Below are 144,179 nucleotides of genomic sequence, written 5' to 3'. Positions count from 1 at the left end.
TTACTCACAGCAAAGGTTAGTCCATTTTCAGCAGGTCTTATCCATTAAAAATATTTACTCTGCGGCTAAACATAACTCGTGCTTTTGAACTTATATTGACAACCCGTAGAACATCAAATACACAGTAAAAGTCATAAAACACAGTACATGTTTAACTCTTATCTATGATATACTACTAGACAAAATAGTAAAATTGACTACACCACTATATAAATTCATTATATACGAAAGTTTCCCAAACTGTGGTATGCAGACACCTGATTGTTCGTAAGAGATTTGAAGGGGGCTAACAAGAAATTTATTTTCATTAGTCCTTCCATTTCATGCACTTTAAACTAGAATGTTAGTAATGTATATTACCTAGGTTTCAACCAATTTTTCCAAAAGAGCATAGAAAAAGATAGAAGAGACAAAATTGTCAATTAACACAGGGATATATGTAAAAGATAAATCAAAATCAGAAACATTTAAGCTATAAATTGTAAAGTAGCATCTGATTCAACATTGAATGACGTTCGGATTTATAAACTAGAATAGCTGAACGACTAATATTCCCCAAAATGAAAACTGTTCTTGACGAGGCAGTATTTTATGAGGACCTTCTTCAAAACAGCATGTTATTTTCTATTCTTTATAATGAAATTGGAAAGGGTTAGGAACACTTCTTATTACAGTTATAAATCAACTGACTGTCTCGGGATAAGGTCCTGACGTGGTTCTTCGTTTTTGAAAACAAAATAATGTTGTTCCTCATTAATTCTAATCCTAGTTAACACAACATTTAAATGATTTCACATGGCTCTCGTCTTAAGCTTACTTAAGAGACATTTTTAACATCTTGAAAATTTTCAACTCAAGTCTTGAAGATACGTTTGTCTTCGCCTTTTCCGTACAAGAGAAAACATAGAAAACAATTAGGAACTTAAATTTCTGATGTATCCGTTTGGAAATAGGAAACTACAATTCCTTTTTCATACTGAGTAATTTCTTCGATTTCAATGAACAACCCCTTTGTGCTGAAGGTATGACTGCATATTTTAGGTCATTAGCGTTTTAACTACGTCTCCATTTTCCAATTTCTCTTGGAAGAAAAAGATATGAAAGATTGAATGCTATATTTCCAAACTGGGAATATAGACTTTCTTCCGTCGAAGAAACAACTTATCGAGCTGTCTTGTATTTTGACGTTCAAAATTACGTTTTCCTTGTTAGTGCTACTAGAGTTTTGGTTCCGGCCCACGGTTGTCTATCGTAAAATTCTCAAAAGGATTGGAAGACATTATTTATCGTTATCTATCGGAAATTGGTACTGTTTGTTGCTATTTCCTGTGTGAAACAATATTTTCTCATTTTGTGTACCTGGACCAAACACAGGAAAATGTTAACATCCGCAATCTGCACTCAGGTATACAGAAATTCACTTCTTAAAGAGGAGTATCACCTTTAAATCCTAATATACCAACAACATACTTAACGTGCAGTCAGATTATATCTACGTCATCGTCTCGGTTTTGATATGCAGATATTAATCACGATCTCGGTCTGAAAATTGCAAATATAATCATGCATACAATATAAAATAGGCACTTTAAAGTACAAAAATAAAATAAAATGAACAGTAGGACTTCTGATTCAAACTAAACAACCTCCTAACGAGAATTAAAGTCGACGGCACATCAGTTACTGAGAGGCATTTTTAAACCAAACGATCTTCCCTCTCACCAATTTCAACCAAAAACTATATCTAGGTAGAAGTAAGCCTCTAATCCGAAACAAAACAGATACTATGTTCTCTAAAAAATCTGATAAAATACACTTCTGCATTATAAACCCATTTTAATTTGAAGTAACTGAGAATATTGGAAATATTCAGAGACAATTACGAAACTTAAAAAAAAAATACATGAGTTATAGGGGAACACACACAAGCACCGATCGTGTGCCATTTCCCTAAAGAGTGTTTCCGTTATAATTTGTAAATAAATATTAGTTTGCGAGTGTAATTATCATCCCTATCACACCTGGTATCTATGAAGATATCCCCGCGCTATTGTACCTTCGAAATGTCATGGACTGGAATAGACAGCTACGACATTGTTGCTTGACGTGACTACCTACCTCACGTTCACTGGTACTTTTCAGATAACCGTTTATATGGCATACCAGTTTGGAGGTATACTATCAATCTATAGGCAATGATTTGCGTATGTTCCAGGGAAAGAACATATCAGATATCGCAATATGTTAATGAATTATTTAAAACAAACCAAATACAGTGAAACCTGTCTATGTTGGCCACCATCGGTTCCATCGAAAAGTGGCCAACTTAGACAGGTGGCCAACTTACAGAAAATAAGTGTGATTTGTGTATTTTTAGAATAGGATTTCTAGTATTACTTGATTGTAAAATTTTAATATTCAATGACACTACAGCTACTTATAAATAATGTATATAGAGTAATCATAAAAATATACAATACTAGAAAATATTACTATAGTATGTTTAATATATGTGCATACCTTTCTCTTCCTGAAAACTAGTCTAGTACATTGGATTATTCGGATTGAAAACACATTAATACACAAACAACCATGAAATAGAAGTGTATGTACGCAGTTTATTGCAATTGATATTATCGCACACTGAGTTATTCAGATTGAAAACAAGAAAAGCTAAGTTATAAATTGAGAAATTCATATGCAATTTATATGACTTCTTTTCAGTTGTTACTGAATGGTGGTTCATTCTAAACATATTTGCTTTATTCTTTTTGGAAGATATGCACATCTAATATTGTAGTTAACTACCTTTTGTTAATGAGCTAGAAGTGTTTCCCTCGGAGCAAAAGATATTTTGAGAAAATATTGAGGAAATTCATACCTCAAAACCTCCGCTACCTTTTGACATGCAGTCAGGTGCCAATAAATGACAATTAAGCTTTAACCTTGACAATTTTCGGGAATCACTAAAGCTTTCAACTGATGAAAGGAGCCGATATAGCTAATGGTTTTACCAAAACAGACAGGGTAAACAAATACATACAACCATTTCCTGAATTCCTGTACGTGCTTTTTCTTATTCACATCTTCCTTCACCACCCTTTTATGAGAGTAGTGTTCTGGCCATTGACCTCCAAGAACAAATCGTGCGAATCTATGCTTCTTTGTGTCCAGTCACAAATACAGAACATCTGCCTCTCATATGGGAATTCGAAAGAGTTAAGAAAAATAACAAAACTGTATTTTTCGTGGCCAAGATACGCAGTTAAATTTATCATTATCATCATAGGGTAAACATTGCTTCAGTGTGGCCAACTTCCAAGATAGACAGGTGGCCAACTTATAGAGTAGTAAGTAACAAATGTCTTATGGGAAAATGCAGGTTCAAGACGAACTAGGCCAAGATAAGCAGGGGGCCAACTTAGAGAGGTGGCCAAGTTGACAGGTTTCACTGTAATGTGAAATAATTTTATAAAGTAGACCCTATATTTACTTGCATGGATTTTTTTAAATCTTGGCAAAGTTTAATCTCATACTCTAAATTTCATCAATGACCCAAAGAAACTATACACTGTAATTTGTCGTATCCATTACTTCCCACATAATTTGAACTGCAATATTATTTTAATGAAAACTTGCAGCTTTGATAGATTACAACCTCAAACAGTAAGATTATTTCTGTATGTGCAATATAAAGTAAAAGCATATATAAAGTTCCATTGAAGTTAAATAAGATTTACAAGACTTACTGCAGAATACGCATACAAAAGGACTCAAAATCTCAATCTCAACAGACACTTTCAATTGAAAAACTTATTTTCTTCTTTTAATCCACAACATTCTTCTACTTGGGTGAGGAAGCATTTTCTTAGGATGAAAGATATTTTAATTATAAATTTGTAGCGACATGCTTATCACGAAGTATATGGAAAATAATCTATTCTGCAATACATTACGTTCATATAAAAGTTAAAATATGTATATGTTTTAATCTTTTTCGCATGTTATATAGTGCACAAATTATATAACGGGTGTTTCAAAAGTACGGAGCCGTAGCCTGAGTTATAAGTAGATGCGAAAAAAATGCAGCGAGGAAAATTGTCGTTGCAAATAGATGGTTTCTAATTGAATTATTCCAATCGCACCAATGGTTCGGACTCCACGCTGGTAACGTGTCCTAGATCAAATAAAAAAAACGTTGCTAATTCAGCAGGCTGTTCTCTCGGGTCCTTACCATTCTAATACAACATTGTTAGCAAGTGGATTTGAGGTCTTCTAGGGTTTTCTCATAATAATGCAAGTTCCTCGCTTTAGTTTTGAATGTCTTTGTGTTCTGTTTGACCAGATTGCTGAACTGGAAATATTCCTTTTTCATTTTAACGTAGGACCTCATACTAGTGAAGAGCTCAAGTGGCTGATGCAATTGGAAAAAGTCGACTATTTAAGATTGAAAACCTCCTATTTCCAACTTTTCCCTTTTTCTAATAGTTCGTGCTTCTGTTAAAAACGGAGATGATTTATAACAGCGTACTTTTGATACACACGCTATTAACATGCATTTTTATAACTTTTAGGCTAGTTAAACATGTAGCCCTAGTAGATTATGTGGTATACGAAGCTAAACACATAAATGTGCTCCGTTACATTGTTCAACTTCTGCGACATTCAAAATGTTTTGTAGTTCGTAAGGCGTCTTGCTACCAACTAGATACTGGTTTAATTTCCAGAAGGTTGTATATATTTTGTTATCCTGCTCTTGTTTAAGTGCGACTAGGGTTCCTTCCCGGTATTCAAATGAATACCTGGCAAGGAGAAAGGAATGAAGTGTGATGCTGACCATATCACCTTGCTTCGATAGTGGGTATATGAGAATGCAGTTTCTTACATCCTCTACGACGTGAGATGGAAAACTCTGTTCTAAATGAGGAGTCCAACTTTATAGTTTTATAAAAGGAACTTTTTTCAATATGTCTGAACTACGACTACTGAATGAAAGATGGGAATTAAGAATATTACAGAGGAATTATCACGAGATTTTTCTTGTCTGCGGAAGTGTACGCTTAAGAATAAAGAGCTAACATTAATTGATGCTTTTCTTTACATATATAATAGCATACTGAAATTGTCACGAAGTTCTTATAAATGATGTTTAAATGTTCTGGTTTACGTTCTAGTCAATTCAATTTTTCACATTGTCTCTTAATATTCTACGAGCAACTAGTATAAAATTTAGGTATATCGAGTATTGATAACTAGGAATACCATTCCTAGTTAACAAGCAAGTATTTCGTAAACTTCACAGAATAACATAATGGAATGCGTTCTAAGCACTCGTGTATTATTTCTGACACCAGTCTGGTAAATAATCTATCGAACTAATAACACTGGGTACAAATTTTGACCAACTTCATGTTTATCTGATTTCATTTCCTTTTTTAAATATCGTTGGGTCGTACTAATAACGTGCATAACATCAGTTTTTCCGAAATGTCAAAAATCGCCTTAAAGTTCGTCTTTAACCCTTAGAAACCGGGTAATTTGTCGAATTTTTCGTTAAAGCATAATAACTAAGAAACCGTTTGCCCTAACGCAACCGGTTATGCCTTGCGTTTTAAGCAAAGGAACAGGTTTTTAAACTGTGTAAGTTTATTTGCAACATTACATGCGAAAGAAAATTTATTCAACAATTTTTTAGAAAATTCTTAATTTTTCCTCAAAATTAAGTATTTTTTTATTTCTGGAGTTGGTAACACTGTTTGTACAGTTAGTCAAATTACATAAGATATTTTTTGATCAAAAATTTATTCTGTAAGTTTTAAATTGGTTTTCACGAGACGACACAAAATGTTGGGGAGAAAATTAGAAATTTGGTTATGAAATGAACTGGAACTTGACAAAGGAAAATGATAAAAGTCATTCTTCATTTCCGTGTAATAGTTCCTAACTTATATTTTCAACTAAAATATATTACATTTCTAACACTACGCAGAAGAAGTGAATATTAAATGGCTAGTCTATATAAGCAGCAGTTTTGGCCCGGTTTTGATTTTTGTAGAGAAATTTAGAGCTAATTGCTATCTTACAATATGCTTCACTGAAGAAATTATGCAGAATTAACTTAGTCACAATGAAGTATGAAGACAGCGTACAAAAAAACTTAGCAACAATATATCCACTTTCACTACAAGCACTGCAAAAAATTTTAAAAATGAGCACGCTTGCTTTTTCGTTTGTGCGAAGCTGATTTGTAATCAGAAATCAATGTCCAAATGTAATCTCCCATCATCGCGGTGTCCCAGCGTCCTTGGTATCTTCTTTCCTTTTATTCCATGTCTTGAGGAAAGCGTTCACCATGTTCTTCACTCACACTTGCTAAATGTGGACGGAAAAAATGAAGATGGGAAAACAAAAAATGCAATTTCAACAACATTCTACAACCAAAATTGCGATATAGATCAATCAAAGAATCTATTAACTCCCTATAATTTTCATTCCTATTTTTACCAAGAAAACCTTGCACTATCGCCCTAAAAGCTTCCCAAGCACTTCTTTCCTCTCGAGTCATTTTATTCTGAAGTTTTTCAGACTGAAGCATCACACGTATCTGTGGGCCAGTAAATACGCCGCTGTGATTTTCGCGTCAGTTAACTGTGGAAACATTTGTCTTATGTAAGAAAGAGCTGTAGAATGTGGATCTAATGCTCTAACAACTGTTTTATAAGTCCTAATTTTATGTGGAGTGGTGGCAGTAAGATTTTTTCTCTTTCAACTAAAGGTTCATGTATGACATTGTGAGTGCCAGAAAGAAAAAGTTTTCTTTCTGGTCACACCTTGAGTGTATAATGACGGTCAGTAGCTCTGCTATCCCAAAGGCAAAGAAAAGACAAATATTTAATATAGCCACTCTGCAAACCTAGAAGAAAACCGATCTTAAAATCTACACAAATATCCCGTTTCATTTTTTGGTAATCAATCTTTTCCAACAATAATTTCACGTTTTCGCAGTTTTCCTTCATGTGGACTGAGTGCGCAACTGGTACAGAAGGATTCACATTTTCATTGTGCAGACGAACTGCCTTCAAATTCTAGATGAATTGTCTATGAAAAGACGCCACTCCTCTGGTTGATGTGGGAAACCGATAGCTTCAAATAGACCACTAACATCATGACAATAACACAAACTTCCTCCCATTTTGAAGAATTGTGAAAAAGTCTTATGACTTTTCCTATACTTTGATATTTTACATGTTGGAAGGAGAAAATTCTACTCATTTAAACGTGAAGCAAGAAGTTCTGCCTTTCATTTGGGAATATCTAAATCTCTTATCAAGTTCTTGCTGATTAAGCAAATGTGGTTTCTTTTTCCTGGTTTCATGCGAAAAACCAATATCAAGATCGGAAGATTCCTCTGGCTCTCCTTCCGATGACAATGTCTCTGGTGGTTTGGGTACAGGAAGTTCGTCACTGTATGGAACTGGAGCAATGGATGAAGGTAAACTGTGGTATTCTACTTTTCTCTTATTTTTTCTGTTTTTATAGTGTGTCACATCAACTGAACAGAAGTAGCAGTCATTATGGTGATTAGTAGGCTCTCTCCAAATTCGAGGAATAGCAAATGGCATACATTTTCTGGTTCTCCGTAACCAACCTTCTAATGTAGAGCGAGTACTACCGCAACACACATGCGGACCCCAATGTTTGCCTTGATCACCTACGGGCACTCGAAAGTAAGCTTCATATACAACACAGAACATTGTTCCAAGCACAATGTTATGTTTAAGCTGTTTGGGGTTTATGTAATATCCACAAACAACAAAATGAGTCTGCTGACATTTTACAACGCCTACTTGTAGACATTTTATCTTCCACACAGCACCTAGTGAAATTAAATCAAATGCCACTAATATAGTTATCACTACAGTTACTCATTACTGTATGCAACTGGCTATCCAAGTGGATTCATATAGATATTTACTTACTTTATTTAAGTAAAAGTTAATATTTTTTGTAAAAGTAAGGGGAAAAAATAAGAAAGTATATTTTTCTATACAGTTATTTTCATTCAAAATAAATGCTGTATGCAAAATTTGTAATCATAGAACGCATATGTTCCGAAACGAAACTTGCTAATTAATCCAAAAGTGTTTGTTCCGTGTTTGGGGATAGGGTTTGATTCCTTTGGAAATACCATTTTAGGTATTCTTGAATGAAAACTGATTTTTCTCTGCAGGGGAAAATATTCTTGAAAAAGTGTACAGCGACTTACCCTCGGAACTTCTAGGATTCTAAATCTGTACAACTCGTCACGGCATTTTGTAACACCAGCCTTTTGACTTACGATTTTAAAAAGAAAGAAAGGAAAGGAAGCAATTTAAATAGGAGATATTTTAAGGGTTACCTTAAATAATGATAATGTACACAACGCAGCTAGTATAAAGTTTATCTTTCGTTCAAAAAATACATTCTTATATCACCTCTCCTCCGCTCTATGATAAAATCGGGCTGTATTATAATTTAAGAAATACGGTGAAATACTAAGCGTCTTCCTATCTTTCCTTTGTTTTATTTCTTCTTTGTCCTTTGTGTGAGTGCTGCGCACCGCCAAACAAGTCCTGCAGATGCCCGAACACTGAAGCAACCGGGGAGTTAACGCCTCTGAATGATGTAATTTGAACATCACTTAGAGCGTATTTATTTATTTTTCTTCAGTCACTCCTATTACTACTTTAATACTAGTTGTTTAGTAACTTTATTTGACATCTCGGATAAAAATAATCCTCTCTTATTTGACGTTTATTTCGGCTGTTTAATTTCTAGCCTTGAACAATTTCACAATTTAAATGAATTAATATCTCACTAATGAATTACTGTCACTTCAACGGACGTTCGAAGTCGAGAAAACGTGGTGTGAGTTCACTTCCGACTATTTAGTTTTATTTCTCACGAGTTTTACTTTCCAGTAGTTTACAAATTTGTTACTGATTATCAATAGCGTACACAAAATTCTATCAGGGGATTCAAGCGTCTTAATCACAGCCTTTTCAAGATTTTGTATTTATATCTTAATGCGGTGGATGCGTATTTTCTCTTATCTTATTAAAGGAGTTTAAAACCCGAGAGCCCTCATTTATTACCTCAGTGATCATTATAATGAGTTTACACAAAAATATTTAAGTTGTACATACAATTTCTATCCTTGCACAAAGTGTAACCCAGCCATGTGCAGCAGCCGGCCCTCGGGCCGGTTGAGGCCCATTGAACCCTTTCAACCGGCCGCTTGAACCGTTATTGGAATTTTTTTCTTATATATTTTAACATCTCAACTTGTATCGAATTTTCTTTTCTCTGGATAACTGATCTCCTCTTTAAAGATATCCTTCGATTTGGAACATTCAACTCAAAATCGAACACTGAGAGACTAATTCAAAACATGAAGGATCAAGTTTCCCAGTAAAATAGTAGGTAGATAGATTTTTCTGCGTTTCTCGAGGAAGTAAATATTTTGGTAACCGTTATAGTATATTTTCTGTTCCTGTGTTGTTACTCTAAGATGAACAAATTTCTCCACTGAATATAGCTATTTAATTCTTGTGAAAACGTTATAGTCTCGTACGGTCCTCGACAAATAAATCCTTTCCGATGGCCAACTGTCTGTTCCAGCTTGCACATGCCTCGTGTAACGAGTAAAAAACGATTTTGAATCTTGGAGAAAATTTTGTTTGTGGTGGTAAAACAAAAACGACAAGTGGGTATAGCTTCATGATGTGGTTCCAAAGAAACATTCAGTGTCGGTTCTGACTTCTCTCCTCCCATTTATGTGCTCAATTCTGGAGATAAAGAGGGGATAGAATGATTGTAAATGTTTTTACAGTTAAAACCTAGGATATATAATTCGGTTAACGTTGGGATTTACTTGATTGAAGTTGTATACACGACAAGTTATAGTACGTGATATTTTGGTATACTAAGAGCGTCAATACTACAAATATTGAATGTATACAAGATGAGTTTTGAGTTGAGTTGATTTTGAGCTTAACATCCCTTTCAGCAGCGAGGCTATAGAAGACGGGACCTGCTGATTAATGCGGAATCCGAACCACATGAGCTCCCGCCGGGAACTGAACGAGGTCACCCACGCCAAAGGCGCGTACGCTAACCGCTTAGCCACGAAGGAGCTACGAGACGTGTTTCGGGTATTAAGTTCCTTTGTTGGAAACGTTAGCTTCACGCAAGTCGAGAATTATATAAGAATGATCGAATAGATTACCTATTCATTTCAACTTCGCAAACACATCTAATCAATACACAGATTAGCAGAAAGAACTAAACTAATGGAATTATATAGAAATTTCTACGACCTTATATTGTTTGTAAAATCATATGGTGCGATACAGAATTAGAAAATGTTTTTTCAATGAATACTTTCTTGGAGGAATAAAATGTATGCTACTGACTTTTTTATTTTCAATGTTAGAACCTTGCTTAATCATGAATTAGGCAGATAAAGTCAAAATATTATGGGATTCTTATTGAGTTTATATATGAAAAGAAAAAAATGAAATTCTGCAGTTTATCGATTACGCCAGTTAGGCTAAAGGAGAACCGAATTGTTTAGAATGGAATATATTTAGGATATCTCAATTCGTAAAAGAAATTTCAAGCAAAATCTTATTTTGAAAGAAAATTCGGAAATCGTGAATATCAAGCTGGACAGAAGTTTTAATATGGGAATTCCATCTTATTTTAGGCATAAATTTAGTATTTAAAGATGAATTATGTCTAAGTCTAACAGAATTTCATATGCAATAATATAAAATAACAATTTCTCTCCACAGTTGGAGGAATGATAGATTTGATATTAGAAGAATCAAGATAATTTAAGAAATTGGACAAGGTTAAGCAAAAATAAGCATAGAAGTGTAGCCAGTTTTAGAATTAGAAGAATCTATTAATAAGAAGATTGAGCTATCTAGTTTTCCTTATGCTGATATGAATTAGTGAGTCCGTGTGCTGATACTGAACGAAACACAATCATTTGCTGAGAATCATGGAAACATTACCTTCAATTTTCTTTCAATGACAGCATACAGTTCAATCGCTTGTGCGTTTCTTTCTTTCTATACTATTGGCACAATATGAAAAGTTTTTCCAAGAAATCTTTAAAAATTACAGTACATTTAAGATACAAGTAATTTTATATATTTTTCATTTATATTAATAAAAAATATATACATTTTTACTCTTATGACTACAGTAGAGTTTGTTATTGACATGTTTCACTTTTTCCAGATGTTCTGCATTCTATACATTCTTCTATCCCTAATTTATTATGTCATATCAGATTGAATATCTATTTAAAAAGTGGCTAAATTGGGAATTGCTATCCACAATTAAAAAGAGCAGCTTACAATGCTGATAGTCTATGTCGACGTAAGAGTTTAACTATATTCTCAGTGTTACTTAAACAAGATTTATAGACTAGATTGCTTCAAAACAACGAGAATTTATTGCGCGGTTACAATAATTACTCATTGTGCATTTCAATATTCAAAGAACTTCCTTATTTGTTTATATACACATCGTTCTACACGGTCAATCGTTTATTGGCTTTTAATAATTTCTTGTTTTTCCGACATATACTTTTCTCTTATATTCATTTTTAAACACATTCCAACAAAACAAAAATCAATTAAATTCCGAACTGAATAATATTAAATAATCCTTCCATCAAGTGAAAATATATTTCGGAGTAGGTCTTGCTCTAATATATGCACTACTACAAGTACAAACTTAAACCTATAAACTTGCTCGTATAATAACCACATATGAGAGACAACTTTTCACATGTAAAGATATCACGAACTGTAACATTTACTGATATGTTAACGGACATTTTACAAAATAAAATATCTTAGAGAATTTTCTTCCTTTCTTCCTCTGTAGAAGCAATATAAGAGATACCAAGTATAATATTCTGCGTAAGAAATATATAACTTTATTTATTTTTCATTAAAACCCAAATTTGTTCTAGTCTTAGTGACCATTACATCGCTAATTGTTATATACGTACTTTTGATACAACAAAATTTTCTTGAAGGAGTTTTTCAAAGCAAATTAAAATTGCCAGTGTATTAAAAAAAAAACTCAATACAATAAAAACGTGCAGCATCATCAATTTATGGATAATGTCGTAACGTAGAGTAAGATGAAAAGAAATTAAAGCACAAGAAATGTTTTAAGCTATCAAAAAATTCATATTAATGTCAAATATTTCAATATTGGGGGACACAAAGATAACAATCCTGTATGGGATCTTGAAAGAAGCCAAAGATATGTAATAAATTTAAAAAGGTAAGTGATTTCTTTCGAAGTTATAACTTGCCTAATGATAGGCAAATTCTTGGAAATATTCCGGGAACTTATGTACAAACACAAAGAAAATTGCATTCTATTACTATATCATTTCAAAATAAAATTAGTTTTTTTATCGGAGTATGTTTTTTACTGTTGCCTCCAAAAGACTCTTTAAAATGTATATTCTGAACGGCTTTATGTTATTTTATTATATTTAAAGAGTACGCAAATCCTACATGTATATTTACTTGCAATGTGTTTTATGCAAGTAAATATGTTGGAAAAAATTCGGTATAGAAAGTCCACATACTTTTACATCGCAAAACAGTTTATATGTTAGTGAATTTTCTAAACTTGATCATACTACTGATATTATGAACATATTAATTATTTAAATATTGTAAAGAAATTAGGTTAGGTAACTGTTAGAAAACATACGTAGTCTGTCGAAAAATTCGTAAGTTTCCAGTGTATAGAATGGCATATATACAGAATGTTGATTTGAGGTACACTGTGCTTTGTTACTGTGTTCTTACTGTGTACTACTAAATCTTTAAATTAAGAAGATAGGCAATTTCGAAAAATATTTACGGTGTTACTAAAATTCTCCAACAACGCTTGCTACATGCATACACACGTAAAAAGAAGCAATCAAATCCTAATTAACACAGGTCCGGAAACACTGGTACTAATGAAACATCTTGAGAAGCAACCTTAGTTTGGTATGTACACATTGCATTTTAAATGTATATGTATTTACAACTACAGAGACTCCTTTACTCAATTCCTCAGAGAGCTAAATTCGAGTCAGAAACAACAAACATACCAACGTCTATTACTAACAGGGATTCAGGTTTTACAAACTGCTTCGTTTACATCATTTATAAATTAGTATTTTGCTACTTTCTAGTGGCAAATGGAAATAGAGATTAAAAAACAATATATTTAATTAGTTATATACAGTCAACGAATTTCATTTTTTTAACCTCCAAAGTATTTAAAACTAAAAGTAAATCATAATAAATAAAAATAAAGTAGTTAGTCATAATTTTCTGATAATATGGAAAGTAAAGTAAAGTAATGGAAATAAATTCCTTCCCGGGAATTTATATGGCAAGGGAAAAAACCTGGGAATATTCCCATTTTTTTCTTTTCCTTCCCACCGGAAATATTTCCACTGCCCATCACTAAACCTGCCAAATGTGACTGAAAATAACTTTCAAGTCTCTGAACTTCGAAACTCTACGGGATCTATCATAATTCATTCAATAGATTACTTAGAAACTAGTATGTGCTCTATATGAGTACTCACGACCGAGATTCTTGGGGTAGCGATTTCTTCAAGAATTCCTAATGGGGATGGGTATATGCGTGAACCTGGCAGAACCCATTTTCAGAAATTGAAAATAAACCATTTAGATCGTTTTTTCACGAATGTTCACATAAAATTTTCGTTTGTTCCCGTTTTATAAACAAACACGATCTAAATGGTTTGTTTACTTATGTATACGAAAAACAAAATGGGCGGTGCCAAGTTCACGCAGCAGAACCCATTTTCAGAAATCGAAAATAAACCATTGAGATCGTTTGTTGACGATTGTTCACACAAAATTTTCGTTTGTTCACGATTTATAAACAATTTATACAAAAAAATTGCGCGCTGACAACTTCACGCAGCAGAACCCATTTTCAGAAATCGAAAAAAAACCATGCAGATCGTTTGTTCATCGTTTGTTCACGAATGTTCACATAAAATTTTCGTTTGTTCACGTTTATAAACAATTTGATCTTTCTCTCAGCGTGAGAATCATTTTAACATAAAGAAACATGGTCAATATTCTTCCTTTTAAAATATAGTCCCTCTTCGTGGCAAGAGTTTACATTTAACATAAATTAATCTCTTTGGCTCTGAATCGAAACTAAATGTAGCAAATTGTACATTTACTACTCTATATCGGGATAAACAGTACGACGTGATTCCTCACATCGAATCAGGACATAAAGCCTAAGTGGACTTGTGAGGATAAATCGTGAGAAAGCTAAACTCCAATACGCATAATTTCGAATTCAGAAAACTGTGGAGTCGTTGTCCACGCAAACTTGAAATCCTTATGCCATCAATGTGCAAAGAGTGTAAGGTATTCCCTACAAAGTATAGTTCGTAGACATGCCCTTAAGAGAATTTTCAAATATCCTCCGATCAATGGTATGTCCAAACTAAGCAGTATATAGCCTTCACAGCAGTGAGTACGGAGTGCCTCGGAAGTCGGAAGGTGAAGATACTCATGCAGCATGTTCATTTTACTCCAGTGTTGGGAAGTAACGTAACGCAAGTAACGCGTTACTTGTAACGCGTTACTTTTTAAGTAACGTTTCCTAGTAACGCGTTACATTTTTTCCAAAGTAACTGTAACGGTAACGCGTTACAAATTTTTAAGTAACGTACCTAGTTTACGTTACTTTTTTCGCGTTACATTTCGGATGAGTAACTACAGTATATGTGTGTATATATATATATTTTTTTTCGGAAACAAATGTTTCTTTCCTGTAAGTGAATTTCTCAGAATGAAACAATCGAGCATGAACTACGTATGTCAGTGACCGACAGTCACAGACACACACAGAAACAGATAAGTTTGTAGTGCCACTTGCTGTTTTTTGAAGATGAGGACAGCCTTAGGGAAATCACGTGTACTGATTGCAAGCACCTGGAAGATTTTGTCGTAGATTTTGAGAGCTCCAAATCAATACATTCAGTGAGTGAACTAGGAGTGAAATGATACCGGCAGTCTATTTTACTTTGATTGGTGCTGTTTTTATAAAGATGAAGAACGAAAATAGTTTACCCTTCGAACATTTGAAAAATACTTTTTTCTTAAGAGCTGAGGATGATGGTGGACAGAATTTAAAAGTAAAGTGTTTGAAGTGCCCCGGCGGAAAATATTTATCAACAACTAGGGTGTCATAATTAACGATTTACAGTAAGGGGTTAATATAAATAAACTGTTCTGATGAGCAGGCCTACTTTATTACTAGAAAATAGTTTGCCGATGGTATGTAGTATTGGAGTTTTTTCAGATCAGTTTGCTTATCCTACTGATCCTGTTGATTATAGAGTAGTGTAATGTTTCTCTATATTCTTTATTTTTAATTTTACATAACAACATTGTTATTATATAATTAGTTTAGCAGAAATATTAATAAGCAATCATTTTTTCTAACGCATAGGGATGAGCATGAGTCAAGCTAAAACTCGACTCGACTCGAATTCAAGTCGAGTTTCGAGTCAAGTCAAGGGTAATATCCTCAAGTCGAGTTCCGAGCCGATTCAGTCTTTCAGTCGAGTTTCGAGTCCAGTCGAGTTTGATAAATGGCTCGTTCGTTTCAAGTCGTCTTGAAATCATGGCCTGTTTACTGGAAAACGAAAGCCATGAGAAATGTAAACTAAACAGTAATATGGAATAGTTTTAATGTTCCTCACGAGAGTGGATACTGCTCGCATCTCATCTCGTCTCGATAGCGATACCACAAGATATTTTTATAACAAGCTCAGCTCGGCTCGGCTCAACTGAGAAGATGGCTCGAGCCGGCTCACTTGGGGTGAACGATCGGCTTGAGCTGGCTTGGTAGGGATGAGCAATTTGCTCAGTTCGGCTCAACTAAGCCAAGAACTGTAGCCGAGTCGGTTGGGTGAGCTGTTGGCTCGGCTCAATTCTCGGTTCGGGTCGATAGTAAATAAGCTGTGAGCCGAGCTGCTCGAGTCGTTGACAATTCTAAACCCGGGCCGATCAGTTTTGAAGAAATTTGGCCAGTGACCTATAACTTTCAACATTGTTTGGCTCGAGCCTGAATACTCAACCTAGACCCTCAACCCAAATTCAGAAGCTCGTGAACAATGTCCTTGACTCCTAGATTTCAAGACTACCGAGGATAGCAATCAACTAGTTTTTTTAGTATTTAACTACAAACCGCCTATCTTTCATTTATATATACAGTGTTGTTATAATTAATAATATTAATAATAATAATAATAATAATAATAAAAATTGTAGTAGTAGTAGTGTCATTGATAATAATTATACTGTCTATGTAATATATTTGAAGAATGTACTCGAAACTACACACCGGATTTGGCTCGAGTCGACTCGAAACTCGATCCCAATTCGAGTTTAGTTGGAAGAAATTTTTCGAGTCGAGCTGAAAGGTGTCTGTTTCTAGTCGAATCGAGTGTCAAAGAAAACTCGCTCGAACTCACTCGTGTCCATCCCTACGAGTAACGCAGTATGGCATTTTATCAATATTACATTATATGAAAATGTTCATATATCAAGTAGAAATTTGCCCTTGCATTTACATAAAGCGATTCAGAACATGCAATAATAATAATAATAATAATAATAATAATAATAATAATATTAAATATAATAATAATAATAATAATAATAATAATAATAATAATAATAATAATAATAATAATAATAATAATAATAATAATAATAATAATAATAATAATAATATCGGTACTAATAGTAGTACGGAAAATTGAAGTCATATTTTTTTCACATTTTTAAAGTTTCGGACCTAAAAGTAACGCGTTAGTAACGCGTTACTTTCGAAGTAAAGTAACAGTTACTTTTTTGGGGCAAGTAACGCGTTACTAACGCGTTACATTTTAAGAGAAAGTAAAGTAACTTGTAACGCGTTACATTTTTACAAGTAACTTACCCAACACTGCTTTACTCGGGATATCACGTGCTGTAATGTTCTGTTTCACTGATACACGTAAAAATGTATGAAATTCACCGTGAAAAATATATCGCAACAAGCGTCATTCCGAACACGAGGAACCGTTCAGCTGGCATTTCATAACACTTAAGACTTCCTGCCGAAGCATTCCCTCAGACATGATTTAATAATATTGGATTGTAATATTAATGAATAAAAATAGTTAACATGAGACAGAATGAATCATGCTTTAAGAATAGCATTATAAAATTCTCCAATCCTGACAGTTTTGTTGAACTAAGAAATCTTGTTGAAGAATTAGTAACTAATATGGGCCAACCAAAGCACAAGAGAAAAGACATTCCAAAGCAAATAGCATTAATTGTTCTATGACCTTAGTTAATAATCGGTGTTAGAATCATCGAAATGGTAAATGCTCGAAATGGATTCGAGATAGGAAAACTAAAAGTTTAAAATCGGGTTGTGATATCAAAAGGACAAAGCACGGAAATGTTGAAATCCAAATGTCGAGAAAATGATGAAAATCAAATTTAGTTCTTCAGGGTCAATTAGGAGGAACTATTGCAACGCGTGTTGCAGCGAAACTTAACTAATAATAAATAGCATGTTAGTGTACGTGTGGACAATGGATCATCATATAATTTAATCACAAATGAATTAATTGAACGGTGTGGTGTGGCGCACTATTTTAATCATACCAAACGTGTTAACACTTGGTCACCTGTTGGTTTTTCATATGTTCGTTGTAGGGAGTTTGGAGTTACGTTATTTCCTTCTCGATGGTTTGAAGTGTTTGATTCCTAGTGGTACTAGAGATACCATGTGACTGTCTTTAAGGAACTCCATATTTGAAGAGTATTTCATCAATGGCTGACTTCTTCAAGAAAAGTTTGATTTTGGATAATAATTGCAAATTAACATTATTATATTTCTGTAAAAGTAGTCTTAAATTAAAACGTCGATTGTCAGGCCATTAAGGAATTAAACATGTTGTGGGCAGAAAAACCGTCTTTTTGGTTTCGCATTTTCGAGAAACCGATACCGGTTTTTAAAAATTTACAAAGAAACCGATTTCGTTTTTTTTCAAAACCGGTTCCGTCTTCACCGAAACGGGTTATTGATTTTCTCCGGATCCGGTTCCGGTTTTTTCAAAATTTGTTCTATTTCTGACCGGAATAGTGTTTTGGTGTTCTCCGGAAACCGAATCCGTTTCCACAGAAGTAGTTTTATGTGTTTTCAATAAGTTTTGACCGAAACCAGTTTAGGTGATAACCGAACAGGATTTGAAGAAAATCGAAACAGGTTTTGGAGAAAATCGACCTTGGTTTCGGTGAAAACCCAACCGTTTTTTGAAAAAAAACGGAATGACGGTTTTTGGGTTTCGTTTTTTCTAGAAACCGGTTTCCGGTTTTCATAAAACCGTTTTTTGCTCATTCCTAATCTGAACTCGGAGGTTGTTTTAGGCACCAAAATAAAACACAAGACTAGTAAAAGTGGAGATAGGAAGTATTTTGCTTTGTCTTTTTGGAATATGTCCTTATTGGAAAACATTTTAAATCAGGAGGACTGTTACGCATTTTCGATGGTATCTATGGAGAATCAGTACCTTCTAATCAACTCTTCAGTTAATGCTTTGGATGCTGAAGTGGAATGCGAAATTTAATTGTCAAGAATGGAGCGACAATTATTAGAATTTCGAACACCGAATCAAGGTGAAAATTTTCGGAAAATTTTTGATGTGATTGGTTCTTTAGGAATACCTGGGTTAATTGGTATTGAAGATGGTGCTTTATGCAATTCCAAAGGGAAGTAATTCCATACTTACCCACATTTTGGAAGCGCATAACGCACCTTTTGAGAAGGAAATGGAAACAAATTATTCAACTGCTTGTATTGGTGAAAAATATGATGTTATTTTCAAGATGCACTTCTGATTTTGAAACAGAAGAGGAAGCAAATTTGATTAAATTTCAGTTGCTGAAAAACATGTTGTGGAGAAATCGTCAATTAAAAAGAAATTTCCAAATAAGAAGATGGTGAGCAATCATGGCGAGGTAATGTGACCTAGGACGCGTTAGAATAATGGATTTGTCGTTAACTCATGACTTAAATGGACAGGATACAGAGGAGAAAATTAATAACATGGAATATTGCAGCCGTTCAAGAGGATAATCCTGATAGTCTTCAACTCGATATGGAAATAGGAGGATCGAATAAACTTAATCTTTCCAAGGAATATAAAATTTTCCTATACGTGTAGTTGACTTCAGATTTAAAGAATGATACTAAGAAGGACTTCGGAAGATATTAAGCAGTATTCAGATAAAAACATTTTGGACTTGATATGTGGCGTACGATCTAACTTTTCACATGTTACTACAGAAAAATTGGTTATAATAATAATTTTGAAGTTAAAATTTACCTTTAAAAACTTTTTAAAAGGGCCCATTGCCTATAATAAAAATAATGAGAACTTTTTATGAATGTAAAAATATTCTTGTATCTCAGGAGATATTTGTTGTGGTGGATCAGTAGTAGTTTCTAGTAAAGAATAAAAGTGATACTCATAATATTGTTGGTAACTTCCGCTAAGCAATAATTTGATCATTGACGACGTATATCATTTTCCTAATTCGGAAGAATTTGTAACTAGTTTAGCTGTAAATGGAGTATTTACTTCCTTCAACTGGAGAAAAGCGTATAATCAAATTTCTCTAGATAAAGATTCAACACAGATAACTACCATTGTTAATCCTCGTGGTACCTTTTAATATAAGCATTTTTCAGTCTTAATTAAAACTGGAAATTGCCTTTTAGCAATGGCTAGAGAGAAAATACTTGGGAACATGAAGGTATTAGCAATATGAGTATTTTTGATGATATTTTAGTAGCTTTAGTAATTTCGGAAAAACATTAAAATGTTTTTAATTAGTTCTTGAAAAATTAAGATATTTGGAATTACCTTTTCGAATGATGTTTCTTTTTGAAAGGAACATAAATACTTAGCACTTGAAGTTGACGCAAAAACAATAGAACTAGATCAATCCATGATCACCGCTGTTAGAAATATCCCTCAGCTCAAAAATAAAAATGATGTTCTTAACCGCTTAACGGTTTTACCCGAATTATTACGTTCAAGGGTAATATGTAAATCTGGATTATCCCGAGTTATTACGTTGAAACTATATTTTTCCGTTCGAATCTGTATTTAAGCGAAATGTTTCGTTGTGAGAAGAAAAGGTGCAGGCAGCAAATCTTAACAAGAAAATTAACCCTCGTTTGTTTTGGTTTATTGACTTTTAAAATAGATCGTGTTAGTACGCATTTATGATAGATTCAAAATATGAAATAAAAAATATGACCTTTTCGGGACGTTTCTCTAAAATTAATTCGACCGTTAAGCGGTTAAAATCTTTTTGTTATTAATGTTCGGTTCGCCGGGAGGTTGCAGGAAATTATGGCTGCGAAAAGCGAATTGAAATCAAAGAGGACACATTTTTTAAAAAATTTTAGAACCCAGTAACCTTAGAATAAAATGAAGAAGTTACTTATTGATAACAGATTGTAAAGACTCCAGCTCTTTCCAAAAAAACCTTGTTCATCTAGTTGAATCTTTAAAGAAACTTAGGGTCTCTGTCGCGCAAATTAACAATTATAATCTGCTCTTATCCGTTGCTTTTAATACTTACAGAAGCACATAGACACAATATTATTTATGAGATACACAATATATCTATTTCATCATTCTCGTAAATGATTTTGTTTTCTTTACTGATAGCACATCTATATCTCGGATGTTGAATAATTCAAGAATTATTAAAATACGGTCCTTCAGTTTAAACTCCATGCCAATTTTCATTTACTATACAGCTTATTAGACTCATGAAAATGCGGTAGCTGAGGTTTTCCAATAGAATGTACTATCTGTGTGAATATGTGAAAACGGATGAAACTGTAGGGTTAGCCATTAGGCGAAAAATGGAAAATAACGAATACTCGGAATGTTACTATTAGTCTTATAATAGATCCTATTCAAAATGTACAGAGTTAACATATTTTCGAAGATTGATATGGAAAGAAACGTTATGGAGAAAATATTCCAAATTGTATTATGAATAACGATATTTTTGTGAGGGAAGTAAAGCAATTAACTTTCCTTATAAAGTAGTAATTTCCGAAAAGTTGCAAGAGATTTAATTGAATTCTTCCATCATTATTAATTAACGGAAAGCTACGCGGGAACTTACCGTACGCTTAAAAAGATAATTTGTCAGTCTATATGGGATACAATTGTCGGGGATGTGAAGGACTATGTAAAATCTTGTAAAAATGTCAGTTAACAAAGGAAAATATAGTAGAAGGTACGGCAATTGATATCAACGTACGGAACGAAAGTTTGTTAGAATATCAAGATTGATATAATTGGTGCGTTCTTGTCACGTATGGATGTAAATTTATAATCATTGGTGTATATAACACTTCTCTTAATTTTTCTTGAAAAACTAAGACAACTAAAGGGAGAAACTGGTCGTCCTGGTGTGATCAGTATAAATGAAATTCCAAAATCCACTTCCATAGCAATGCATAGTTTTATATCGACTTTCTTTATTTACGTCTTTCCTGTTTAGATTTGGTATTGAGCATATATGGATAATCTCGTATCATGTAGAATCTATTTGCAAATGTTGTGCTAATCCTCAAATATACATTGAGAGCTTATTGTGCAGAAATATAAATCTTTCGTCTGGACTAAATCCTGCTTTAGAGTTGTCTTAATCTTAGTGAACACTCTGGGTTAAAGTCTGTTTCGTTCGAATTACGTTGTGGATGTGTTATGAACTTCGGAATGTAAAACCAATGGAACATTTGTGACTCAAATCTTTGAGACTTTCAAAATTCGGATTTATTGACTCGAGCTCATCTTAATGTGAAAAGGTCTTCTTGAACTAAGAGGAAAGTTTCGTCCAAGATAAAGGATCTGTGGTGGTTGATGTTAACGACCACATATTAATAAAATCTCAATTTAACCTTCATTATCAGAGAGCATAACAACGGAAAAATTGGAAAGGATGTTATATTATCAGGAGGTTACTAACTCCAAATACGGTCCTCATTTCTGATCTTGAAACTGTTCAGGACTCCTAAAGGAGTTTGTGTCAGAGATTAAAAATATTGTTTCCAAGAAAAATGATCAATGATCGGAAGTAGCAAAAACTGCAGCTGATGTCATTCCCACTATCCATGCATTACATGTAACTTAATATTTATAAATATGGAATGGAAATTTGAGCTAAATATAGTTGTAGGTACAGGTTTCTCAGGAAAAACTTAAGGTATATAATTGATAATTTTTGTAAAAATTATGTGATTTTGATATCTTACATTCTTTATAAATATGATAAAATCTTGATCTCATGATGCAAATTAACGAATTAGTAATATTTCAAAGAAACTATCTTAAAGGTAATTTCGAATATTTAGTATTAAACAATAGAATAATATATTTGACTCTCATTATATAAAAAAATCTACTTTCATTTTAAAAAGCTTCTGAGTTTTAGTGATTTCTTTATTAAAAAAGCAAGTATGTTGAAGCAATTTGGACCACATCTTTTTCAGAAATTTTTGTTGTCAGCTTTCAGATAATCTGGAGTCTCGATCAAATAATATTCAAAAGTTCTTATTCGAATAAGTTTTTCAAGTGATAGAGAAGTGCTGAGAGTCTTGCATTGCCATAAGTCTGATTCAGAGGACTTGTAAATGGACTCTGGAAGCATTCTACTGTTTTAATAAAGAAGACGATACAAAGAAGACGAAAGAAGAATAAAAAAAATAAAATATACAAAGATTTAATTGTAAGAGTAAGGGAATGAAAGATGACAAGAATTAACTTTAGAAATTCTTTAAAAGCTTTTAGTGGTAGGTCTCGGTAATATTTGAATCTTTTTTCTTACCGAGTTTTAAACGAAAGTGTAAGTTATAGCATATTTTACTAAAGGCCATATGACTTCAACAGAGTGTGAGAGCTTTTCGCAAGTTAGATGACGTAATATAACTCCTTCGAGGACGCGGATTGCAATGGAGTTGAATTCGCTGCATGTCATATTCCTTTATAGCAAAAATAGTCTATCGTAACGTGGATTTTAAGCATTGTTTTGTGGAGTTTACTAGTATGGAATATCTGAAGGTTTGTTGCCTCTTAATTCGGACTGGTTATAATGGAATTTCGCTTCAGTTTTTGGTTCAACTTCCCAATCCCCGATTTGGTCCAGAGTTTGTGAGCACAACGGCATTTTCCTAATTGAGTAAGAGATTAAAACGTAATTTCTAGTAGAAACTATTTCCTTTGGGCGTATTCAAATTATTTGGATTGTGTTAGAAACTAATTATTTCTCTTCTTTTAATTCTAAAAATGTCGATCTCATTGTGACACATTAATTGGCTTATTAGTAAGTACTTACGTAACAACTTTCTTTAGTTATAAAATACAGATTAAATTTTGTTATTTCAACACTTTTTGTGACAATTTTCTTTTGTGATAATTGTCTTCTAGCCTGTAGATTTTGCTTCGTTAATTTTTCGTGTTGCGTCTAATTGATTTTCCCTTCCACATTTTTCTTAAAAATATTATTAGTCACGTGATTCTCTGTATATTCAATGCTAAAGTTTTGGATTAGTATCGAACTTGCTTATTACCGCTGTTGACTCTGATTAGCTCATATTCCAGTGAAGGATTCGAGGATTAAATGGTAATGGAATTGATTCGAAATTTTTCTAATTTAAATTATAAAATTTAAGTAATGTGATTGGAACTGTAAGTTTTAGAAAAAAATCAATTGTAAACAATGTTGTAGTTATCGGTAAAGTTCCTTTAATTGATTAAAAATTATTCGTGCAGTTTCGATCCTTTGGAAGTTTATTGACGTATTGTTGAGAAGAATTTGTTATTCTTGTTATTACTAATAACTCAATTTTGCAATAAACGGTAAAACAATGAAAACGGTGTTTGAAATTTAAGATAATAGTTGTAGCTTCTACTTCTAATTTGCAATTATTGTTAATATTTTCTTGTGATTTGATAACTAAATGTCTATTTTCTTGTCCTTGTAAGAACGTAGTCTGGAATATAAACTGGAGATTTGATTACCTCCTGCTGAAACCGCCGAACAACGTTGCTTCGTTGATTGAAAGGGAAGGATATGGGAAGTTTGATCCACGTGAAAACATTTGAAGTCAAGACACTTCTTGCAGAAGGGTAATTGATACCCCTGTATTGAGGGTAGTCACTGCCACTTGCTGCATTTATTATTATAATATCACATTTCCGACTCGGCATAAAACGCACAAATCAAGCAAGAATAGGCCAAAAATCAGGTTTCCCTGTCTTTCCTGGTTCACACTTAGCGGTTCTCCTTCACCAAGTTCGGGGCCAACATCTCATTATCAGGCAGAGCAAGCCAAACTCAAAATATTATCTGAATAGTAGTATCTCAGCGATCACATCGGAACATTCAAATCCAGGAAAACGAGTTGTTTTTCGGTTGAGGTAGTCATCAAGGTGCAGATATATTTAATCTGTGAATATCTTGGTGTTCAAATAGTTATCTTCATTTTGCATAGTAAAAACTGGAGAGAAACAATAGACACATACGCTCGTATAATGCAGTGAGACGCTGCTGTTTGAGAACATCATTCTCATTGTAGTGACGGTCCTTCGGTGCACAGTCATCCCTTCTCGTAGTCAGGACACTGATTCAATATGACAGAACGTTATATTAATAGAAAAGACAATCGTGTTACTTTCAGTTGCTTTTTTAAATAGTTCCACGAAATGAGTTGTAATGAATTTCACCCTCGGCTCATTCTGGCGCCTCACACCGTATGAACAGGAATAGCCCTCTACAATGGACAGCATTTCCCCTGCTATTAGATAAATTTTCGTCTTTCCAATGCAAGCTACGTTATTTCACACATAACTGAGCACACAGGTGGCTCTCATAGCCCATACTATATTGCACCCATGAACCATCCATTACGCTAATTGTAGTACAGTTTGTTTCTCTGCATCATATGATTAAGTGAATACTTCAATGAAAGACTTTGTAGTATAAGTTTCGCCAGCACCCAGAGGATTACAAAATATATATAATTAAACAGAGGGCCTAGTATTCTTTAATCTCTCAATCATCATGGAAAATATTTGATATTACTAAAATAGGAAGTTATAACACGCATTTCCTGCATTTTTACATTTATTTTAGTACTTTTGGTACAACGAGTAACCTAAGAAGACTGGTAGTACTATGTCTGATAACACATTATTTTGAACTACGTTTGGGATGAATTCAGTACTACCATATTACTGTGAAAATAAACCTTTGTGGTCTTTCATAATAACTTCTAGCAGATTTTCTAGTGAAAATTTAACCTTACTGATATCAAATTAAAGTTATACTTGGTTACAAAGCGATCTCTTAACTTCAATTTTCGTTCAATATTCGACGCTATTCAGGTCAAGCATCTGTCATCACACAGTGTTAATGCACCACTTTACTACAAATACCTACAGATGTCTCTTACATTACTAAATAGATAGTTTCTTAATTTAACTAATAATATTGCTGAGAGTTTTCTCTTACATTACAAGGTACATAACTACCTTACTTTATTTAATAATACATGTCTCTGGCATAGTTTTCTAAAATATCTCAAATTTCTCATTTAAGACAAAAATGTGTGTATTTGTTTTTAACTATGATACTAACCAGACCATCTTTTATATGATGTATGTTTTAACACATGTCCTTCCAAATGAAATTCTCGCTTGGAAGTTTTTCTACATATCTAAGAAGGAAAAGGCTTTCTTGTATGCAATATGATATGCTTTCTCAATGAGGACTTATCAATAAATTTCTTACCGCATTCTTGGCAAGAAAATCTTTTCTCTCTTGTATGTGTTAAAATATGTTTTCTTAAGTAACAGTCTGTCTTAAAACTTGTATTACATTCATGACAAAAAAAATGTTTCTCTATTGCATGTGTTGCGATATGTCTCCTCAAATTATCTTTCTGCCTAAACTTTTTTCCACACATATCACAAGTGTAAGATTTTGCTTGTGTGTGCACTAACATATGATTTTTCAAGTAGGACTTCTGATAGAAACGTCTACCACACAGCTGACAAAAGAAAATATCATTTCCATTATGTGTTAACATGTGGTTTCTCAAAGTACAACTAAGATAAAACATTTGACCACATATCTGACAAGAGAATGGCCTCTTTGCTAAATGAATCAACATGTGTGTTTTCAAATATGAATTTACCCTGAACATTTTACCACATTCCATACAAGAAAAAGGTTTTTCCCCTGTATGAATTCTAATGTGGTGTTTCAAAGACTTCTTAGTGGTGAAAGTCTTTCCGCAATCCTGACAACTAAAAGGTTTCTCTGCTGTATGTGTTAACATGTGTTCTTGCAATCTATACTTTTCAGAAAACGTTTTTTGGCACTCTGGGCAAGAAAAAGCTTTTATTCCCATATGTATTAACATGTGTGATTTCAAATTACTTCTATACCTGCACATTTTTCCACAGTGGTGACAAGAAAAAGGTTTTAATCCTAAATGAATTAACATATGTTCCTTTAAGCTAAACTTAGAATTGAATTTTTTCCCACACTGATTACAGAAAGACTTTCCTTCTCCCGTATGAATTGATATATGTTTATTCAACATAGATTTAACACTAAAACTCTCTCCACATTCTGAACAAGTGAATAATTTTTCCCTTGTATGTATTAACATATGTTGTTCGAAACTTTGTTTTATGTAATATACTTTGCCGCATTCCTGACAACAAAAAGGTTTATGTCTTGTATGTAGAAGCATATGAGCCCTCAAATTAGACTTATATGCGAAGACTTTTCCACAATCATGGCAAGTGAACTTATCCTTTCCTGTATGTAGTAACTTATGTGTATCGAAACTGCGCTTATGGTGGAATATTTTGCCACATTCTGCACAAAAGAAATTCTTTTCTTTTCCTTGAGCTGGAGTGAGTGAATACAAAGTTTTCTTCTTATTAAACATTTTGAAACAGTTGTCACAGGAATGAGTTTGGCATGTTGATTTGGAAGGAAATATTTTGCCGGATGTTTTGCTGTAATATTTCACTGGTGCTTTTTCAATAAGAGCGGAGAACTGGCAGCACGTAACATATTCCCTGAAATACGAAAAGGATTGCCATCATGAAAATGTGCCACATATTCTACAGACACATATTGATCCGTTTGTAGGGTTATGAGGTAGTTCACGAAAGGAAAGTGACTCAGAAAAATATATAGTAAAATTTGTATACCCATTGAAGATAACGATGTTTTTCAAACGTGTAGCTGCTAAGAACTCTAAATAATAAAATTTTGGCAAATTAAACTCTGGACTATTACGAAAATAATCCCAAAATATGAAGATAAATTCCTTTACATTGACACAGGCAACTTTCGAGAAATTTAATAAACACGCTAAATAGCTCTTTTTAACATAGTAATACTAGTGTCATATCCAGTACAAACGACTTGAGAAATTTTCTTACGAATAACACTATGTTAAGTTTTTACGACTTATTTAGAAATGATAATACACATTCATTATTCGAAACTATTTGAAACATATATTGTAGAGTATTCATTTGAAATATTTGAAACAAGAGACTTAAACAATTTTATATCAAGGGATATTGTTTATTTGTACATTCATTTATTGAAGTAAGGGTAACTGTAGACTACGAAATTAACTATAAAGTGACGAATATGCACTTAAGAATTTAGCAATCATGACCAAGAATGTACTACCTCCTCTCTTATATGTCTGAAAATTTTCATTACTCTTATATATATATATATATATATATATATATATATATATATATACTTCCCTGAAGGTGATTGAGACTAGAGTTGACAATATGCAGTGTTTGAAAATAAGTTTTTATGGGTAACACTTGCAGATGGCCTGTATATTGTGCAGAGTTCTCAAGGCTTCCAACAATTTGTTACATGCATTATCCGATACTGCTCGTATGAACTTCGTGTTATCTAGAGCGACCATTTTACTTTTTATTCATGAAGTATAACTTCCTCCTTTACGGCTACAAACAGGTACAACTTGCAGAAATTTCGTTATGGAATCATCTGCTAAATAAACTCTCCGGATTTCTAAACTAATTTTACATTTTGTGAAGGTTCCTCGTTAGTAATCTGGGAAAAAAATTGCGACGGTTTTTCGTTAGTAGTGTGGCAAAAATAAATAATATGAGAAATTAGGTCAAATAGTCCCTAGGTGACTGAACATTTAAATGTAAACATGAAACTCAGAGCAGGGAGTTTGGCTACAAGCTATTTGCACAGTACACTATCTTAGAGAAATTGGAAGATTATTAAATTCGTAATATAAAATTGGTAACATAAGTTAACATTTCCAACCGAACTAAGCAGAGATCAATCGGATTAAAAATGGTTCATACATTAATCACTCTGGCCTAAGGGAAGAAAAACTTAATAGATTCATCAGATAAATATCGTGGTTTTGAGTGTAAAATTTAGGGTAATTGTTTTCATTTGGGAATATACATCCCAAGAATGGGTGCAAGATAATAGAAAATTGAACGATATGGTTGAAATATGAGAAGAAGTGGGAAACTAAGCGCCAGCACGTACAAATGAAATGTATTCAAAGGAATATGAAATATACTATACCTATAAATGTTTGCAATGCAGTTAATGCAAAGATCGCAGTTGTGAATTATGGATTTCTTGATCCATTTGTAGGTAAGTGTCTTTTTAATAAAATGAGTAATATGGTACACAACAGGTTAGATGTGGAGAGTAATAATAGTTAAAGAGATGTTGGACCTTATTCTTCGAGAGTGATCATGTTAGCTACTTCACTTAAAATTTTGAGGCTTCTGCATCCTGAAATTATGAATAGGAGTTCGAACAAAGTGGCAGGTCAGTTTTAAGCAAACTACTATAGTTAGTTGTTTTCCTTAAAAATACAAATTCACGTTTTAGTAACTAAGGTATATCGCAATATCTGCTTGAATGGAAAAATCTGTTGAGATTTTAGGAGTGAAATATAGCAAATTTGGTCGTCTATCCACAATTATCCATCTCTGTGAACACGTTCACGTATTTTCCCTACTTATTTCTCAAACTCTGTTTGAAATAAAGAGCAGGTTGACTTACGTAAACGGTCTAAGAAGTAATTTGCCAAAGTAATTCTTTGCAAATAGAATTCTAAATCCGTACTGTCATGAAGAGTAATGCTTCTAGAGACAGGGTGGCCAGAAAGTCCCTTCACACGCAAACTGAATGTGTGTAACAATGTAAGATGTAACATATTTATGATTTGAACCGCGTATTCTGATCATTGATATGACAACAGTGCACCTCGTGTGAATTGCCAGGTGATTGCCGCATGACTTTTAGCGGAGGAAGGAGAATAAAGTGTGTACGTTGCCCAGCTTATTGTCTCACAGTTCCGTGTATGGTGAATAGCAATCACAGATAAAAGTTACTTGTTTCCGCAAATTCACCAATCCGTTATACTTCGCCCCTGGAAGTTCGTGTCGTACGATATCAGACAATGGGTGTGGAGTATCATCAAATCATACGTCAAGAAGAAGTCTTAAAAATATATGTTAATACTCTGAATGTAATTGTCCTTCAAGCCTTCTAACTTGTGACGCCGCAGCTGTAAAAGCGAATGAGTAGGTAGACATGTAGCCCTATCAAGTTGTACAGGGATAATGAGGTAGAGATACGAACGTTTTGCACATATGAATGAATTATAAACAATTATTAATGTAGGAAATAAATAAATGTGGCCGTAAAGGCACTTCTGGCTACCCAGTAGTTTAAACAACTAGAGTAATACATTTTCTTTTTAAAGAAAGATCAATTTATGTATGTAAGATTTTATTTGTGATTTCTCTAATAGTCATCAAATGCAACAAACAGTGAGCTAGAGCCAGTAAGCCTGGTAGGTCAATTCAAAAGCACTCCTGTTCTCAAAGAGGGTTAAGTAGAAATAATAAAAGAGTCAGTAGATTTCAGTTAGTTTCAGGGAACAGTGTTTAAGCGTACATTGATGATAGTCCAGGTACATTTATTATTTTCTCAATAGGTAGTCTGAAATCTTCATACTGTGTAGACAGTGGTGCTTAGTAAGCCTTATATCAACAATGGTGATTTCGAAATTATCAGAAAGAGATTCAACCGGTTAGCTTGAAATTTATGATATGTCCCAACTTGATCGGAATGAGTGAAGTAACCGTTATTGGCTTGAAACGGAATTTGCAGGAATCAGTTCGGTTCTAAACAACAGGACATTGGAAACTCCATTTTGAAGAGAATAGAAATTCATTTTGATTACATTTGAAAACCCCCTTTCTAGAAACCAGAGACATTAAATTCGTTAATGTTTGACCACGATGTTGTGAAGTAAAAATTATATTGTGCTAGACATCCGTTTCCCACTAAAGACTTTATCCTATAAAGATTTTGTAAGTAATGCATATCCTTCTAGGTTTACAAACAACAATATTAGCTAGCAGAATCTTATTCCTCAGCAAAAAAAATATATAATTCATTTGAAAATATTATCAAATCTATACAGGACAATTACTCGTATTAAACAGTTGAAATGAACTTGTTAGAATTCACACCTCCGGATATTACCAGGTGGTGATGCCGCAAGGAGATTTCCAGTCGTTTCATGGGTTTGCTTCTTGTATTCAGCTATCCTGGCTGTCCCAGAATGCTGTACTTCCCCACGCAATATCGTAAAATATTGGCTTTCTGATGTCATATACTACATTCGAAAAGAAATGCTGTAAAAAAACAGTGATTTAGCACTATTACAGCCGAAGTTGAAAAGAAAAGACACAAACGAATGTTAATGTACAGATCACTCAATTCAGAACTTATATCTCTATACTGTATTAATGAATATCATAAGGACATTAGAATGCTATCGTGTGTAGAAGGTCCGGAAAGGGGTACTGATCTGGTACTTTTTTCTTCTCTAGCTTCTAATTGAACTATATGAGCCCTCTCCACAGTTTTGATACATAACGCAGTACGTCATTTTCTGTTTTTGTGTGATTTTCTATAACTGTTGTCTACATGCCAAATGAATATTATCTCAGTTTAAATGTTCGGTTTCATTTAAGCGTAAACTGCATATTTGAAGTTTAAAAATAGTTGGAAGTATAATTCCGAAGAATTGTATAAAAAATAAATATACACCACGTAGATGACTATGATGACCATATGTATATCTGAGACAAAAGTAGTGGACCTCAGTGTAACAGTGATCTATCTCGCGAAGAAAAGGAACAACAATCTTATTTGCAAAATATATATTGTACTTCCTAATGGCGAACATTGAGGTTGTTAAGGAAGATATGGAAAGCTATGTTTATTATTTTTTAAAGCTGGAGAGATCTTAAATGATAACTCACTCTAAGTTAGCACCTATATTTTGAATCTAAGTTCAAAATTTCCCATATTGCAGAATTCGTGTTTATCAAACTAAATATTTTATACACAAAGGAAGTTGCAACACTTATCGTCTTTTGTCAAGCTGATATACTTTCTGTCTAAACGTTTAGGGCAAGAATGAACAATACTATACGCTTTATCTTCCTCAACATAATTACACATATCAATCAATTTCAAGAACTTCGAATTACGAAAATTTATGCTGCTGACATTTTCATAAGGATGTCCTTACAGAGAAACAGGTAGTTATTTTCGTACATGTAAGAGTTATTATAACAGGATGAAAAGTCAGCATTGTTCTTGCATAAAAGCGAAATGTTTGCTCTTCTTGGCAAAATGTAAGTGTATATACAAAATATAGCATGATAAACAGTATTAGTATAAGAATCGTAGAAATAAATAAATTATTAGAAAAATATATTTTATTACAGATTTGCCATTTCTAATCAATTTCGTCTATATTTGCACATGTTGTTTTACTACCAATTAAAGATGAACCAGCAGTATATTCTCTCCAGATTTACTTGATGTAACGTACAGAAGTACAGTCAATCCAATATGAAATATAGGAGAAGAATTTTAATGGCATATTGTTGGTATTCACGAGGTTCTTGAAGAAGAAATGTCTTATTGAACTAATCTGCCATATTATAATGGTGTCCACTAAGCTACTTGAGTCAGTGTTTTCTGAGAGTACCTTCAGCTGGCTTAAGTCATACCAAAGTGCACATAATTTCGGCAATCATCATAGACTTTGACCTTCTTATCTCACTTTACCTGATCTTGACTCATTGTTAAATCTTGCAGGGTGAGGTGTCTTACAGAGGTAATTTAGAATGATTTCTCATTTGAAAAGGGAATAACGTTGAGTCCATTTACTTTTATTAATGGCCGAAGCCGCCTATTGTTTCTTAAGCATCTTTTCTAAGAAGAGTAAAAGTTTCGACTCCTCTAATTTTGGTAGTTCAATCTCGTGAAGTGACTCAACCTTATCTATGATTTGGAAAAACTATTATTATTATTATTATTATTATTATTATTATTATTATTATTATTATTATTATTATTATTATTATTATTATTATTATTATTAATAGGAGAAGGCGTTGTACCTTTGAAATAAAGTACCTTTGAACACCTATGCTTTTCTCGAATTCAGAGCTAACTAGGTGCAGTGATTAAATTCGTTTGAAGGAGTAAATGAAAGAGGGCACTACAAACGCGATTAGCTGTTGTTTACTGAGTATAGTGTTGAGTAATATTCCTTTTAATTTTTTCACCCTTCAAAACGAAGATTTTTTGTAGTTACCGTTTGAGATTTGTGCTCTTCGGTTTTCGCAACTTGTGATATTTATTTATCCAAACTTGGGATGGAATCATTGGTGAGTACAGTAGTATTTTTAGTTTTAACTTCTGAGCAGTATTTAAGCTAATGAAGTACTTCTTTTCGCAATGGTGACCCTCTTGTCCTGTGAACATTAATGCATCGTGTACCTTTGAACGATAAATAATACTGTTTAAAGGGACACGATGTAAGTAGTTAAAACAATGGATAGATTTTATATAGGTTAGGTTATGTTATAAAGTTAACTATAATCTTAAGTTGTTTCTAAATATTCACTTGTTTTTACATGTGTGTCAGGTAAAATGCCGAGAAGTAAGACTGGGAGAAAAAGAGAGCCCATTCATCCGGAAGCTATCTGCGTCTCTGCGTCTCCAAAAAGTCGAATCTCTTTCATGGAGCGTGCAGGATTTACAAAGTAAAGTTAGGTACTCTACATAAACATGTGACAATGTACTTACAGTCCGGTTCTTCGACACGTTTTTCATACAGTGTTAGATACGATACAAAGAGGGTGTTTTCTGAGAGTGAAGATAGAGAACTTGCAGAGTACCTGAAAACATGTGCAAAGATCGTTTAAGCAAACGAATCTGCAAGACAATTAGCTTACAGTTTTGCCGTTGCTGAGAGGAAGAATGACAGAAGTCAGTGAGCTCTCAACGAAATTGCAGGTGAGGAGTGGATGCGCTTGTTTCTGAGAAGACACAAACAGGAACTTCCATTGAGGAAGCAGAAGCAACTAGTCTTGTACGATCCGCAAGTTTTAATCATGGAAACGTAAACTGCTTCTTCGAAACTTTAGGAGGGGTTCATCGTAGTTACGCACCAATCACAGCAGCGCTTATCAACAGTTCAGAAATCGAGAAGTATTGTAGCCCCTAAAGAAATGAAGGAAGTCTGGGCAGCAACCTCAGCTGAACGTGGAAACACAGTGACAATGATAGCGGGAGTAACAGTCATCGCTAATTACGAACCACCTATGCTGATTTTTCTCAGGGTAAACGTAAAACATTTTAGTGGTCCTAGTGGTTGGACAGATGAAAATTGCTTTCCTCAGCTTTTAGACCATTTTATCAGTCATACAAAGCCAGCAAAAGTTCAACGAATTCTGTTTGTTCTTGACAACCACGAACCTGATCTTAGTTTGCAAGCAATTGAAAGTTCATGAGAATTTGGAATATTAATGGTTACATTGCCCCAACATACTTCAAACAAAAAAATGAAATGAAATCTTTAAGTTTTACGTCCCACAGTTATGCCGGTTAGGCTAAAGGAGACGGTGATGATGAGAGATGAGTGAAATGGTGGACTGAAGAAAGTGGGATGAAACGGGAGAACCCCGAGAAAACCCACGAGCACGGTGTTTGTCCACTACAAACTTCACTTGGCGGGGGCTGGGATCGAACCCGGGACCCCAAGCACCAGAGGTGAACGCTCTACCACTGAGCCACCGTGCCCCCCCTACTTCAAACAAGTTACAACCATTGGACAAAACTGTGTTTGACCATACCAAGCGATAGATGCATGGCATCCAAACAATCCTGGAAAGGCATTTGACATTTATGGAATTGCTGAGTTTGCAGCAAAAAGTTATGTTAAAAGTTGTATATGCTCAACTTTATTTTTCACAAGTTTGTGTTAGAACTTCTCTTTCATTTGAATTAAATTAATAAAATTTCAACTCTGGGGAAGTTTTTATAGCTAAACCTTTTATTGCAATCTATAACTATTAATATTTGTGGCTTCTTTTTATATTGTTGCTGCAGAAACGCTGTAATTATCACTTTGTTCAAAGGTACGAGAGGGTCTGTTCAATGATACATGACCATAATGTACCTGTGAACAAAACGGATATGTTTTTATTATATCATATAGAAGCTACTGTAATTATGTAACACATTTTAAAAATCACCCTATCTGATAGCAAGGAAATGTCACTTCAAATATACGACAGAAATTGGTGGGAAAGTGCTGAATATTAGCAACAAAATTTCGAAAAATTCCGAAAGTGTTCATAGGTACAACGCCTTCCCCTATTATTATTATTATTATTATTATAATTATTATTATTATTATTATTATTATTATTATTATTATTATTATTATTATTATTATTATTATTATTGGGGGCGCGGTGGCTCAGTAGTAGAGCGTTCACCTCCGATGCTTGGGGTCAATGGTTCGATCCCAGGTCGCACCGTGTGGACTTTGGCCCGTGCCCGTGGGTTTTCTTGGGGTTCTTCCGTTTCCTTCCACTTTCTTCATTCTACCATTTCATTCATTTCTCATAATCACCATCCCCTTTAGACTAACCGGGATATCCGTTGGACGTAAAACTGAAAGATTTCATTTCATATTATTTTTATTATTATTATTATTATTATTATTATTATTATTATTATTACTATTATTATTATTATTATTATTATTATTATTATTATTATTATTATATTAAGTATTCAGCCATTTGGCAGATTCTAGAACTAATGATTTTTTCTTTTTTCAGGTTTGGCCTAGAAATGTTTTTTTCAACGTTTCTTGATCTTCAGTTTCCTCTTTTAACCTCGAATATGTCCTATTCTTCGAATCATCGATCAGTTGTGTTTTTCTTCTTCCTATTCCTCGTTTTCCTTCCGTCCTCCCTTCTATGACGGTATGATTGAAACAATTTCTTCACAAGATGTATGCAATCCAATTGGTCTTGTTACGAAGGATGCTCGCTAAGAGCCCTGTTCTCTCCTATTTTAAAAAGTCCTCTGTTCTTAATCCCTCTGTCCCTTTTATCTTCTCTATCTTCCTCCAATACCACATTTCGAAGCACTCTACATATTTCTTCTCTTATACCCCTCCAAATCTATAAGTTCCATTTTCTGAAGTAAAAGCAGAATACCATTTTCATTTTGGAAGGCTAGGAGGATACATAGTTTTTGTAAGGGTACCTTGTCTTTTGATCTCGAGAACAAGGTGGTCTACTATTTATGGAGTAAGACCTTGTGAATTATGTCATGAAATCTCATATAAAAGTCAAGTCATGTATGTTGAATAGTATTCGAAACACCTCTGTGTATATTATATACATCTTTTATTTTGAGAACCAGGAAAGACAATGTTAGTTATGGCTAGTAGTCTCTGCACATAGTTTGAGAAGGATTTATCAACCTGGCATCTTTATATTTCGAAGGGCATGTCCCTGGTTGTAGAAATTTGCGGCCCAGAACTTTCTATCAAATCAATGTGGGTATGGAAATAAATTAAAGAAATATCAAATTATAAATATGTTGTACTTAAGAAAAATAAGTACAGAGAAAAATAGTAATTTAGAAGTATATTTTTGGAAAGTACGAACTGATTTGAATATGACGATCTATGTTCTGTGAATCTTATCTCGCTTATTGGAATCATATTTTAACTGTTTGAACAGGAATGATAAAGTGAAATTTCAGTTTTCAACTTGCTGAAAATTTCTACACTAATCTCTTCTCGAAAGGCCCTCATTGTTCTTGTAGCAATTATGCAAATATGGACATATGGATACCAACTGATATTAAGAACGAAGTATTATGTTTTTTGGCAGACAATCAATTAACATTTTTTTAATGGAATATACATTTCAAATTATTTCAAACGATAATCGATCTTCATATATCGATAAATATTTTAAAAATGAACAGGGGTGTAGCCAAGCGGGGGGCCCATCGGGGCCAGGACCCCCCAAATGGTTTCCTGCCCCCCCCCAAATGACCAGCTTTTAAAACATCATAGTAAAATTATCTCGCTTCATTCATTTAAAAGTAACAAAGTTTATTGACAATTAATAATTTACGGTAAAATAGTATGGAGAAATATTGTTTTTCCATACCGATTGAAAAATAGTATAGTATTTCCTCCTTATACCGATCGAAAAATAGGATACTTTTTGTGACACCAGATTACACAATTTATATTTAACAGTTCACTACAAACGTTTGCGATTTATATTTGACAGTTTGAAGACAAACGTTTTAACAAGGTACTACAAATACAGCCATAAAACAAAGGTACTAACTTGATTTGTAAGTACAGTATATTTTTATATGCTTTAACAAGTGTTTTGAAAGACATAGAGGATGGAAAAGTTGGTGAGAAACAATGTTTTTATTCAATTTGGATTTCATTCGCTCTCTTTTATTTCTACTCAGTGTAATAAAATAACTATGTTTTTTTTAAGTCACGAATAACAAATAAATATTTTTGTCAGGAAACCGTAAACAAATTAAGTGAAATGTAAAAGAAAATCAATGTTGTGTAGATAGGTTCTGTATACAAGGTCTTAAATTTAAATATAAAGGTGACCAAGAAAAGTTTTGTTGCTTTTTCATCCACGACCTTCGAACATCGATATGTCACCTAACCTAGTAGATCAAAAATAGTCCCCATCAGCATCGACGATCTTCTGAAAACGATCTGGAAGGCCATGGAATCCATCGCGATAGAACTTGGTGGTCCGTGAAACGAAGAAGGTATCAGGTGCATTTTGGACTTTTACTAGGGATTTGAACTGGCATCCTCTAAGGTGATTGTCCAAAGAATGGAACAGGTGATAATCGAACGGTGCAACACCCTGGGAATATAGTGGTTGCAATATTGTTTCCCATCCAAGGCGGAGAATTGTGTCCTGAGTCATCCTAGCCACGTGGGACTAAGCGTTGTCCCGTAAACGAGGACTCATTTGCAATTTAGAACTGATGGCTCCAGAGTTTTGAGTTTTTGTTGAGCACAGCTCAACTGCTGACACTACACAGTTGCATTGATACTCTGACCAGCTGGTAGCAGTTCCCGATGCACGATGTACCAAACACACAGAAGGACTTTCTTCTGGAGCAGTGCTGGTTTCGGCTGTTTTGAAATCGGTTCATGAGATGCTAACCAATGATGACGGCGCCGTGGAGCTTCATATATGACCCCTTTTTATCACATGTCAACGCCCTGTCCAGAAATGGCTCCGAAACAGTAAATAAACACAGACGACTGCCGCGTTGCCTTCTGGCTCGGAGTCAAAACATGTGGGACCCATCGGCCCAACTTGTAGTGCTTCCCAAGTTGATGGATGTGATGCCGAATGGTTTCTCCACACACTGAATTGTAGTCCCAGTTTCTCTTTGTACATGTTGGTCTTCTCGCACGTGGTGTTTTTGGGTGTTTCGTCAAAGTTCTTAAACTTGTTAAACCATCGCTGTACTGTCCGTGTCGTCACGACCCCCTCACCAAAGGCTAGGGATGCGCACGAGACAAGATTTGTGGCTGTCTCGTCTAGAAAATGTGCTGTAAAAGTGATGTCTCGACTCGCAAAATGTATATTTCTCTATTGAAAGACTCGTGTCTCGACTCGAATTTTTTCAGGAAATTCCTGTCTCGACTCGTCTCGTGCGCATCCCTACCAAAGGCCTGGCATATCTTCTGTCCCGCTACAGCGGCGTTTGACCTCCATTTGAACTCGTTCAGCATATATGCTCTTATGACGCTCTGTGGATGTCCCATGTTCCCTCTGTCTTTTACGCAAGTTCACGGTGTATCTGAATTGCCACAACCAGGTAGTATGTTGGATATATCCACACCAACAACTGACGTTCGCCTTATCTCCACTCGCATTCAACTCACAGTGTGAGGTCCAATTGAACACAGACCTCCACGAAAAGGGACAGAACTTTCTTGGTTACCTTTATAGTTATGCACAAAAGTATAGCGTTTGGTCCCGGGCAGTAGTTCTTGATTAAGCATAATAAAAACTATCTTGAATATAATTTATGGATAATAATAATAATAATAATAATAATAATAATAATAATAATAATAATAATAATAATAATAATAATAAGAAGAAGAAGAAGAAGAAGAAGAAGAAGAAGAAGCTAAAATAGTGTTTTTAGTTTTCCAGAGGGAAACCAAAATTTTCCTTTCTTTCAGGCCTCAAAAACACTAGCAGCAACACATTTTTTGGCTTTGTACATTGTACTTGGCCCTCCCTCAAAAACGACGGGCCCCTCCTACACAAACCTGCTGGCTACACCCCTGAAAATGAAACTGCCGTATCCGATTTTAAATGTGTGTTTAAGATTATTTTTTACGTCCAAATAGTTTGTGTCTAACACAAGCGATGGTGCCACCGTTACCAATGCTAACATTTACATTTAATAAAATTAAAAGAATCAAAAAATGAATAATTCAAAAACTAAGCAAAAACGGATACAGTCTGGTTAATGACCGTTACAAAATCTAGGGAACAGTGCATGTCGATTTCACATACTGTTGTTAGTTTCATTTTAGAAGCCACCATTGTTAAATAAAGGATCAACTATATCTGCCATACCTTCTACCAGAGACTAACCAAACTTGGCACACCCATTTACGATTCAAATATCTAGGGAACGTTACATGTCAATTTCACATTTGATTGTTGTTAGCTACCATTGTTAAATAAACAATCAACTTTATCTGCCACACTCTCTACCAGAAACTGATCAAATTTGGCACACCCATTTACGATTAAAATATCTAGGGAATGGTACATATCGATTTCAAATATTATTGCTACTTTCATTATTGGAGACTATCACTGCAGAAAGAGATAATCAACTATATCTCCCATACTTCCAACGAGAAATTAACCGAACTTCGCACACCAATTAACGATTGAAATATCAAGGAAATTATACGTACCCCTTTTTTACATTGGTGCTAGTTTTATTCTTGGAGACTGACATTTTTCGAAGAGACAATCAACTGTATCTCTCATATTTTCAACAAGAAACTCACTACACTTTTCACATCTATTTACGACTGGGATATCTGAGCAATTATATCCTTTACGTTTTACATCATTACTGGTTCAATTGTTGGAGACTACCATTGTTGAAAGAGGCAATCAACTATATCTCCCATATTTTCACCCAGTAACTCACCAAACTTTGTACATCTATGTCCGAATCATATATCTGTTAAATGGTATGTGCCGACGTTTCAAGTTATTGTTTGTTTCAATGTTGGAGGCTATTGCTTTTGAAAAGTCATATTTTCCATGTTTTCTACCAGAAGCTACCAACATAGCACATTGCAGTACTTACAAGTACGAGGGACGATCAAATAAAAACATTAAAAGTGCAATAAATGTTAGAATGTAACAATGAAAAGGAAATCTTACCTCTTATTTTTCAACGTAGTCCCCTTGACGTTCAATGCAAGTATTCCACCGCTTTGGAAGTGCATGGATACCTCGGTGGAAGAATTCTTTTGATCGAGATTGTAGTCACTCGTGCACCGCATTTTCACCTCTTCATCACTATTGAAATGTTTGCCGCCCATCGTTTCTTTGTGTGGTCCAAAGAAATGAAAGTCACTGGGGGCAAGGTATGGTGAATAGGGTGGATAAATGAGACACTCAAATTTGATGTCATCGATAGTCTCAACGGTCAAACGAGCAGTATACGGTCGGGCGTTGTCATGCTGTAGGAGTACTTCTGAGGACAAAAGTCCTCACCGTTTAAACTTAATTGCAGGGCGAAGTTGATTTTACAGCATGTTTGAATACGAGGCACTGGTTACTGTCACTCTTTTTTCCATGTACTGTTCCTAAATTATTACATTAGAATCTCAGAAGAGAGTGAGCATGACCTTTCCTGCTGATGGTTGAGTGCGGAAATTTTTGATTTCGGCGAAGAGCTATGCCGCCATTCCTTTCTCGCTTTCTTGGTTTCTGGTTGATGATAGTGAACCCAGCTCTCATCGCCTGTAACAATCCTGTGCAGAAATGCATCACATTCGGCGTTGAAACGAAGAAATGTTCTTCATGGGTGTCGACGAGACAATCTTTCAATTCAGCAGTGAACTGACGTGGGACCCATCTTGCTGATACCTTATTGAAATGCAGAACATTATGCACAATGTGTTGAGCTGAACCAAAGCTAATCTTTATTATTGTTGCGATTTCTTTCAGGGTAATACGCCTGTTGTCCCTTACAAGCTGTTCCACTAGCGCAATGTTGTTGTCGGTCACTACGCGGTGAGCCTGTCCCGGTCGAGGAGTATCCTCCACAGATGTTACGCTACTTTTATACTTCCTACACCACTCGTATACTTGCTGCAGGGACAAACACGAATCACCATACTTTGCTGCCATCCTGCGATGTATTTCAATTGGTTTCACACCTTCACTACTCAAAAACCGGATCACCGTACGCTGTTCTAATGCGGTGCATGTGGCCAGTGGGGCGGTCATCTGGAAACTGCTCCTGTGCTGGCGCTTGTTTGACTAGACTCTTCTGCCACCTACTGAAGAAAGAGAATACGGTTAGAAACAATATTGTCAACTTTCAAAGCAATGGCACAACATTTGAAATTTATAATAACTTTTAAGGTTTTCGTTTGATCCTCCCTCGTAATATATCTAAGAAATCGATTTTCTAATTGGTGATAATTTCATTGTTTGCCACTAACATTGTGAAAAAAGCATTGGTTACATCTTCTAGACTGACACATAAATTTAGAGCAATTATAATATTAATTTCAGTATACGTTTGGGAACACAGTAAAGTAGATATTGAATGGAGTTCAATTCCGGAGTCAAGACCTCACAGTAGGAGATTTCATTCTATATGAAACAAGCCGTGTGGCATTTTTTCTATACGAAACACGCCGAAGGACTTTTCCTCCGGTGAATTGCTATATTGTTTGTCCTCATTGTTGACAAAAACGAAACGACCAAGTTGAGTGTAGACCATACAAGGTCAACGAAGAGAAAAAAGGTTTTCTGAAAAAAAAAAAATTCTATGAGTTGTTCATATTACATTTTACACTGCAGTTACGTCATTTCGAGAAAGAACACTTATTTGACAAAGAAAAAAACATGTTTCTCTGTAGTATCTAACAGTCAATGTGTGTGACTTGTTCTGTGGTGAATGGTATATGTCGATTTTCACATTGTTGTTAGTTTATTTCTTGGGGCCACTAAAAAAAATCACATACTGACCAAAAATGGAAACTGACCAAACGTTGCGATGCTAATCACAATCATTCTATTCGAAGGAAGACTTGTTCAAATTTTTAGTATTTCTGTTGTTAAGTTTTCTTGTTGGGGCCAACCATCGTTTGAAAATAATACTTATTTCCACATTTTCTACCTATGTCATGCATGGGTTTTCTCGGGTTCTCCCGTTTCCGACACTTTCTCATTCCGCCATTTCTTTCATCATGATTCACGTGCAATATCATCCTTCCGGATTGTCTTCTTTAGTGCTACGCTTGCATAACTGTGTAACGAAACTAAGATTTCGTAAGTACGAGTAACATATCTACGGAAATATATGTTTCGTGTTATCATGAGAAGTGTCACAATGGATGGTCGACGCAAAGGGCCTCTCAAAAATCAACGATATAGGTCATAAAAGCTGATTTAGAATATTTTAGGACGTAATTTTGAAATTAGGGCCTTTCAGGCCCTAGAAAATTATATTTTTACTCACTGCAATTTGGAACGTGAAAGAAACATAATAGTTCTCCATTAACTATACAGAATAAAAAAGGATGAAACCTAAGAATGCAAAGCCAAATTATACGCCCCTCTCCTCCGATGGAAGCAGTATAGATCGGAATCGGCCTAGGTCTTTGCATCGTAATTTGTTCGCCGATAATTAGCGTTTAATCACCATGCATACTGAAGTACTACGCATAATTTTCTGAAGGGCTCTAGTCGGTTAAACTGCTACCGTACATGGAGGTAAAACTAATTGGAATTCGATCAGATAATATGATTACCGATGATTATCGTTTGATCGATACGCGTACTGACGCAATACACATAATGTTTTAGGGGGCTAAAGAGCTACAGAGTGAAAATGTTACACCCTCTATACAAGCAAAATTGATCAGAATTAAGCCAGATCATTTGATCGTGTGTATTCGCTAATAATTGTATTTGATCGCCACGCGTACTGACATAATACATGTAATATTGTAGAGTGGCTAACAAATTAAACTTCTAGCCACTATGAATGCAAAATTGATTGGAATTGAGCCAGATCATTTCATCGTCGTCTGACCTTGCTTGATCGAAAACAAATATCAAACGATCTGACTCAATTCTGATCAGAGGGCATGGGTAGATAAGTATAGTGAAATGGCCCCAGATGAATATTTGGACAACAAGTGCGTGGTATATAGGTACCGCAAGATACATTAGTCCATCACGCTTCAAACCTCAACACTCATTGGTTCATGAGAAATGGCACAAAAACGAAAAATTAGGATTAAGTTACTTCTCAAGAATGGCTCGATCGATTTTGTTCAAACTTGGACCTATGTATAGGTGCATACAAGAGCTATGTCTCATAAAATAAACAGCTCCCCCCGACCATTTCCCTTCTTAAAAAATTGATTCAAAATTTGGAGCCCCTTTTGACCTATGATGGTCTGCGGGCACAATAAGGAAAAATTAATTTTAGATGTCGCTTTTACCGTACAATCACATACATTTTTTTTTTCAAAATTGTATACAGGTAAGTCATGGTCAAAGTTAGCCAAAACCAACCATACCACACCTAAAAGGGAGAAATGGCAAAGTGAACAGCTATTGATGTAGCTTTACCATATTTACTACGTGAATGAATAAGAAATCACACCTGAAGTGCCAAATTCACTTCGGCCCCATTTGATGGTCTGTGGCGACCCATCCCTAGTTTGGGATATAGTAAGACGGTTGATAACAATTTATATGGGAATGAACACCCTTGCCACTTTAAAACAAACACGAAACAATGAATCTTTGTGGTTGTGTGAATTTGCCGCGAAAACAGGAATACCGAAAGCCAGAAACGTCTGTTGCGATTTTTCTTGTGAGCAAGAGCCCCCATTTACATAAAAATTGTACTTTTATATTAGTAAATTAGTAGTCAATGGATTAAAATATAAACTATGTATAACTTATATTGAGGTTACTATGCCTGCATTTAAAGGCAAAAAGTCACAATTGTCCACTGCTGAAGAAAATGATACAGGTTTGTTACAAGCATTCGTTCGGCATTGAAGCTATACATGGAATGCTGAAAGAAAAGTATCGTCTGTTGGATTAAATATTTGACAATGAAATGATAGCTAGTATCGGCCCGTATTAGAGAATTGCTAGTTCTCTACACAATAAATTCTCCATACGTGTGACATCAGGTGAAAAAAACCACCCCGCAATCATGAAATCTGCGAAAACTTCACGAAAGGAAAATACCTTTGCAGCCTTTATTGAACACAAGAAATTGCGAAAAGGGAAATTCTGTTTACATCTACTGTCTTCACAGGATCTTGAGGATTTTCTTCGAATCACCGAAAAATATTTGAAGCAGTGACGGATCTAGCCCGGGGGCGGGGGCTAGGCCCTCCCACTTCCCCGAGTGACAAAAATAATTGAACCTAACATTTATATATTTTTGAACGTTTATGGTAAACTAATGATATACCTTCATAGTCAGGGTTATGGCTACCCCCAGTTTTTAAATTCTAGATCCGCCACTGTTTGAAAGGATTGTCTTGTGGATCCTTCCAATATAAACAGGCACTATATTATTTGGCTGAAATGTTGGATGAAAGAAGTAATATTAATATGCAGCATGTTAAAGACAACGACAAGATATTATAAAGGACAGTGCATTCAAGACATACAAATGCTTCACCTAAAAATAAAAAATACAGAAGGTTACAAAAGTGTCGTTAGGTATTGTTGCGACTGTGCAAATTCATTGCAAACAGCTTGCTCTTACTTCCATATTGCAGCCATTATTTATTACCTTAGTTACGGAAGATATTGGTCGAGGATCCCAAAACCAGCACAAATATTGAGCAAGATGTTCAATTATGACATTTCTGTGGTCATAATTGAAAACAGTTACAAGGACTGAAGTACGTGCTACAATATTCCTTTCATCCTTACTTCTTTCACACATTGAAAAACTTGCACTTCTTACATGTAACTTACTTTACGTTAGCATTATAGTTTCTTCTATTTCTTGGATGAAAATACCTTTTATTTAAATGTTTCAGGTTTTCACTACTCTACTTCTTATCTCCATCCCGCCTCTCAACACCTGTGGGGAGACACTACAACAAAGGTTGCATTACATTATTGTGTTGCTGATGGTTATTCTCTTTTCAGCTGAGGTTATTTCACTTTGATTGGACACTGAAGGTATAGATAATATTGAGTTTTTATATGAACACTCACACTGAAACGTCAGGCCTCCTCAAATGGGATATTTACGGGGGTCTAGTGGCAATTTTAAAATCATATTCATATTCATATTCAGGCTGATTGATTCATATGAAATAAAACACCAATATCAACAGTTTCAGTTTGTCTCAAAATGGGGATGGGGACACCTCACCATCAAATAAGGCCTCATTAAATTTGGTGCTTTTCAGATGTGATTTCTCATTCATTCACGTAGCAAACATGCTAAAGTTACATCAATAGCTGTTCATTTTGCAACTGTCCACTTTTAGGTGTGGTATGGTTGGTTTTAGCTAATTTTGACCATGGCGTAGATGAGATACAATTTTGGAAATATATATATATATATAGTTGTAGGGTTAAAGCGACATCTAAAATTATTTTTTTCATAATTGTGCTTGCAGATAATCACAATTTAAAATTGGTTAAAAATATTCAATCGGATTTTTTGATTCGGGGGGAGCTGTTAATTTCTCCAGACAAGGCACTTGTAAACACTTAAACATACATCCAAGTTTAAACAAAATCGATCGAGCCATTTTTGAGAAATAAATTAATCCCAATTTTTTGATTTTGTGCCATTTCTCATGAACCAATGAGAGTTGAGGTTTGAAACGTGAGGGATTAATGTCACTTGGGGGTACCTATATACCACCCACTTTTCGTCCAAGATTCATCTGGGTCCATTTCATTATACTAATTCACCCACGCCCTTTTCTTCCATGGGAGAAGTAACAGGCTCTAGGCTCTGTTAGGTAGGCTAATAAAATCATGTGTATTACGTCAATGTGTGTTGGGATCAAACGGTAATTATTCGTGATCAAACAATACAGCCCAATTTCCATTAGATTTGCTTCCAAGGGCGGAGGGCTAACAGATCATTGGTAAATGTTATTGTTCGGAAAATGGAAGAGTGATAAAAGCAACAACAAAACGCTATCCATTCAGAATTTTGTTCTGCCTCCTTTGCAATCACTGTCAATCATTTTCGCTTTGATTAAATAAAAGGAAAAAACTAAAACTCACATTTGATATTGGAATAAAATGTAAAGTACATTTACATACACAGGTACCCAGGTACTCAGTTGGTAGATTACTGATGCATTGTGCTGTTCTTTTTACTTCATTTTCATTAACTAGTTCGTCGTTTATTATCATTTCATATTCATTGCATATTCTAAAATTTGTCAAACATTATCCAATTCCAATTGATTGTTCTCTATTCACCAAGAAAGCAATAACATTTAGAGTCGTATACATTTTATCCTCTTTCAACTTTACTTTTATACCAGTTGTTTCAAGAAGAGAGCAACTTTATCATCCATTTTCAATTTTTACTCTGATCTGATTCATATATAGATCTTCTATCTTTCTCCATTAGAATCCCCATTATAATATTCCCATTAATATCCTTACTGTGCGGAGATAAAAGAAGATTATCATACTTTTCCCTATAATAGTCCATTTCCTTGAATCAAAATTTATTTTGTTTGATGAAACGTCTTTTTTATCTAAATGGTCGCACACATTTTTTCCCACTTGGCGAGTGGTCCTTGAGAACGTGCAGAGTTTGAGATTTCGTGTGTTCATAACTACAGATCACTGAAAATCAACAGTGATTAAAAGACGTGGCAGTCTGTATAATTAATATAAATGTATACACAGTATAAATGTCGTTTGAGAACAGTCAGGTAGTTCGTTGATAATTTCTAAATAAAAGTTAAATTTGCTAACAGGTCACAAGAGAAATTGATTAGGTAGTTAGCTATTGTGAAGTTATAACGATCTGTTTTAGGAGCTATGCTAAAGGTGATACTTAGACCTGCAGTTAAAACTGGGATCCGAGCAGTGACGTAAAGAAGGTTCATCGCCTCCCTGCAATGAGCACTTTAAAGCTCATTGCTATTTTTTTATCTCTTCTTATGAGTATATTTGCATACAATATACGGTAAATTAATATTCATTTCATTTCTGTGATTTTAGTTATTAATTATGCCATCAGTAGTTATTACCAGAGCTGGTAAAATAAGGTCAATCTTTATTAATATTTAGTAATCATTTTATACATATATATTTCTTGTTTGTTCATTTTCGTTGAATTGTATTGTTGACTTCTGCTCCATTTCAGGTACGCTTATCTGAAACCATTTTTTTTTAGCTACTACTGCTAAATCTGTCTTTCTCTGTTCTACTTCCTGAGACTTTACGTAATTAAGTTCCCCCAGTAAGTATGACTGAATTTTCAAAGCATACGCTTCTAACTGTTTTAACTCAGAAAATTCCTTTTCGTGTCAATAGACTTTATACTTCAGGTGTACCTTGGTTATTATTTTCTTCAACTGCTCTACTTCATGTGGTGGATCGGGCAATCTCTTATACAGTAGGGACATCTCCCTAACAAAAAGAGCTAGAGATTCACTTGACTTCTGCATCCTGCTCACTAATTGTGATTCTACACTGTAAGAAAAATGAGGTGTTGAAACAACACATAATGACTACCACTTTAGTGTGTTACTTGTGTGTTAATTCAGCACCAAGCACATCGCCTTCCAAGCATATCAGAAATAACTAGTTACTAACTGAGAGCATTTGCATTGGTATTTATCGTTTAATGCGAGCAAAGCTTTGCGAAATGTCTTTGACACCTATCCCTAGTAACGAATAATGTTCTATGTTTTCTGTAATCTGACACAATAATATTGTTGTAAACCTGTGAATCGTCTGACAGCAGTTACATAGGTAACAGTTCTGCCATGTCATCTTCATATATGCTAAGAGACAAGAATAACAGATAAAGAAAATAGATGGAAGCACAGCTATCTGTGTAAATGTTGTCAGATGATTCACAGGTTTACAACAATATTATTGTGACCGATTACAGAACACATAGAATGTCATTAGTTACTTGCCATAAATGCGAAATATGTTTCGCAAAGCTTCTCTCATACGAAACAATAAAAAAACATGCAAATACTTGCAGCCAGTAACGAGGTATTACTGATATGCTCTAAGGCGATGTGTTTGGTGTTGACATATACTTTCTCACCAGCTTGACGTACCATACGACACAAGCTGTATTTTGTACCAAGCCTAGCCTAGCTGGGAATCGTTAACGTGCTTTCGAGGACATTGTGTTACATACGCACAATAGAGACCAGCACCCATACGTTCTCACTGGGATTGACGGTACTTTTCAGTGCTGGAGGGTGAAGCCTATCATTATCGTTGTGCGACGTTTGATCATATATCCTATCATCTCATATTTTCGACATCAACCAAGACTGATCATTGTTGTCCTCTTCTCATATTGTACTGGCTTCGGCCACTCCGCAATCTTCGCGATCCGTGGGTGTGTCCCGTCTGAACTCGATGGAGTGCAAAGGGGCCAAACCCAGAACGGGTCCCAATTCTCAAAAACGATCAGGTGATACACTATAATCGCAAAATCGGAAAAAACAACCTCGTCCTCGATCAAGATCTCCTGGCAGTCAAGCATCCGAAAGTGACCTCTATGACCTAGCTATGGACATCGCTTCAAACCAACCTCCAGCAACCTCCAACTATCTTCTCACTAATGCAGACACCAAATACTCTCATCCTAAACATACCCTACTTCAACTTATGAAATACTATCCGCGAGCTAATGTATCAAAAATCATCTTCACTAGAAACGGAATCATCATCAAATCTCCAGACCAAAACTTCGCTACTACCATCAGGAACAAATCAGGCTTTCACATTTTTGGCGACAAAGCTAACATTCAAGCTCTCTCTCAAACCAAAAAAAAAGCAACTACCGCCAACTCGACGCCAACCCATGTTCTCTGTGATGATAAAAGGCGTTCCGCCCGCATATTCCGACGAAGAAATCCTGGACGAATTACGACTAGAATGTTATGAAGTACACAAATGCATTTGCATCAAGTGTCAATCAGGTCCCACCTATCTCGTTCGAGTTCTCACAGCATCCAAGAAAACAGTAGACGATGCCTAGATGCCTATACGCGTTCTCACATAAATCTTCTTCAAAATGGTGCCTATATCTATCGCAGACGCCATAGAGTAGAACCATCCCGTACTTCACCACCACATTCTGTCCTTTGCGAAAACTGTCAAACATATGCCTCCCATTTGACTAAAAACTGTCCAAACTCACCCCACTGTGGACACTGCAATGAGGACCATACCACAAGCAACTGTCCTAACCTCAAGAACCCACCTCTATTCAATACCGGCCATCAACAACACCCAACCCATAGCTATAAATGCCATCAAAAACCTGCTCCACCAACTGATAAAACTGAACTATCCGTTCCCACCCGCCCGACCGATTCCGCTACACCACCTGCTAACTCCTTACGAGAACCCATCACTGCAGAAGACTTACTCCGCTTCACCACTCTTATTCTTCAAAATATCCACCTCTTCTTACGCCCACACATTCTTATGCAGGTCGATCATATTGCCCAATTATTTGGCCTACAATTTTCTGCCACTTACACCGGTCTACATGCTCACCTTTCCATCACATCTACCAAAACAGATCCAGAATGGCCATCTCTATAATTCACAAACATCACCAAACACCTAAAACACTATATCATTCTTCATAGCAGTCACTTTTCTCTTCCTTAATATCCGATCTCTTCTCACTCACAAAGCAGTTTTTGAACAACTACTAAGGGAGGAACGAATACAGGCTTTTGCTCTGAACAAAACCTATCTCAAACCTACACATCATGACCGTTTTCCACAGTTTCAACTACACCGTCATGATTGCTCTAGACCATACCAACGAGCAAATGGGGGAACTGCAATTAGAGCACTGCATACGTATCACAATATCCCTGTACGCACTCATTCTTTTCCACAGAAACATAACCTTCCCGAGTATTTCATAGTCACGCTATATTTTCTCACCAAAATCATCACTCTATGCACTATCTACATTCGACTTGGCCACTCCATACCATATATTTTTTTCAATACATTGACAATACTTTTAGGCATTACATCATCATGGCAGACATAAATATTCATCGGCGCCGGCAGGCTGAGAAACAACAGTTTCACAACTACATTTCCAATATCCTTGCTGCCGATTTTCGTCATCTCCCATCGCCTTCTCGCCCCATCAGCAACACCTTCCCAGACATAGTTATCAGTTCTGCGTCTCTGAATATTCAAAATCTTAGGGTTCTCCCACCTTTCGGCAGCGATCATGCTCCGATACTACTCGATATCTTTCTCACCCACTCAGCTCAATCACAACCACCGCCCATTCACTACTTTGAGTACAATCATGCAAATTGGGCTAATTTCCAAGCGGATATCACCAATTCGATACAAAATCTTCAAGAGCCTACCTCAGAGCACGAACTCTACGACCTTGTTGACCATCTCACAGCATCTCTTGACACAGCCACCCACAAAAATATACCCCTACGTATACGCCATCCACACAAACCTCCGATCCCTCCGCAATATCACTCCATCCTTGCTGCTTCTCGCCGTTCTTTTCTCGACTTTAAAGATACTCATAATCCTATATCCTTAGCGCAGCATCGTCGTTGGACTCGCATGCTTCATAATTACCTCACTGTCTATAAAAGAAAACGTTGTATCTCCACCTGCAATTCCCTCTCAACTACATCACATCCTACCAAATTCTGGCAAAAATTCCATCAGTTAACTGGTCAACATCGACATACATCATACCCTATCATTTCACATAATCATCCTCTCCAAACGGATACTGATAAAGCAAATGCTTTTGCCTTCTTCTTCCAAGAAATATTTACCCCTACCGCACAACTACCACACCCAACTATCACCCGACGTGTTGAACGCCTTGCAAATCCGCACTCCCCTCTCCTACAAACCAATATTCACCATCAACTCACCGATTCACCTCTTAATGATCCCATTACTCCTGCAGATATCTCTTCCTCCATCAAAACGAAACGTACCACGGCGCCTGACTTTGACCATATCACTTATATACTCATAAAAGTCTCTCCTCCCGTCTTATATACACTTCTTGCAACCATATACAACTTCATTCTCCTCACCTGCTTTCATCCACCACAATGGAAAATCTCAAAAACTCTGCTTTTCACCAAACCCAGTAAATTTCCTACAGAACTCTCATCTTACCGTCCTATACAATTGACATCAGTACTCAGCAAAATCTTTGAACGCATTCTTGTCAGTTGCCTTCATACCCATCTTTCTGAGCGAAACCTCATTCCTCTTCATCAAGCTGGTTTTCTCCCAAACATCAGTATTTCCGATCAACTCTTACGCCTCACTACCGCTATCACAAATCATTACAATACCTCCAAACCTTCCTGCCTGTTACTGTTCAATCTTGAAAAGGCATTTGACAAAGTTTGTTATGCCGGCCTCATCGCAAAACTTCACTCTTTTCATCTTCCTTTCTCCTACATCAGATGTATCCATTCTTTCCTTTCAAATCGTATGACTTACATTACCGTCAACCAATCACTTTCACATCCAATCTTTCTTCACTGTGGTGTTCCTCAAGGCTCCGTTCTTTCACCCCTTCTTTATGTATTATACGTAGGAGAAATACCCCCTCTACCACAAAATGTCTCATTATATCAATATGCCGACGATACAGCTTTTTTCACCACATCCAACACTGTTCAACACATAAATCGAACACTCCAACAAGAAATAGATGCCTTCACCTCCTGGTGTGACAAGTGGCGCCTAAGCATAAATGTCCTCAAAACACTGGCTATCATTTTTCTTCCACCTCGCTGCAGATCACGAATTTATCGCAATCCTGCTTTTCTTCATATTCACGTCAATCGCACTTTCATACGCCCATCATCACAAGTAACATACTTCGGAATCATCTTTGACTCAAAACTCAGCTGGAAACCCCACTTACAGTAAATCCAATCGCAGGCTACAAATCGATTAAACTTTCTCCGGCGGCTAGTGGACACCACTTGGGGCTTACATACTGACACTGTTATTAAGACTTACAAGGTTTTCCTTCGACCTGATCTCACACATGGCCATATATGCTGGATCTCTGCCCCTGACGCACTGTATCATAGACTTGCAATATCCGAACGTCATGTTCTCAGTCTTGCTTATCGTAGAAGACTACCAGCACCAACTGCCGATCTCTATCGCCGTATCAACCTTCCCACTATCTAACAACACCGGGAAACACTCCGCATAAAATACATTACAAAAGTCATTATCGAAGGTAATTTGCTCTTCCTCGACACCTTTCACCCGGATATCATTCATGATACCCCTCCTCATAATGAAGCCAAACCTCTTCAACATCTTACTCTTTACCATAACACTTTAGACGATAATGACCCCCACAAGGCAGATTTTGCTATATATCGCCCACCTCATCTTAGTCCATGCATTTATCCATCACTGCACTAGTGTTTCATCAATATTGTTAGCAGCGGGCTTCATCTGTCATCATCAGCCCTGTGACGCCCCATTCATTCGTCTATACTAACCATATCCCTGTGTGCTTGTTGTGGCGTCTATCAGCATTTTCACCTCATCCCTCATTCCACAACCATAGCCCGGCCTCCTTGAGGCAATAGTGAATAATAAATGAAACCTACGTAAACTGATGCCTTCCTTATGCCAACGGATGTCTCCAAAGCCATCTTAAAGAAAAAATAAATAAATGATGACCAGAAAGGAATAAAAAAATTAATGCTCCTCAAACTCTCAATGCCCAACTATCAATAAAAGTAAAACCCTATACCTAGAATTTCCTCCTACCGAAGAAAGGGCGTAACCCTTTGATCGGTTTAGCTTAAAAAATTGGTGTTGAAGGACTTTAATCAAGTAACCTAGCCTCTCTTTTGTTAGTTACTGTGCCAGCGAGGATCAAGTATTGCAAAACGTACTTGTGAGCACAGCACACATACGCACTTAGAGGATCGACGGAAGTTCTCACTTTCGGAGGGCAGGCTTGCTTTTTGAACATCATTTACTCATCTTTCATTTCGCTTCTATCTTCATTTCGGTTTCGGTCTTAGGCCCAACTCTCATCATGGCTGACCTTCGCAACACATCCGGACAACTACATCTCGACCAACAAATTCCTATTAATATTGGACCAAACGGACGTCAGAAAACTCATCCCCGTATTGTTACTGGCACCTATCTCTGATCCTCCGAAACGAACACGCACTAGTAATGCCGACAACCAGCAAACAAATAACATGGATTAGGCTTCGACAACTAATGAATCAGATTCCTCAGGAACCTATACTCCAGACATCACCTATAAATTCTTACTAACCGATTTTGACACCAAATATGATTCGGTACGTGCAGTCTTTCAACAATTAGTTAAATATGTACCAAGACCGGAGATATGTGAAATAATCAAAACACGTAAAGGCATTATAATAAAATCAACCAGGTCTAATGTTGCGACGCATGTACGGAATAAGGACACTTTCGAGATCTTTGCACCAAAAGCAAAACTCTCAGCCTTAACTCCTACTACACGTAAGAGACCTCCGCCTCCTAAACGTTCATCAATGTTATCGGTGGTAATACGCGGAGTAGAGACAGACCTCACAGACGAAGAAATGTACGAAGAACTGCATCAAGAAGGGTTTCCTGTCAAACGATGCATCCGAATAAAGAATAATTTAGGAGCAACCTATCTTGTACGAGTGCTTACAGACCAACCACAACTTATAGATCAACTCCTGTCTAAAGAAGCGAATATCTATCACAGACGCTATAAGGTCGAACCATCACGTACACCGGCACCTCTTCCATTGCACTTTGAGCAATGCCAACAGTATAACTCACATCCCACGTCGAAATGCACTAATACCATTAAATGTGGCTATTGTTCCATGCAACATCCTACCAGGGAATGTCCTAACCAAAAGGCACCATCGCAATGTAGTGCATGTCCTGAAAAACATCCGGCATACAGCTATAAATACAAAGCCAAACCACAACCTGAACCTTCAAAGCCGGAACTGGTTGCTCCTATTCACTCTATTGGTCCTCCTATTCTACCTGCCAACTCATTACTTCATCCAGTTACTGTTGAAGACTTACTACGCTTTCTCACCATCACTTTACAAAATATCGATCCTTTCTACGCACTCACATACTTACTCAAATCATTCATGCAGCTAAAATACTGTTTAATATTCAGCTTCATGCTACCTATTCTGGCCTCACAGTACACTTTATATCCAAACCCTTGAAGTTTATGTCTAAGATGGCGAAATTCAGCTCTAACTTTTTCTGTGTATTTATTATGGCTTACAACTTACTCTTTATGAACATTACTGACCCATCAAGTGCTTTTCACGCAGTTACTACACGAAGAACGAATATCAGCTTTTGTATTGAACGAAACATATCTGGCTCCTTACCTGAATTGCTACATACCGAAATATACCATACTCCGTCACGATGCCCCTACAGGACCACGTCTTTATGGTGGCACAGCTATCGGAATTTGCAATCCCCTGCCATCTCGATCCGTGTAACAGCACCTCATAATATTACTCTTCCTGAATATAGCATAACTACAATATACTTTCGAGGTCGTACCGACACCTTTGCTATGATCTATTTTCGTCCCGGTAAACAACTCAATTATGACTTCTTTCGCTTTATTGACTCCCACTCTAAGTATTACATTATTATGGCAGACCTAACTTTTCATAGTCGTACCCAGAGAAACAAACAGCACTTTCTTGATTTTCTTGAAAATAATACTACTGGGGAATTTCATGCTCTACCTAAGCCAACACGACCAGCTAGTAACAGTACTCCTGATGTTGTTATTACCTCATCTTCTCTGACTCAGTTTATCACCATCTCGATACTAGATTCCATAGGAAGTGATCATATTCCTATTAAGTTAGAACTACGCTGCACAGCACAATCTTCATATCCATTGCAAACTAACAAAATCTACTGATATAATCAGGCTGATTGGGATCAATACCGCTCTACACTTAACGATGCTATCATTCCAGTCACTGTACCTAATTCCCAACCTAACCTCGATTTAGTAGTCACTACACTAACTGAAGCAGTTCAAAATGCGGCTGACCGCTCCATTCCTACTACTACCGCATATCTTCATAAACCCACATTACCACCACGATACCTTTCATTAATAACTCCCTCACGTAGAGGTTACCGAGATTGCCGAAAGAGTGGCAACTTAGAAGCACTTAGACTCCATCGTCAGTACCTACGCACTACACATAGCTACATAGTTGCGTACAAGAAACGACAATGGATCCGTACATGTAATACTCTGGCTGCCGAAATTCATCCAAGCAAATATTGGCGTAAGAGTCATCAACTTACTGGCACAACTTCATCCACGCCATATCAAGCTCTCACTATTGACTCACAGAAGGAAAATTCGTTCGCCCTCTTTTTTCAAGATATCTTTACTCCGTTGCCTAGGTGACACACGCCACAACGACTTCAAACAATCATCAACCGCCAAACTGGTCCGACCTCAGCTCACTTACAACCTTATGATAATCATCTTCTTGAACCAAATAATGCACTTTCGCAGCCTATAATACCAGACGATATCACTATAAGTCTACAAAAGAAACGGAATACTTCACCTGGCTTGGATTGCATCACCTATGTACTCATCAAACTTGCGCCTACTTCTTTTCTTCTATTCCTCAGCCAACTTTATACTCTCATATTTCGTACTGGTTTCTTTCCACTTGATTGGAAATACTCGAAGGTTATTTTATTTCCCAAGTCAAAGAAACTTCCATCGGATGTTCAGTCGTATAGACCAATTCATTTAACTAGCTGCCTCTGTAAAATCTTGGAACGGATTCTTGTTCACAGACTTCATTACCACATCCGACGTCACAATCTTCTGCCTATTCATCAAGCTGGTTTCCGGCCTCATTTTAGTACTATAGATCAGCTATTACGTCTTACCACGGCCGTTTATTACCAATATAACCGGGGTAAACCGGGGGTTTGGTGTTGAACTGACACACAAGTAACACGCTAAAGTGGTAGTCATTTTCTGTTATTTCAACACCTCATTTTTTGCTGTGTATCTCCTCTTTATAATTAAAGCTAAGATACAAAAAGCTGTCTGTGAACCCCGCAAAATTTTGCCAATGGTTTTTAAAACTGAAACCATTCCTTACTTTCTTTCTTTAATAGCTTCGGCACGACCCTTCCTAGTATAGTCTAACGTGACCTGCTTATGCACTGGAAAATCTTCTAAATTAGACGAAAACGAAGACGAAGCTTGCGATGGCAATCCAGAAAAGTAAAAGGGCAGCAGTTTTACTTCGTCAAAGTCTTGTCTACACGAATAACTGACTTCACTTCTCCGCGCGTTCTGAGTCATTCATTTTCTTAATAAAATCTAATAGAGACTCAGGGCTTAAATGTTTGGCCCCTTCAACACCTAGCGCTTGTCTTAAAGACTCTAGGTCTTATGCAGAGTCGTATTGACGTATGATTACCGTCATACTAAACGCCCGACTACTATAGAAAACATATATTAGTTGAACTCTTTAGTATGACACTAATAACGTGTCAGAACGTCTCTCCATAAGGCCCTTTATTTTTATAGAACTAGTCTCCAAGTTTCATAGAATTTTTCCCGTCCTTAAACGCATATACTGTTTGAAAAATGCCTAATATTCCGGACACTAATCCCAAAATTATGCTTCTTCTCCTTATCCTTCAACTTACAACTAAAACTACAAGAAACACTTACATATTATAAAAATAAAATATGTTCGCTAATCGTCTAGGTAATTAACGAAACATGAATAAAGTTCAGGGTAAAGTTCATAAATAGGTTCTTTCTAATTAGAATAAATTCAATTCTGTAAAACAAAAATTTTCCAATTGAATAAAAATTTCTGAAGTAAAAAATAAGTTCCTTTAATTTTTTGATTACTTGTGAAACTAGGATCACCTGCTTAACACCAGAGATCTCCACCTACGTAAATCCTTAATTTTATGTTTGGTTCTCTCCAGAAGGTTTCATTGAAAAAGGAACTAAAATTTCTCTAACACATGTTTTGAACATGCGTCCTCCTACAAGCCATCATAAATCTCAAAATCTCTAAAGGCAGACCCAAAATTCAGAGAACTATCTGACCTAAGTTCCCTAATTCAGGTCTTGCCCTCTACTGCACAAACCATCAGGAAATCAGCTAGCTATCAATCATTAAATCGAATGCAGGGAAATTTCCTTCACTCAGGAATACAGCACCTTCATTTAAAGACTCGGTGTAAGAAAACAATCTCGAAATACACAGTCTGTCATCCTCTTTCCTGAGGAATCAGCTACGTCAAATATACACTCAGTTAGTCTAACACAACTAGCTGTTAAAAAATAAACTTATTCAGGTTCTGTTGCCATAGCAACGTCCTTCCCCCTAAAATTCATTCGAAATTCAAATTACAGCACACGCACAAATCGGACTCTGCCTCAAATATCTAATAATCCCTGAAAAAATTTCAAATTTCCTATTCAGGAATCAAACTCCTATCCTTAGTGAAACAAGCCCAGGTCATAAATCAGAATTTAAGTATTCCGACATGTATTCCTCTAATATAAAGCTAAGGGTTTTGGTCCTAGGCCACAGCCATCAACTTCGGCTTCTCCTCGCTCCTGAGTAAAAAAGAAAGTCGCGAGAATTCGAGTCCGTCGTTCACTCTGGCTTCTTCTTAGCCGCCTTGAAAGAAAAAAGTCTGAATCCCTGTACTATTTCCCTTCTCTCTTATATACGATTTTACAAGTCCCACTTCGGAAGAGTGGAAAAGTTATCATTCTGCTTGGCAGTATTTCTAACTAAGCTAGCTAGTGCTCAAATAGAAACTAATTGGATTTTTATAGATAATCAGTTTAATACACCGTTGAACAATATACAAAATGAACAAACAAGAAATATATATGTATAAAATGATTACTAAATATTAACAAAGATTGACCTTATTTTACCAGCGCTGGTAATAACTACTAATGGCATAATTAATAAATAAAATCATAGAAATTAAATGAATATTAATTTACCCTATATTGTAGGCAAATATACTCATAAGAAGAGATAAAAATAGCAAAGAGTCTGAAAGTGCGATGAACCTTCAAGTTACGTTAGTGCTCGGATCCCCGTTTTAACTGCAGATCTAACTACAGGTTCTGCCTTTCTAAATTTGCAGCACTTCATATTAAATGTTGTGTTATAACTTTCTGTTTAACATGTAAATTAAAAAAAGGAATAATATGACACTGTGTGAGTTTAAGAAATTGAGCTTTATGATGGGTTGGCAATTTGAATTATGTTGCCGAATATGTCAACGTCCCTATGTCGATGTTTGCATAGCATAATATTTCAGCGTTTAGTATCTATTAGTTTAAAAGTTACAAGATTGTATAAGACAAATGGTGAAAGATATTAGGATCACGATCCCTACAGCAACTGGATATTTTAAACCGTTTTGGAGATATGGTAAACACTATTAAAGTTGGCAAAATTCTTTAAATTTAAGTAATTTCTAGAACTTGTAACTACATCTACCAAAAAATATTGCCGTAGTGTTATAGTATTATTACTTTATTACTATTGACATGTTTCTCCTAATTTATTTACAGAAGAGATATAGAAGAAACTTGCTTTTATACATGAAAGATAATATATATATATATATATATATATATATATATATATATATATATATATATATATATATATATATATGTATGTATATTTGCTTTGAGTTTTAGAGGCCATTTCGGGAAAATGCTCAGCAAATCTTATTTTAAGGGATCATTGTATGGAAAACTCCCGTTCATTAATGATCAGTATTGCTCAGATATTTTATCAGAAACAATTTTGTATATACAACTTCCTACATAATACTACTATCGTCACAATATATAAACATATAAAAAATTTAACTACTTACCTTTGATGTTTGCTATTATTTGCTTCTTCCAATATGCAGTTTGACGACTTTACGGATAGTTTTACAGATGTATCAATTTCTTGGATTTTCAGTCTTTCAAGACAGACTACTGCATCTCTAATCCTCACACCATTTTCAACTTCGAGCTTCGATTTAATGGAATAGACGTCGTTGAAAGACTGAGTGTAATTGGGACTTTCATCGTTGATTACATTCTTATCTGTAATTACTGGCAATGCAAGATTCTTGATTTTCGTGAATTTCATAGCTTTTCCTTCCACCGCATCATCTTTAATAAGACAAATATTAGTTTTAGTTTCGGAGACAACTTTAGATTTCACATCACTTTTCTCAGAGTCTGTTTCATAATTATCTTTCTTGTCTGCTATGACTGACGATGCAAAACTCTTGATTTCCGTGAATTTCATAGCTTTTGTTTCCACTGGATCAACTTTAATAGGATAAACATTAACTTTAGTTTCGGAAACAATTTTAGATTTCATATCACTTTCCTTAAAGTCTGTTTTACAATTATCTTTCTTATCTGCTATTACTGGCGATGCAAAACTCTTGATTTCCGAGAATTTCATAGCTTTTCTTTCCACCGGATCATCTTTAATAGGAGAAACCTTAGTTTTAGTTTCGGAAACAATTTTAGATTTTATATCACTTTCCTTAAAGTCTGTTTTACAATTATCTTTCTTATCTGCTATTACTGGCGATGCAAAACTCTTGATTTCCGAGAATTTCATAGCTTTTCTTTCCACCGGATCATTTTTAATAGGAGAAACCTTAGTTTTAGTTTCGGAAACAATTTTAGATTTCATATCACTTTCCTTAAAGTCTGTTTTACAGTTATCTTTCTTATCTGCTATTACTGGCGATGCAAAACTCTTGATTTCCGAGAGTTTCATAGCTTTTCTTTCCACCGGATCATCTTTAATAGGAGAAACCTTAGTTTTAGTTTCGGAAACAATTTTAGATTTCATATCACTTTCCTTAAAGTCTGTTTTACAATTATCTTTCTTATCTGCTATTACTGGCGATGCAAAACTCTTGATTTCCGAGAATTTCATAGCTTTTCTTTCCACCGGATCATCTTTAATAGGAGAAACCTTAGTTTTAGTTTCGGAAACAATTTTAGATTTCATATCACTTTCCTTAAAGTCTGTTTTACAATTATCTTTCTTATCTGCTATTACTGGCAATGCAAAACTCTTGATTCCCGTGAATTTCATAGCTTTTCTTTCCACCGGATCATCTTTAATAGGAGAAACGTTTGTTTTAGTTTCCGAAAAAAAATTAGAGTTCATGTCACTTTCCTCAAAGTCTATTTTATACTTATCTTCCATCTTAGTGCAGTGTGATATTTAATATGGATAGCCTTCTTTAGTACGGTGATTAAACCTATGTATACTTGAACTACTAATTTTAATTTTCATAGTCCGTATTTACTTCAGGGACGTCTTCTCAGTAAAACCTGTAAGATCCAATAGAAAATACATATTCACTCATCATCCAAATAGAAAATAGAGAACGCAATATAAATCTACTACTTACCGTGAAGAAACGATAATATGAAAGTAATTTACCTAAATTCTAGTTATAATATGAACTTCTGATAATGAGTTGACTTTTCTGGATCTTCTCATTTATATATTTAATAAAAATATCAAAAGAAAATAAAAAAAGTAAAGTACAAAAGCCAGCGGAGTTCAATTTTTCTATAAATAATAACTTACATATTTTTATTTAGTAAAAACTAATATTTTGAAGCTTGTTTTAAAGAGCCTTTTACGTCTCCTTCAGTACTACAACTGCAGAAAGAATCCCGAGTTGTTGAGTTAGAAATAATAATAATAATACAGCAGGGATACCATTTAAATTAGAAGAAGCACGGCTTGTATTACTTTAAAAATACTAAGAATTCCACAAAGTAACACACATTGAAACTTAGTAACTGAAAATTCTTTTCTTTACAGTTATGGACAGGAATTTCTCACAAAGTTTGGAAAATGGCAGAAAAGTCGATGCTTGAATTTGCTTTTATTAGTAGAAGGAATCTAGAACAAGTTATACCGAGCTTTACAACTCACACCTGTGAACCGTTTACATTTTCTGGTGTTTACAAAAATACCTGTTCAACTAATCAATGTGCAGGACGAAACGTTTCAACTCGGGTAAAGGAACATTTAATAGAGACGAAAGGAGGGTACTCAGCTTATCGAAGTTAAAATGCATCTACATAACAGAGTCAGTATCGTGAAAGAGGTTCAACTCTTAATAAAATTTACTTTGATATCGATGGAAGAGGATTTGAATTGTACTTTATTACGACCAAACTGCCCACATTCAACTTAGGCACAAGTAATGCGGACAAAAAATGGAAAAACTTCATCACTAACAACTGATTTTAAGTTATTAACTAAAGTAATACTAACTGCTCTTTAAATTTAAAATTAGGAATGCATATTGTTATTAACCCATAATCAGCATACATATTTTTTTTTTAAATATCAGATTTAAGAATATCACAAAATAGGTTTAGGTTTCAACAAATGTATATATAAGACCATGAGGAGCAACACTCCGATGCACTGTTGGGTGTTCAATAAATATGTTGATCCTTCATTCCATTACTTTAAAAGAGTAAACTAAAGAATCAAGAACATAGGCAATAGGGCGCTGTCGTTTGGTAAACAGTAGTTTGCTTTCACGTCAATATTTGATTTGAAATCAAATATAGAGCTTTCAAAAGATTAAAAGCAAAACTTCTTTCAACTGAAGTTAAAAATTTAATAATCTTCTCTGTAAGAGTGCTAATACTATTTTAAAACATATGTTACAGTACCAGTAAACATAGTCAGCAATAAGGAACAATTTCTAATAAATTGTTTCTTCAAAAATTCTAATGAAAGTAAGCCTCTAGTTTATCGCCACAGGTATTAAATAAGCTAGTCATTCATATCCAAATTTTATAACCAAAGAAGCAACAGAAAGCCTCACATTGTGGAATCAGTCATAAAACATCAATCCTTTAATGGTCGTTTTTAGAGTAAATTCGAGATGATGTTAACAAATTACAAGTATTTTTTTCTATGAACAGAAATTATATTGGTAAGGGTAGTACACGCATTACGCTGAAATCTCCTTAAAATGTACAAGAAGCGGGTTAAACCTATACGAGAAAGTTTGCAATAAGAGTGTTCATGTGAGTTTAACGATGGTTTACTTATTAGTGTCATACTATGGTCAATTTTACTAGCCTTATATTACTTTTGATGTGTATTATTCCATTCGTCTCTCTTGCGTTATTACTGTTCTATAGAATTCCAAACTTCAGACTTATGACCTGTAGCGTCATTATTGTGTGATAGTGAGTGACGAATGTAGTGTCGTACGTTCTTATTTCATATGCAGATTTCGAGTATGTAATAATCTGACATAGTTCCATTCAAAAAAAATACAACTGTATGTTGTGTTTGGAACACTATTAATTTGGCACTACTGTAGAGCATATCAAATAATGTGCCCCTGTATTCATAAAAAAATTGATTGTTTTTGACCAGTTACTTTAAAACTTAGAAGATTATTTAAAGATAAATTGATACCTCGTATATAAACAACATATATATATATATATATATATATATATATATATATATATATATATATATATATATATATATATGACCTGATACCTGGTAAAATTATCTGAGAAACAGCGTTTTTAAGACTACGTGCGGTATTAGCTCTATTTATAGACAAGTGTTGTCTTTGATATCACTATTGTGTTTCTCTTATACTTTCTGGGATTCTCAGAACTGCTATAGCCCACATGAACAAAATTATAATTTTAATATTTATACAATTGTTATTGCAACATGAGTGCGTACTCTGTACATAAGTAGATTATTTTAGTTGTTATCCTAATTTATAACAGCCTATTTTATTTCCTGCCATACTGCATTGTACAAATATAGCAAACTGCCTTGGAAGGTGAAGATCACTTAAGGGATGGTTGAGCAAGGGTTATTAAAATTATAAGGTGCAACGTTGTGGAAGAAGATAGCAATATCTTGTACAATTGCGCAAGAAAAATCATGTAAAAATATGCAAGGCAAACTCTTTTCCTTCAAAACGGACAAGCATTAAGGTATTACTGATGTCCATATATAAAATTAAGAATGAAATAAGCAAATTTTCCATGTAATGTATCGTACATTAATTGTTTGTTTGCTGAATCAAAGAGGACCTCGGTCATGCATAAGAGAAAATGTGATATAAAGGAAGCCGAAGTAGAAGTTCGTGATTCACTTAGTTAAAAACTGTGGAATGGTTAATTAAGCTCAAAACCAAAACTTGTCATGGATGTGGATGACGTAAAACTTCCGTTAAGCAGTATAAGATGGATATTTATAACGAGGATGAAGGCACAGTAGTTTCCTAATAAAAAATCGTCGGTAAATCCACGTACAGGTGTGTTTGCATGTTTCTACCTTTACAGGAATGTGATCTGAAATTCCCTAAAAGCATGTCTGGAAGAAACAATGTTTCGCACAACAAACGTAATTACTGCTATCTCTCTACTCATTTTTATACTAATGCTGTAGGAAAAACAAATAGCAAACACGTCCCTCGAGAATTCAACACAGAGCAAGACTGCTAACAAATCCAAAACACAATCTGTTAAATCCAATGCACTATTAAAGGTTTATCAGCAGCGTACAAGGGAGTGATTGCTGACTCACATTGAGTTTCTCGCGTATCTCACCAGTGACGTCAGCATTTACGATTCATCAGAAAGAAATGCCTGTAGAAGCTGAACGAAACGGCCTATCAAGATATAAAAAAATACGGGTCTCTTATTTTTGTTACTATTTCTATTGCACCAAACTTGTTTTAACTCGAACTGCTCCTTTAAATCGAACGAACCAACTACCGTACACTGAACCCAAGATCTTGTTTGTATTAATATTTTCTTGTACTTTATTGAAGCAAATACCAGCGAAGCTTCTAGCTACCATTCGACCCAATCGGTATTTGTGAGTGTTTGTTTGTCAGTCTGTTTGCTCTGCGATAACTCTCGTAAAAAATGTTCGATTTTAATGAAATTTTCCATTTGGGTTCCTTTAAGAGACCCACGGAACTCTGATGTTTGGGTTGCAATACATTAGAAACGGAGTGATGAAAGGGGTTCAGTACCTCGTATAAGTATCTTTCGAAGATTACAATGACCTTCAGAGCTTGGGGCGGGCTCACTCTTCTCTCTCACGATTAAAACATTCTATTATAACTTACAATCGAATAAATATTATTTGATTTTGATATAATTTACATTGTATATATTCTTTGAGGCTTTCCCACAGTCCTCAGCGCTTGTGAAGAAAACAATTCAGGAAAAAATAATGACTGTAGTCCCATTCAAGAGACGAATAATCAATTGCCCCAGATTTAACAAGTCCCAGATAATTGTTGTACACGAATAAATTTTAATGCAATTTCGCACATTTTAAAAGCGTTACAATAATCGCCATTACTTGGATTTAGAACGATGTACTTCCTTAAATATGACTTCCAATTTTGTTGAATCTTCATAAATAAATATTTCTTTAATACTCCTCATATTTGTAGTTCATTTCTCATGACAAGGTCCGAAAGCTGAAATTTGTTTTTGGGGATGAATTTCCTTCAGACAAAGTTGCCCAAAGGCATCTTTAATTTTTTTTGTATATCGCAAATAAATGTTTTTGTAATGACTGCAGGATAGGCTGACTTAGTTTTAAAACTTGGAGCGAGAAAGTTTAATGCCATAGCCCGTTTCTTTTACTTATTAACTCGAAGCCATTATGTGGCAACACCCATACTAGATGAACGTAGGTAAATTGTGTCGAGTTTACCCTTCTTTACCTTCTTTTGTTATCGAGACGAGACTTTGTACACTCTCGGTCTCGTCTCGGTCGATAAATAGCGGTCTCGATCTCGTCTCGAGTCATAAATTAGTCGTCTCGGTCTCGTCTCAGTTAACAGATGCTTGTCTCGATCTCGGTCTCGTCTCAGTCAACAGATGCTTGTCTCGATCTCGGTACAGTCTCGTCTCGAAAGTCTCGAAATAAATTGTCAGAAATTAAAATTCTGAAGGTATTATTATCGTACAGTCTGTCGTTTCCGCTTCTTATTTTTTCCTTCATTCTTGACTTACAAGGAACGTATGCAAACTATGACAGCCAGATATTTATAAAAATTGGTACCTGGACTAATTGTGGATCGCTAATCATCGTGGTGATAGTCACTCGGTGCGGAAATCCCTTGTTTACCCAATATGTATAATACATATACCGAGCAGGGCCGGGTGAGGCTGTGCCGAGTGATACCCCAAAAATGCCGCAAAAAGGCAGAAAATGGAAAGTGTGTGTAGGTAACCTGATACCTACGGGAGGGGGACACGAGACTAAGAACACATCAGTAGTGTTACACAAGCAGTGTTGCCACCCCAACAGAAACTTATAGTTTTAAATGGAACCGATACTATTTTATGCCATTAAAATAATTGGCATAACATGTGAAAGAAAATAAGCAAAAGATGGGCTACCAGTGTTGCCAAATAATGAAGATATGAGGCTCTAAACTTGAGAAATTATGGAGTCCGTACAGAGAAATGAACAAGTTTACAACACAAACAAGACTGCAGACTAGGGCGCGGGGGTAAATGAAGTATTAATTGGGATCGCGTAGTGGAATTTCTCGATATTATTACGTACATTCGTGCGGCCGTTACTTCACACGATAACTTTGGACGAATGCGATTTTTTTTAATTCTGCTTTTTGCTATAAATCAGTAGTGTGATTCCTCCGGAGGGAGTTTGTTAATGGAAGTGATTCGCCAACTGGAAGTGGTAGAAATGGGTCATTTCTGATTGTAACGTTGATCACTATAGAGGTAATAAATACTAAGAAGCAGTTTTCGGCAATCGATAAGGGGTATCAAGGATAACTTTCAACTTCATCCTTAACATCCTGGTAAAACCGGAAGAGATAGAAATTAACATAACTATGACTTCTGGCTTCAAATTAATCTACAGATTGAGATAGGAAGAAGCGGTTTTAGGAATGAATATAGTGTTGTGGGAATAAATATCGTCTTCTCTCTTAAACTTCTAATCAAGTCGGAAGTAGCAAAACTCAACTACTTTCCATTTTAGTGTTGATTAAAACAGATTAAAACGATACTAAATAGCGAGAAGAGGTTTTCTGAAATCAATTAAGTGTCCCCAGAATATGTTCTATCTCGTCCCTAATCTTTCTACTAAAACTTGAAGTGGTAGAAATCAATTGCTTCCGGTTATAACATTGAGCGTTATAGAATGGATAGCGAGAAGGCTTTTTTTTAGGTAATTCATTAAGTGCTCCAAGAGTATATTCCATCTCGGCAGTAATCCCTCTACTCAAATCGGAAGTGAAATAAATATACTAGAACTTCTGGTTCCAAAACCACTACAGAAAATATAACATGATCCTCTTTAAGATTTTATTATTATTAGGATCACGTAGTGAAACTTGTAATATCGTAATATTAGTACGCACATACATACATACGTCGGTTACTTCGAACGATAACATTTGAAAGGATGCGAATTTTCTAATTGTTTTCGCAATAATTAGTTAGTGTGATTTTCTTGAGAGAGTTCATTAATAGAGGTGATTCGACAAACAAAATCGTAGAAATGAGTTATTTCAGGTTTTAACGTTGATCAATATAAAACAAAAACGGTAATGGATAGCGAAAAGCTGTTCTCGGCAATCGATTATACGTTTCAAGGGAATCTCTCATCTTATTCTTAACATTCTAGAAGAAATGGAAATGGAAGAAATGAGCCATTTCCGGTTTTAGCGTTCATTATTATAGAGCAAAAACGATAATAGATAACGAGAAGATGTTTTCGGCAATCAATTAAACTTTTCAAGGATAACCTTCTTCACATTTAACAAGCTAGTAAATTCTGAAAGTAACAGAATTGAGCCATTTCCGGTTTCAACGTTGATCACTATACAGCAAACACGGTGTTAGATAGTAAGAAGCAGTTTCCAGGGATCTATATAGCGTTTCAAGGACAACCTTCATCTTCACCCTAACACTCTAGTAAAACCGGAAGTGGTAAGAATGAACCACTTCCGGTTTTAACGTTGATCACTATAGAGCGAAAACGATAATAGATAGTAAGAAGCAGTTTTAAGCAATCGATAAAGCATTCCAGGAGTAACTTTCATATTCGTGCTTAACACCTTAGTAAAAAGGAAGTGTAGAAACTACCTATAACTTTCGGTTTCAATTTAATTTACATAGAGCATAAACTATAAGATATAGGGAGAAGCAGTTTTATGGAATCAACTTAACGTTCTGGGAACAGGTAAGTTTTTATCTATCTTAAACTCCAAGCCGGAAGTAGCAAAACCCAACTACTTCCGGTTTTAGTGTTAATCGCAATAGATTAGAGAAGATAACAGATAAGGAGAAGCGGTATTCTATAATCATTTAGTGTCCCAAGAATATGTTCTATCTCGACTCTAACCTTTATACTAAAAGCAGAAGTGAGCTCCTTCGTGGCTAAGGGGTTAGCATACGCGTCTTTGGCGTGGGAGACCCGGGTTCGATTCCCGGCGGGAGCTCATGTGGTTCGGATTCCACGTTAATCAGTAGGTCCACGTCTCATATAGCCTCGCTGCTGAAAGGGACGCTAAACTAAAATCAACAACAACTAAAAGCAGAAGTAGCAGATATCAAACACTTCCGGTTACAAATTGAGTGTTATAGATTGGAGAGCTAGAAGGGATTTTATGTAATTCATTAAGTACCCCAAGAGTGTATTCCATCTCGATAGTAATCTCACTATTAATACCAGAAGTGAAAGAAATATGATACAAATTCCGGTATCCGTATTAATTCAGAACATATTACGTCATCCTCTTTACGGTTTTTACTAGAGTTTATTTTTAAATTAAATACTAGCCGGATGTTTACTAAATTTTGTGAGCTACTAGCCCATTCCCTAAGGAATAAGTACTGGTATATTCTGTGGTCAAACTCGGCCAAGAACAGGGTGAACACGGGTTGCATTTCATACCTTATTTCTCGATAACTACGTAATTAGCCAGCAGCATTTTCTTTATAACTATTGGCCGAATCGAAACAAAATTTGGTGGTGGGCAGCCCTCAACCTAATTAAGATCTCTACATTTTCTGGCCGAGCTTGGCCAAGTTTTGGGCTTGATTTGCGTGTGGTAATTATTTCTCGGTAATCTCTTGCCAGATTCAATCTAAAGGATTTGCCATTATAGAAAGCCGCTCGTCCCTATTTATCGATTTTGCTCTATAGTGTTCAACATACAACCGGAAATGGTTTATTTCTACCACTTTCGGTTGGTAACGAAAGGAGATGAAAGGTATTTTTGGAATGCTTAATCGATTGCCGAAAACCGTTTTTGTTTTATAGTGGTCAACGTTAAAACTTGGAAATGGTTGATTTCTACCACTTCCGTATTATGGATCACTTCAATTAACTAGCTCCTCCGAAATAATTACTTTACCCATAGTTTGAAAAAATATATATATAAATTTGCTTTCTTTCAAAGGCTATCGTGCGCAATAACTTAGTCGCAGCAGCTATCGTGGTCTATTATTATTATTATTATTATTATTATTATTATTATTATTATTATTATTATTATTATTATTATTATTATTATTATTATTATTATTATTATTATTAAGTATTCTACCTGTTGGCAGGTACTGGGACTAATGGGAGATGTGAGTGTGATTGTGTGTTTTCTTAGGTTTTGGTCTGGAAATTCTTCTTTCACATTTCTGAATGTGAAGTTCGCTTAAATTCGAAAAGTGAAATTTGGTATACAAACTCTGAACTAAAAAGAATGGAATACGTATTTCAGAGTTTTCGAAAATCTCCTTTTAAGCAGAAGGAGGGAGGAATTAATTTACTTTTTCTCGACATTCAAATCGGCGTTCGCTGTCTCATCATCATAGAATGTTCAAGGAGAATTACTGAATATATTTAGTAATACTCTAGAGCATGGTTTCATCATATCACTTTCACTGAAATGTGTATAATAAAGGGAGGTGCCAACGTCTTAAATATTTGCTAAAAATACAGTATCTTACAAATTTCTCATGTATGAAGATGAAATTTAATATAAAAACCATGTAGACACGCAACCCAGCGTTCTAAGAAATTCCACTTCCGTCTCATCTTATGAAAAATGATTGAGAATTTTAGAATATAGTTAGCACTTGGCTGAAGCCATTTTTTAACCATGTCAGTTTCATTAAAATTCGTATCCTAAGAGGGTGGAGGAGTTAATATATACGGCGAAAATTAAATATCTTGCAAGCCAAGGAGATGAAACTAGGTATATAAACTTTTAACTTAACGAAGTCACCATGTGGACATGCCCCAGCGTTTTCGAAAATTCTGCTTCCAAAAGAGGTTACAGGGCCATTTCTAAAACTTTTAACTTGCCGTTTTGTATTCACAAAATGTCCGACATGGCAAAGTGTTTGAAACGTCTGAAATGAATTTTTAAACATATTTAGCACGTGGGACATTTCTATATTATCAACTCACTTTGAAATAAAGAATAGTAAAAGCAGAAGAGAATTTAGATTTATTGCAAAGAATAAATACTGCATCGCATGAAACACAATTTTGAACATGGTCGAGCTAGGGGTTTTGTTTAACTTTTGTTCAAATAAGTTACGTAACGGGGAAAGGGTGATCAAATATAACTTTCAAATATTTCCCATAAACCTATTCTACCCGTACGAAGAACGAGCTTACATATAATAATAGTAAATAATAATAGCCATAGTCTCACAAATTTATATTTATTTCCAGCAAGACTCTTGTATAGCATTGTAGTGCAGTGGAATATCATATTTTACCAGTTTTGTCCTTAATAAACCACAGTTCTTACACAATAATTATTTCGTGTTTAAATGGTACTTAATTTAATGTTTGTTACAACATTCGTAATATTTATAATTTTGAATTTAGTTGTGTCAGAGACTCGCACCCCCAAGAAACCACTGCTCTAGGGACTACCTAGAAACTTTGAATTTACACCTACATAGGATTTGTGACGTGGGGTACCACTAAGAAAAATTTTTGAAAATTCACGAAAAGAGGATGAATTGGGGTGAGAGTTATTTTAATAAGATACCCTTATCTCCGAAACGTATAGGACTGGGAACTTGAAATTTGTTATTTGGATTTTAAATTTAAAATAATTTAACACGAGTTTCAGCATTTCTTTTATATCTTAGTAATAAAGGGAAAGGACAAGGTGAGAATAGGAATTATTACTCATAATAGCATGTCGATATCTCAGAATCTCTTAAAGTTACAAACATGAAATTTAGCTTTAAGACTTTTCATTTAAAACAAAATCTCTTAAAGACAGTAAACAGAACCACCCAGTATTTTTCAATTAAAATTGAAACTAGAAGTTGTATTAGATATCTACCACTTAGTGTTATTTACTAGTGATTAGAGTGGAGATGGAATATATTCTAGGGACGCTTAATCGAATACAAACCGTGTCCATCTATTGCCGTTTGACATATACAGTCTTGTTCAAGAAAACTTTGCCACTCACCTCTCTTTGAAAAGGCCTGTGGTCCTACCTACAGTTAGAATTAAATCAAATAAATGTGAATTTTGTTTGGTCGATTAAGAAGTTTATTTAGAGCCACAGCATTATAATTTCCTTTTGCGGTTGCAAGAATATCATCTTTCATAGCAGGGTGGGGTGAGTGGTCAAGATTTCTTGAACAAGACTGTACAACGATGAACGTTAAAACCGGAAATGGTTGATTTATAATTACGTTTGAGTACAAGGTAAAAGAAGAGATGGAACCTATTTTAAGAACGCTAACTCATTTCTTTTTCTTTTTTTTTTTTTTTAAAAAAAAAAAGACACTTCCCGCTGTCTCTTATAGGTCATGTTCTATATATATTCAATTTAAACTGGAAGTCATACTGGATTACCAGGGTGTCTATCGGTCACGAAAGGGATTTTAAAAAGTCACGGAATCAGAAAACGGTCATGAAAGTCAAGAAATTTTGCTTTTGGGCCACGATTCATTTTATCTCTACAAATATATATAAACTTTAGAAGTAGACTATGCTAAGTCACTTTTTGGTCGAAATTGAATTAAGAATAATTTTTTAATAGACTGTGCTCTTCCTATTGGTGTAATAATGTAACTCTATAAGCATACTACTACTTTGTAACTACTTAGTACAGTTGGAAAAACAGTACTATTGGTCTTAAATAAGGAACCGGTTTTTCGCTTCTCTTGTAAAATTACGAAACTTTAATTTGGTTTAGTTTACCTCTGAGGTAAAGATATAGTAAAATAAACATAATCAACCATTATCAATCCACTGCTGCATGAAAGTTTTCCAAGTCTTCTCCACAACTATCTATCCTCGGCAATTCTTTTCCAAGTTACTCCCCAGTAATTCTTGTGTTCGTCACCCCTTTCTGTATACGGACGTTTCCTAGGCTGTTTTTGTTTCGTAGTATCCAGTTTAGAATTGTTTTCGTCCATTGACCATAATTTCTTCTTGCAATATGTACAACACATTTCTCAGCACATGCAGAGCGGTAACTAGAGATTTCGGCGTCCAGGGCGAAGGAATAATTCTGCGACCGCTTACACTCACCTTGCCAAGCTTTTTTCGTATTGTTTTGTTTTACGTATAAGGAAAGCAGCTTTTGTTGTTACGCTATGCTGATTTTTTATTAATCTGCTTTCAAAGACCATTGCAACGACCAAAATCAATAATTAAGTATTCTTCTACAATTAAGAGCTGTTTTCAAGTCATATTTTGGACTTTTTGTTTAACTTGACAAAACTAACTTTGATTGTATACTAGTCGACTTGGAGAACAGTTATGAAAATTTACTATTTACGTTTCGTAATGCGACTGATAAGAAATGAAATTTCAATTTATGTTAAAATGTTCTATTAAAATGTTCGAAAAGAGTGATAACATTAATTTCCAATAATAATAATAATAATAATAATAATAATAAGAAATGAAATTTCAATTTATGTTAAAATGTTCTATTAAAATGTTCGAAAAGAGTGATAACATTAATTTCCAATAATAATAATAATAATAATAATAATAATAATAATAATAATAATAATAATAATAATAATAATAATAATAATAATAATAATAAACTTCTGTAATTTGATTCTGTATGTGACCACACAAATAGCATTTTAATATCGATTCTTTTACGGTAAAAATACTTTGTGCAATGCAACGCAAATAAAAAAGGAGCCTTCTTTGCGAATTTCTCAATATTGATTGATGCAGATGAAGAATATGTTTAATGTTTGTATTTAAAATACAAAATATAATTTGGTTATTACACACGTTTGAAATTATAGTAATTACTTAATTTCTTAATTAAATGAAAGTTCTAAATTTAAGGTTACTTATTATTAATTAACATATAAAAATACAAAAACCCATACATATAAAGAATGTGTATATGCCTTTGTATGTAGACAGATAAAAATATCACACAACTAGATACCTACTTATGCACAAACAATTATCCTGACGATGCAAAAGTTTATGGAAAAATGATCCCAATAAATTCCTTCAAAATGGAAATATTTCATATTTCAATGGAATTTAAAAATGGAATTGAAATGGATCATTGGCAGTGATCAGTGTTTCAAAAAACACGAAATTTGTTGGGTTAACTTCTGACCCCTTAAGCAGTGTTTCTTCCATACGTTTTTTTTTTTGGGGGGGGGGGGCACTGCCCGCCCGGAACTCCGAGAATGGCCCCCGGAGAAGAACAAAATAATACCTCTATAATATATTAGTAAATAGAATAGTGCTAGAAGTGCTCCTCCAGGAACTTTTTTCCCGAAAGAAACACTGTCCTTAAGCCAATATTCTACAACTGCTTCAAGTTGGAAAACGGTATTATTTCCTTTGTTTACCTTGAATTTTAATATTTCCGCGCAGATAGCAGTTCGGGTGTGTCTCTTCACTCTTTCCATTTTCATAACTTTGTTCTCACCGTCGTGATTAATTCGATTGGGTAGAAAAGAGTCATTAACTAACCGAACTCATCATCATCAAAACGGTGAACATGTATTTTAGACTTTGGCCGTTTCTGATTTTGAAAAAGCTCCTGCGTAGACCATAAGTCATTACTCGGTACCTTGTTTATCACATCGTCATTAAGAAATTATATATAATAACTTTTTTTAAGTAATAAGTAAAAACTTGTTGTGACTCTTATTGAAACGCTTGGATTGCGAGCCGAGCGAGCAATAATTTTTTTTAAGAAATCAACGTATTTCATTGAAAACCGACAACAATATTGATCTAATAGGGCGCCAATACTTTTGGGGGCGACGCGTCTTTTACTCATTTCCAACACTTTTTCTTTCTTCTTGCTCGTTTGACGCCCTGCCATCAGCGCCCAGGGCAGGCGCCTCTCCCTAGCTTCGGCTCTGATTCCATGTTAAAATTATTTCATTAGTACCAGTTATTAGTTGCCAAATAATTCATTTCTATATATTTGGGCTACAAATAGTTCAACTCCGCTACTTTTGGAGCACAGACACGTCACTTTACGATCTTCGGATCTGGCAACACTGACTTAAGGCTATAAATCAACACAAGGTGAGGACCTCCATTTGGTCTAGCGGTTAACAAGCCTGGCCTCGGTTCGCGTGCTCCCGAGTTCTATTCCCGGTAGGGATAAAGTTGAACCACCGAAGTGGTTCGGATTCTATTATAATAACCATCTCCATGTCTCCTTTAGCCGCCCTAGCATAACCGTGGGACGTTAAACTATAATAAGCCAAACCAAAAATCAACACAATACATGTTACTAACTTTACGTCCTTGAATAATTGCATATAGCTATAGGCCTATAGTATGATCGAGTTTGACGTGGGCTTTGGTCAAACTAAACCAAGTAACATGTAATTAGGGTGTGATTAGAACTTTAAATTAAGCACGGGTTTAATCTAAAGTGTACACCACGCCTAAGGCTTAAGGGTAATAACCAATGTTACTGAAAGGTTATCAGTTACATTTAATTTGAGTTACAATTTACATTTACATGTATTGCTGGAACGAAAACTTTGACATTAACATTATAAGTATGGTAACCCAAGGACTATGTAAAACGTCGTCCTTTGAAAACATTCTTGCCTCATAAAACAAATAAAACAATAAAACAAATTACGAGTAATTTTAAAATATTTTGCGGTTTAGCTACGTTATTTCCACTATATTTAGAATAATATTTAGCAACTTATTTAAGTGCGCAACACTGATTAAAATAATGCAACTGCGACTTGTAATTAAAACCACCAAAACTGTTGTAATGTTATAAAAGCAAAGGAAACCAACCACCATTATATAAATTTAACACAAATATGTCATTTAAGCAGTATAACAATCAGTACTCATTTATTTGGTATCTCTGAAACGGTTTGAAATAGCAATTGTTGTAAATGGCATTATGATCATTTAAGTCTTTTGGAAGCATCTACATGATGACACGAGATAATATCGTATTCCGAATGAATGAGTGAACAAAGTTACTAGAAATGAAAATTTAACTTTGTACTAAAGACTTTACTTTGAAACGTGCTGACATATTATGTCAGCACGTTTCAAAGTAAAGTCTTTAGTACAAAGTTAAATTTTCATTTCTAGTAACTTTGTTCACTCATTCATTCGGAATACGTTATACTTTAATCATAGTAGGTATTTGACGCTAATATACAATTGATACTCATTGCACCGTCCATGTCATTTAAATATTATTTGATCTCCAAAATGTTGATGTTAATGATACTGTATTGGCCTTTGTTACACTGAATAATGTATGTGGTATTGTGGTTTTATTTAATATCTAAATTAGAAATATGTAATACCTTACGTAGTGCAATTTGAGAAAATACAAATTTATGTTGCGTTAGCAACACTGCTTGTTTATCTAGTGGTATTGCAGAGAATGTAGAAAAAAATCCCCTTCAGTATTCCACACAACGTAGTACAAAATCTCAGCATTTTGAATATATATATACGGATCCAAGGGGAAAGCTATAGCCTCCCCTTGACGCCTCTCTATCCCACCCTAGGAAGATTCTAAAACGGAAATGACGTTCAACGAGACGTCTTACAACGCGGCGTTGCCACTTACTATAAGTAGGCGGCAGCTGATTTGAGAAAATAAAATAATATAATAATAATAATAATAATAATAATAATAATAATAATAATAATAATAATAATAATAATAATAATAATAGAAGAGCAAGTGTAATTACTTACCATACATAATTCACTCCTGGAGGCAAGGAACACCCGCATCTTTACTCCACACTAGTTCAGTGGGAGAAAGTTCGCAATGATAATGGGATGTCCGGCTTCCTTTGCAATCCGGTCTATTCTGTAGGAGACTTCTATGTTAAAAGCAACTTTAGTAGCGTAGCTAGAATTTTTTTTCGTGGGGGGGCCAATGAAGGGCCCAAGAAAATTTTGAGAGGGCCATCTCTAATTAATGAAAAAAAATATTTTCAAAACTGTATATGAATATTTTTATCTTTGTTGTTCATGATTTTACTCTTTTCAAAATAATGAAAATTTACCAGCTCAGACAACTACGATCTAAGTATTAAGACGTATTATACGTACAATTGATTTCTGATATAAGTAAGTAGTTGTTTATTCAAGGCGTTTAAATTATGTGTGGCTGGTTAATTTAAGTGGAAGCAGAAAAATACACTTCCACATGTAAAGAAAATAACTTTTATAGGCTCATGCCTCTCTCTACTTAGAAGAAAATGATCTTTCTATTCTTATAAGCAGCAGCACATTTATTAATAACTTCTTCAAGATCTAACGATTTAGCAATTTTCTTCTCAATGTAAAGTAATCCTAAGTTTTTCAACCTATCATCAGTCATCGAATTGCGTATGTTATTGAATTGCATGTATGTCTTTAATCTTTTCAAACATGTGAATGACCTTTCACACGTAGCACCAGAAAGTGGTATAGTCACAGAGTAGATACCTAGCTTGTAAGTTTCTAGGAATGCGATTTTGTAGACTCAAAAAAGATCAATGAAATTCATCAAGGAATCAACTTTGGTTTTCTCTCGTTTTCATACAACTTGTTTGGGAGGATTTTGAGTTCACATTTGAATATTTCCAGACCACTTCCATAATGTTGGGCCATATTCAACACTGCTGTAATTTAAAAAGTTTTCACATTTTGGATTACAGCAGCGATTGATCTAATGATTTTGCTACATGATCCAAAGTGGTTTTTCATCTCAGTGATTGCCTTATCAATAGTAGGCAAAAAAAAAAGTCTTAGTACATTATCTTGAGAAAATTCGTTTCCTGCCTCCAATGAAGGAAGAGATTCGTCCAAAATGAATTTGTGATATTTTGATGGCAAATATTTAGTTCGTTTCCGCGAGGAACCCCTATAGCCTATCTGTTTCCGGCTCTGGAATTTCGAATACCATTTTATTTGCACATTTCCAAGCATTCTTGATAAATTTGTTCGAATGCTGTTCGTTGAAAATCATATTTTCCAGATCTCATCTTCGTCAGCGTTTGAACTAGTGAGTCTACAAGAATTAAACCTTCCGACATGTCTGCATCTACTTGATAAGGCGAAGCTCAAAGTTATAGCAAGGCAGCAGTCTCAAATTTTAGCAGCCCGAAGACATTTCCTCCTGTACAGATCACTCTCTTGTTTCGATTTGACCGTAGTTCAATTATTTTTGGCCACTTTTACCTTTCAGCTCCAAAACTGAGTAATGAATTTGCCTTTACTTCATCAAAATAAATGAACACTCTTTGAAGCAAAGAGAGGAAATGAATTTTCTTTTCTTAATATGAAACAGTGTTAGAACAGGTATTTCAATCGGGACTCCTTACAGCAAAATAGGCATATGTAGCCTTTTTCTTCCTTTCTTTCGTTTGATTACATTCTCCAGTTTTTAAAATTTGACTTGAATTTAAATACAGAAACACTTCACATCCACACCAAATGGACAAAGCTCAGCGGTAGAACTTCCACTTCAGATTTGGAAGATGCTGTGATCGATCTCTCGTGGGTAAACATTTCGAGTTAGGATTTTTACCAAGATTCTTCCTCGGTGTCACTAGGAAATTTTTATGGCAAAATTGACTCATTTCCCTCATTTCTATCCTCTGAGACTCGGATGTTTCAGTCTTAAAATAAATTTAAATGTAGTTGAAGTAACTTAACGCTACTATCCTGTAGTCGGTACTAACTTTGAGATTAATTTTGAGATTAGAGTTAAGGAGGGATATTAATTAGTATATCCTGCTGAAAATTCATGACACCACTGATTTACTGTTCTGCATAATTCCTACAATGTAATTTTCTCAGGAATGCTTAATGCTTAATTTTCTCAGAAATGCTTATTTTGACGAATAACAGGTATAAATGTGCGACAAAATTGGGTATTCACTGACTGAACTCTCTGAACGAAATATCTGTAGACCAGTCCCACGAACTCCTGATATATCTCTGATTACTAAACATGAAAGATAGCGAAATGACACAACCTGGGCACGGGAGTAACTATCACTTTTACACAACATAACATTACTGCCGCGATCAAGTTGTATTATCTCGGCATCGTACCTGATGGTTACCAGGAGATTCTAACACTGGCTCTGTGGTAAACTTCAGAATTTCTCTATGTAGTAGCATTTTTGAGATTAAGCTACAATTGAAATCGCTTAAAAGGAAATACTTCTGAACGATTAATTTATAAAGAATCATTGATTTTTAGTACACTCCTCCAGGCTTTAGTTAATAGTATATGTCCCACAATCGCTGACTCCATTTTCCTGGAGGTCAGTAGTATCGCTTGTGAACATCGTAGCAGGTTTCTACAGAGTTGCCAACGGCCAAGTGAGTTAGTAAACTAGACGTAGGAGAAACAAGACCAGAATGTAATCGAGAGGGAGAACCAGTATCGGTGGCAAATAGTGGGTGTTGGCAGTATTCACTATCTTATTTTGCTTAAACAATCAGAATACGAACAACAGAGAGAATGATTATTTCAGAAATAATTAAAACTTTTGCTCTCCTCTTTTACTGTATATTAAACAAGACGGCTCGATATTAAGATTCAATAATAATAATAATAATAATAATAATAATAATAATAATAATAATAATAATAATAATAATAATAATAATAATAATAATAATAATAATAATACCAAATTATTTAATGGATGCTACCCTAATAGCACAAGATGTGCTAGGCATGTGCCATGAAGGTGTCCCAGCTACTTTTTAGGTACCCGACACTTGGCACATATGATATTAATGTAATCAGTATGTACTTCAGCTACCTACAGCCTTAGGTACCCCTTGTTACACCTGATTGATATGTGCAACTATGTACCACAAATATAGCATTTACATACCTGGCTCAATTTCGCACTTTAACAGTAATTTTTTTATGTCGTCACTTGGCACATATATCTGTCATGTTCTAGGTACGTCCTTTAGGTACGAACATTCTGTTTCAGATACCCTAACAGCACAAGATGTGCTACGCATGCGCATTTAGGTGTTCTAAATTCATCTCCCACATTTGATGCTTCTTTTTCTAAGCGATTGTGTACTAGAAGCAATAAACGCATCAACTTTATTAGATGGCAACTGTCGCCGATCATTTGAAAGTGAATATGGAAGAACCATGAAATAAAGTAGACATTCGTCATTTTGTTATATAATTACATGGCGAACAGATTTTATTTGATCCCAAACGGTTATCGTCGAGTATATGCGGTTAGAGGAGCACTCTGATTAGCCAGATTCAGAAGATATCAACAATTTATCCCTCTACAAACGACTCTTTTCATCGCCTCCGTGGTCAAGACAGTTGCGCCTGAGTTTTCGTCGAGGCAACACGTCCTGTGTTGCTCGCGTCTTGGTGCTGATTCTGCTAGTAGTGATAGTTTTTTTTTGTGCGAGTTTTTGCTGTGCTTTTTGGACTTGAGCAGAGTGAGCTTACCACTTGATTTGGGTGATTTCTCCCCGTTTTTGTTCAGTGAAGTGCAAGATTACGACTGATTACGATGGCCAATATTAGGCTTAACACTCTTCGCATTAGTTTTCAACCTGTCTCCAAAGTTCCCAATTCGATTTCGCTCCATGAGTGGATACGAACCACCTTTGAGCTTGCACAAGATGCAGTATTAAGTATTGAACTAGACTTTCCACGTAAACTTCTATATATTAAATTAATTACTCAACAGCTCTGTGAACAGATCATTACTAAATTTGACAATAAAGTACCGTATATAGATGCAGAAGGTACTTACGACCTTCCGCTTGACTCTGCTTCTCATACAATTAAATTGGTACGTATCCACGCGGTACCTATGGAAATTTCTGATAACCAAGTGAAACAAGTTCTTCAAGTTTATGGTGAAATTCTTAGTGTTAGTGACGAACTTTATACTGATGGACATTATTATAAAGTACGTACTGGCCGCAAAGTTGTGAAAATGATTTTAAAAAAGAATATCCCTTCCTATATTACTCTCAGTTCTCTTCGTTGTTGGGTGACGTATCCCGGACAGACACAAACTTGTGCGAGGTGTGACAGTGAAACGCATTTGGTGTCCCAGTGTGATCGCCGAACATTTAGCGCCCGTTTAGATCATCGGTCCAGTGATTCTTCTGGAATTTCTACTTTGGGTAGCCGCATTGCTCGACCTATCCTACAACTGAAGGATGCGCCTGCTATTCACAACTATAGTGTGTTTCCGGTTTTGCCGACAAAAAGCGGGCCCGCTATTACTACCATGCCGACAACTCCGTGTGACTCTACCCCGCCAGCCCCCTGCGAGGCAGCTTCTGTGTCCCGACCAAGTGATACATCCTCACAGGTCCCGTTTCATGAAGAGGGTATGGCCAGCCAAATTCTTCCTGAGGTTAACCCCGACGCAAATAAGGTAGGTGACTTATCTGATAAGATTGAGTGTCCCGGACCCCAGCCAATGACTTTCGATACTTCAGCACCTGCTCGGCCTGAACCTGTTGTTAGTGATTCCCTTGACATGGTGCCTCCTCTCTCCGATGTGCTCGACTCGACTGGTAGTGCTTCCCCCGTTACGCCTACATCCAGTGTTGATGACACTCCTGAACCCCCTATTAGTGAACAACTGAAAAAGAAGAAACGTTCCAGTCACGAGGTGAATACTGGGAAAGTTTTGAAAGTGACCGGGAAGACCTATGATTCGACCAGTAGATTAACCCGCACTAGATTACGACAGATGTCTCAATTAGATGCTACTACATGTAATGATGGGGAGGTTGTCCCCGAGACTTTGGACAGACCCGCTACGCAGTGAGAATATGCTAGCGGTCTGTTTGGGACTTTTGTTTTTGTTAATATTGCATCTTTTTGCTGCTTTCCTTGGGCCTGCCGGTTCTTTTGTGTGTGCCTTTTCCTCCACACCAAGCCTTTCCTTGCAGCTATTAATGTATTCTTTTAAAATAGGAACGGTCAATTTTAATGGTCTAACATCTCCTACCAAGCAAAGTGCTGTTTTGGATTTCATTAAATGTTATTCTCTTGATATACTGTTTGCTCAGGAAGTGACCTTGACTGACCTTCAAGGCCTTTATCAGCACACCTTTTTTTCTAACGAAACTGTTAACGGCACGGGTACTGCACTTATATATCGTAATGATATAGCATTTGAACAGTTATACCAACATCCCACCGGCCGGATTATTACTGGAAATGTGGCCAATATCCGGTTTTGCAACTCGTATGCCCCTGCAGGTACACACCGACGGCGTGAACGTCATAATTTCTTTAATTCCGAGGTAGCCTCCGCCTTACATGACAGTTCTCGTTTGATTATATGGGGTGGAGATCATAACAGTATAGTTTCCGCTCAAGATTCCACTTCTACTTCGAATTTCTGCCCTACTTTATTACAGGTGATTAACCAATTTAATTTATGTGATGTCTGGCGTCATTTTCATCCCCACAATCCTGGACATACTTTTTTCTACGCCACTGGATCTTCACGCCTCGATTCTTTTTATATCTCACGGTCATTACTTCCACATGTGCAATCTGTGGAAAGGATCCCTGTTTGTTTTTCGGATCACATGGGCCTAGTTATGACTATCCAGCTACCGCTTCAAAAGCTTCTGAACCATAATAGCTTATGGCACCTCAATACCGGCATCCTTTCTGAGCCAGAATTCCAGCAGTTGCTACGCCAACGCTGGAGAGAAATTAATCAGCAACTTTTGCGGCGGAACAATATTATCCAGTGGTGGGAGCAACGGGGGAAACCAGCTTTGAAACAAATCTGTAAAGAATACAGCAGAGAACGGTCACAGCGATTCCATGAACAATATAATTACTACTCTCAGCTTCTACGCGACTATCATACGGCATTCCTTAACGGTGAACCTGTACTTCCACAAATTAAACAGGTAAAGGCTTTCTTGTTAACATTACACCGCAAAAGACTCCACGGTATTACTATTCGCAGCAAAATCTCATCAATGTCACCCACTGAGCCTCCGAGTCTTGTACATATCAGTGCTGAACGTCGCAGAGGCAAACAACAGATTATTCATAATATACAGGATGATAAAGGTGTTTTATATGAAGGAACTAATATTATTCCATACTTTGTGCGCTATTTTGCTGATTTATATCGCAACCATGATGTTCCAGCTAGTAATGACGGTGTTTACGATACCTTGAACCCTCTCCCAGTTGAACTCCAAGCAGAGCTTGATGCTCCCTTTACTGAAGCAGAAGTTCAGCATGCCCTCCTCCAGGCAAAAAAGAATAAATCTAGTGGCATTGACTCCCTACCTTACGAATTCTACCAGACATTCCCAGATCTTTTCATTCCTTTTTTTACTGAACTTTTTAATGCCTTTCGTTCTAATTTACAAGTCGGCAAAACATTTACACACAGTATTATAGTGATCATTCCTAAGCAGCCCAAGAGCACTCGCATCAACCAATTTCGACCTATCAGTCTCGCATGTTGTGATTATAAACTTCTCGCAAAAGTTCTAGCAGCTCGGTTACGTAATACTTTAAGATACATTCTGTTACCGGAACAATTTGGTCACGATCAGCAGCATCCTACATATCTGGCTTTATCGAATATTAGGGACACAATCGCTTATTTTGAAAGTCGTCCGAAATTAACTGCAGCGCTTTTGAGTACTGATTTTTCTCAGGCCTTCGATAAACTAAGCCATCAGTACTTATTCACAGTTCTTGAGAAGCTCCATTTCGGGCCAGTATTTTTAAATATGGTTAAGACGTTATACTCCCAGCGTACTGCCCAACTTAAACTGAACGGTGCCTTAACGCGGGTCTTTTCAATTAACCGGGGGCTTATTCAGGGCTGTCCCTTGTCCCCCATGCTTTACAGCATTGCCGTTATGCCGATTCTGTATAAGATCCGGAATGAAATGACGGGATTGTGTGTTCCTCCGGCTACTATTAAAGTTCAGAGTTTCATAGATGATATTTGCTTTTTCTTTCGCTCCCAGCGCGATTTAGATACTATCCTTACTAATCTCCAGATATTTAGTCAACTGTCTGGTGCGGAATTACATCCCACGAAAACCAAATTACTTTTTTTGAATGATACGTCTTCTTGCCCTTTTGTCTCCCCCTTCCCTGTCGTTAACACTCATAAAATTCTCGGCATTACTTGGCATACCACTATAAAAGCATCTATTCAGGCAACCTATGGAGTGGCTGTTCCTAAGGTCATTAACTTGCTTTATAAACACAAAGCTCGCAATCTTACATTACATGAGCGAGCGACCTTCTTAAATATTTTTGCCTTCAGTCTATTGTACTATATAATGCAGATTTTTCAGCTTTCTGTCTCAGACGCTAACACACTTAACAAACATTTGTTTGCCTTTTTGTGGTATCAATCGACACTGCGAGTACATCGTCGAACTGTGTGTACGACCAAGCAAGAAGGAGGGTTAGGTATTAAAGACGTGGCTCTTCAAGGCCGTTGTCTACTACTACAACGCACGTGTCAGCTGTTAACTTCCTTTTCTGAGTCTTTCTCCGCGTGCCATATCATGCGTTGCCTTCGGCACGTGACTCTCAGTTCACCTGTTTCTATTCTGAACTGGTCCCAACCTTACCATTACCTGCGCACCGTCATTCTAGACATTTCGTATGCTCTTATCAGTCACACAGCTATTGAAGATATGACTGTGAAGAACTTGTATACTTATTATGCAAATTATCTCTATACCCCCCCTAAATGTGTTACTCGCCATCCCAATTGTTCTTGGGCGCAAATTTGGCATAATATTAATTCCTCTTTTTTACCCTCTGGAATGAGAGAGTTATGGTATAGGTTAGTGCATAATGTATTTCTTACTAACCATCGAGCATGGGAACTCGGTTTTCGACCAGATGCTCAATGTATCCGATGTGGACAGGCTGACACACTCATCCATCGCTTGCAAACATGTCCATCTATCCAGCATTTGTGGCGTAGCTATACACATATTATAGCACGAATACTTCGTGTTGATCAACGGATTATTAATAGTGAGCCTTTTTTCTTTTGCCTGATTTCAAATACTTCCCACGTCCTAAACACAATATCATAGTGTGGTTAACTATTCACACAGCGGCTATCCTACTTACCGAAAATGAGCTGATGACACAAGCAATGTACATTTTTAGACTACAGTGCTCTTTAAAAACAATGCCTTCAGATCTACGCTTGCGTCATTTTGCCCACTACCCGACTGCTGTTTACTAAATTTTTTTTCCGTGTGTGTGTTTGTGTGTATACTTCATGTGATTGATTTTCAATTGTATTGCAGTGGTATCCCTTTTGTAATTTGTGATTGCTATTTTATTCTTATTATATATACATATATGTACTGTAATTTCTTGCAATAAAACTGACTGTTAAAAAAAAAAAGTCGAAAGAACACGTGGCTAGTAGTCCAAAGGTTGGTGGTTCGCGCCCACCCTGGGCTACATATTTTTTTTACTTGTTTCAAGTGTTTGTTAGACTCACTTAATGTAAACACATTACGCATATAGCGATTTTACATATTTGGAGGAGTAAGTTTGTGGTTCAATGACGCTTACGGCATGGGGAACATACCTAGAATACACTAGGCAAGTTCCCCAGGTACATGTTAGGCATGTACCTAGGAGCGGACATAGACTGTGACTATCACTTGCCATCCATGTGATTTCTCTCTTAGAAGTACATAAGGCACATACTGGACACATTCCCATGTACCTGAGGGAATATGATAGACATATTCCTGCTATGTAATTGGCTGTTAGGGTATGCATTTGCTCCGTGTCGCCATAATCAACAGAAATTAATTACTTAGTGTACGAAGACTTCTTTTGTCCAAGACTTCTTTAGTCCAGCATAGCATTTTACTGCAGTGTATGATATTTGTAAAGCATCTCATGTTTTAGAATGACTTTTAATATTCAAGCGAATGCCGACTATTTTGCTTTTTTTCTGGTTCTTTGTCGGAAACAAAGGAGGTAACCAGATAAGGGACAGAGTTTAAAAAAAGAACATCAAGTAGTGAGGTCAATGCATGCACTTTACAGATTTCAATGAATGAGACCTTGCTATACTATAAACAAAAACGAGCCTGAAGCTATTTGACTTGAAACGCAGACTATTGCAACATACGGTATTCTGCAGTTGGTAACTCGGTTGTCGAGAGATGTTTCGGTAGTAGTTTCACTTGTGGCTACTATCAAGATCACCGTTTGTCGATCTATTGTAGTATCACTCAGTGTGAGGGGACTAGGGGGGCCAAGAATTTGAGCAAGGGGGCCTGGCTCCCCTTGGCCCTCCCTTACCTCCGCCACTGTTAACATTTATATTACTTAAAATTTCTTCCAGCTTAAATCACATTCAACCACTCTACAATTTCTTTATTTTTTAACCTCTCTACAATTTCTTTCTTTTTTTTTTTTTTTTACTACATGATTTCGTAGGGATTTTTTCGTCTTTTACTGAGTGTGTGAATTCATTATCAATAACAATCACGGAATTAGGTAGTACACTCGGGAGGTTGGAAATGTTGTTCATATTTTCCTGCATCTAATTGTCCGTGATAATCACCTCCTTTTGTGCCGCGAAAAACAAGGTCAGGTCCAGGAACTAACCCACTCTGTCATGGCATGAATCACTATTACTCTCGCCACTTTACAGAGGTGCCTTGACGCCTAAGATCAAGCCCTCTCTCCAGCTTCACTGCCTGGTTTCGAAAATATGAATAAACGTTTAATAACATGGCTTTTTCACCAGTAGAAAGAGGTTTCCCTTTCTTTGTTTCTTATGACAATGTGGGAATTTTCAGGCGTCTCAAAAAATAGCACTATAGGCCTAGCAGTTAAACGCAAAAATAACAAATAACACTAACAATAACACACAAATAATGCACGGAATAACTATAACAAGAAAATAATAAAATAAAACAAAACAGAAGAAACGCGCACGACAAAATTAACTGAACTATCACAGATCAAAATGAATCAAAACTGTCATCCCGCTTCCGCCGACGTGCCAACAACTGAGCTCATGTTGCCAAACTTACCTTATCGTAAGAAGTTTAACTGACAAAGAACGAGTTTGCATACCTCTATTGTTATTCTAACAGTCAACCTTACTTTCTTTATGTATCTATTGCAAAAGTAGACACATTTTAAAAAGTTTATTGATACACTGATATTTGAGTGAGAGTAAATCTGACAATGTAACTTGGGTCATGCTCAAGGTGACCAGACGTCCCGTTTTAGTCGGGACAGTCCCTTTTTTCCAACCGTTGTCCCGTTTTTTCTGATCCTCGAACAGGACGGCTAAATGTTCCGTTTTTAAGTAAAATGACCTAGTTGTCCCGTAATTATTATTCAAAACATAAATCGTCAATGCAAATTCTACTCTCTTCCGTACCGACACTCGTTGCCAAGGTTCAGCCGTGTCTAGTACTTCTGAATTTTTAAATGGAAATTGAGTGTTCGTGGTCCAAGTTAGAATTGAGCGGCAATTCTGAGTGTTCAACTAGTTAAAAGAATTGGTGGGTAGAACTTGCAATCGGGAACCATTATTTGTTGTGTGGTACACGTAAAGTTAGAAACGGTGTGTTATCACTCTTACTTGTGTATTTTGTAAATTGAGAACACTGCTGAGTCCCAAGTCACACATCCCCCCCTCCCGTAGCCGATTCGTATGCTTCCCGTTTTCGCAAGTGGTCATGCTTCCTCTTTTGAAACCGGTGACAGTTAAGGTTGCAAGTACTTATATTAATATGTTAGCTGAACGTACCAACTACGCTGGACACACGAACAATTATAAACTGGCGTGCAAGTCAACTCTAAAGTTTATTTTTTTTTACCACAATATTCAAAAACATTTTAAATGCTGTCACTAACCGAATCCACCAAAATCGTTTTTTATTTTAAACGGACTCGTTTTTCTACTACTACTGTTTTCTTACTACTATTTTTTTTTCTTTCTTTTTTTTTTTTTTTTTTTTTTTTACAAAACCAGACATGAGATTGTGTTTACTACGTATTTTGAAAGGAAACAAATAAATCAGCAAACCTAACTTTTTTTTTTAATTGATACAACAAGCATATGATACTGATTGATAGAATTGGATTTGAAGATAGAATTGGATTTATTTTCTATTCAGGGGTGTGTGTAAGACAATTGATTGTTACAAGGGTTTAGAATCTGAAAGGAATTATCAGAAACGCTAAAATTGCTAGATTGTCTGCTTATTTCTTTTTCTTTTTTTTAATGCCGAATTTCAGTTTTCTAAGTTGAGCGACTGGTGAGATACTCAATTGTTTGCAAAAATTCGGACTCTTCCCCACTTCTCCTTGGTACGTATATTATTATAATCAATATGATATTATAACATCTCAGTTGGGATTGGAGTCTAATATAAACCGAAAATCTTTTCATTCTGGTTTGCCGTTTGGCCATACATAAAATTGGATTACACACACTATTATGTTATTTAAGTAAAGATACTGTTATAAATAACTACATAAAGTGACTTGTGTCATTCACTTTCCAATTGTTCTGCGAATAGAGGCAACCGTGGCATCCGTAACCTTGTTGTATGAGACTATATGCACATGTCGGGTGCGAATTACCGGGGGGATGAGGGGGATTTTCCCCCTCAATCACACTTTGTCCCCCCCCAAAGAAGTCATCTGAAGTATCCCCACCGGGGATGCTCGCTTTCCCCCTCAAACAATGCTTAGTATAACTCCAAATTTCACTGATTTTTGTTATTTCTTGTAAATTTAATCTTCTAGCTGTATTTCGAAATGATCGATGTAAACTGTCCAGTTTTGGTCATTTATACTTACCACCTAATTACCCACTATTTTCAACGTTGTTTAGTAGAACTATATTATTATGACTACGGTTGTTACTTGCAACTGTACCTTCGTACCCTTCAGTTCGTCATCGTTTGTGAATTTGAATGTACTAAGCCACATATAGCACATATAACATATAGCCACATATAACAAAGCCACATGTAGATTTATAAATGTTCTTAGCGGTTGGCCAAAAAGAAGTAAACAAATAGCTTCTTCTACCATACTTGGCGAAGTTCGGATATGTCATATTCATCCTCTATATTTGTATCGATTATCATCTTATTTTAATTTTTGTTATAACATGTTATTTCATATTCCAATGTACTCTTTGTTAACACATGGTCTTCATTCCCTTGTAGTTTGTGTGTATGCAACTCAAAAGTTGCATTTAATTTGTGATAATTAGCATAGTAATCACTGCTTTTACAGTTTACGGAAATGAACGTTTGAAACTGTACTCAAAATCTGAGACATAGGTATTCTCTCGTAAGTATATGTTAACGTACACGCTGGGGGATACGCTCCTAGTGAGCAGACATGTTAATGAAGGTGATTTTTAGGTGAATAAGCGAATAATTCAAGGTTTGTTTCAGCATTTGTTAATACGACTGGTTCTCCGTGTCATTGTCCGTGTCTGTATAGCATTTCAACTGGAGCGTTTTTTTTTTTTTTTTTTTTTTAAGTTAACCCTTCATTTTTTCATCTTTTCGCTGTACAGTTTGCTGTCCACGCAATTAATGTTGTCTGAAAAACTTCAGTGTAATGTTTTACTTTATTTGAATAACGTAGCCCATAGTGAATCAACTCATCTTCAACCTAACAGTAAAGTAATTTTTAAGTGTTGACTTTCCGTGCCCATCACGGAATCGATATTTGGAGAAAAAAAGTCGTGATGAGCACAGCTTTAGCGGGAAGTAGATGCACAAGCTCGAAATTTGAATTGAGAGATTTTAAATATTTGGCCTTCGATTTGACCTTGATGTGAGAAATCGGAACCAGCAACAATCCATTTCTTATTTGATAGGCTAATATCTAGATTTTCTTTAAAAAAAAAAAATGTCCGGTTTAACTGATAATTTTTGGTGATTTTCACAAGACTGAAGTAGGTTTCTTTTCACAACTTGTATGTATTAATGCAAAGTGGAAGCTTTCAATATGAGTGGAAAAATTAACATATGCTTGTGATCATGGCTATTGCTCGAGCCGAATTATTAACTAAATAAACCTTAGAGAGCTACGGGGACAAGAGTGAGTACAACATTAAAACACGTTCAGAAAGGTTTAGTGGGGTGTGTGTATGTTAGACAATATATATGTGCATAGTTATTGTCGGTAGATTTATTAAATTAATAAATCTCTTATTTATTACAATGTCACACACACACACACACACACACACACATATATATATATATATATATATATATATATATATATATATATATATATATATATATATATGGGGGGTAAGGCATTTATTGTCTCATTTTGAAATTTGAACCTTCAGACTATGTCCTTTGGCCTAATTTTATCCCCCCCAATATAGATTATCTAATTCGCACACTGTGCACATGTATAAAGGGACAATATTCTTTCATTCCTTCTGACAGAAAAGTGCACTTTTGCTATAGGCTACAATGGTTTAACGCGTTTGACGTACTTCCGTTTTATAATCTACATAGGGTGGGACCCATATTTTTTATTCCTGCCCCAGCCTAGCCAAGGCTCATTTTCATTGGCTGATGAGATCACGCGTCAACCTTCTTTTCGCCATGTTTTTCATTATCCATCTTGGAACATGAGCCATGAGATGGGTTGAAAGTATATGCAGATAAGAGAATATTTTGCACATTGAGTAATCAATGTTCGACTATATCCTAATAATAGAAGGCGATGGAGCAGATAAATGTTATAAAATAGGCTGTCGATCAGTATTTACTGAACCAATTGCAATTCTGAAATCAGCCTATCCACGTTGTTTGTTGTATGTTGAAGGGGTTGTATGCCTTTTCTTATCAATTGCATTGTATAATCCAGGGATGCAAATAAGCAACACAGTTTTACTCGCCCAAGAAAAAAAGCTACTAGCCCACATCCCACAATAGAAATGATGTACTTACCTTCGGTATGATATCAAATACTCGCCCCGGGCGATTTGGCGAGTGCTTATTTGCATCCCTGGTATAATCTCTAACTTATTACTGTCTCTACTTGGCGATGGTGTTATGAGAAATCTTTTTACTTATTACCGCGATTACTTGTTTCACATTATCATTAGTTTCATTACACCTATTGTATACTTAATACTAGTAAGCGTGAGCATGAAGAGGATCATTCTCACTTAAGTTTATTTCCTTAATCCACTCTTTTAGTTCATTGTATATTTCTTTTCACTTCTTTAAATTAAAATAAATATTAGGCTTACACCCTTTAGCCTAAAGATGAATAATTAATGGTAGGAATAATTAACCTAGATTCACTCAAACGAAAGTCTGTTGGTAGACCACTAGTTTCCCTCCTCCTTGAATCTGCATATGGGGGGGGGGGGAATACGACAATTGCTTGCACGCAGAATGCAGGTGAAAATTTGTTCTCCGCGTTTCTCACCAGGCAAAAGCCAGGATGGTTGATAGCTAAACGGGTCTGATGATACTTTCCCGAATCTTGCCCTTTATTATTTGAGCTTATCAACTATAAAATGGTGTATTGGTGTTGGGTTCGGGTCTTGGGTCTAGCCTAGATGGAGTTGGGTGACTAGAACAAAACGTGCAGGATTCATAGCTCTTTAGATTACAATAAAATTGCGAAAAAATAACATTTTCCATTTGTACATACAAAGAGAGGGGACAGGTGACATTATTCTAAAAATTGTTCAATTAAGCTAAAGCTTACAAATTTTAATCTCTGTAACGTCCTGAGAACAGAAATAACTCTTAATTTTTTCTATTCCTATTTGAAAGGAGCACAGAGGCCATATTTCGCCATAAAAATCCTTGGCTCTTGGGTCAGTGATTGGAACAAAATTTCCAGAATTCATAGCTCTTCAGCTTTCAATAAAAACGCGATAAAATAAAATTTTCTTTTGCGAATTCAAAGGCGGGACGGGGATATCACCCTAAAAAATTGTTCACATAGGATAAAACTTACAAATTTTATTCTGTGTAACATCCTGAGAACATAGGTCTAAGTTGATTTTAATATTTTTCTGTTCCTAGGAGGGAGCAGATGGAGCATGTTTTCCCATAAAATCCTAAGGTCCGGGTCTTGGATCTAGCCTAGAAGGAGTTGAGTGATTGGAACGAAACTTGCAGGATTCATAGCTCTTGAGCCTGCATACGGAAAAATAACATTTTCCATTTCCACATTACCAAAAAATTGTTCAAATATGATAGAACTTACAAATTTTAATCTGGATAACGTCCTGAGAATAGAAATAATTTTTAATATTTTCTATTCCTATTTGGAGGAAGCAGAGTGGTGCATATTCCCATTAAAATCCTATGGTACAGCTCTTGTGTTTTGGAGCCAAACCATAGGATTTTATAGAGGACTATGTCCCTCTGCTCTCTCCAAAAAGGAATAGATTTTTTTTTCTGTTCTCAGAACACTACTTGAATTAAAATTTGTAAGTTTTGTCCCATTTGGACAACTTTAAGGATCAAGACAGCTGCGCTCCTCTATATGTGGAAATGGAATATTTTTTTTTCTTCTCATTTTTATTGTAAGCGGAAAAGTTATTAATCCTGGAAGTTTCGTTGCAATTGCACAACTCCTTTTCGGATAGACCCAAGAACCGAACCATAGTATTTTATGGAGGAATATAGATCCCTCTGCTCCCTCCAAATAGGAATAGAAAAAGTTTAAAAATTATTTCTGTTTTGAAGATGTTATTCGTATTAAAATTTGTAAGTTTTGCCCCATTCGGACAATTTTTCGAACCATAGGATTTTATGAAGGAATATGCCCCCTCTGCTCTCTCTAAATAGGAATACAAAAATATAAATAAATAAAAAATAAATAAAATAAATAAATAAAATAAATAAAATAAATAAAATAAATAAAAAATAAATAAATAAAATAAATAAAAAATAAAAATAAAATATTTTCCGTTCTTAGGACCTTACTCGAATTAAAATTTGTAAGTTTCCCTTATTTGGACAATTTTTGAGGGCCATGCACCCCTCCCAACTTTGTATTTGCAAATGGAAAATGTTATTTTTTGCGTTTTTATTGTAGGTTGGAGCACTATGTATCCTGCAAGATTTGTTCCAATCGCTCAACGCCTTCTAGGCTAGACCAAAGAGTCAAACTATAGGATTTTATGCGGAAAAAAAATAGGAAAATAAAATATTAAAAATAATTTCTGTTCTCAGGACGTTACGCAGATTAAAATTTGTAAGTTCTATTATGATTTTACAATTTTTAGGGTAATGCCTGCCATCGCACCTTTGAATGTATTTATTCCCTACTGACCAGGCCCGTAGCCAGCCCAAAAACTTAAGGTGGTGGTGGCTAAAGTTAGGGGCCCTGATCCAACCATATTATAGTTCTTTTGCAAGCCTATTGTAAAACTTTGGGGGGGGGCAGCAAAAATTTAGGGGGAGCGGCCCCCCTAGACCCCCCTAGACCCCCCTAGATACGGGCTTGCTACTGACTAAAGGACATGTGTATGAATGTGTTAATAGTACACAGTGCACTGGCTGGGTCAACTTTTGGAGTACTGGTATTATTTCCTATATGCCTAGCAACGTCACAAATTGTTTGCCTAATGTAACAATAGCTACGACTTGTACTAGTGAAAGCGGTTTGCTTCATGATTTGTACAGTCCTGTGAGAAAAATTGTGTTGCCCACTGTGGATACGTATATCATGCTTAAGACACAATTTTTGCAGTGCTATATACGTATCTTCGTCAATATACCATTTACTTATTTGGCTATCTTTATAAATAAGTTTCCTACACATTACTCTCCCTTTTGTAAATAGATTTAATCTTTAACGTTCATATCGTGGTGCCTTTTTCCTTGTTTCAATAAAAATGTTTGTGTTAAGTAACTTCATAAAGAGCTTTATCATATCAACTTGATAAATACTAATATCAAGCTGCCTTTTTCCTTGTTTCAATAAAAATACTTAAATGCTAACTTTATAAAACGTTATATGTATAAATCATTGTTATCAACACTACTGTGCATCAAAACTCAATCTATTCAATCACGTATTGCCCTAAAGATGGATATACTGAAATAGGAAGTGAAAGTTTATTGTCACGTAATCTGATCAACCAATGAGAATGAGGCTGTGGCTAGGCTGGGGCAGGAAAACAAAATATGCGGGTGGGACAAAGAGTGAATAAAATGAGCTTCAATCCTACTTTCTTTAGACTAGATAAAGCGGCAAACTATAGTTTAGCCCCTCCCTTGATCATATCCTGGATCCACAGCTATACATATATATCGCCCGTTTATTTCAAGAACGACATAAATCAAAAATCGCCCTTATTGACTTATGTGCAGGAAATGAAAGCTCATTTTGATGTCTATCTTTGGTAAAAGCTTTACAGATGTGATTCCAAAACTTGAGCTAGAGAGCACTTTGTGTCGTTCTTGCGACCATTTGTTTTCATTGCGTTTCGAAACTTCAAACGCTTCGCCTGAAAAGTTAGAAATTTTGCGTTATGTCGTTCTTGAAATAAACAAGCGATATATAACATATATAGTGAGAGAAAGAGAGAAGGCTAATAGATCAGCAGTTAATTTTCTGTTGTACGTGCAATGCGAGAAAATGATCACAAATTTATTTCGGGAGGGGCTTGAGTCCAGTAGCCGGCCCCTAAATACGCCACTGTACATCAGTCAACCGTTTCCTATTATCTAACACAAACAAATTTTGAGTAAAGGCAATATTAATAACTATAGATGTTCGAGACGAGACCGAAACATTCGAGAGTGACCTAAGTCTAGTCTCGGTCTCGTCTCGATTTATAGAGATCTGTCTCGGTATATAAAAGTCCATCTCGATCTCTGTCTTGGTACCATCCCTACTTCTTTACCACTGAGCCACCGCAGACCCTAAGTTGTATTTAGGGAAATTATATATACACAATGAAGTAACTAAAGAGGGGGCAAACAGGTATTGTGCCCGTGTGCCGGATTCGGGAGGAGAAATCTAGACAAATATTTATTTTCACTATAAGGCAAGAAAAGGAATTTTACAAAACTAAAGATCACAAAAAACTACCTCAGAAACTTAACAGGACAACAACGACTTACCAAACTTAGCATCATATCAATAGGGCATAATTTAGCTTCGAAGGAACTAACTTAGGATACTTAGCTTTGAATGATAAGTTAGCTATCTTTTGAGGACATTATAAAAAACTTTGAGCCAAAAGAGCCATCAAAGTTAAATTTTAGTTAAAGTTTTTTGTGTTTACATGTAACTTACATCGATTGAAGACATTTTTAAAATGTCCTAATATAATACTAGAGACAACAGCTTGACTGTTTGCCATAATTAAATATTCTATTCTAAAGCAACAGACTGTTGATTCATTCTACACATATGCACGCCCCGACATAATTTCCAAAAATATTGTGATTTGCAGTTATTATGAAAAAACTATAAGAATATGTCAAGCATGCTACTCCCAGATTATTTGACAATCAAATATTAATTAGTCTGGTGTTTTATCTTGTACTAAAACTTAAACCATGTACCGCAATTATGAAATCAAATTTTACCACTTAAAGAAAATATGGAATGGGATCAGGTGTAATCGGGGAGCGTTTTGGTTTGGTTGGTCAGGGGGAACGCTAAAGCGAGTTCTTACCCTGGGTGACAACAAGTCTAGCTGCGTTGCTTGGTGTGACCGTGATAGGTGCTGAAAGATTCACTGTGATATTTTTGTGCAGAACAATCTAGAAACCTGGGCTGCAGGGAAGCAAATTGGACCCCAAGTGAATTTTATATATTTTGTAAATTAAACCACGACGAACACGAATCTGAAGGAATTTTAACATTCCGAATTATGGAACTCGAGATATTCGAACCTAAAGTGACTACGGAAGTAAACTGGACCCCACCTGAATTTTATATATTTTGTAAATTAAACCACGACGAACACGAATCTGAAAAAAAAATTAATAATTCGAATTTTGGAACTCGAGATATTTGAACATAAAGTGACCATGCGAGCAAGCTGGACCTCCCCTGATTTTTAAATATTTTGTAAACTAGATCACGAGAAACACGAACATGAAGAAATTTTGACATTCCGACTTCCGGAATTCAAGATATTACACTTAAAAGTTTAATATAGACCCTATGTATGAATATAAAAAAACAGTATTCTTTATGTGAAACACATTATGTCCTGTGAGATATATAAAGGTAACCAAGAAACTTCTGTCGCCTTTTGTGGAAGTCTGTGTTCAATTGGCGTTCTCACCGTGAGTTGAATGCAAATGAAGATAAGGCGTAGGTCAGTTGTTGGTGTGGGTATATCCAACATACTACCTGGTTGTGGCAGTTCAGTTACACCGCGAGCATGCGTAAGGACAAAGTGAATATGGAACTTCCACAGAGCGTCATAACGGCATGTATGCTGTACGAGTTAAAACTGGGATCAAACGGCACTGCAGCCCGGCGGATGATATGTCAGGCCTTTCGTGAGGGTGTCGTGATTACGCGGACAGTGTAGCGGTTGCTTAACAAGTTTAATGACGGTGACGAAACACTAGAAGACGCATCACGTGCCGGAAGACAAACACATGTACAAAATGAAGATCTTCATGCAGCAATTGAGGCGAGTAGTGGCCAGACATGTGAGGAACTGGGGTTACAATTCAGAGTAAGTGGAGAAACCATTCGACAGCACCTCAATTAATTTGGGAAGCACTGCAAGTTGGGTCGATGGGTCGCACATGATTTGACTCTGGAGCAGAACGCAACGCGAACAGACACCTGTGATTCTTTGTTGTCTCGTTTGAGGAGGGAGTCATTTCTGGACAGTGTGTTGATATGTGATGATAAGTGGGTCCTGTACGAAGCTTCATGACGCCGTCATCATTGGTTAACATCACCCGTTCCGAAACAACCGAAACCTCCGCTGCACCAGAAGAAGGTCCTCCTGTGTGTTTGGTGAATCGCTCGCGGCAGCATGCATCGAAAACTACTACCAGCTGGTCAGAGCATGAATGTAACTATGTACTGTCAGCAGTTGAGCGGTGTTCAACAAAAACTCAAAACTCTGGAGCCGGCACTTGTGAATCGGTAATTGGTTCTCCTAATACAGGACAACGCTAAGCCTGTGGCTAGAATGACCCGGGACACCATCCTACACCTTGGATGGGAAACTATTGCATCCGCCATACTCGCCGGACATTGCACCGTCCGATTATCACCTGTTCCATTCTTTGGGCATTCACCCTAGAGGACCCAGTTCAAATCTCTAGTAAAGGTGGAAAATACACTTGATAGCTTCTTCGCTTCACGGCCCACCAAGTTCTACCGCGAAGAAATTCATGGTCATCCTAAACGTTGGCAGAAGGTCGTTGATGCTGATGGGAACTATTTTTGATCTTCCATGTAAGTATTAGGAGACATAACGATGTTTTAAGATGGTGGGTCACAAAGCGACAGAACTTTCTTCGTTACCTTGACGTTAACTCTATAAAACTGTAAGAGCTAATATCTCGAGTTCGGAAGCTCGGAATGCCAAAATTCGTTGAGATTAGTGTTAATCGTGGTCTAGTTTACAAACTATATAAAAATCAGGTAGGGTCCAGTTTGCTTCCCTGGTCACTTTATGTTCGAATATCTCAAGTTCCGAAATTCGGAATGTCAAAATTTCTTCATATTCGTGTTCGTCGTGGTCTAGTTTACAAACTATATAAAAATCAAGCAGGGTCCAGTTTGCTTCCGTGGTCACTTTATGCTCAAATATCTCAAGTTCCGAAATTCAGAATGTCAAAATTCCTTCATATCCGTGTTCGCCGTGGTCTAGTTTACAAAATATATAAAAATGAGATGGGGTCCAGTGTGCTTCCCTGCAGCCGAAACCTGTTGAGTGCGGGTGTTTCTGTGTGTCGTGGCGGATTCTCAATTGCGCAAAACGGATGAAAAACTAGAACAACGCGTTTGCGACAAATTTTGTTTTAAATTCGGGAAATCTGCTTCGGATACTTACAAACTCTTAAAAACAGCTTAAATGTCTTTGTCGATCAAGTGTATTTATCTGTTTTAACAGATGCAAAGATGCCTGCGACTCAATTGAAGATGACCCCCAATCTGGGAGGCCTTCCATGTCAGCAACCAAGTACAACATTGTGAAAATCATGATTTAGTGCGCTCGGACCGTAGACTTACAATTAGGGAGAGAGTTAACGACCGGAATTTAAGTTTGTATGCTGTTCAGTCAACCTTTAGTGACAATTTAAACAAGCATCGAGTGTCCCGGAAATTCACTCTGAAATAGTTGTCAGACGAGAAGAAACAACACAGACTTGAAGTGTCCCAAGATCTGCTTAATCTGGCCAAAATGGACCCAGAATTGTTAAGCAGGGTAATAACAGGTGATGAAATATGGATTTATGGATACGATCCAGAAACAAAGGCTCGATCTTCTCAGGAAAGAGCCCAGGTTTATCAGAACCGAAGAAAGCGCGACAAAGTCGTTCGAATATGAAGGCAATTTGGAGGTTCCTCGATGGTAACGGTATCGTCCATAATGAATTTGCCCCTAGGGAGCAGTAAATCAGGAATACTACAAAAGTGTTCTTCAGCGTTTGCGTGAAAGTTTGTTGAAGAAAAGGTCTGCTCTCTTGAAAGACAAGAATTGGGTTCTCTACCACGACAACGCACAGGCGCATTGGCGTTAGCGATCCAAGAATTTCTAGTCAAATTCAACGTTCCTGTCCTTTTCCAACCGCATTATTTCCTTGATTTGGCCCCTCGCAAATTCTACCTTTTTCTAAATTAAAATTGTCGCTGAAAGAGAAGAGACTTAACGCAATTGAAGACATTCAGTTCTTCACATCCTTACGAAAGATAATTTTCAGAAAAGCTTCAAGAAGTGGAAACACCATTTGAATCGGTGTGTTCAGCCAGCAGGGGACTTAGTTTAAAGGAAATCCATCACAATAATTTGTAAGTACTGCCATTTTTAAATTACAAACCCCGTCTTAAAACTTTCAAATCACACCACGTATATCTATCTATCTTACACACACACATATATATATATATATATATATATATATATATATATATATATATATATATATGTGTGTGTGTGTGTGTGTGTGTGTGTGTGTGTTTGTGTGTGTGTATGTATGTGTCTGTGTCTGTGTTCCTCTTCCTTGATAACTTTCTGGCTCGCAACATACAGTAATGAAGATTATTTTTAGAAACTGCATTGCAGCTCACGTACATGTGATAGGTGCACCAAGCTTGCGAGACTATACAGACACACTCTTGTTAGTAGTAGTACGAACTCATAGATTACACCACCATCTTATATGGGGAGAGTGTGAAAATGGTAGTGAAAAAGAAAACTGATAATACACATTGAACATGGTCGAAGATATGCACCGAGTAAAATTTTGTAGCTTTCAGAGAGGGATAGAATTTTCTCCCTGGGCCACCTCTTGTAATCATCATTAGTTTACACCACTCCGAAATATAAAATAGTGAATCTAATATCGCAATGAGTTCTGAAGTATTACTGACTTCTTTCCAAGGCTGTGTGTTCCACCATGGATAGAAGCAGGAATCACGTGTATTGGGAGTACGTGTTAACCTTTCTCCTGTGAGAAGAGAACTTGCTTGTTTAAATAAAGTTATAGCAGGATTTAAAGTGTGTTGTACATGTATGCAGCGAGAGAATCTATGTACAGTGAAACCTGTCTATGTTGGCCACCATCCGTTCCATCGAAAAGTGGCCAACTTAGACAGGTGGCCAACTTTCAGAAAATAAGTGTGATTTGTGTATTTTTAGAATAGGATTTCTAGTATTACTTGATTGTAAAATTTTAAATAAACAGTGGCACGACAGCTACTTATAAATAATGTATATAGAGTAATCATAAAAATATACAGTATTAGAAAATATTACTATAGTATGTTTAATATATTTGTATACCTTTCTCTTCCTGAAAACTAATCTGGTACATTGGATTATTCCGATTGAAAACACAATAACACAAACAGCCATGAAATAGAAGCGTATGTACGCAGTTTAATGAAATTGATATTATAGCACACTGTGTTATTCAGATTGAAAACAAGAAAAGCTAAGTTATAAATTGAGAAATTCATATAGAATTTACATGACTTCTTTTAAGTTGTTACTGAATGGTGGTTCATTCTAGACGTATTTGTTTTATTATTATTATTATTATTTTTAGCAGATATGCACATTCTAATATTGTAGTTAACTACCTCTTGTTAATGACCTAGAAGTGTTTCCCTCGGAGCAAAAGATTTTTTTTGAAAAATTCTTGAGGGAATTCATATCTCAAAAACTCCGCTATCTTTTGACAAGTCGACAGGTGCCAATAGTTGACAATTGAGATGGTTAGTTTTAACCTTGAGGATTTTCCGGAATTACTAGAGTTCCCCACTGATGAAAGGAGTTGATATGGCTAATAGTTTTACCAAAACAGACAGGGTAAACAAATACGTACAACCATTTCCTGAATTCCTGTACATGATTTTTCTTATTCACATCTTCCTTCACCACCCCTTTATGAGGGTAGTGTTCTGGCCATTGACCTCCAAGAACAAATCGTGCGAATCTATGCTTCTTTGTGTCCAGTCACAAATACAGAACATCTGCCTCTCATCGGAATTCGAAAGAGTTAAGAAAAATAACAAAACTGTATTTTGCGTGGCCAAAATACACAGGTAAATTTATCATTATCATCATAGGGTAAACATTGCTTCAGTGTGGCCAACTTCCAAGATAGACAGGTGGCCAACTTATAGAGTAGTAAGTAACGAATGTCTTATGGGAAAATGCAGGTTCAAGACGAACTAGGCCAAGATAAGCAGGTGGCCAACTTAGAGAGGTGGCCAGGTTGACAGGTTTCACTGTATTTGTTTTAACATACAGTATTCTTTGGATTTATTGTAGAGGAATTGTACCAAACTCGGACCCGGGCCCATAAATTGGGCCCCCTAAGTTGCTGCACCTGGTATTGGTGTATAATGCTGGAAATACGCTGAATTGTAGTTTACGGTTACTGTTGCATGCAGCGCTAGTTGTGTTGATCAGTTAATTCCTTGTTCCGCAGCCAGCATCTGACGAGTTTTCATGTAGTGGAAAGTTTTGAAGCTCCGACGAGCAAGTATTGTTTTCCATAGTTAGTAAAAAGGTAAATGAGCCAACAATTTATTTATTTAATCTTAATGGTAAGAGTTATGTTCTATGTAATTAGCTAGTAATTTAGACGTAGGATTGACAAATTATTTGCAGCGAAGTAAAAACACGTATAGTCGTAAAGTGGGCCTCCTTGTCAATCCTAAAATGAGCCCCTACTATGTTGTGCAAAAGTAAAATATATATATATATATATATATATATATATATATATATATATATATATATATATATATATGTTTCATACAAAATTCTTATGACTCGTGCAATTTATTTACAATTTTCAAGAGGACCAAAATGCCCAAAAGAAAGACGAAACTATTAGTCAAAGGCATGTTAGTGTTAAGTCTTTATCAAGATCCTATGATCCAGGAAAGGAAAAGACACCGCTGAAGGTGAAAGGAAAAGCCAAAGAAGATGATTCTGATTGTGGCACAATCGCTGATGTAAGTGAAACATCAACAATATTCTCAACTTTATACGCTCCACCGGGGAAAACACCATCCACAGATGACGATGTTACCTGCATGTTCTGTACTGAAAATTTTTCGAGTGATACGAGAGTTGAACTCTGGGTCCGTTGTGTCATGTGCTCTTAGTAGGTCCATGTAGATTGTGCTGGAACTGACAAAGTCATTTATATTTGTGACTTTGCCAGTAGCTATCTTAACTATGTGAAACATTTCATTTATCACGTTTAATTTGGAAGTTTCGGTTCTGAAGTTTGAGAATTCTTTTTTAAATGCCACATAAGCAGGTTGGAGAAAGCGAGATGTTTAGATTTCTTATTTCTACCAGTAGAATATTGAATATTTCAGTTTTGAAAGTTTCAGTTTTCAAGCTTAGTTTATTTGAAACATTGTTCTGGAGCTTTAAAAAAAAAATACTTTTTGACTTGCTATTTCCGCCAGTAAAATGTGGAATATTTAAGTTTAGACATTTTCAGTTTACAAGTTAAATCTATTTGAAAGATTGCGCTGGAGTGAAAAAAAAAAACTTTCAGATTACAATTCGGCCAGTATAATGTGGAATATTTAAGTTTTAAGTTCGATTTTAGTGTGTTCTTTACTTTTCGGAATTTGTTTCAATTTCTTCTAATAAAGTCACGTAAACAATCATACTTCATTTTATTTCAATCATTTCATTTAGTTTAGGGTATTGTTTTTAGCTTAAATACGTAAGTCATTTAAACTAATACAGGTTTTTGCTTTGTGAAATGTATGTAAATTTTAAAGAGTCCCGGTTTATGAACAGTTTTTTCGAATGCCAAAAATGCAGTCCATACGAAAATCCATTTTCTTAACCCATTTTTTCCTTGATTGTTATGGGAAGAAACAAGCAAAGGAATTACATATTATATTATTTTCAGCATGAATAGCATTCTTGTCTGATCGATTCGATATTTTCTAGGAAAAAACAAAATGGGGACCACTTTTGGCACAGCTTCTCTCTCTCTCTCTCTCTCTCTATATATATATATATATATATATATATATATATATATATATATATATAAAATTGAAATATATAAAATTGAAAGTAACTATGTTTGTCTCTTAATCTCTTGAACCGACCGACCGATCTCAATCAAATTTCCAACGTTTATGCGGTTCTGACCTGGGAGTGTTTTTAGCTATTTACTTTGACAGTAGAATTTGGAGTTGGGAGGGAGACATAGAAAAAAATAAATAAAACTTAATAACTCTTGAACCACCAGACCGATCTTGATCAAATTTTCAATGTAGATGAGGTTTAGAATTGGGATGATTTTTGTCATTTTATTTTGACAGAACAACGTAGGGGAGGAGGTGGAGGGGGAAATATATAAAATCAATAAATATGAAAATAAAAGTGACTATGTTTGTGAATTAATAACTCTTGAACCACCCAATCGATCTCAATCAAATTTTCAATATATATGGAGTTCAAACCTGAAGTGTTTTATCATTTCATTTTGACAGTAGATTTTAGGGTAAGAGCAGGGGAAAAGGGGAAATATATGAAAATGAATAAAACTTAATAACTCTTGAACCACCCTACCAATCACGATCTAATTTTCAACATAGATAAGGTTTGAGCCTGGGATGCTGTTCTCATTTCACTTTTACAGTGCAACGAAGGGGAGAGGGAGGGAGAAGATATATGTAAAAAAAAGTAAAAATAAAAGTGACTGTCTTTGTGACTTCATCACGCTTAAACCACCCGACCGATCTTTAAATAAAAATCAACATAGATGAGGTTCGGACCTGAGGTGGTTTTTATTATATCACTTTAACGGTAGAACTTAGGGGAGGGGAGAAATCTATAAAAATAAATTAAACTTATAACTCTTGAACCACAAGACCGATCTTGATCAAATTTTCAACATAGATAGGGTTCGGGCGTGGGTTTTTTTCGTCATTTCACTTTTACAGTGCAACCTAGGGGAGGGGGAAGGAGGAGATATATAATAATCAATTTATATAAGGCTGAAAGTGACTATATTTGTAGCTTAATAACTCTTGAACTATCCTACCAATCTCAGTCAAATTTTCAAGATACATGAAAACATATTTACAATTTCACTTTAACGGTAGATCCTAGGGGAGGGGGAGAGGAAGGGGACGTATAAATAAAAGCTAATAAAACCTAATAACTTTTGAACCATTCAACCAATCTCCATCAAATTTTCAACTATATGAGTTTTTTTATCGTTTCACTATTGACGAACCACAACCTAGCGGAAGGGGAGTAGGAGATATATGTAAAAAAATAAAATAAAGACTGCCTTTGTGACTTCATCACTCTTGAACCACCTACCAATCTAAATCAAATTTTCAACATACATGAGTTTAGGGGCAGGGATTGCTTTAGGCTATTCAGTTTGACGATGGAAAGTAGGGGAGGGGGAGGGCGAGAGAAATTTCAAAATAGTCAAAAATCACCGATATTAGTGTTTAATCCATAGTTTTCGGGGTCGATGAGAGAAACAGTGAAACTTCTGATACTGTTTTGAATCCAAGTTCAGCTTTGATAGTTGGGGAGGGGGAGGATACAACGTAGAGGAGGGGGATAAACATTTGAAAATGATGGAAAATGACTAATATTAGTGTCGAATTCATAGTTTTAGGAGTAGCTGAGATTAACAGTGACAATTCTGATGCCGTGTGTTGAACAAGGAGTAGGGGGAGGGAGAGCTATATATGAACGAAAATGACCAATATTAATGTCTAATCGATAGTTTTCGGGATCATTCAGATGAACAGTAACATTTCCGATCCGGTTTAAATCCAAAATCAGCCCCGCCACTTGGGGGAGGGGAAGAAAGAGATATATAAAAATGATCGAATCCGGATCTGATCCGGAAATTCTGATTTCGGAACTGGGTCCGGATCTCGGATCTGGATCCAAAATTCGGATCTCGGACCTGGATCCGGATCTCGGGTCTGGAACCGAAATTCGAATCTCAGATCTTGATTCGTATCCAAATCTACATCTGAAATTGTGATGATAAAATTGAATATCTAAAATTCGTTAAAACTTTTTTAGGATTCACTGATATAGTAGGTTGCTGTGCTTTTAAATGTTTCCATAACACGTTTGTGTTACCTTTGTTCTTTATTTTATTTTAACCTTGGAATATTTACATGTTGCACTTTCTGTCGAAGTCTCTTTAGTAAAATGTTTCCCAGTTTGATTTCTTCCCATTTCAGAGTATAGTGAACTGTCTGAAAACTGATGTAAATGCTAACAATTCTTCTGTTTAGCTCCTCTTCCAAACTTAATGTTAGCTTCACATTGAAAATATTTATTTTATTCTTAGAAAATAAACTATCTTCTTTTCTCATATATAAATGAAATATTTTTAGATAAGGCCCTTCAAATCGCAGGGATAGTAGACAAAACAAACTCTTTATTAATAGTAGTTTCTGACTCACGAGTCCAACCACCAACAAATGTAATAATGAATATCTTTCACTTCGAAGGTATATACAACAAAAAATATAGACTGGTTGGCGTGGAACAACAATAGATTTTTAAACATACACACGAGAATTTCAGGAGAGCGATATGGTTGTGTTCGTTGTATGACTTTATTACCTAACTTATGGCTTGCCCTTCTGAGGTCGGGAGTTGAAGGAGTAAATATAAAAGAGATTTCTGTTATATTTATAAAAGAGAAATGTAAATATAAATATAAAAGAGATTTCTTCACCCTCCTGGCTTCTTTAATCATACATTGCAGGACGTAACCAAAACATATCCATGCATCGTATCATTGAAGCGTTTTGTGTTTTGTATATTAAAGTGTTCAAAAATATTTAACATATTCGCATTTGTTGTTGTGATCTCAGGTTCAATTCTCGGTGGGAACATACATGAGAAAATTGAAAGCTGAAACAATATGAAAATAGTATATAAAAGTCAGGAAATTGATATTAAAACTTTAGCTATCTATTGGGACTGTAAGGCTGTAGTTAAATTAACCCACACGTTTCGTGAAGATATATTACGTCGTTATTGTTTATTTACTATAAGCTACCAGATACATCCTCAGAGGCCATTTTACACTGTAGTAATCAACAGATAAAAACATTGGAAAAGGAATGAAAGGAAAGTCTCCAGAGCCTTAGATCAAGGTACTAACCTAGCATTTGCCCAGTATAACTGAGGAACAACCCTGGAAAATCCTCAGTCAGGATGGCTGGTCTCCGAATTCGAACCCGGTATTATCCAATTGTGAAGCAAGAATCCTAACAAGTAGCCTGAGCTCGCTCCGTATTATTATTATTATTTAATTAACGTAATGTTTTAAAATTAGTGCAAATTAAACCGTACTTTCTTTATTGCTGATGTTATAGTTAATAAGCCTAAATGAGACATCAGTCCTCCATTAAGAAAGAATACTAGAACTGGAATTCAGGAAGCGGGGGTGAAGAGATTAATAAGGATGAGGAAACTATGTACGATGCAAAAACTGAGTAATTATGACTTCGTCACAGATATATTCACTTACATACGTCAATTAATATTTCTCTGATACAGTGCACTCTTACTTTCTATAGTGGCAGGAAAATGGCCCGCTTTTGTAAACGAATACACTAAGCACGTGCGTATAGGCGCAATGTCCGTGCAAAGAAACATAGGTAAAACTAGAAAAAAGAATAGGGTGAGCGAAGGGAAAATGATAAACCGCCCTTCAACTTGAAAAAAAGAAAACTAAAAATAACTAAACTTAGCGCTACGAAAGACGCGAGGCGAATTTTATTGAAAAGATTGTTTTGCCCTAGTGATTAGTTGTGCTAACTATGAACATGAATTAAAAGGAAAACAAGTAGCTAGCTCTAATTTCCCAAACTAGTTGAAAAGAAAATATTGGATAAAATTTAATAATAAAGATGCCATTTATAATAATTAAAACAAATTAAATTCTTGGCACGACAGTCCTTTGGTTCCTACCAGCGGGCTTACGTTGAAAGTGGGGATGTGTAGTCAACGCATCGACACCCGAAGTCCCTAATGCCGGCTTTCTAGACTGTAGTCCGCTACCTCTTACTTAAGATAACTCCCCAGTTGTCCTCACGATGCTGGGTCAACATCGAAATTGTTGAGTGCCTCTCCGGGAATTGAACCCATGACCACGGGCACCTAAGGCACGCTCTCTGTCTTCTATAGACGAAAAGCTATAGTTACCCACATTGTCTAATACAGAAATAAGTTCTGATTCTCTAATAGCTGCTGATGGTGATAGTCAAGGTTCGCCGAAGCATGATCCTAAACCAAAACTGAGATATTGATGTCACTGGAATGCCTGAAAAGTCATTGTGGGTAAGTGAATTGCCCACTTATCAGGATAAATGGCGATGGTGATGTGAAATGCGGGGCTGTCAGAGGTACTACTTATAATAATTGGATTTATAATAGCCTATTCTATGTTGCCATAAACCCTCTTCAGGAACAAAACTGTTAATCTTAGCTTTGAAAATGTTACATAAGAAGTTTTATTGCTATCATTAGGTTGTATTAGGAATTATCGGATTTATTTTAACGCTTAACTTTTACATCTCTTCTGATTTACGAATATTTAAATTGCGATTATCCCCTTAAGGTCAATTAGTGATATTTTAAATCATTTCAAACCAACTTTATATATGGTTAGTCTTGTTATATGGGAATAATTGAGACCAGATGCAGTCTACAGGCTAAGTCCAAAAAGAATCTTGGCCGACCTCCTGATAAACCACGTCTTTCAGCAAGATGAATTGTGGCAATCCGATACCCACATGAGAAAATCTTCGGTTCAGAGTGAAAGCTTCCATAAGAACCAGCACTCTAATCAGTGGAATGTGCTTTGCTAATTTTTATTCAATGTGAAAGTACCTAACTTTATTGCTAAAAAAGAAAAGGCATTTATTTCAAACAAGTCGCCATTACAGTTTTTGTATTTGAACACAACACTCATGAAAAGTCATGTTAAAGCGTAACTTGCCCCTGAAAAAGAATATTTATCTGTTTTTAGTTTCTCATGTTCCCCAAAGTACCGGTACATGCGGAATTAGTGCTCGCCTTTCGCTCGCTTAACCTAGGTAAAACGGCTAGCATCTTGTCTGATCGATTCGATTCGGGTCCCGGTTTATGAACAGTTTTTTCGAATGCCAAAAGTGCAGTCCATACGAAAATCCATTTTCTCAACCCATTTTTTCCTTGATTGTTATGGGAAGAAACAAGCAAAGGAATTACATATCATATTATTTTCAGCATGAATAGCATTCTTGTCTGATCGATTCGATATTTTCCAGGAAAAAACAAAATGGGGACCATTTTTGGCACAGCTTCTCTCTCTCTCTCTCCCTCTCTCTCTGTCTCTCGCTCTCTCGCTCTCTCTCTCTCTCTCTCTCTCTCTCTGTATATTTATATATATATATATATATATATATATATATATATATATATATATATATATATATATATATAAAATTGAAAGTAACTATGTTTGTGACTCTTAATCTCTTGAACCGACCGACCGATCTCAATCAAATTTCCAACGTTTATGCGGTTCTGACCTGGGAGTGTTTTTAGCTATTTACTTTGACAGTAGAATTTGGAGTTGGGAGGGGGACATAGAAAAAAATAAATATAACTTAATAACTCTTGAACCACCAGACCGATCTTGATCAAATTTTCAATATAGATGAGGTTTAGAATTGGGATGATTTTTGCCATTTTATTTTGACATTGCAACGTAGGGGAGGAGGTGGAGGGGGAAATATATAAAATCAATAAATATGAAAATAAAAGTGACTATGTTTGTGAATTAATAACTCTTGAACCACCCAATCGATCTCAATCAAATTTTCAATATATATGAAGTTCAAACCTGAAGTGTTTTGTCATTTCATTTTGACAGTAGATTTTAGGGTAAGGGTAGGGGAAAATCGGAAATATATGAAAATGAATAAAACTTAATAACTCTTGAACCACCCTACCAATCACGATCTAATTTTCAACATAGATAAGGTTTGAGCCTGGGATGCTGTTCTCATTTCACTTTTACAGTGCAACGAAGGGGAGAGGGAGGGAGAAGATATATGTAAAAAAAAAAAGTAAAAATAAAAGTGACTGTCTTTGTGACTTCATCACGCTTAAACCACCCGACCGATCTTTAAATAAAAATCAACATAGATGAGGTTCGGACCTGAGGTGGTTTTTATTATATCACTTTAACGGTAGAACTTAGGGGAGGGGAGAAATCTATAAAAATAAATTAAACTTATAACTCTTGAACCACAAGACCGATTTTGATCAAACTTTCAACATAGATAGGGTTCTGGCGTGGGATGTTTTCGTCATTTCACTTTTACGGTGCAACCTAGGGGAGGGGGAGGGAGGAGATATATAAAAGTCAATTTATATAAGACTGAAAGTGACTATATTTGTAGCTTAATAACTCTTGAACTTTCCGACCAATCTCAATCAAATTTTCAAAATACATGAGGTTCGGATCTGAAAACATATTTGCAATTTCACTTTAACGGTAGATCCTAGGGGAGGGGGAGGTGAAGGGGACGTATAAATAAAAACTAATAAAACCTAGTAACTTTTGAACCACCGAACCAATCTCAATCAAATTTTCAACTATATGAGTTTTTTATCTTTTCACTTTTACGAGCCAACGTACCGGAAGGGGAGTAGGAGATATATGTAAAAAATAAAATAAAATTGACTGCCTTTGTGATTTCATCACTCTTGAACCACCCGCCCGATCTCAATCAAATTTTCAACATATATGAGTTTAGGGGCAGGGATTGCTTTAGGCTATTCAGTTTGGCGATGCAAAGTAGGGGAGCGGGAGGGCGAGAGAAATTTCAAAATGATCAAAAATCACCGATATTAGTGTTTAATCCATAGTTTTCGGAGTCGATGAGAGAAACACTGACATTTTTGATACTGTTTTGAATACAAGTTCACCTCTGATAGTTGGGGAGGGGTGGATACAACGCAGAGGAAGGGGATAAACATTTAAAAATGATCGAAAATGACTAACATTAGTGTCGAATCCATAGTTTTAGAAGTAGCTAAGATTAACAGTGACAATTCTGATGCCGTGTGTCGCAACAAGGAGTAGGGGAAGGGGAGCTATATATGAACGAAAATGACCAATATTAGTGTCTAATCTATAGTTTTCGGGATCATTCAGATGAACAGTGACATTTCCGATACGGTTTAAATCCAAAATCAGCCCCGCCACTTGGGGGAGAGGAAGAAAGAGATATATAAAAGTGATCGAAAATGGCCAGTATCAGTGTCGAATTTATAGTATTCTGGATCTCTTAGATGAACAGTGGTACTTTCGATCCCATTTAAATCCAATTCAAAGCAGCAACTTGGGAGGGGGGAGGAAGAGATATTTAAAAGTCATCGAAAATAACCGATATTAGTGCTGAATCCACATTTTTGAGTCGCTGAGATGAACGGTGACACTTCCGATGCCATGCCCCGCAACATGGGGTGGGGGAAATATATATATATATGTATATATATAAATGGTCAAAAATGGAAGATACTACTGTTGAATCTATAGTTTTTGCGGTCGCCGAAATGAAGAGTGACACTTCTGATGCTGTGTAAGTCCATTTTCAGCTCTGACACTTGGGGGATGAGGAGGGGTGACATACGTTAAAGTGATCCAAAATGAGCAATATCAGTGTGCATTTAAATTACTTATTTCAACCCAGCGAAGCGGGTAATATATATATATATATATATATATATGGGGGTGCGTGGGGGGTGGTGTATACCATGTGGGAAAGACTATGGGAGTTTACAATGGTCAAGCAGCGACCTTACATTTATTAACCATGTACGTATGCAGCATATTAGTGGTGAGGTTCCTGGTTAGATCCTAGAGTGAAACATACATACATACTAAGTAGAAGATTGGAATCTCATGACTGCCATTATCGGGAGTAGTCCTGGATTGGTCTTCTAGGCGGGTTTTCCAAGCTCTATTCTCTTATAAAGTACTTTAAGTTGTCAGGTAATAGATCAGGTGTTAAGAGAGTAAGATGAGACGGGACGTGCGAGGTCTCCAATTGTCCACTCTAAGAAGGTTCGATCCCTACAATCCTTCCGTCCAAGGCGACGTCTCACAATGTTTTTCAGTATTTGCTTATCATGCCTCTTGAATAGGATAGCGTGTAATCCGCTACCTGCACTGCCTCGAGAATTAAATCTTCTGTCACCAGTGCCAAGTTCACAGGATACTCATAAACAAAAGAGGACGTTATCTACATTATACTAACGGAGTCGACTGGTATAAAATGTCTATCGGCTGATTCTCCAGATGGCTGTTAATGGTCCGTAACTCAAAAACGGTGATTCTTTTTAATTTAAATAAGAAAAATCCTTTGAAACTAGATTACAAAGTTGGTTAAGTATTTTATACAATAAATTACAAGAGATAAGAATAATTTTTCGAAGGGATATATCTCAGTTTCATTAGACATTATGGTTTGATAGAGCCGACCTCATTACCATATTCTGACCGTTATTAGACTAAATCTCTTCTGTGACATTAAACACAGGTTTTGAGTAATCTTTACCTCATTCGATATCTCACGACTGTAGGATATTTTTGGCATGGGAGACCCGGGTTCGATTCCCGGCGGGAGCTCATGTGGTTCGGATTCCATGTTAGTCAGTATGTTGGGCCGCGGTGGCTGGGGGTCCGGGTTCGATCCCAACCTCCGCCAAGTGAGCTTTGTGGTGAACAAACACCGTGTGCGTGGTTTTCTCGGGGTTCTCCCGTTCCTCCCACTTTCTTCATTCCACCATTCATTCATTACTCATCATCACCGCCTCCTTTAGCCTAATCGGCATAACCGTGGGACGTGAAACAAAGATTTCATTTCATTTAATCAGTATGTCCACGTCTCATATAGCCTCGCTGCTGAACGGGACGTTAAACTCAAAATGAACTCAACTCTACCAGTGACCCACCCCGGAACAAAAAGACAAAACGAAAAATTGCGACAATAATCTGTTAAGCTAGAGTTAATGTTATGAGTGATGGCAAGTTGTTAAAGTCCGAGTTTAAGCCTCCCTATCTTCATAACTGCACCTTCTTTGCTCTGAGTAGAAAGTTATTAAAGTTTTGTTTTTTACATACCTGTAATAGCTTCAACTCGAAGTAGCCGACATACAAACCACACGACGTACGCTTGAACCAAGACAGCTCAAAACGAGCACCGCACAAGGACAAAGGAAGCAACAACAACCAGAGGATTTCCTCTGTATTTTGATATGCGCCGTCTGACGCAAGGATAACCGACCCAGGAAGTGAGTCGGTAGAAGTTGATATTGTTTTTGGATTTAAGATAAAACTATTCAATTTTGCCACACACGTGAGGACATACCTTTTTTTTTTTTTTTTTTTTTTTTTTTTTAAAGAAAAATAACACAACCCACGACTTCAAGCATATACGGGAATATTTTCGGTTTTAGAATTACATTAGTACAGAGCATTAGTGCAAATCCTGGGGGGATGAGGGGACGTGTCCCTTCAATCTTGAAACTGGCGGGACTATCCCTCCAATAATTCGATTTTTTTTAAAGAGAAATGTGATGATTTGTGTCGGGCTGTCACAAAGGAAAGTGAGATAATATTGATGTCCTTTGATGTCCCTTGCTGATGTAAAACAGGTTCACCTCAGAAAACAGATTCAATTACCGTAATACGATTCTCATCTCCCTCTCCAGAATAAGCTTCAAATCTGCCCGCTTCCCAATGTTGAAGGCAACTCTGCTCCCGTGATCCTCCAGAGCACTGTTTTCAAACTTCATAAATATTTTGAGCATCGTTTAGAAAGAAAAAAAAAAGTATGGGAACGGTCTTATCCGCCCCCCGCCGGAATGTTGAAGACAAATTTACGCGTCATATTCCAGGAGAGCTCATTTCCGTAATTTTTCATAATTGCATAAAATAGAGATCTCAAACACGCTCCGACATTATTCGTCACTTAATTTATGAATTCTTTGATTGATAATTTACCATCTTATACCATCAGCTACTTATTTACGTATATCCTGTCATCGCGGCTACCTTGCTCTGTTAAAGTATAGAAGAGATAACAAAAAAAGAAGAAAAGAAAAGAAAGAAAAGAAAAAGAGAAAATTAATAGTATCAAAGTAATAACGAATGTAGACATGGGATTAGCATAAATCGAATTTCAATAATGTTCTCATATCGATCTCACCCCTTTTCCAAGGTTAGGGTAATCTCAAGTCAGTAGTGCCGAAATAGATCAGTGGCGGCTTGGCTCTAGTTTCAAGGCCTGCCTAATGTTACACCATCTGCTGAAAGTTGGACTTAAAAAATAAAAGAAAGAAAGAAAAAGAAAAATGCGTGAAGTTATTTCTACAGAGATGTTTAAACTATGTCGAACTGGGTATATATTATTATTTTTCCTCACTATTATATCATTGTTACAGTATTCTCATCATTCTGTTATTACTATTTTATTATAACTGTCTTTCTCCTGTTTTTTCTTAAACATAACTAGCCGTCAGTACAGTGGAAATGCAAAAGGTTCTATTGTTTGAGTAAGGTTATACAAGAACAATTCGGGTTTTACTGTAAATCATTTTGAATTATAAGTTGTAGCTACAATACACGATAGCATCTTAAGCGGAGAATTGATGAGACCACTGTTAGAGGAAGTAGAAACTTGTTACAATAACAAAATGTAATCTTTACCATAATTACAAAGTTAGTAGATTTTTTAAACCTTTATCCTTAAGCATAGTAGTTAAGAGTGACCGTACAGTCGTGAGATGATGCGTACTATTAACTTAGATTGGCAGATTTTTGTCAGCATTATTGGAGTTTAATAAATCAGATCCGGACAACTTGAATGTTAAATATGCACGAGATCTTTAACAAATTATTAGGGTACAATTCACTATTTACATATGTCGGTACACACCGAGGAGTCTTGCAATTACGCAAAGGATAAATTTCATAAAATTTAGTTGTTATATTACTATCATCTCTTTGACAATTAGGACAATGACATGCCTTGGGGAAACGAGCGGGGGCTGACGACCCCAGGCACCGAATTAAGAAGGGTGCAAAATTCAGAAGGAGAAGAAAGAAAAGAAGGAAGAAAAAGACATGCGCACATACAGGGTCGGATCCAGGATTTTCTGAGTGGGGTACTCCAATAGCTATCAGTACATTTTAATTAAATTGGAATTTTTAAATGGCTTTAGGCATTTGCAGTGTGAATGAGGAACTGCCCTGCAAATGCTAAGTGTTTGTTCTCTGCGAATGCTTTTCTTTCAACTTTTAGAAAATTGACTTAAACTATCGATTTTGCAAAACTTTAATTTGTTTTAAGAACAAACGGAAACATGACAGCAACAATTTTCGGAAAGTGTTGCTATTTTAATTGCTAGCTTCTCACTTTAAGTACGTAGTGTATATTTACAACGAAGCGGGGTGTACGTGCACCTATGCACCCCCCTTTAAATCCGGCCCTGTTCACACATAAAATGGAAGGAAAAAAAGTAATAGAAAGTGCTCAAAATCAAGGAAAAGCAAGGTTTATTTTTGAAAATTTTCTTGAGATTTGCGCCAACCATTGTAGCGCTTTTCGGCTGGTCTGTTCACCTCACTCATATGTACGCGGGCGCCGTCGTATACTCTCGCCCCAGGCGCTGATTTTCCACGGTATGACACTGATAATTACTGTCAGCTTATTCGTGTAACAATCAATCAGTCGTTAGATTTAATTATGAGATAAATCGAACTTCCTGGATATGGTATTATCCTACGTATATTATAGAATGCTTATTGACTTCACCAATTCTCCTTTTGAATTGGATTAAAAAAAAAAAAAAACTAGCTATGGTATAGTGTATTATCCAAATATGTAGACACAACACCATTTATGCTACACAAAAATTTTGTGTCAGCACCGACATTCCATAAGTCAACGCTTTATAGCCTACAATCGTAATTTAACGAATATATAGTCAAAATCCGTAACAGTTAATAATTACATTCCTGGGTTAGACCTTAAAATGCAATTGTTTAATGCGTCGTTTATGATATCATATAGAGTCACAAAATTAATTACAGATCGCAAATTACAAAATGAAACTAAAGAATACAAGTTACAAAGTTAATTAAGGATTACAAATCAGAGCCGTAACTACATATTTCGGCGCCCGGGCGAAGTAGAATTTGGTGCCCGTTCCCCTACAGTCACCTTACCAAGCTTTTTTCTTGTTTGTTTGTTTACATTGTAGAAACACCTTTTGTTATGCTACGCTGAATTGTTATCAAACTGCTTGAGAAGATCATTGTAACCCAAAAGCAATCATTATGTATTTTTTTTATAAATAAGAGTTCCTTTCAAGAGGCTTCTTTTGGACTTTTTTTTTTTTTTTTTTTTTTTTTTTTTTTTTGTAAAACTTGACAATACAACCTTTGGTTGTATACTAATCCACTTCGAGAAGAATTATGGAAATTTACAACTATTTACAACGTTTCACACCATCGATAAGAAATGAAATTTCAACACAGTAACTATGCGATTTTAAAATGTTTTAATTGCGTGACAGCACTAATTTCCAACAATACTAATAAACATTTGAAATTTTATTCTGCATGAGACCACACAAATAGCACTTTAATTTGGATTCTTTTACGGTAAAAATATTTGAAATATTATGGAAATTCAGAGGAAGCCTTGTTTGCGAATTTCTTAATATTGATCGACGGAGGTAAAGAATATATTTAATATTTGTATTTAAAATACGAAATATAGTTTGACTAAAACATATAAGATCTATTTGAAATTATAGTAATTACTTAAACTTTTAATGAATGAAAGTTCTGATTTTAAAGCCACTTATTATTAATTAACATATTAAAATACACTAACATACATACAGACATATATAACCCACTCTCCATTAACTTATACATGCAGGGTCCTCTTATACATTATGGAACATTAACGCCGGGGCCGCTCCATAATGTTTCAGATATATTATGTGTGTATAAGTTTTGTATGTATGTAAATAGATAAAATATCACAAAATTAGATATGTAGGCATATGCAAAAAATATCCTGACAATACAAGTAGTTAATCCCAACAAATTACTTCAAATTGGAAGAATTTATACGTCAATGGAATAAAAAAATCACTGGTACTGATCAGTCTTTGAAAAAGACGAAAGTCGTGAGGTTAATATCTGACTCCTTAAGCCTCTATTCTACACCTACTTCAAGCTCGAAAATATTATTATTCCTCTTGTTTACCTTCATTTTTAATATTCTCGCGCAAGCAGCAGCTTGCGTGTATCTCTTCACCCTTCTCCTTTTGGTACTGTACCTTCATTCTTATCGTCTGCTTGGTTAGAAAAGCGGGACGAACCAGCCAAACTCATCACCATCAAAACGGCAAATAAGTATCTATATTTAAGATTTTGACCATTTTTGATTTAAAAGATGTTCCTGTGTACATTATAAGTCATTAGTCGGCAGGTTGTATATCACATCGTCATTAACAAATGATATACAAAAACTTCTTTTTAATAATAAGTGAACACTTGCTGTGACTCTTATTGAAACGTTTGGATTGCGAGCGGAACGAACTAGATTTTTTTTTTTACAACTCTATTTCTTTGCAAACCGACCATAATATTGATTTAATAGGGCGCCAATACTTTTTACTGGTGACGCGTCGCATACTCATTTCCAGCACTATTTCTTACATCTTGCTCGTTCGGCACCATCTTTCTATCAGCGTCCAGGACAACCTCCCCGTTCGCCTCCCCCTCCCTTGATACGGTTCTGACACCAAGAAAAGAGCAATACATTTTCTCTCAGCTGCACTCCATAATGTTAGATACTATTTGGTTTTCACTAGCAGAATTAATGATTTTTGTATTAGTTTTCTTTTTTTTTCAGCTAGTCTCCTTTGCTAGGAGATTTTATCATTATTGCGATCAATAAATGAATGCGATTAATTGTTAATGTGAATAATAGAAAAATGTGATTAATGTAATACAAGTTCCTGTTCAACTATTATATTGTTGTAAACTGAACAATATCTCATTAAGTAAAAGAGGGAACTACTACTACCTTCAAATTAAGTTACTTCAACTTCAGAATTTGGGATATCTTAAAAAAGAATGAATTTTGAGTCCCTTGTCTCAGCCAAAGATAAAAAAAAATAAATAAACATTAACATATAATTTTTAGGTACAATTTGCATTATCACGAAACCGAATGGCGGATACTTCACACAGAATCAATGTGAGATATTCCAAGTGTTCAGGTTATATTAACCAACGGTCAGAGCCGGCTCGTCCATATAGACAACCTAGGCTGGGACGCGGCACAAGTCCTAAGTGGCGCAAGTCCTAAATGGCACAAGACCTAAAAATCATTTCGCAGCACAAGTCCTAAACGGCACTAGTCTTGAACGGCACAAGAACTAAATGGCACTGTACCTAAAAAAAAAAAAAAAAAAAAAACTCTTGTGGCGCTACCATCGGGTCCGTGCCAAGAATACTGTCAATCTGTTAGTCGAAGTTTTAGATATACTGTTTCATATTGCAAGCAGCCGCGGTGGCTCAGTGGTAGAGCGTTCACCTCTGGTGCTTGGGGTCCCGGGTTCGATCTCAACCCCCGCAAAGGGAACTTTGTGGTTGACTCACACCGTGTGCGTGGGTTTCATCGGGGTTCTCCCGTTTCCACCTACTTTCTTCATTCCAACATTTCCTTCATTACTCATCATCACCGTCTCCTTTAGCTTAACCGGCATAATCGTGGGACGTACAACTCAAAGATTTCCTTTCATTTCATATTACAGAACCAGATTCTAGCTTAGTTCTTACAAGTAATTTAAATAAATACATATTCTATTGTTCTGAAAAAAAAAGAAAATTATAAATAAAGCCTATTGTTCTTTCTTGCTGTTTGCATGATAGCATTTGTGTGATGACAAAATATTAACTACCGATCAAATGTGATTCCCAGATCTTTCATAATATCTGTTTTTTTTTTCTGTTTCCTCCTCGTATTAGTAACATAATGTTGTGTTTTAGTTATATACGTCATAAATTTTTCTTTCTTTGTGTTGATTTGAAATAAATTATTTTTTACGCATAATAGTTATCATATTCAACTCTTTTCCGTAGCAAAGAGTTGTCATACTCATAATTAACTACTCTTTACTTCTTACCATTATTAACAATAGATTTAGTATTACTAACACAGTTGTTACCGTTGGAATTAACTATTATTAGTAGTAGTAGTACTAGTACTAGTAATAATAATAATAATAATAATAATAATTCAAATATGCTACATTTTTGAGACCTGAGCCTTGATTGTACGTGAAGTTAAAATCAAAGGTTATGTCACGGACGGCAAATGATGGCTTAACACCCAAAACTAATTCTTGGCCCCCCAAGTGAGGGTTAGTCTGTGTTTAATATTTACATCAAATTAATAATGTTTATAATAGAGTGTGAAAAATATACTTTTTAAAAAATAAAACTACGTCAACATGTTAAAATAATTAAAAGAACCACATTAATCATCCACTTTGTACTCTAATTTGCTTAACTGGACGAACCCAGACCTAAAGAAAAGTGATTTCTGCCCAAATCTCTGTGGCGGGCCGGCGGTATGCGTTTGCGTAGACCGGCACCCGCACAAGAGAGTTTAGTAATTAACCAAAATACTCCTATTTGGTCGACAAAGTTTCTGCAAATTACCAATTATAACTCGAGCGGCAAAGTTATACTGGAACAGGAACTCAGCTAACAACCAATTTGAAGATCTTAGCTTTTACAAGGTAGCGATGGCCTCGGCCAAGACTTAACTTCTAACTAGAGAACGGTGGAGTCGTTATCTCGACGAAAACTTGATAGTTACCAATCCTATTTGGGATATCCTTGAAAGCAAAACTCAGAAATAAAGTTCCTTGCAGTAAGCCTGCAGTTTATTGTTCCTAATGTTTACAAGTCCACGAGCTTGAAACACTAAGTGTGGTTATGTGTTGGTATAGAAAGTGTAACTTACGTGACAGGTTCCAATCGTCACTCACTGCACAGAGAAGCACAAAATAAAATAAAACTACACTAGACTGGGAGGGCACGAGTCAGTCCTAGTAGAAGGTTAGGTGCAAAGATGTAACTATTTGATTTGTCGTATGTTTAGCCCAGCTAGGCAATGAACCTAGGGTCTGTCAAAACACACATCAAATAGGGGAGTGACAGAACATCGACCGTCAACTTCCTAAGCTCGCCAGCAGTTTCTGGGCGCACAGGTCCCGGCTCTAGCTAGCTTTCAGAAGTATATTGCCAAGTTCGAAGGATGTAACTTTGACCGTCAGTTTCCTAAGCCGACCAGCAATTATGGGCAAACCCCTGGCTGTCGTCAAGCTTTCAGAAACAGAGTGCCAAGTTAGCCACTAGGATAAGGTATGGATGGAACCAAGAGTGTAGGTTGGCCCTCGGAGAAGCCAAGAGAGTGGAGGCAGAATAACGGCTTGGACAACTAGGAACTTACTCGGAAATCCTGGGCTGAATCGTGCCTAATACATTGCGGACTCCGTCCAGATAGCACGACTCTGAGGGGCCTCAGAAGAGGGACGTTGTCCCATGATCGAGCCAAAAACATGAGTTTTTAAGGGCCTCGAACAGCTGTGCACACGGCACCAATTTACGTCTCGTGTGCATGATTGTAACGCGTGCAAACATTGCACTCGGACCGTGAGGTCAGAGGTTGGACATGCGTGGTAGTCCAAAAGTTCCCTGGGGAGGAACCCAACAGTAGCCAGCAGCCTCAAAAGAAGGGTGATTGGTGAGCACACGACACTAAGGGCAAATTCAGCTAAGAAAAGTGCTTCTCCGGGGCGGAGAGAAAAGCCATTGGAACACGTCATGATAGTAACAGCAAGATTAGTTTACAATAGAGTGACTGGGCGGCGCTAAATGAAAAGAGAAGATTATGTTGGTGCGCATGCGTGTATATGTACTCCGTGTTCTTGGATGTGTTATCCCCAAACTCTGGAAGAATGGTATACATCGAAATATACTTAAAATTCATTCATTGAATCACTTAAAATATTAAATATAAATAGTTTTAAATACCAAAGAACAAAGATTTTATATATGTTTGAACCAAGGATCTTCTTACTACAATTTATTCTTTAGACCCTTCTAAGATAACATATATAAACATCTGCAGTTTGAGGAGAGAAAAGTAATCTTTTTAGAAGCAAAAATGGAAAGACTTTTAAATATACAGATTTTATGGACTTCGTTAAAAATCTGCTACCACTAATAATAATAATAATAATAATAATAATAATAATAATAATAATAATAATAATAATAATAATAATAATAATAATATAACCAATACAAGACTACATATATGTCAGACACAGAGCCAGACATCTCTCTGTTACAGAGGGAATGTTGTTATCTACCAGACGGTTGACCTCGGAGGTGAAGAAGGGGGAGATTAGATGCGAGGAATGGGAAGGCAAAAAATCTTTCGTTCTAACAAACAGAAAACAACAAACACTCAACACGAATTTGTATTTTAAAAGAAGTAAATGAAATACGAATTTTGTTGCGCTTTTAAAAATGCAAAAAAAAATATTCGCAAAAAGGGATTTACGAATCTGCATACACTACAGTCCTTCCTCCTAGGGAAAGAAAAAATTTAACTGTAAGCCAAAAATTTTTCGTACTAACTACAATCAAAAAGAAATTTTTAAATCAAAAATAAATTTTAACGGATTTCCATAGACCGAGTAACTCTCTGATTGAGATTAGGTGAATCATCATCTTGTGATACCTCATTAAATGTTATTTCACCAGAAGCAGCTCGATAAGTAGCACTAAGAGGTGGATTATTTGATTGTACACCTGCAATGATTGTTGGGTTGAAACATATGGTTCTAATGCAATCAGACTTACACCACTTGTCTCTATGTCTACAACAATTAAACTTAAAACTACAATATACACAAAGAAATATTAAAATGCTAAACACGACTTTATAAGTCAAAATAGAATATGAAAATACATGATTCCTCTGTTTCATTTGCCATTCTTGTTCGTTGATTAACCTTTCAACATCCTCAACACGATTTCTGGCATATTGCAAATCTGTAATCTTGTGTATAATATGACTTAAAGGCAAAGTGAATTACATATCCTTAATATTAAGTTTTGAGTTTGAAAATATACAACAATCAATGCTATCATTAAGTAGTGGAAGCAGATTTTTACTTGTATTATTAGTGACATCAATCTCTTGAGAAGTAATCAAAGAGTTTGGACTATAAGCTTTACAGTTTTTGTCTAATATCAATTTACCAGTCTTATGAATCAAAACAGTTTTTGACACATCATTACCACATACTATTGTTAATTTTTCAGGAAATGGCGAAGCATGTAGCCATTCATTATTATCTAAAGAAATCCACAAAATATTCTGTAATTCTACAATGCGTCGATTGCAATCTGCAGGTATCGATTTAACAAAATCAATTAGTTTTACTTCACAATCTTCATTACTATGTGTAGGTTTCAACGGAAATATTTGTTTACACACTTATGAAAAAGTAGTTAATTCCTTACAAGCATTAAACATACTTTCATCAATTTTACCGTAATATTGTTTAGACGCTTCAATAAACAAAAAAGGATTTTGAGGTTGTATGAAGAAATACTTGTTATCCTTAAGCACAATAGGAAATAGTATCAATTTATACATGTTAAACCTTAATCTATCAGTCAATGGTAAATTAATTACATAACCAAGAATTTTATGATTAATAAAAATATCTAAATCTACAATTTTTAATAATGTATAACCTATTGAAGAGCCAGGCGAAATGGGTAATGACATACCTTGTGGAATCACAGAGGCACTTAATTTAAAATGTTCCAATATCTCTTTAGGAGTAATGACATGGGGAGATAAAATACCAGATTGAGCATTTAAAACGGATTGTAACAAAATTTCAAATGCAACGTCTAATTCCTCTAACATGAGTCAAATAGAATGTAGGTAGTTATCCCATTCAACCTTCACTTCAAGTTCATTTATTGACTGCATAAATGTTTGACTACGATTATTGATTTCTCTTTTAACATCTTCCAAACCTTTCTGTAAAATTTGTTCATTACGTTCAATAGACAACACAGTGTTATTAATAGTTTTTAAAGTAGCTTTAACAATAGTCATTGATTCTTTAGTTAATTTCAAAAAATCGATTGTTCATTTTCTAATTTACTAATTTGATCTGTGTAGTAATTAGCATCTTGTGTATCTAAAGTACCAAACAAAATTTTTGATATTTCACCAACGAAATTAAATATTCCTCTTTTGTTTCTCACCTGTGTTTTAACAATTTGATTTATGATTGAATTTGTTTGTTCAACCTTGTGAAGTTTTCGGATAAGTACATTTAATCGAGATTCTCGACGAGAACGATCGGAATATATAACCTTTGATTTATACAGTTCGTTTGCTGTTCCCAAATAGGTTGAGACACGGTGGAGGTTACGTTCATAATCGGACAGATTAACAAAGGTCACAAGCTTCCATTGTCTATTATGCAACACCGCTTCTCCTAAGAAGTCATAGTATATACCAAAGGTGTTGGTTATTGGATGAATTTGAGAGCTAGTGACATTTGCTGTCTGGATAATCGGTAGAATTATTGCCAAGCAAGCAAGCAAAGAGAGAGGATGTCTCATGATTGCTGTGAACAAAAATGGAAACTACGTTACCTACTAATAATATAATTTTAATCTATTAGCATGAACTACAAGAAATTTTCTTTTTCTTTCTATGGTACAATTAACACCTCTAACTTTAACTACTTTGTATGGACCGATCCACTGTGATCCTAATTTCTTGGATCGTCCTCTTCTGACAGATTCATCTTTAAGCAAGACTTGATCTCCTACTTTAAACAATTGTTCTTTATGAGAGGCGGTTTTATCATATTGTTCTTTGTTATTAACCTTAGCTTGTTTTTGATCCAGCTAACTCGTAACTGTTCTGAAGCTTCTGCTTTAGAGTCTTGAGATAATCATCATACGCGTAATTTATGTCGGTTGTTTGTTTCTGTAATATACCAGGGATGTTAGCCATCCGGCCAAACATCAACTCGTGTGGTGTATAATTACTCACTGAATGCGGAGTTGTATTGTAAGCAAAAGCAGCATATGGCAACCAGACGTCCCAGTCCAGTTGGTTTTCAGACACATAATGCCTCATATACTCAGCAAAAGAGATCTGTGAACTCTTTCCACAAAGTTGGTTTGAGAGTGGAATGCACTAGAATGTAGTTTTTTAATTTGTAACATACGACACATTTTCTTGAAGGTATCGCTCATAAAATTTGTACCCTGATCGGTTAGGATGGTTTGGGGTACACCGAAAACACAAACGAATTTGGTAACAAAGCTTCAGCTACGGTTTCGGCATCCTGTTGCTGTAGGGCAATAGTTACTAAATATTTGGATAATTTGTCTTCGCAGGTTAATATGTACTTATTCCCGAGAGTACTCTCAAGGAACGGCCCTACTATATCTAAAGCGCATTTCTCAAAAACTACGTCCGGAGTGGTTGTGATAACCATCGGAAGTTTGACATTAGGCTGTGTGTTTGTTCTTCTGACACGATTCACATTTCTTGATACATTCTTCAACGTCAGTGTTTAATCTTTTCCATGATTTCGGATCGATATTATTCAACTCTAAGTATGTTTTAATTTTTGCTTTAGTTCGATGTATACCTTGGTGTCCACCGGTAGGAAGGTTGTGAAACTCCTTAAGAATCCTATCTTTTATTTCTTCATCAAGGGGAGAAGGTTGTCCTTCTGGATCTAAATAAGCAACACGACTCAATGCATCAGCATTGGTGTTGCGGACACCGGCTTTGTAAACAATTTTGTAATTGTATTCCTCTAATTTAATTGTCCATCTTAAAAGTCGGTTACTAGGGTCTTTTACACTAAACACCCAAAGCAAAGGTTTATGATTAGTCACAAAGGTTGTTTCTTTTCCAAATATGTAAGGACGGAATAGTTTGGCTGCCCAAACTATCGCAAGAAATTCACGCTCGGTTTTGGAGTAATTTCGTTCAGCACTATAGAGGGTACGGCTGGCATAGGCGATTGGTTTGTCCTGGCCAATCTGGCCCTGAGACAAGATGGCTCCAATAGCGACTTCTGAGGCGTCACAGGTAATAATGAAAGGACGACTCATGTCAGGATATTGAAGGAGAGGAGGTGATGTTAATTTTTCCTTCAAAGTTTAAAAAGCTAGTTCTTGTTTGGTTCCTCAATCAAACGTCTTTCTTTAACAAAAGGGTGACAGGTTTGGCTATATTGCTATAACCTTCGATAAATCTACGATAGTAAGAACTTAATCCTAAAAATCCACGTAATTGTTTGACATTTTCGGTTGAGGAAAATACAACACTTTCTCAATTAAATGGGGTCTGGTTCCAGACCTTGATCTGTGATTAACTTAGATCAATCTCCTGTAAATGGTTCTACAATAACTTGAATCGCCTGAGAAACTTTAACATATTCTGAATGCACTGAATTGCCGTCGGCTTCTGCCATGTTTAAAAATTCAAATACACGTGCCTGCGTGGAAACAACAAATTAAACAAATGAATCAATTCCAAGAGATTCTGCGAAAACTCGTAAGGTTTGAGCAACAATGGTTTCTCAGAGGAATGTTTTATTAAATCTATCTCTAAAACTAAATTCACGATGAGTTTATCACCTGTATGCGGCTTTAAATGCCTATTTTCAACACTAATTTGCACTGCACCTAAAAATCACTAATATCACTTAATGAACTGGATTCACTAATTTGCGTGTGGCGTCACGAACAGTGAGCTGGATGTTTTGCTGATTGATGGCCAGTCAAACAACAAAAGCGTCCTTTTCCCTTTTTTGCTTCCGCCAAGGAGGAGGGAATGAAAGTTAAACAGATGGAAAAAAACTTTCAGCACACAATAAACTTCACACATGCAAAATGCACATGCACATAACACAGTCCACTAAAAACAACTTAAACTGGTATCAAAGTTTACGCCCTCACGATTGTTCCAGATATCCTAAGGTTGTTCAAGATATAATAGGGTTGTTCAAGATATCCTAAGGTTGTTGAAGATATCCTAGCGTTGTTCAAGATATCCTAGGGTTGTTCAAGATATCCCATTAAGCTGCCACCAAATTTATGTGGCGGGCCGGCGGTATGCGTTTGCGTAGACCGGCGACCACACAAGAGAGTTTAGTAATTAACCAAAATACTCCTAATTGGTCGTAAAGTTTCTGCAAATTACCAATTATAACTCGAGCGGCAAAGTTATACTGGAACAGGAACTCAGCTAACAACCAATCTGAAGATCTTAGTTTTACAAGGTAGCGATGGCCTCGGCCGAGACTTAACTTCTAACTAGAGAACGGTGGAGTCGTTATCTCGACGAAAACTTGATAGTTACCAATCCTATTTGGGATATCCTTGAAAGCAAAACTCAGAAATAAAGTTCCTTGCAGTAAGCCTGCAGTTTATTGTTCCTAATGTTTACAAGTCCACGAGCTTGAAACACTAAGTGTGGTTATGTGTTGGTATAGAAAGTGTAACTTACGTGACAGGTTCCAATCGTCACTCACTGCACAGAGAAGCACAAAATAAAATAGAACTTCACTAGACTGGGAGGGCACGAGTCAGTCCTAGTAGAAGGTTAGGTGCAAAGGTGTAACTACTTGATTTTTCGTATGTTTAGCCCAGCTAGGCAATGAACCTAGAGTCTGTCAAAACACACATCAAATAGGGGAGTGACAGAACATCGACCGTCAACTTCCTAAGCTCGCCAGCAGTTTCTGGGCGCACAGGTCCCGGCTCTAGCTAGCTTTCAGAAGTATATTGCCAAGTTCGAAGGAGGTAACTTTGACCGTCAGTTTCCTAAGCCGACCAGCAATTATGGGCAGACCCCTGGCTGTCGTCAAGCTTTCAGAAACAGAGTGCCAAGTTAGCCACTAGGATAAAGTATGGATGGAACCAAGAGTGTACGTTGGTCTCCGGAGAAGCCGAGAGAGTAGAGGCAGAATAACGGCTTGGACAACTAGGAACTTACTCGGAAATCCTGGGCTGAATCGTGCCTAATACATTGCGGACTCCGTCCAGATAGCACGACTCTGAGGGGCCTCAGGAGAGGGACGTTTTCCCATGATCGAGCCAAAAACATGAGTTTTTAAGGGCCTCGAACAGCTGTGCACACGGCACCAATTTACGTCTCGTGTGCATGATTGTAACGCGTGCAAACATTGCACTCGGACCGTGAGGTGAGAGGTTGGACATGCGTGGTAGTCCAAAAGTTCCCTGGGGAGGAACCCAACAGTAGCCAGCAGCCTGAAAAAAAGAGTGATTGGTGTGCACACGACACTAAGGGCAAATTCAGCTGAGTAAGGTGCTTCTCCAAGGGGCGGAGAGAAAAGCCATTGGAACACGTCATGACAGTAACACCAAGATTAGTTTAGAATAGAGTGACTGGGCGGCGCTAAATGAAAAGAGAAGATTATGTTGGTGCGCATGCGTGTATATGTACTCCGTGTTATCCCCACACTCTGGAAGAATGGTATACATCGAAATATACTTAAAATTCATACATTGCGTCACTTAAAATGTAAAACATAAATAGTTTTAAATACCAAAGAACAAAGATTTTATATATGTTTGAACCAAGGATCTTCTTACTACAATTTATTCTTTAGACCCTTCTAAGATAACATATATAAACATCTGCAGTTTGAGGAGAGAAAAGTAATCTTTTTAGAAGCAAAAATGAAAAGACTTTTAAACATACAGATTTTATGGACTTCGTTAAAAATCTGCTACCACTAATAATAATAATAATAATAATAATAATAATAATAATAATAATAATAATAATAATAATAATAATATTAATAATAATAATATTACCATACAAGACTACATATATGTCAGACACAGAGCCAGACATCTCTCTGTTAGAGAGGGAATGTTGTTATCTACCAGACGGTTGACCTCGGAGGTCAAGAAGGGGGAGATTAGATGCGAGGAACGGGAAGACAAAAAGTCTTTCGTTCCAACTAACAGAAAACAACAAACACTCACCACGAATTTGTATTTTAAAAGAAGTAAATGAAATACGAATTTTGTTGCGCTTTTAAAAATGCAAAAAAGGAAAAAATATTCGCAAAAAGGGACTTACGAATCTGCATACACTACATCTCATAAGCAGTGGGAAATTTTAGTATTATAGAAATTGAACCTCCTTCCCTCTTAAATTTTGTAATTTTCAAGACGCTAAAACATATATTTTATAACTTTTAGTTATAAGTTGAAATACCAAGTTTCACGCATCCAGCTTTAGCAAATAGTTCTTTACTTTACAAATATTTTCTGAATAAGTAAGGGGGAATTCGAACGTTAAAGAAAGTGCACTCTTTGTTCTTTCCCTTTTGTGTTGAATTTTCAGTTTTTTTGTTTGTTTGTCTTGTTTTAGTGTGGAAAGTTTTGTTCATCTTGTTTCTATCTGACAATAAGTGTAAAATTCTACAAAAACTGAAAGATCTGAAGTTAGCCCCGCACGAGTTATTCATCAGTAACTCCCAAACTGTGATAGCACTAACTTTAGAGCTTAAATAGCACTACCGTTATAACTTTTTGGAATAATAACGATGTAAAAAGATTCGACGTTTATTCTACCTTTGTGAGACAATTATTGTAAAATTCGATAAATTTAAATTTAGTCCTGAGTGAGTTATGCACTTATAACTCCTAAATTGTGCTAGAACTAACCTTAGGGCTTACTGTTTCATAGAGCTCTAACAATGCACTAACCGTTGGTGTTAGTTCCATTTTTGTGGCATAATTACTACAAAAGTTGAAAAATCTAAACTTAGAACTGCCCGAGTTATTCATTAATAAGTTTTAAATTATCGTGGTACTAAGGTAAGTGGTTAGTGCACTAATGTGCACTAAAGAAGCTCTAAATCTGTAAAAGATTTTAGTATCATTTGGGAACCGTGCGGGGCTAATTTTACGGACGTAGCATTTTTTATTTTGTAAAATTAAGGCCAATTTTAAAAGCACTGATGACCACATATATTGTAATGGTTACTACTTCGTTAATAGGTCTCATTGCAGAACTCCCAACATTAGTGCTTCAACACTATGGACGCTATAAAATAAAACTTAGGGGATGCTAACTACACGATAGCTTTTCCCTACAAAAGCATTCACGATGAGAAGTTCTAATGTTCGGACTTAATGCACTAGCAACCACTAACGATGCACTAACGATTGCACTAGAAGAGATCATTACTGCTTTTGAACTTGGCGAGAATTTGAGCAGTAGAAAAATTAACATGTTTTTCTTTTGGGAGTTTCGTGACATATAAATGGCTATATCTACTACAATAACGAAGTACTAACGAAACTATTAGCGTTTTTAGAAGAACGAACGACGCACTAAAAAATTCCACTATTTTTTCGTTAGTGTTTAAAGTGGGGATTATAGGGTAATTACTCGCTATCATTGGTTTGGTTCTAGAGAATACACTAATGAAGCACTAACGTTATTGGTTGGTTCACTAAAAAGCACTAACGATTACAATAAAATATATCATTAATGCTTTTGAATTTGGCAGGAATTTGATGCAATGAAAAAATTCTCCATGCATTTTATATGGGAGTATTGGAACATATAATTTGCTATATCTACACTAATAGTAAAACATTCACGAAACAGTGTTTTCTAGAAGCACTAACGATGCAATGATGAAAAGCACTAATTTCTTCGTTAGTGCTTAAAGTAGGGATCAGGATCACGCTGACCACAAAGGTTTTCCACTTGCTGCACCGACACTGATGAAGAACAAACGTTACAGGATGGTGCACTAAGAAGCACTAACGATTGCACTAGAAGAAGTAATTAGTGTTTTTGAATTTGCCGGCAATTTCACGCAATCAAAAATTCCCCATGTATTTCTTAAGGGAGTTTCGTGTCATATAATTGGCTATATCTACACGAATAGTAAAGCATTTACGAAACTATTAGTATTCGAATGGCACGATTTTTTCATTAATGCATAGTGTGGAGAGATCAGCAAGTACCATTGCTTTGGCTCTAAAACCTACACTAATGAAACACTAACGTTAGTGTTTAGTGCAATAAGAAGCACAGAGGATGCACTAACGAATGGCACTAATTATTTCGTTATTCCTTAAAGTTGGGCCCAGCCAATTTGAAACCCTAAAAGTTTTTACTTGTAGCTTGTACACTAACGAAGCTCTAACGTTAGAGGTTGCTGCCTTAAGTAGCACTAAGGATGCAATAAAGATTGACACTAATTTTATCGTTAATGCGTTAAGTATAACGCAAAGTTTATGCACGTGTAATCTCAACACCACTAATGAACAAATTTAAGCACGATCAAGCACCAATGACCAAGCATAAACTGATAGCATTAAATATAAAATTCTACCTCAATTAGGTTTTAAAAAGCGGGGACAACTTGACGCTAATTAATTCGTTATGACGGCGTTATTTGAACAGCACTAACTCTGAAATTTGGGCAGTAACCAGCACTAACGTTTGGCATTAGAAAATCTATTCTATCGCAATTACGGAAAAAAGCGGGGCCAACTTGACGCTAAGTAATTCGTTATAGCGTCGTTGTTTGAACTACGCTAACGGTGAAATTTGGGCACTATCCAGCACCAACGTTTGGCATTAGAAAATCCATTCTATCTCAATTAGGGAAAAAAAAGGCGGGGCCAACTTGACGCTAATTAATTCGTCATACCGGTGTTATTTGAACAGCACTAACAGTCAAATTTGGGCACTAACCAGCACTAACGTACCACTAACGTTTGGCATTAGAAAATCCATTCTTTCTTAATTGGAGAAAAAAGTGAGGCCCACTTGACGCTAATTAATTCGTTATAACGACGTTATTTGAACAGCCTAACGGTGATATGTGGGCACTAACCAGCACTAACGTTTGGCATCAGAAAATCCATTCTATCTCAATTAGGTAGAAAAGGCGGGGCCACGTTGACGCTAATTGATTCCTTATAACGGCGTTATTTGAACAGCACCAACGGTGAAATTTGGGCACTAACCAGCACTAACGTAACACAAACATTTGACGTTAGAAAATCCATTCTGTCTCAATTAGGGAAAAAGGGGGCCAACTTGACGCTAATTAATGTCGTTATAATGGCGTTATTTGAACGGTACTAACGGTGAAATTTGGGCACTAACTAGCACTAACGTAGCACTAACGTTTGGCATTAGAAAATCTATTCTATCACAATTATTGAGAAAACGCGGGGCCAACTTGCTAATTAATTCGTTATGACGGCGTTATTTGAACAGCACTAACAGTCAAATTTGGGCACTGACCAGCACTAATATAGCACTAACGTTTGACATTAGAAAACCCATTGTATCTCAATTACGGAAAAAAGCGGGGTCAACGGAAAGGTGAAACACTTAGGTATTTGGTGCTACAAGAGTAGGAATGTGAAGGGATAATTCTTCAAGTAGGGTTTCAGGCCTTAAGTTTCCGTTGATTACTTTATGTAGAAATTTTAGTTTATTGCTTCGAGCATCTGGAGTCTGGATGTTCAGATACTTCAGGAGATATTCTTTAGTCATAGAAGAATGGGGAATGCGGCTTAGGATCCAAACTGCGTGAGAACAAAAACAATTCAGCTCAAAACCTGTTTGGATCCTACGCAGTTTGGATCCTACGCAGTTTTGGTCCTACGCCGTTGGCTTGAAATAATTTGTTTTAATCATGCGCTCAAAAAATATCATTTTATTATCTCTTTATTTTTTAACCTGTGCAGCTATCAATTAGGCTTATATTCATGGATTCCGTACAACCGAAACTGCGTACGATCCACACTGCGTACGACCAGGGGCGTCGCTAAGGGGGAAAGAGGGGAGTCTCCCTTCCCAAAGTCACCAACTTATGATCGAGTTGGTATTTTCTTAGTTACCCAGTTGTTGTGAATTATCAACTCTTTTACGGACTTGGCAGTTGGCACAGTTGAAGGTTTATGTAGTTAGACTAGTTTTGGTAGGTGGGGCTTCGTCACCAAATCCAAAATTTGTTCAGCCTACGGTCTCGCACTTCATAAATCTATAAACATACTGAATTTCCAAATTTTTATTCCGATTTCAATTACGCTACCTAAAACATGAGATTTTATGTTTCCAAAAAGTCTATTTAAATTCCATTCATTTGCGACATCGTCATTTGCGGAACCTGAGAATAAAACTTGTTAAAGTGTGTCAGATGCAACCCTTGATGGCTATCTGCAAAATATAACTAAGATAGACGCGTCATTTACGGACCAGTGGAAGTGTTACGTTCAATTCGATTCCATTCGATTCTTTATGAATCCACCTGCGTTGTATGCTTATAGTATGGATGTAAATGGTTACTTATACTCTACGATTATTAAAATATCAAACTTGAACTTACTCTAACAAAATTTATACTGGTTTACTGTTCAGGTATAAACGTTACGTGGAAAAGATCTCACTAGAGTTACAGTTATTTTATTTTGTTTGCAGTAAAAACAGTTTTAAGGGTTCAACACTATTGTGCAGTACCTACAGTGTACTTTTGAACCCATGCATCAATGCATTTGAACCCATTTATGCCAATCTCCCCGCGTCACAACCGCAGGTTATTGCCAAGAAAGAGGATTATTTTCCCTCCCTTAGAGCCGGCCCTTACATGGCAATATGCATCCTACCAGATTATATATTGGCGGTGTTAAAACCATTAGTCATGTAATGTCAGTGACCTTAGTTATAGAACCAGGTGATTGTGAATTGTATTTCTGGGTATGGTCGTTCTTGTGTTTTGGTAAAGAAAGACACTTTTATGTTTTGACCAAAGCTGACCATTGGGGCTCTACCCGAAGTGCCCAAATGGGGGCCAAATTATGTCCCATTTAACACTAGAACGGCGGTGTTTTGGATACTCTCTAGAACGGCGGGAGTGGGTGAAAAATGACCCATTCCATTTTTATTAAGTATTTGTATTCTAAACCACTAATACTTATTGCATAATAAAACGTGACTTTCATTCAATAAAATAAAAAACTTCTTTAAACTCTAGCTTAATATTTATTGATAAATGTGTTTTTTGCCAATAATACACACTTAAGAAACGCTATTTTTATGAATATAATATTAAAATGATATTATTGAATATTATATACAATGTCAGTTTATTATATAGTAATGCTATATATCATTCTAATTCCTAGATAGGTATTATTCTTAGATAGTTTGTTCAAGCGCATGACCTAACTGAACTAAAATAACCTAATCTACACACATCTAAACTTGCAGTCTTACACAGAACAAAGTGCAGTCACTCCTCTACAAGGAGAAGGGTCATACAAAAACATTGTTCACAAATAAAAACCTGACGCAGTACACAAAAAATATTTTACTAATACGGTTGTAATACGCATCTATGCATTTCTATAACTTTCCTCTCCTTATTTAGAATTTGTGGAAACACATAACCTGACATAACCTAAAATAGCATACACAGTCGTAAACTTGCAGTAGTTCAAACCACAAAAAGTCAGTATAGAGTGATTGTTTAATAAATAAGATTTGCTAGGTTCTAATCATGAAAACTCTGACATGAAAAGAATGGTAAACTACCTATTCTTTCGAACAACTCCTTTAGAGATTCTACTTCTTTGGTTGAAATATAATTTATACAAACATAAGAGAAAGTAGGTTGTCTCCCATTTAGACCTCTAAACTTTTTGGTTTCGGTAGCTTTCAAATTTCTGCTTACGCCACAGGCTAGTAGTCAAAGAATTCTTGGTAGCGCCGGAAATTGAACTCGGGATCCCTCAATCCGTACTCAGCCACGCTCACCACTAGACCAGCGGGGTCATATAGTGGCGATCACAATGAGAGCTTCGGATTTCTTCTCCCAACCCGTCTGGTATATAGGAACCTTGTCCCATTTCCACAATAGCATGCAAATTATTTGCAAATTTTTTTGTTAAAATTAATGAAATTATTATGAATATTTTATTACGATGTAAGACATATAATTTGTGTTTAATAATAATAATAATAATAATAATAATAATAATAATAATAATAATAATAATGATAATAATAATAATAATAATAATAATAATAATAATAATAATGATAATAATAATAATAATAATAATAATAATAATAATAATAATAATAATAATAATAATAATAGTCTTACCTATTTAACGACGCTTATTTGCGGAAGTATGGTTTTCTGTGCTTATCTCTTTCTTTTTCAATATTTCATCCGAATCATCATATTCGTTGTTATTCGGCAGGTACTCTTCATCTGAAGAAATATCAAGGCATTCAGCGTCAGACTCGGCCTCACTTATGCCATTGAAATTTGCAAGTATTTCATCCAGTGTCATCAGTTTCTTGCTCATAATGAGTGTTTGAAATAGCACATCAGTCCGAAAACAATGAGATTCTCCTAATCAACAGACTTTCTAAAGTATTACTAACTCCAACTAAACTGACAAAATTGCTGAGAAGCTGGTCTTGAACACGAGGTGGAATGGGAGAGTGTTAGGAGAAAGAACGGTCGCAAGATAAAGACGCTAGCCAGCATTGCTGCTACGATGCAACAAAATATAACTAACAAAAGAGTTGGGTCAAAATTGACCCACACCGCCGTTCTAGTATAATTGTTTATTATTTCAAAAGGCAGAGTGTGGATAAGAGTGATACTTAGTACAAATATTTCTTCAAGAGAACGAGTAAAAGTCACAAAAATTCGATCCGATTCGTACGTAAACAGAAAAGTTGTTAAAACGTGAAGTTTGAAATGGGTCAAAAATGACCCAGCCGCCGTTCTAGTGTTAAATAACATGGGAACGATTTTTCAGTTGCCGATAAAACCTCAATAAAGTTGGATTATTTTTATTTTTAGTCATTTACTTGGATGATACTATCGGAAACGTACAAGGATACTAACTTTTAAGTTTTAATTCCAATTCTAGGTACCTAAAACATAAGGTTTTATCTATGTCAAAAAGAAATCCATAACAATAACATGGCGAAAACTTTCTCATTCCTATTAGACCTCCTAAAAACTAAAAATGTTCACTTTTGGGACTTTTTTCGGTCGGTTATTTCCGAAAATGAACAAACATGCCAAATTTGAAGTTTCCACGTTAACCAGAAGTATGCCTTAATTTCTGTCAGTTCATATACTTTTATATATCATATATTTATACATTTATTATTATTATTATTATTATTATTATTATTATTATTATTATTATTATTATTATTATTATTATTATTATTATTATTGGCGTTAGCGACAACAACAGCCTTCAGCCCGTCACGTTTGAGGAATGACGTCTCTCGGCGAGCACAGAATCTAGGGAAAGAAAGGGAAGAAAGGAATGGGAAGGGGAAGGAAGCGGCGTAGGGCCTATATGTGAAGTACTATCCCGGCATTTGTCTGGTATGAGTGAGGAAAACCCAGGAAAAACCTCACTCGGGATGGCTGGCCTCAAAAAGCTGTACACCTTTTCGACCTAGTGGCCCTACTTTGTATCGAACCCGGCACCGTTCTTGCGCGAGAATTAGCGATTACACCACGGGGGACACAAATTGGAATTTAAAAAGCAATTAAAATTTGGTATTGTAGGATCTGGATAGAGTTGTCTATGAAAATTTAAATAAATAAATAAAATAATAGTTTAAAACTTTAGTTGTGTTTTATGGGAAACTGAAAATCATTCCATGTTATTTCAATTTAAAGCATCTTAAGGTATGTATGGAACATTTTCTACACCCAAAAATTATTAGGCACTTCCAGTAGGACTACAACGATTAAATTTGGCAAAGTTTGTAGCCTTCTGGAAGTATATAGAAAATTACCAAAAGTGAATATTTTCCATTTTTAGCAGCTTTTACTGTGTGATTTAAATAGACTTTTTGGATGTATAAAATCTCATATTTTAGGTACCGTAATTGAAATCGGAATAAAAACTAGGAAGTTTGGTATGTTCGTAGGTTTATGAGGCTCTAGACTGTAGGATGGGGAAATTTTGTATCTTGCGACAAATTCCCATCTACTTTAAACTAGACTAATTAGATAAACATTCAACTGTGCCAACTGCCAAATTCATAAAGAAATCGAAAATAACAGCGACTGGGTAAGTAAGAAAATGCTAATCCAAGTAAGCCAATTGAAATTAACGGAGGTCTTTTAAGTAAATATTGACAACAACGCATTTTAATTTTCTAACTTGGTAAGAAGTTAGTAAATTTGGGACGAAGCCCCACCTAGCAAAAGCCTAGACTACTTACATAAACTTTCAATTGTGCCACCTGCAAAGTCTATAAAAGAAGTGACAATTCACAGCAACTAGGTAACTAAGAAAATGTTAAGGAAAGTAAGTCAACTGAACGCAATGGCAATCTTCTGAACAAGGTATTTGCCAACTTGATCTCCAGTTGGCGACTTTGGGGGGAAGGCTCCCCCTTAATGACACCCCTGCTGAGACAAGACTTTTGGTTAGCTTTTCCGGCCCTCCTGAATAAACCAGTCCCCCAAGAAAAACTTCCTGTGTACACCCCTGTATGATTATTTAATTATATTTGTCACTATTTTATTTGTCAGTTTCGTTTCTATGCAGTTTGGGTCCTTCGCAGTGTGGACAGGGGCGTCATTTAAGGGGACAGGAGGAGAAAATTGCCACCCAAGAGTTTGAGGAATGCATATACTTTAATCGATTGTCTATTAATATACTAGTACAAAACGTGAAAATCTTCTGTCCACTTTGCTCTTGCACCCTTCAAGCAAACTCTGAAATGACGCTCCTGAGTGTGGATCCTACGCAGTTTGAATCCTATGCAGTTTAGGTCCTATGCAGTTTTGATCCTACGCAGTTTTGGTCCTACACAGTTTCGGTCGTATATAGTTTTGATCCTACGCCGGTTTCTACCTATATAACTTCAAAAAATATTATTACTTAATATTCTGTGATTGTAAAATAATCGTTATTTTTTTATTGTTCGATCATATGACCATACCTGTTTTGGATCCTACGCCGGTTTCAGTTTCGGTCGTACGCAGTTTGGATCGTACACAGTGTAGATCCAACGCAGTTTGGATGCTACGAAGTTCTGAACCTACGCATGTAACCCATAGAATGTACAGTGGGAACACAGAAAGGTACTATGGCCAAATATGTAGATGTTTCCCCACTCCATATACGTGAGCAGTAATCGATCTTGGGTGATCGCACTTTTCATTAACTTCCTCTTCTTAAATGTGTAGGGCGCTGGCGCACGTAACCTACGTTTTCGCTAATGTTGTTAAACTACACGTTAAAAAAATATCTACCATTAGTTATGAGCGCAAGAGTCTTGGTCTTGCAGTTTTTGCAAGAGTCTTGCATGCAAGACCAAGACCAAGACCAAGACCAAGACCAAGACCAAGACCAGGACTCCCGATGCAAGACCAAGACCATACCTGCAAGACCAAGACCAAGACCAAGACTCTTGCGCAAGAGTCTTGCACAAGTACCGGTGCTACTTGAATTCTTTTATGGAATGTAAAAAGGGGGAAAATCATTACATCTTTCACTTGAAGTTCTTGGCTTCAGTAAAAATGCCGCTGGAGTGGATGTGTTCCTAATAGTTTATGCAATCCTTGTGAGTGGATCTTCCCTATGGGATGTCGTTTTGTAAATCGGTTATTCGCGTTTCCTGCAGTTATTACTCGTTTTCAAGCCACACAGATGTCATTCTAATCAAAGCTTGTTGCACAGAAAGAAATGTGTCATTGGTGCTGGATTATGATGCATTCCTACGTTTTTAAACAATGAGGATTACTTATCGGGAAATTAGACACTATTCTACAAGTGTGTGTTATCTGGAGTAAAATTAATCATTTGACCTTCGAGCTGGTAAAGTTTGCTGGCTCGTCCTGGAATAAATATAGCAAAAGAGGGATTTGCTTTTCACCCTTCAGTTGCTTTGCCTCAGACAGTCTGCTGACAAAACGCCACAAAAGCCCAGTAAGAAGAAATTTGCAAAGTAAAAAACGCAAGTGGCGAGCGCAAAAAAGAAACTTTCATGGGTATTTCGAAGTTGTTGCTAGGGATGAGCACCGACTCGAAACTCGAAGCGAATTCGATTCGAGTCAAAAGTTTTTTTTTTTTTTTTTTTTTTATAGTTCTAGGCCGAGTCACCGTTTTAAGGTCGAGCTTCGAGTCGAGTCGAGTTCGATAAATGGCTCGCTTGTTTAGCTCGTTTCAACTCGTTTTGAAGTCATGGCCTGATTAGACTGGAAAGCGAAAGCTATGAGAAATGTAAGCAGTAATGTTGAATATTTTTAGTGTTACTCACGAGATGGGACACTGCTAGCATCTCGTCTCGTCTCGATTAACAAGACAACAATGATTTTTATAACAAGATAGCTTCAAATGTCGTGAGCACCAACATAAGTGTATACTGTAGTTCTTACCACCAAGGCTAAGATCTGCACGGTCGAAGTTTTGAGCCTAAGCAGAAGCCCAATCCGGGTAGTGATGTTAACCGGCTCAGCTCGAGCCGTTTCGATTGAGATGAGGCACCGGCTCGTCTCAGGTGAGCCATCGGTTCGATTCAGCTCGGTTGGGATGAGCCATTAGCTCGGTGTTTTCGGCTCGAGCCGGCTCAGTTCGGTGAGTTGTTAGCTCGGCTCGATAGTGAATGAGCTGTGAGCCGAGTCGCTTGAGCCGTTGAGAACCCTAAACCCGGACAAAGCAGCTTTGAACATGTTTGGCCAGCGCCCTCTAACTTTTAACGATTTTTGGTTCCAGCCCGGATACTTGCTCCTCCGAACTCAAACCCAGAACCTCGTGAAGGATGTCCTTGCCTCCTTGACTACACGACTAGCGAGGTCAGCAGTCAATTAGTTTTCAGTATTCAGATACAAATTACCTATCTACTACTACTACTACTACTACTACTACTACTACTACTACTACTACTACTAATAATAATAATAATAATAATAATGTAGCTCATTCGTGGCTAAGCGTACGCGCCTTTGGCGTGAGAGACCCGGGTTCGATTCCCGGTCGGAGCTCAGGTGGTTCGGATTCCACGTCAATCACTAGGTCCACGTCTCATATAGCCTCACTGCTGAACGGGACGTTAAGCTTAAAATCAACTCAACTCAATAATAATAATAATAATAATAATAATAATAATAATAATAATAATAATAATAATAATAATAATAATAATAATAATAATAATAATAATAATAATAATATGTTGTATTAGTAGTATCATTGATAATAATTATATTGCATATCTAGGATACTTGAAGGAAGTACTTGAAACTAGACACAGCATTTGGCTCGATTTGGCTCGTTTTGGCTTTACTCGACTCGAAACTCGACTCAAATACGAGTCGAGTTAGAGAAAATTTTTCGAGCCGAGTTCTAATGAAAACTCGCTCGTGCCCATCGATAGTTGTTGCGGGAAGTGGGGAGCATTCGGATGGGATAAGCGAACTATGCAAAAAATCGAAGCAAAGTGGCAATAAACATGAAAAACAGAAATATTTTAGGCCTGAAAAAACATCACTTATCAGTTCATAAGAACGAAGCACAGGAACTATTTCCATTAAAGCAGCAGCAAACTCGAAGTATTGCAGATTTCTTGAAACCTTCATTAATTATGATCAATATTATTTTAATTTTTTCTCTCTCTTTTAGCCAATATTGCTAAACATATCATTAATATCATCACCATAGCTATTCTGCCATTATTGGCAGGCCATTTGCTGCAACTAAGAAGCTTCGATGTACAGTGATCCTCAGCTAGTCTCTTCGTCTTACGTAGCTATTTTCTGTTTTAATACCTTCCTTCAACTACAATCTCCTTCACCTCTCCCTCTCTTTCCTTCCACCATACACTCTAGCACGTCCTTCATAATACAGTTCCTCCTCAGCCAATATCCCAACCAGTTCCTCTTCCTCTTCTTAAAGACATCTAAAATTCTTGTTTTCTCTTTTACAGCTACTATTTCTAACACCTTCCCCTTAGTTTTCCGCTCAACCCAGCTAATTCTCTTCTTTTTTTCTTCATGTCCACGTTTCGAAAGCCTCCAATATTTTCATCGCTTTTGCGTAAAGTCCATGTTTCTGCTTCATAGAATACACATTGGAATCAGTAAAACATAAATCTCAATATTTAATTGTAAGTTTGTTCAATAATCGAGGTTGAAAACAAAAGAAATCTGATGCTTTTAAAGTGTAAACATAATTTTGCATTTCATGGTATTTCAGTAATCTATGCCACCTTGATTTTCTTTCAAACGTCTCAGGAGTATCCTCCCCAGCTTGGGAACCAGTGAAGTATTGGATCTGTTGAAAAAAAAATATATATATAGAAAAACATTACCAACGTTGTGATTTAATTAGGAAGCGTAGGCACCCATTAAAAAAAATAAAGGTCATCGTCTACTTACACGAAGGTACACTATATTACATTTAGAAACATACATTTTATTCAAGTTACTATTGGCACATTGTATAATTTATTATCCCTTATATCCAGAGTAAAATTTACCTATGAAAAGTATAAGATTTCTTAAAAGCAAGTCTTCCAAGACTCTTGCAAACAAGACCAAGACCAAGACCAAGACCAAGACTGGGTGTGCAAGACCAAGACCAAGACCAAAGGTTTTGGTGCAAGACCAAGATCACCCGGGTCTTGGTATTGGTCTTGCGTTTGCTCATCACTACCTACCATTCCGCCCCCAAATGTTTCCGCCCTAGGCAATCGCCTAGGTGGGTAACATTCACAAGTCCTAAACGGCATAAGTTCTAAAAATATAGGCACCAATCTTAAATTTTAGGTCTTGTGCCTTTTAGGACTAGTGTCGCGAAATGATTTTTAGGTCTTGTGCCGATTAGGTCTTATGCTGTTTAGGACTTGTGCCGTTTACGTCTTGTGCCTCTTTCATTCACTTGCTTTAGTTCTGAAATTCGCCACCACCACACGAAATTGCGACAATTCAGAAACTAGTTGGCAATAATGTTACGAACGTAGCTAATTCCAACGGTAACAGCTATATTTGTACTACTAAAATTATTATTATCTGTTCTGCAGTTATACATGAATTATGTTATATAACCTATTTCATTCTAAGAATTAATTATGTAATTGGTTAAGAAATCCGTTTCTTTCAAATGGAGATACGAGAATTACATAATGAATTTCTAAAAAAAGAATTTAATAAAAATATTTAAACAGCATATTTTACCAGACTTCAGAAACCAAGCAAGCATTAGAAATTGAAATATATATACTGTGTGGAATGTGTTTTATTAAGAGTAGGACAAAACCCAACAAACTTTCCAAAGGTAGAACAAAAGCCCAGCAAAGTTTGCTTACTTAAGGTAAAAGGCCACTAGATACTTCACAAGTGAACATTAAATACCGACTATATACATTAAAAACGCAGACAGTTACTATATTTAACAGTGTGTTTTGATAGAGTTGATATGTATAAGCAAGAAAAATCAACAAATAACGCTAAATTACTAATGTAAAATGCAACACAATACGTTTGAAGAAATCAATACATAGTTATTTAGGGATGTAGCCTACAAATTTTTCCTAACCGGCAAAGCCGTGTCACGCGAAACTCAGAAAAAAAAATCCAGGGGAGGAGGCTTTTTCATATTAAAAGTAACCAAAAGTATATTTCCAAATTACGAAAGCTTCAATAAGACAATATATATATATATATATATATATATATATATATATATATATATATATATATATATATATATATATATATATATATATAAAACACACGTACATACATATATTATTATTATTATTATTATTATTATTATTATTATTATTATTATTATATTTTCAGTTTGTTACCATTCTGAAATCTGGATCTTGACAGTGCGTGAATTTAAAACTACAGATGGGGAGAAATGTACGGATAAGAAATCGGAAACTGTTCATAAAAGTCAATTTGTTTGACTGTCTTCATCTTCTGTACTCTTATAGAGTTAAGATAAGTGACTACTGGGTATACTACTACAAGTAGAGTCGTTAAATTTTAATAATAAAAAAATCATTTTCTTACAAAAGCAGGATATAAGAAAGAATTTTAAAAAATACATATAAAAAGTTTTTTTTTTTTTGTAAGAGTAGCATACCTCGCAAATCTCTGAAGCTAGTAAAATTAAACTAGACATACTTATAATCTTTCGACAGTAAAACGAAACAAAACAAACAAACAAACAAAAAAAAAAGAAAACGGAAAATTCAACACAAAAGGGATAGAACAAAGGGTGCACTTTCTTTAATGTTCAAATTCCCCCTTACTTATTCAGAAAATATTTATAAAGTAAAGAACGATTTGCTTAAGCTGGACGCCTGAAACTCGGTATTTCAACTTTTAACTAAAAGTAATAAAATATATGTTTTAGTGTCTTGAAAATTACAAATTTTAAGAGGGAAGAAGGTTCAATTTCTATAATATTAAAATTTCCCACTACTTATGAGATTTGGGCAGAAATCACTTTTCCTTTAGGTCTGGATTCGTCCAGTTAAACAAATTAGAGTACAAAGTGGATGATTAATGTAGTTTTTTTAATTATTTTAACATGTTGACGTAGTTTAATTTTTTAAAAAGTATATTTTTCACATTCTATTATAAACATTATTAATTTGCTGTAATTATTAAACACAGACTAACCCTCAATTGGGGGCCAAGAGTTAGTTTTGGGTGTTAAGCCATCATTTGCCGTCCGTGACATAACCTTTGATTTTTACTTCACGTACAATCAAGGCTCAGGTCTCATAAATGTAGCATATTCGAAATATTCTTATTATTATTATTAGGCTATTATTATTATTATTATTATTATTATTATTATTATTATTATATTTTTAGTTTGTTACCTTTCTGAAATCTGGATCTTGACAGTGCGTGAATTTAAAACTACAGATTGGGAGAAATGTACGGATAAGAAATCGGAAACTGTACTCTTATATAAAAGAGTTAAGATAAGTGACTACTGGGTATACTACTACAAGTAGAGTCGTTAAATTTTAATCATAAAAAAATCATTTTCTTACAAAAGCAGGATATAAGAAAGAATTTTAAAAAATACATATAAAAAGTTTTTTTTTTTTTTTTTTTTTTGTAAGAGTAGCATATCTCGCAAATCTCTGAAGCTAGTAAAATGAAACTAGACATACTTATAAACACCATTAGTCAGTGTATTGTTGGACCTCCATTAAAATGTAAGCACTAACGTTAGTGTTGTCATAATTTAGGAGTTATTATTGAATTACACGGACGGTACAGTATGGAAACTTATTGAATTTTACACTAATTTCCCCGTAAAGATAGGACAAACTCTAAAGATTAGTGGATTGTTGGCGCTACATAAAACTCAAAGCACTAACGTTAGTGCTATCATAGTTTACGAGTTACCAATGAATAACAGAATTTAAAATTATCGAATTTTACACTAATTGTTTCACAAAGGTAGGACAAAAACTGAAGGTTAGCGCATACTTAACAGTCAAAAAAAAAAAAAAAAAGAAAAAAGAAACTAGGTGCTAACGTTGTACTATCTCATTTTAGTGGTTGTTAATGAAGAACTGAAACGAGGCTATTCATTTTACACTAATTGGGATTCACATTAGATTTTTCACTTACACAATTTTACACTAATTGTCCGGCAAATGTGGGACTAATACCAGCGCTTAGTGCATTGCTAGAGCTCTATAAAACATTAAGCACTGTCGTTGTATTTTCATGAATACTTCAGGCAGGACTGAATTTAAATTTATCGAATTTTACTCTAAGTGTTCCACAAAGGTAGGTAACCACCAAAGCTTAGTGCACTGTTGGTGCTCCATAATACACTAATCATTAATAACTCCTAAATTGAGGTAGCACTAATGTTAGTGCTTAGTTTATGGAGAACTAACCTCTGGTTTTGTCTCATTTCTGTCTGACAATTAGTGTAATATTGTATAAAAATTGAAAGATTTAAAGTTAGCCCTCCCGAGTTGTTCATTAATAACTCGTAAACTACGATAGCAGTAACGGTAATCTTTAGTGTCTTTTGGAGCACTAATGGTGCACTAACCTTTGACGTTTACTACACCTGTATGGGACGATTATTGTAAAATTCGATAAAACTAATTTAGCTCCGAGTGAGTTATTCACTTATAACTCCTAAACTATGAGAGCACTAACGTTAGTGCTTGATGTTTCGGCAAGAAATAACGATGCACTAACTTTTGATGTTTATCCCACCTTTGTAGGACGATTATTGTAGTATTCAATAAATTTCAATTTAGTCCTACGAGAGGTATTCACTAATAACTCCTAAACTCGCATAGCACTAATATCATAACTCTAGAACGAAGCACTAACCATGTGATCTATTTTGGTAGTAATTCAGATGCGTGCGAATCTAAATTTAGACAAGTGGCATTTTCCAGTTTGTAAAATTTCCGCCAAATTAAAAAGCACTAATGAACATATGTAGTGTAATGGTAACTATTACATTAGGAGGTTTTATTGCAGAACTCCTAATATTAGTTCTCCAATTGTATGGATGCTAACAGGTGAAACTTAGGGGAAGCTAACTACACGCTAGGGCTAGCCCCTCCGCACAAAAGCATTCACGACAAGAACCACTATTGTTCGGAATTGTGTACTAGCAAACACAAACGATTACACTAGAAGAGATCATTACTACTTTTGAATTTGGTGATAATTTGACTCAATGAAAAATTCCCGATGTACTTTTTATGGGAGTTTCATGATATAATTTGCCGTTTCTACACTAGCTACTAGTGAAGCACTAACGAAACTCTTAATGTTTTCTAGAAGCACGACCGATGCACTGGTTTTCATCGTTACTGCTTTCATTGTTAGTGCTTTCTCGGGCAACTAACATGCATTTAGACCTCCCAAAGCGTTTTCCTTCTGGCGTTCAAACTATTGAACCATTAATGTTGGGAGTTAAGGCTCCAAGAAGCACTAACGAAGCACTAACGATTTTACTAGTATTAGTGCATTTGAATTTGGTGGAAGTTTGAGACAATGAAAAATTGCCCATGTATTTCTTATGGGAGCTTCGTGACATAAAATTGACCATATCTACAGTAATAGCGAAGCACTAATGAAACTATTAGAGTTTTCTAGAAATACTAACGATGCACTATCGATTTTGCTAGGTTTCATCGTTAGTGCTTTCTTAAGGGCTAAGGTTTTTTGCTTCTAGTGTCCAACCTATTGAAGCACTAATGTTGGTAGTTGGTGCTCTAAGAAGCACTAACGAAGCAATAACAATTGCACTAAAAGAGATCATCAATGCTTTTGAATTTGACCAAAATTTGAGCCACTGAAAAATTCCCAATGTATTTCTTATGGGAGTTTCGTGAGATGTAATTGGCCATATGTACACTAATAGTGAAGTACTAGCGAAACTATTAGTGTTTCCTAGAAGCACCAACGATGCAATAACGAATGGCGCTATTTTTTTCGTTAGTGTTTGAAGTGGCGACCAGAGTATAATTACATACTATCATGTTTTGGCTTTAGAGCGTCCACTAATGAAGCACTAACGTTAGGCGTTTGTGCACTAAAAAGCAGGAACAATCCACTACCGAATGGCACTACCTTTTTGTTAGTGTTAGAAGTGGGGGCAGAATGTTTTGGCCCCACTAATCCCTACTAATCACTACTATTGTTTTGGCTCTAGAGCTTACGCTCATAAGCGCTTACGTTAGTGGTTGGTGCATCAATAAGCACTAACAATGCACTACAAAACGGCAGTATTTTTTCGTTAGTGCTTGAAGTGAGGGCAGTGTCAACTTGATCCCAAAGGGTTTTTACTTGTAGCACCTACATACACTAATGAGCACTAACGTTAGAGATTACTGTACAAAGAAGCAGTAACGACTGCACAAAAAGAGATCATTAGCGCTCTTGAATTTGGAGGGAATTTGTCGCAATCAGAAATTACCCATAACTACACTAATAATGCAGTACTAACGAAACTATCAGATTTCAAAAAAACACTAACGATGCACTAACGAATGACAATAATTTATTCGTTAGTGCTTAAATGGGGGCTAAGTTCACACTGGCCCTCCAAATATGTTTTACTTGTAGCACCTACACTAATGAACAACTAACGTTAGGAGTTGATGCACCAAAACTCATCAATGATGTACAATGATCGCACCACAACAGAGCATTAGTGCTCTCGAATTTGGCGGGAGTTTGACGCAATCAGAAATTACCCATGTATTTCTTATGGAA

At 35.8% G+C, this 144,179-nt stretch overlaps 1 protein-coding gene across 1 annotated transcript; it reads right to left on the bottom strand.

Annotated features, from left to right (window-relative positions):
* Positions 1–25,342: 25,342 nt before the first annotated feature.
* LOC145667813 (uncharacterized) lies at positions 25,343–110,952 on the bottom strand. The gene is made up of 3 exons (XM_081735245.1): positions 110,821–110,952; positions 59,228–60,707; positions 25,343–27,322 (listed from the first exon to the last, which is right to left on the bottom strand). The coding sequence occupies exons 2-3, from the start codon at positions 60,577–60,579 to the stop codon at positions 25,945–25,947; spliced, it is 2,730 nt and encodes a 909-aa protein (XP_081591371.1). The 5' UTR covers positions 60,580–60,707; positions 110,821–110,952; the 3' UTR covers positions 25,343–25,944.
* Positions 110,953–144,179: the final 33,227 nt, after the last annotated feature.

This window comes from Thermobia domestica, chromosome 1 (genome assembly GCF_964235325.1).
Source record: "Thermobia domestica chromosome 1, izTheDome1.hap1.1, whole genome shotgun sequence".
NCBI lineage: Eukaryota > Metazoa > Arthropoda > Insecta > Zygentoma > Lepismatidae > Thermobia > Thermobia domestica.
This window is presented reverse-complemented; position numbering and strand designations above follow the sequence as displayed.

Coding starts and splice junctions, on each gene's coding strand:
- LOC145667813 (XM_081735245.1), bottom strand. CDS start 60,579: ATGGAAGATAAGTATAAAATAGACTTTGAGGAAAGTGACATGAACTCT. Junction 27,323..59,227: donor AATAATAGCAAACATCAAAG/GTAAGTAGTTAA, acceptor TTCGTATTTCAG/GGAATATGTTACGTGCTGCC.